At 40.5% G+C, this 123,982-nt stretch overlaps 1 protein-coding gene across 3 annotated transcripts; it reads left to right on the top strand.

Annotated features, from left to right (window-relative positions):
- The first annotated feature begins 29,862 nt into the window (after window positions 1–29,862).
- PSPC1 (paraspeckle component 1) lies at window positions 29,863–123,692 on the top strand. 3 transcript variants are annotated; one of them, XR_007355934.2, is made up of 10 exons: window positions 29,863–30,346; window positions 32,876–33,177; window positions 35,566–35,661; window positions 36,681–36,877; window positions 42,648–42,732; window positions 44,120–44,228; window positions 73,287–73,344; window positions 76,684–76,853; window positions 113,291–113,407; window positions 122,274–123,692. XR_007355934.2 is itself a non-coding variant. In XM_048845297.2 (10 exons), the coding sequence occupies exons 1-9, from the start codon at window positions 29,984–29,986 to the stop codon at window positions 78,596–78,598; spliced, it is 1,434 nt and encodes a 477-aa protein (XP_048701254.1). In that variant the 5' UTR covers window positions 29,863–29,983; the 3' UTR covers window positions 78,599–78,631; window positions 80,830–80,894. The 3 variants fall into 3 exon arrangements, 2 of the variants coding, with proteins under 2 accessions (XP_048701254.1, XP_048701244.1); XM_048845297.2 differs by lacking the exons at window positions 113,291–113,407; window positions 122,274–123,692 and adding exons at window positions 78,545–78,631; window positions 80,830–80,894; XM_048845287.2 differs by lacking the exons at window positions 113,291–113,407; window positions 122,274–123,692 and adding an exon at window positions 80,830–81,313 and having other exon boundaries at window positions 29,864–30,346.
- Window positions 123,693–123,982: the final 290 nt, after the last annotated feature.

Below are 123,982 nucleotides of genomic sequence, written 5' to 3'. Positions count from 1 at the left end.
TACACAGTCAGCTTCCCCCAGCTGTTCTTAATCCCTCTCCCTGAAGCAACCCTCTCCACGGCTGCTTTTAACCCTTCAGGGCTGGAGCGGGGTGACTACCCCGCTACAGTGAGAGAAACATAATCATAGAGTTTAAGGCCTGAATGGACCACCAGAGCATCTAGTATGACTTCCTGAATATTACAGGCCACTAAACACCATCCAGCCACTCTGCACCAAATCCAATAACCAGAATTGACCAAAGTATTACAGCCCTCAGGAGGCTAAGCTGTTGTGTGACATAGGCTGTGAACAGGAGGGACCCAGGTGTATCAAGGCCTGAGGTGCCTGCAGTGTCAGGGAACTGATTTAGTGAGCATGCAGCATAGAACAGCAGCTCCTCTCTTTTGCCTGCCTCTGGCCAAACATCCCCCAGTACTCATGGAGCCCAACCTCATAGACTTCACATAGAAAGGCTTCTGTGGGTTCATAGCAGTTGGAGAACACATTCCATAGACTTGCCCCCTGGCTCCAACCATCCTGGGTTATAACTCCATTTTACCACAAAGTCTACTCCTTATGCTGCCCTCTTTAGCACAAACTGTGGAGAGTATGTGAACCAGAGTTTCCTGTAGTGAGCTATTCTCCCACCTGCTTATTACACTACTTACTGATACTAACTGACTGGACTATGAGCTTTGCTGCTGCAGTTGAATTTTACAGGCATTAGAGCTGGCTGGGATTATTTTTTTTATAAAACATTTTTCTGCTGGAAAATGCCAATTTGTCAAAAATTAAACTTTTCACAGGAAAGGGTTGGTTTTGACAGCTGTCCTGTTTCCAAAACATTTTGGAAAAAAAAGTTTCAAAGTTATTGAAATATCCTGTTTCAACATTTTCTAAACAAAGTTCTGTTTTTCATTTCAAAATAACTTCTTGTATTGAAATTGAAATTAATTTATAATTTAAAACATCCAAAAAATTAAAATGTCAAAACTGAAACATTAAGAATGTATCAAAATGAAATGTTTTGATTGACCCAAATCTGAAAGTTTTTGCTTTTCAACAAAAATTTGGCTCTTCATCCCAATTTGGGACTGGAAAAATGGTCAACATGTCAAATTCTCACAGGATGACGGGAAAACCATTTCCCAGCAAGCTTTATCAGGCACCTCCCATTGACAGACATCAGTAAACCCAAAGATGTTTAAAACAAAGTATTAGTTAAACTTCTAAAAAAGGAGAGTTCAGCCTTTACTGACTCAAATACAAATGCCCTCCCTCACCAAGCAGAAAAACTCATTGAGCCTGGACTTGAAGAAGAGAAAGGAACAAATCATGTGAAGATGCATCATATGTTCCAGGACAGTAGTCCACTGTCTGTCTGTAAGCCTATTTGTCTTTTTTAATCAAACTCTTTAGACTTATTGGACATTTACAGCCTCAATAAAGTTTTGGAGTGTGAATCCATTCACAAAAAAAAATTGTCCTGGTGCCTCATTTGTTTGGAAAATTATAGGAATAAGTTATTGTGCAAAGCCTGATCATGTAGGAAAAAGTAGGCAAGAAATGTTGTAGGCAGCTTGAAGTGAGATACAAAAGCATACTTTGTAATGCAAAGATCAAGATGCAAGAAGCGAACTCTCCTGTACATTGCAGAGGGGGCGGGGGGGATGTTGACCGAAACAGGAGAAAGAATTGACAATGGCCAGGAGTCCCGATCTCAGGTTTGCCTCCCTTTCTGTATCTATCACTGGGGGTTTGTGTTCCCAGATATGACTCAGACCGGATAAAGGTACAACAAGTTTTATTAATGGGGTGGCAAGGACTCCCCAAATAACAAAGTGAGACAAATAAAATAAGGCAGGCTGTATCAATAGGGATTTGTATACAGAAACCAAAATGACAATGACTCTACCATCTCCAGCAGCTTGTTCTGGTGATGTTTTCTCTTCTTCAAGATGGATGCAGCAGGGCAGGGCAGCCGGATCCCTCAGGTGGGAATAGGACCTCAGGGCAGGAACAGATGAGCGTCTTCTCAGATAAAATGAGAGTATTCAGGAAATTGAATCCCTTCCCCTCCCTTCACCTGCGTCGTTGTGCATGGAGCAAGCAATCACTATAGGAGATGAAATATGTGCATGTAGGTGAGTATATCCCCTGCTAAGATGACCCTGGTGGGGTGAATGGCCTACCCTCAGTCACTTACTTTGTCTCAAACAGACAGCAACAAGACTCTGCCACTCAGGCGGGCAGCCCCGATCTAATCTGAGCACCACCTTATATAGACATTGAGTTGCTAGGCAGATTAGCTGATTGACAGTAACTAACTTTTTCCGTCTAAACATAAAAAGGCGCCAAACTCGGAGTGAGGAGGGGACAAGAAGCGTTTACAACATGGATGCCCAGTTGTCCTTTAGAGGATCCAAGATGGCCTTAGGATTTTTACCTCTACAGTCCCCTCCTTGGCGATGATGGAATGTAACTATTTACATAATCAGAAGTCGCCATACTTACTAGGGCATATTGGAGTATCTGAACCTATGCTCAACCTTATTAAACCTGGCCTTGGTCCAGGCAAACAACAATATATACAAAATGAACAGAATTAACTGTGTGACCAATATTACAGAAAATGGATGTGCCAATAAACACCATCCCTCAGACATACCAGTTGGGTCAGAGAAAAAGGAGCTCCGCTAGTGGGATACTCCTGCTGTTTTGAGTACCCTGTTTAAAACTGCGCCAATTTGATTGGTGGAGTGATGGACAGCTAACATGGTGATCCTACCTTGTTCCAGCATGTTACTGATTTGTTGAGCCAAATCAGGGTGGTTAGCGAGATCTTTTAGCAGAGAAGCATTGATACCTAACCTTACAGGTTCTAAATGCTTATATAAATGGTACGCTGTCCTTATGGTACGAGATGTTAACTTTTCTGACTTAAACATAATATCACCCCTCAACTGTTAACACAAAACATAAACACAAATTAGGATGTACAGGATTTCACACAGTATAATAAGAGTTAACCACAAAACACTTACATGTACTTCTTATACACACACAGTGGTCATTGATAACTGCTACTTGTGAATGAGCCCTTGGTTGTGGATGTAACTCATAGTGGCACCTCCCTTCCTCAGGACTTAAACAGATGTGTGCATCTGGCATTACTTCAGCAGGGCAGTTGTACCCTATCGAGTGTCTCCATAGACAAGAACTCACATCTATAGCATGGTACTCCATATTTACAGGGGTTATCCATTTAGGAACATCAGTAGGTAACATAACTGAATCCTGAGCTATTATTTCTAAAGTAAACAAAGGGTACACCCACAGGACAGTGGCATTATTTATGGTTAGTACTCTGGCAGTTATTTGCTGGGTGCTGGGAAGGAAGTAAAAATTGATAAGTTCCCACCAAGCTGAATATTGCTTTTCAAAAGGGGAAACATCCTTAATCATTTTATTTTTAATTTCTACTGGGAGAATTCCTTGAAATCCGGACCTTAATATGTTGCTTGTGATTGGCTGCAGCCATAACTGAGCTTGGACACACGAGAGTGACCAAGCATTAGAGTTTTCTAATACTTCAAATGCCTCTGCCACCTTATGCCAGCCCTCCAATTGTGTGGTATACCATGTTTTAATGATATCAGTGATGTTACATGATAGATCTCCCACCTTGTCAAGGGCAGATGTTAATGGCTGACTGAGAGATGCTACCTCGTGACCCAGAGCCCCAATTTTCGCTGATAGAGACCCTACGCCAAGGGCACTCACAACCCCTAAACCTGCACCGGCACCTCCCAGAATTTTAGCAGCGAGGTCTTTTCTTACCCTACTGTACCTGGGTTCAACACTTAAGAGCCAAGATTTCCAGCCCGAAATAGATGGTGCCACAAATGGGGTGCAGTTAGACATGATCCCGGAGATTAGGGCTTGCACATCCACAACCACTGTTTTAATAGAATATACAGGGTTGGATACAACCATTCTTTTGAGATTCTGGTTGATAACCAAAGGTCCAGCATGATTGAGATGTGGAGATGGTATTATAGTTACCTCAATGGTTTGAAGTAACCCAAAAGGACCCGCTGGGGACGAGCTTCCAGAATCTTGAAATGTCATATTTGCACTAAGGACACCAGTGCACTCAACCATAAATATTACTCCTGGCTCTTCACTTAGACAAAAATCATTTTTAACACTGGGAGATTTACAAACTTGAGAAGGACTGCTGGCGCAATCAGCAATCATTCCATAAGATTGCATAGCAGTGTGTAACCTAATGTACATTGAAGACTGATGGAACTGAATGGAGAATTTGAATGAGGAAGGCCCCTCTCTCATGAAAGATTCCATATTGGAGGACAAGCACATGCACCATTGGTAATAGCTGGTCCCCCAAAGCATTGTTGTCCTGGTAATGTGATATTCCATGTACAGCTTTCTCTAGGTAACAAAACTTGTCCCAGTGGACCAGTTTCACTACTCTCTATGTTACGAGAAGTATATTTGGTACCTATGACTTTGTCCACAATATTTTCAGTTTCCATGATCCAAATCAGGTCACATTGACACTCATCCTGAACAGTATAGACCGTCACAGGAGCTGTATTATTCACTCGCTTAATGTTGCGGGTAGCTTCCAAGGATGTTAAAAAATTTGGAGTAGCCCACCCAGTTGTTGCATCACGCGCCAGTTCAATGTTACAAAAATAATGTTCATTAGGTTTCACATAAACTGTCGTATTGACATAACTACAAAGGCAACCATCCAGAGTATTTGATGAATGAGGTTTTCCTGCAGGTAAACAGAAAAAACATTTGTTAAGTATTCGAGACATCTGGCTCAGCTCCCTTCCATGGCTTTAATTGGCTAGAGTGAAACCATTTTACATGTCTTTTCTTTTTGTCAGGGATCTCTATTTGATATACATTGGAGCTGGCCTTCTTAACAATTGCAGGTAGACCTACCCACCTAGGACTCAAAGCATGACCCTTGTCGGAGTAATATTTGTAGAGGACCTTATCACCTACGTCCCACTCAACAACCTTTACATGCTCGAGTTTTCTATCCATTACTTTAATGTTTGATTTCAGTTGGGCAGCCACTCGTTGTTGTATATCACTGATACTATGCAGTATTTGAGTCACATAGGTGTCTATCTTAAGCCTAGGTTGGTAGTTATCTGGGGCCTGTCCCCCTGCCCACCAATGTTCTGGGGTTCTCATAGGTCGTCCCATCATTGTTTCAAATGGGGTAAAGCTGTGAGACACTATCATTGACCTGATGGCCATGAGTACGAGGGGAAGCCTTACATCCCAGTCTTTTCCCTGGAGAGAGATGACCTTCCTTAATGTGGATTTGATAGTTCTGTTTGTTCTTTCGGCTGAACCAGAGCTTTGAAAATGGCCTGGAATATGGAGGTGCTGTTTTATTCCTAAAGCCTGACATAGCACTTGAGTGATTTCGTTGGTGAAATGTGGACATTGGTCCGAGTCCATTTTGAGAGGCAATCTGAACCTGGAGAAAGTCTCTTCCAGGAGAACCTTAGTGGTTGTTTTTGCTGTGCAATTTTTAGTTGGGTAAGCTTCCACCCATTTAGTGAAAATATCAATGATCACTAGACAATATCTGTGGCCTCTGCCAGTGCAGGGGAGAGGGCCAATATAGTCAATTTGGATTCTATACCAAAGACCTTCTGTGAGATGGTGCTGCAGGGGTCCTTTTGCAATTCTTGGTGTTGCGTTGTTTTCCGCGCACTTTAAAAAGGATTGAATGTGCAAGGTAATGTCCTTCCACATTCCTGGCCACCAAGCCACAGATGTTATGCGTGCCGTAGTCTTTTTGGGACAAAAATGGCCTTGCTGGTGGGCCAAATTGACTAACTCTTTTCTTAAACAACTGAGCATTACCAGCACTGGAAGCGCGTTATCATTTTTTCTGAGAGCTAGGATAAGCACATGCTTATCTAGTGTGACAAAGTTCCTCCTCTACCTTGGTGGGTCTTGTGCTTATTGGCGGATTTGCTCACCTTGGAGCTTCACAGCAGCCCTCAGCGTGGCCATTTTTCTGAACCCACAGTCCAGGTCAACTCCTCCTGTGTCTGACCAGGAGTTGGGAGGTTTGGGGGGAACCTGGGCCCGCCCTCTACTCCGGGTTCCAGCCCAGGGCCCGCCCTTTACTCCGGGTTCCAGCCCAGGGCCTTGTGGAATGCAGCTGTCTAGAGTGCCTCCTGGAAGGAGCTGTGCAACAGCTACAACTCCCTGGGCTACTTCCCCATTGCCTTCTTTATTCTCACCATAGGACTTTCCTCCTGGTGTCTGATAATGCTTGTACTCCTCAGTCCTCCAACAGTCCGCATTCTCACTCTCAGCTCTTAATGCCTCTTGCTCCCAGCTCCTCACACGTGCACCACAAACTGAAGTGAGCTCCTTTTTAAACCCAGGTGCCCTGATTAGCCTGCCTTAATTGATTCTAACAGCTTCTGGATTGGCTGCAGGTGTTCTAATCAGCCTGTCTTAATTGTCTCCAGAAGGTTCCTGATTGTTCTGGAACCTTCCCTGTTACCTTACTCAGGGGAAAGGGACCTATTTAACCTGGGGCTAATATATCTGCCTTCTATTACTCTCCTGTAGCCTCTGGCCTGGAGGGAGAAGGAGGGAGAGGGCTGCTGCTCCCGCTGCTGATACTGCTGCTGCTAGGCCCTGGGCTCTCCCTGCTGCTGCTCCTGCTGCTCCAGCCGCTCCCCTGGCTGGGCCAGACACCACCCCCCTTCTTTGCTACCTGGTTGCTGGCCGGCTGCTGGACCCCCCCACCCTCAGGTGCTGATACTGCTCCAACTGCAGCCCCTTGCCACTGCTGCTGTGGACACCACCACCACCACCACCTAAGAAGGGTCCTTTCTGCCTACCCGGACCACCACTTGGAGTTCCTAGAGCTGCTGCTGCAGAGTTTGCTGCCTGGAGCTGCTGAAGCCCCAAGGAGAAGAAGAGGACCATCTACCAGTGGAGGAGCACCTAGGGACTTTGCAGACCACCGTGGAGGGGGCCTTTCGAACTGAGTAACTTTCAAACTGTGCTCTTGTGGTGAAAGGGGGTTTTGACTGTCTTTGTAGGGACACGGGGTGTGGCGTGGAGCTGCCCCCCGATCCATCTGTGTGTCCCCCAACCCCCCACCACCACCACCGCTGCCCCCTCCACCACCTCCACTGGCTGTTTACCATCTGCCTCTGGACTCAGCTGCTTGCTTGGTTTGCCACGCCCTGATTCCACATTTGGGCCAGAAGGAGCAGCCAGCCTAAACAGACTCTTTGTGCAAGCGCACGTGGGCGCACATGCCCCCCCCCCGGACTGCCCACCTCACCGCTTTGCCCCTTGCTACCTGCCCCATTTGCCCTTTGCAGCCTTTTGCCCCCCTTTTACCCCAGCCTCCTTACTAGCTTCAGTTTGTTTGCGTGCCCTGCCCATTTCCCTCTGCAGCCTTTGTTTGCCCCACCCCAGCCTCTGAAGCTAGCCCCTTGGTTTCCCTGTCCTACCTCCAGCCCGCTTAGCCCCTTGCTCCGTGCACCCATGCCCCCTCCCATGCGCTTGTGCCATTCCCCTTTTTAGTTTAAACCCTCTTCACTGCACTCCCAATGCTGTTGTATCCCACACTCTCCTAGTGCAGCTAGAGGAGCCGGAATTCCACCCCGTGTCGGCGACTGGCCCCTAACCCCTGATTGCCCCCCCGTCCAACCCACCCCCTTTGGCGCCCTCCTCCTCTGCCTGGGGCCTAGCGGGGAGGAGTGGTCGACCTGCTTCCCCTTTCCCCTCCTCCTTCTGGTGTCTCCCCTTCCCTCCCTGCTCATGATGGCAGGGGCCAAGACGGGTGGGGCTGCTCCAGAAAACCCCACTGCACCCCCTCACCTGCCACTCCGATGCCCCTCTAAGCCTCTACCTCCGCTGCCGCAGCCAAACCACCTGCTACTGCCCCCACTGGGGCACCGGCAGCAGTGGACACCAGGGTGACCTCCGCTGCTGCCACGTTCCTCACCCCCTCCGACCCTGGGGAAGCCCCCCCAGCCGGTGGGAAGGGCCAGGGAAAAAAGAAGGGTAAGGGCCCTGCAAAAAAGACCATGCCCTCCATGGCAGTCGCTGCCCTCACTACCGCAGCCCCGACATCGGTCGCGGCGTCCCTCCGTGATCTTCCCTCCACCAGCTCTGCGGGTGTCCCTCCCCCGGCCCCCAGGACATATGCCCAGGTGGCGGCAGCCCCCCCGCCTGCCACTATGTTATCTCTCCTGCCCACCGCCCCTGCTACCATCTATAGCGGCTGGGGCCCCTTCCCGACCTTGACCAGGAAGCATAGCGTCCGTTGCCTCCTGGTGCCCGCTTCGCCCCATGTGGAGACCTATGTGCGGGTGTTGGCGAGGGTGGTGGGGCCCATGGCCATTGCGGCGGCCTCCAAAATGTACGGAAAGATTGTCGTCTTTTTAGCATCAGAGGTCGCCACCCAGGAGGCGGTGGAGAAGGGCCTGGCGGTGGGTGGCGTGTTTGTCCCCCTAGAGCCGTTGGAGGACCTGGGCGTTCATCTGGTCCTGACCTTTGTCCCTCCCTTTCTTCCCAATGCTGCCCTGTTACCTGCCCTCTCAACCCTGTGGAAACCCATCTCCATTGTGAGCCCTCTCTCACTGGGCTGCAAAGACCCCATCCTCCGTCATGTCCTCTCCTTCCACCGGCAGGTGCAGCTTCAACTGCCGCCAGCGGCGCGTGGTGGAGAGGCGCTCGAGGGGTCATTTCCGGTCCCCTACCAGGGGGCCCATTACCAGGTGTACTACTCCACAGGGGAGACCCGGTGCTACCTCTGCTGGGCGATGGGGCATGTTCAGAGGGACTGCCCGTTGGCCCGGCAAGAAGGGGCATCCGGGACCCCCGAGCCCCAGCAGGGTGCCGGCCCCGTCATTGCCGGCGCCCCTGGATGCCTGGCCCCCGAAGCCACCCCTCCTCCTTCCCAGTCCACCACTGCTCCCACTGTGCCCAGACGAGCAGGAGAGCCCCTCCTCCACCACACACAATCTGGCGGGGCCTGTGGAAGAGGATGCAGCAGGGATGTTGCCAGGAATGGGAGAGGGTCCACCCCAGGAGGAATCTTCCCTCGTGCTGCCCCACCATTACCCCCCCCCCCCCCGAGTCCCTGAGCCATCGCCCCTGCCCCCTGACTCAACCCCTGTTAGCCAGCCCCCAGATGATGCCATGGAGGGCTGAGCCCTAGTACAGGGGAAGCGGGGCAAGCGGAAGGCTTGAGCTCCGCTCCTCCCATCTGATGTAGAGGCCACCCGGAAAACCAGAAAGGTGGGCACTGATGCCAAGCCTTCCGCTTTGCCCACGGGTGCATTCCATCCATTGGTGCTGGCTGGGAAAGACGTGGCAGCAGGGGAAGGTAGTATCTCCTCTCCACGGGAGTCCCTCCCCTCCAAGGCCCCCGAGGGAGCCCCTCCTCCCCTGGTACCATCTGAAGCCCCTGTGAGCCCCGAGGCGACCGTCGCTTCGGGTGCCAGTGGGAAGAACCCCAGGGTGGCAGAAAGCAATATCCCCTCCATATATGAGGAGATCGAGGCCCTGGGTCTGACCCCGGTCACCCAGGGGGAGGACAACCCTTTGCCAGAGGGCCTCAATCTGGGGGACCTCACTCCAGAGTGACCTCACTCACTTTTCCCATGCTCCCTCCCCCTAACCGTTCTTTCCGCTCCCACCTCCGAGGAGCCCCTGGACTCCTCCATCAATCCAGCCACAGAAGGCACCCTGCTGACAGCTGCCAAGCCTGTTGAGGCAGAAAGGTAAACACCAAGATAGAGCAGCGGACCCGCGCTCCACAGGATGGCCTAAAGTGCAGGTGGGAGGGAGCTCGCCTGCCAGCCGTCCCCGACCACCAGGACAGAGCTCTTGACCCAGCTGACCAGGGTGGAGGAGGCTGCCGAATAGATGGCCTGGCAAGCCTGCACCCGTGCCAAGTCGCCCGGGTCCTGGACCACAAGGAGCACGTCATTGGCGTACGCCGACAGGACCAGCCCCAGCTCCAGCTCCTGCAGCACCAACCCTGTCAACCTCCTGCGGAGGAGATAGAGGAAGGGCTTGATCGCCAGAGCGTACAGCTGGCCCGAGAGGGGGCACCCCTGCTGTACTCCTCATCCGAAGCTGACCGGTTTGGTCAGGGTCCAGTTGAGCCTGACCAGACACTCTGCGGAAGCGTACAGCACCCGGAGAAAACCCACAAACTAGGGTCTGAAGCCAAACGCTTGCAGAGTGTTAAGGAGATACCCGTGGTCCACCCTGTCGAACGCCTTCTCCTGATACTAGGACAGGAGGGCGAACAACAGACCATCCCTACACCCGAGTTCCAAAAGGTCCCGGACCAGATATAGGTTGTCAAAGATGCTGTGGCCCAGGATGGTGTAGGGCTTGCATAGAAGGCTCTCGCCCTCCTGCACATCTCCACCAGATCTGTGAGGGGGGTGCCGTCTTCTGCCAGACGCCTCTCCAGCTCTAAGACCTCCCATTCCAACTGCTCTATCGCTGCATCCCTCCATTGGCTGGCGCCCCGGGTGTAGTTACGGCAGAAGAGCTGGGCGTGTACCTTCCCCAGGTCCCACCACCGCCGTGCCGAGGGAAAGGCACGCTAATGCCCTCGCCAGGCCAGCCAGAACTCCCAGAAGGATGCCACAAAGCCCACATCCTCCAACAAGCTGTTGTTGAAATGCCAATAGGCCGGCCCCGGCCTCTCTGCGCAGAGGGAGGCCATCACAGTGGCTAAATGATGGTCAGAGAATGGGGCTGGTGGGATGCTGGAGGAGTGGACTCGTGAAAGGTGGAAGTGTGATAAATAAATATGGTCCAACCAGGAGTGGCGCGACCGATGGGCCTCCACGCGGACAAAGGTGAACGTGGAAATGTCATCCGGGTGGTGGTCACGCCAGACGTCCACCAGGGAGTGATGTTCTACTATCTCCCGGAGGACATCCGCAGCGGCCGGGCACTGCTTGGTCCCCGAGCGGTCCCGCTCCTCAAGGGTGGTGTTGAAGTCCCCGCCCAGGACCAGGCACTCGTGAGGATCCAAGGTGCTGAAGAAGGCGGACGCCTGCTGATAGAATCACAGCCGCTCCGGTCCCCGCCCCTTCACTGTGAGCCGGCTGCACAAGCTGCAGCCAGTCTGCTTCCAGACCATGCCAAGGAAACATCTATACACACTTGTGCTCCACATGCTTCACGCCCTCACCCTTGCGTCCTGCCCCAATACAAAATGGCAGGACCTCCTGCCACCTTTGGAGGGTGAGGAGCCCTGGTGGGCCAGCCTATATTCCACCTTGGTCCCGAGGCCTGCTGGGGATATCAGTTGGCAGCTCCTTCACGGAGCCGTGAACATGGGCGTGTACTTGGCGTGGTTCACCCCTATCCCAGACACCTGCCCCTTTTGCGGCTTGAGGAAAACCCCGGATGACATATATTTGGAGTGTGCCAGGCTGCAGCCCCTATTCCGGCTCCTCACGAATATTTTATTATGCTTTTGGTTGCACTTTTCCTCTCACCGTCTTATTTATACACTCCCTATCCACGGCCCTACAAAGTCACGGGATCTCCTGGTCAACCTACTCCTGGCCCTAGCTAAAATGGCCATCTATAAAACCAGAGTGAGGAGGTAGGTTGATGGAGTCTCCTGTGACTGTGCAGCCTATTTCCGATCCTCCGTCCATTCACATATCTGGGCAGAGTTCCTCTGGGCGGCATCCACTGACTCCCTTGATGCCTTTGAGGAGCAGTGGGCACTATCCGCGGTTCTCTGCTCGGTGTCCCTTCGTTTGACCCTTTGACCACACTCCTGTCCCTGTTATTTCATTAGTTGTCCCCCGCATTTATTTGGTGTCCAGATCCTGTGGATCCCTCTCTTAGGCTAGGGGGGGATCTTTTAGCAGTGGATTTACTTTTGATTTGCTGGTCTTGCTGCTGAAGTTGCTTGATGTCAAACTGACTGTTTGCATTAGGATTTGATGGCTGGACCTTGGAGACAGGTGGTGACGTGTGTATCCAGAGATGATCTTCGTTGAGAAGTGCAGCTTCCTTTGCTAGAAGGTCCACTTGATGATTCAGCTTTGACACTTCTGTGTGGTCCTTGCTGTGGGCTTTTACTTTACACAGGTAAGTTTGTCCAAACCTGTTGGATGCCAGATCCCAGGCATGCTGAAGGTAATTAGCATACCATATGGGTTTTCTGTCCACCGAGTGCATCTGACGCTGAATCCACACAGGCATCCAGTCACTTAGGGCTCAGATCACCCAATCTGAATCAGAGCAGATGCAAATATCTTCTTCCTGTTTTTCTTCGCATAGGACAGCCATAACTGCCTCTATCTCAGCTGCCTGAGCTGAATATGGCCTGACCGTAGTATCCTTTTCGAGGTTGGCTGTACAGCAGCATAGCCGGCGTGGGTTTGGCCATCCCGGTGGTAACAACTACGATCTACAACCCACACAGTTAGCTCCATCTCTTTTCCCTTTATGAAGCTATTCTCAGCTTGAAGGGAGACTCAATCACTGGAATCGATGGTGGCAAGGGCACTCGTGATCTTGACCCTCCAAGAGTAATGCATACAGAATAATACTGAACTGGGGTAACTTGTGAACCTTGATATCCCAGTTTACTAAACTTAGAGTCCAGGTAGCTAGTAAGGGGGATGACACTTGCCCTTCCTTGATTTTTCCCGACACCACGTACTTAATTGGAGTGTGTGTTGTTCTCAGGACGACTGGAGCCAACCCCATTAATTACTCCCAGTAACTAATCGCCCATACCAGCGCCAGGACCTCCTTCTCACAGGGACTGAATGTACGTTCCACCTGAGTAAGAACCCTTGACCCATAGGCAACTGGGCGTAGTCCATTGGCTTGGTCCTGTAGTAACAGCGCACTGATCCCTTCTCCATCAGTAGCCAGTTGCAGGTGAAAGGGATTCTCAGGCTTAGGAAAAGCTAAAGCCGGAGCCTTTGCCAATGCTTGCTTTAAGGTGTGGAATGCGGTTGTAGTGGGCTGGTCACCCGCTCCTGCCCTGAAGGGCTTGAAATCAGCCCTGGAAGAGGGCTGAGACTGCGAGATGAATGCTGCTAGGAAAGCAGCAAGCCTCAGCTGATTGGGGAAACAGCCACAGCCAAAGCCACGCCCCAGTCAGACCCCAGCTGGCTTGTAGAAAAAGGCTGTGAGCCAGAGGCCCAAAGAGTCTCTCTCCAGGCTGGGAGAGAGCAGGGCCTGGGTGCCTACCTGACAGGGTACTGAGAGTGGTGCAGTGCTGGGGAAGGAGCAGGCTGAGCAGGGGTGCTCCAGGCTGGCAACTCCCCAGGCTGTAGGGCCTGGTCCAAGGCCCACAGAGGTACTGGGAGGCAGAGGAAGGCAAGAGGTCTGAACCCCCTTGCCTATGATGAGTGGCCTTTACACTGCAGTCTGCCCCAGGGAGCGGGGGCTTGGTGATGACTGGCAGTAGCCCAGACTGAGGCAAGGTGGGGATAGTGGGTTGGGGGTTCCCCAGGAAGGGGAGACCCCGAGGCAGAGTGTGGGGGTACTGCCAGGAGGCAGAACCCCAGAGAAAGGGGTACTGGGGTCTGTGAGGGTCTGACGGGGCCAGAGCTGTGCGAATCACCGGCCTGCAGAGGGTGCTCCAGGCTGTAAAAGAGCTAATTCCCAAGGACGACCAGCAGGAGGCCCCGCAGGGGTGAGTCTGCTCCTTTGTGGCGGTTGATGAGTATCTTCCACCTCCATTCTCCGCCTTTCTGGAACAATCTATAGAGGGGTCTGGCGATGGTGGCATAGTACTCTATAAATTCTCGGGAGAATCCCTTGAGGCCCAAGAATGATTGCAATGCTGAGATGTCTCTGTGTATTGGTAGCTTACAGATTAGCTCAACTCTTTGCCTATCCGGCTGCTTCCCATTTGGGGACAAATGGATGCCCAGATATGTTACTTCAGTTTGTACCAGCTGAGCTTTTGCTGAGTTGACCAGGAAGCCAGTGGAGTGGATTTTCTCCAAAACTGTTTCTAGAATTCGCTGATTCTTGTAGGATTCATACGGGGTTCATGCACTTGGCAACATTCAGGGCACACATGGCTCCTCTCAAGGGCATGAACCTTGGAATCTCGCCCAGATTACATGAACCGTGGGAAGCCTCCCAGGACTGGGCTCAAGGCCCGAGAGCAAGGAATGCGGTAGATAGATATTGGTAAATAAGAATATTATACAAAGCCAGTGTATTCCTTTTATCTGTTGGAGTATGTAATGCGCGGGGGGAGAGAGAGAAATAAAAGAGAGGGTGAAAAGCTGACAGGCAGACCAGCCCGTTGGCAGACCAGCCTGCTTGCTTGCTTAAAGCCTTGTTCTGTCTTGTATTTGAACCGCAACAGATTCTCTTCATGGTCCACTGTGGAAATCAGGATGTTGTCCACATAACTCAAATCTGGTCTTGGTCTGACATTCTTCTCCAAATCCCGGAGACACAGCGGTGGCATATACTTGGGGTGTTCTGCAGGCCCGGGGAACACGAGTAAAAGTCAGTTGACGTCCCCCGAAAATGAAAGTGAGATTATGTTGGGATTCTTGGTGCATTGGTATACTGAAGAAGGCATTGACAAGTCAATTACTGAGAAATACTTGGCTCCTGCGGTGATGGCAGCCATGATGTCAATAAACTTTGCCACTACTGGGGCCAACTGAGGAATCACCCAGTTCAACTCCCTATAATCTACGGTGAGACGCCATGTTTTTTTGTCGGCTTTCATCACCGGCCAAATAGGTGAGTTGCAGGGACTTTCTACTTCGATCAACACATTCTGTTGCACCAATGCTTCAGTTGTCACCTTCAAACTCTCTGCATCTTCTTCTGGGTATCTGTATTGTTTTAGAGGGCATGGGTCAGGTCCTTCTATCCGCACTTCCGCATGTATGCATCCACATTGCAGTTTGTTATTCTCAAATGCTCCAAGGTGTCTTTGAACTACACAATTGACATCGTGCTCTAATTGAGGTATAAGAAGCTCTTCAGGGGCCTTTAAAGCAGACACTCTATGGGAAGCCGGGATGACACCATGCTGTTTACCCTTGCCTTCCATGAGCAGTTGTCTATTGGGGAGATTTACAACAATACCTAATCTCTTTAGGAGATCAGTCCCTAAAATCCCCTGTCCGTCGGGCAATCTTTGTATACCAAAGGTAGCCTTGATGGTAACTGCTGTCAGAGTGCATAATATGGGCACCGTAAATGGGACAGAGCAACTCCCGCCACTATAACCCTCCAGCGTCTTGCTTGATAATATGGGAATGTGATTGATTCCCGGGTTTCCACAAGAACTCAAAATGGAGACCAAAGTGCCAGTGTCAACCAACATTTGCTGACTGAAACAACCAAACCCACCCTTAAACAGAGCCATTGTAGTAGGCCGTCGCCACTGATCCAGGTTAACTGGTGCTTTAACGGGGGAACAAAGGGGGTCTTGGCTCCATCACAAAAGGTTCGGAGATGCCAGTGTTTGTTGGTTTCTGAAGTTCTTTCTATGCCTAACCAGCTTTGCCAGCAGCTCGTCTGTTGAAAGCCCATCAATATCCTCCTTGTGCTCAAACTGAAGCAACTGCCTCCAAATCATGGTCCGGAAAGACTTTGGCATCATCTCTAGACAGTGTTTCCCCTGAATGTTTCACTGAGCTAGGTTTTTGTGCAGCAGGGCTCCTGGGGTAGCAAGAATTTCTTGGGCTATACTGGGGGTTCTCTGCCTTATGCTAGGAGCTTCTCAGGTTAGCTCAAGAACTTTTGGTGTACTCCTTCCCTTTGTCGGTGATCACAGACACCCATTTCTTAAGGGCAGTAGGGAAGGCCTCCTTCTGGAGCTCATACGCCACCCTTACTTTCTCCTCCAGCTCTCATAGGGGAATGTTAGCTGGGTCTATGGATCCCAGGGCAATTCGCATGGTTGATGTTAGACCTTGAAATGCCACCTCCACAAACTCGGAGGTGAAGCATGTCTCTGAACTCGCCAGCCAGTATAGCTGCTTTTTGTGACTTAGATACTTTTCGGGGTGTTCTCCGGCTCATTGACAGTTTCAGAGTAATAACATCCTATTACATTTTGGCTGGGGTAGTAGAACTTTAACACACCCTCGTACAGTTTCAGGCAAGAGGGGACATCAGCTACCTGAAAGTGCAACCCGAAGTCTTCCCCAGTCATACACTCCCTTAACAGAGATGTGGCATCTTCCTTGATAACATTAGGGAGGGCACAGACTTTAGCTAACCAGTCTAGTGCCATCTCTATGGTTAAAGGGCCCAGGGCTTTACCCATAGCATGGGCCTGATCAGGGGTGTACACCTTCAGTTCCTGTCTGGTTTCTACTGGTCGGGCGCAACCAGGACCAAAGCTGACCACAGTAATGGTCACTGGGGCCATAGGAAGACTCTTCCCCTTCTCGCATGCTTCTTTTGGGGGAGCAGTTGGCAGTGCCGTTGGTTTGGCTGTCTTGAGGGGAGCACTAATGTACTCCTTCTCTGATGCTGGAGAGCTGCTGTTGTGATTACCGCAAGACGATTCCCCTCTGCAGATAAGGGCCTTGCTGACAGTTCTCAGGAGGCCTCGAGTTTTTTCGAACTTCTTTGTCAGCCTCCTTGTCTCATGCTGACACTCTAGGTGGTCAGTGGGTTTACTTTCCCTGGAGCTCAGTTCTTTAAGAAGCTCCCTAATAGCTGTCTGGGATTCTACCTGTTGGGTCTGATGGGAGAGAGCTTCCTTCTCCCTTTTTGCTAATGAGATGGTTAGATCTTAGATCTGGAGCTCCAGATGCCCCAGCTGGGACATGTAGGTGGTGTTCTGTGCCTCCAGCCCTTCTAATTTGTACCCCAGTTTTTCTATTTCCTGATCCCATGCTTGCAGTGGGGATTGGAGGTCACTGATCTTGGGAGCCTGTGTCTTTCTGCTCTTATGGAGCTCAATGGCTAAGTACAATCTGTAGATCCAGGCTCTTTTCTTTACTTTTCAGGAAGCAAAGCAAAGCAATTTGGTTTATCATTGGCCATAGCCTGCCATGTACGGGATAGCACACTGAATGCTTCCCGCTCATTAATTAACCCTTCGGACCATGGGTTTTTGCCCTTTCCAAAATAATGGACTCTGGAAAACAAAGAATTTTTATTCTGTTCCTCTTCCTATCCGGTTGCCCCTAAGGTTCGCATACCACTCATGGGTAACCTGAGTTGTTCATTTTACCAGTGTTATACCAATAAAATAAAAACCAGCAGGATCTTATTAAAGGGGAAAAGGCAAAATGCCACATTTATTGTGAATACAGAAAGAATCATAGTAAGCAGTTAGTTATAGCTATAACATTCCATTCAATTTCATATTTATTCACACATTCATTCATACAAACACACACACACACACACACACACACACACAGAGGTTCTGCAAGGTTGTTTTCATAGTTACCAGCCTTAGAGTTGCTCATGCCAAGCCACTGGCCAGGTGGCCTGGACATGAGGAGGGAGCAGGGCCTTGTCAGATGCTCATCTGATGCTCCTGGAAGTTGGTTTGCAGAATCAGACCCCAAAGTTCTCACTTTCTAGCGTCCATTTTTATAGAAATTTCTTCCTATGCCAGTCTATGGGAATTGCTTCATCCTACTGTTGCTGAATCAGTCAGGAGATGGCACATTCCTGACGGCTCCGTGCTGCCAGATGTTATCTTGTTCTTTGGTTCTCCCATTCTTGAGGCTGTTGGGTGGATTCCAGTCTGCCCTCCGGGGGTCCTCTGGTTATTTCCACTTGACGCCTTCTTCAGCCGATGGACACTGGATTCTTAGGCTGGCACCTCCCTGATCATTCAGTTATTATCCACACCAAGCATCCATCCACATACATCCTCTATCACTATTTTAATCACAATTGTTAACAAAGCGAGATGAATACAAGAAAAGGGTGGGAAGTCTCTGGGTGCTGTTTCTGTTGTTACAGAGTATTGCTTTAAGTCTCTCTCTCTGTGTGAGTAGTTGTTGTTACAAATAATTGCTTTGAGAACAGACTCTGTCTTAGAGTGTACTAACACAATTAGCAGCTTGCAAGTTTCACACATAGAGGGAGAGAAACAGTACCAAAAACCAAGAGACCTCTTAATTAGTAATACCCTGCAATTTAAACTATGGGGAATCACATTCATTTGTGATTTTAATACAGAACTTCTTTAATATGATCCAACACCAGAACCTTAAAGCTTATTACAGCTTACTGCCATTATCGCTGCTCAGTACGGCAGTTCCGCACTCCACAGCTCCTCCTTAGGTGCGTCGGGGTACGTGGACCTCTGGGACAGTGTCCAATGCTGTCCCTCTCCCAGCGTGGGGGAGTCAGATCTCTCTTCTCAACGGGGGATATCTCGCCCTCTGTAGGCCTACTGCCTTTCCCAGCCCTGGCATGTTTCTGGGGCCTTGCTGGATGGTGATCCAGCTGCTCAATTCAAAATGACCGTAGCCAAGTGGGACACAACCACACTCCTTGTGGCCGGTACACAGACCGCCCACTGTGGGAATCAACGGCCCGTGCCACTGGCGTTTCCGCCCACCCGTTGGTCTCTGCTCTGAGTATGCCTGAGTATGTGGGGCCAATGGGGTCTGCGGGAAGGGCGGCCAGTAAGTCCCTTGGCCCGCGCCGCTTCCCGCAGCCCCCATTGGCCTGGAGCGGTGAACCACAGCCAGTGGGAGCCGTGATCAGCCGAACCTGCGGATGTGGCAGGTAAACAAACCTGTCCGGCCCACCAGGGGCTTTCCCTGAACAAGCAGTGGACTGGCTTTGCAAACCACTGCTTTAGAGGATCCAAGATGGCCTTAGGATTTTTACCTCTACAGAGCATGCAGGGTAGCAGGCAAGGAGGGGTTCAAGGCAGGGGCAGGACAAAGGCAAGACTGGGTGCAAGACAGGAGCAGCAGGAACAAGGTAACACAGGAGCAGGCACAGTGATGGGCATGAGTGTTGAGAAGCCATGAGCTGCTGCTACCGCTGGCTTCTGCAGCTGATCAGGTGGTGTGGCTAATCGGGCAGCCTGCTGCAGGCCAGCTGTACTGATGAAGCTGCTTGGAAACTAGCTCTGCTGCAGGCCCTGATTACTGATAGTACCTCCCCAGGGGCCTTGAGACCTGATTTCTCAGGCAAGTGTGGTGAAAGGTGTGTAGGAGTTTCAGGGCATGGATGTGTTCTGCAGGTTCCCATGAATGTTCATCGGGGCCATATCCATCCCAGTCAATTAGATACTGTAGTTTTCCTCAAATCTGACAAGAGTCTAGAATCTGCCAAACCACATATTCTTCTTGGCCCTGAACAGTTATAGTCAGAGGAGGGGGGTGTTGAGAGCCATTTAACCAAATTATAAACCCTGTATATATTGGAAACCACTTCAAGCCAGGGGGTGTGGCAGCACCCGCAGCAAGCCTAGTTCCAGCACTTATGGGGACAACCAATCATCCTGATGACAGTTTCGGAAGCAATGTAGGTACTGTTCAAGAACCTGACTGACCCACTCCTCCTGCCCATTGGTGCTGGGATCATAGGTTGTTGAGGTTAAGATCTGAAAACTCAGACATCATAGAAATTCTCACTAGAAGTAGGAAATAAACTGGGATCCTCACTCAGACACCACACCTGTAGGCAAGCCATACAGATAAAAGATGTTGCTCACAAACAGGCAGCGTGTCTGCTCAGCAGAGGGAAGTGCTCGACATGGAACAAAATGCACTATCTTCGTTAAATGGTCAACCTCCATTAGAATGGTAGTGTGACCTTGGGAGTGGTGGTAATTCCACGATAAAATCTATTGATATGATGATGACCCAAAGCCAGGGTGGAGTGGGTAAGGGCTGGAGAAGATCAGCAGTCTTGAATGGGGGGTATTGGTCCAGGCGGAAAGGTCAAAAGACTCTGTGTAGGAGGACCCAACAGAGATGTGTATAGCACCCACCGAAAGTTCCTGGAAAACAATTCTTGGGTCTTGAAATGGCCGAAGTGGCCTGCTAGGAGAGCTGTGTGGCAAATTGTAGGACTCAAAACCAAGTGGCCCCTTCGGGCACATAGATGCATCCCTTGTGGTATAGGATCATGTCCTGGAATGTGAAGCCCGTGGAGGTTTGGTCCTGGTCATGGTCTAAGACTTGACGGGTTTGGATTGCAAAAGGATCACTAGGTAACTGAGAACAGATGTAGGTCAGAGGCCACATAACTTCAGAAATGAAGTTTGAGGGCTTGAGAATCATGGACATAGTCTCCTCACCAGGTTTTTAGTACTCATTTTTTTGTGACAAATGCATCCGCCTTCTTGTTCCTTGTCCCTGGCTAGTAGGTGACTACAAACTCAAATAGCATGAAGAAGAGAGACCAGCATGCCTGCCACAGTTTCAGGTGCCTGGCCATTTTTAGGTATTGCAAATTTTTATGGTCTGTCAGGACTTGGACTGGGAACTAGCACCCTCCAGAAGATGACACCATTCTTCAAAGGCTGCTTTGATGGCCCCAAACTGGATATGACACAGAGGCGACATGTGGGGGGTGCGCCAAGGTTTCTCCCATGTAGTTGGTTCTGCTATCTCCTCACGGAGGAACGTTGACGGGATGAGGGGTGGTTGTTGGATCATATTAAAGAAGTTCTGTATTAAAATCACAAATGAGTTTGATTCCCCATAGTTTAAATTGCAGGGTATTACTAATTAAGAGGTCTCTTGGTTTTTGGTACTGTTTCTCTCCCTCTACGTGTGAAACTTGCAAGCTGCTAATTGTGTTAGTACATTCTAAGACAGAGTCTGTTCTCAAAGCAATTCTTTGTAACAACAACTACTCACACAGAGAGAGAGACTCAAAGCAATACTCTGTAACAACAGAAACAGCACCCAGAGACTCCCCGCCCTTTTGTTATATTCATCTCGCTTTGTTAACAATTGTGATTTAAAATAGTGATAGAGGATATATGTGGATGGATGCTTGTTGTGGATAATAACTGAATGATCAGGGAGGTGCCAGCCTAAGAATCCAGTGTCCATCGGCTGAAGAAGGCGTCAAGTGGAAATAACCAGAGGACCCCCGGAGGGCAGACTGGAATCCACCCAACAGCCTCAAGAATGGGAGAACCAAAGAACAAGATAACATCTGGCAGCACGGAGCCGTCAGGAATGTGCCATCTGCTGACTGATTCAGCAACAGTAGGATGAAGCAATTCCCCTAGGCTGACATAGGAAGAAATTCCTATAAAAATGGACGCTAGAAAGTGAGAACTTTGGGGTCTGATTCTGCAAACCAACTTCCAACCAACTTCCAGGAGCATCAGATGTGCATCTGACAAGGCCCTGCTCCCTCCTCATGTCCAGGCCACCTGGCCAGTGGCTTGGCATGAGCAACTCTAAGGCTAGTAACTATGATAACAACCTTGCAGAACCTGTGTGTGTGTGTGTGTGTGTGTATGTGTGTATGAATGAATGTGTGAATTTAATGGAACGTTATAGCTATAACTAACTGCTTACTATGATTCTTTCTGTATTCACAATAAATGTGGTATTTTGCCTTTTCCCCTTTAATAAGGTCCTGCTGGTTTTTATTTTATTGGTATAACATGGTGCCAGGAGCTCTGTGCCTGCTGGGCAGTTTCCTCACGTGGCCTGTGTAAGGGGAGGGCAAGAGAGCACTGACCTCACAGCAGAGCTCCTGCTTTGGGCCGTTTCCAATAAGAGCCAGGCAGCTGAGCTGCTTCCCAACCCAGGTGAGTGCTGAGCTGCTCATCCCAGTGCATGTGGGAGGCGGGGGCGGGGAAAGAGGACGATGGGACTTCCCCTCCAGAGAGCCACTGGAGCCAGGTCAGACCCACTCTCAGCAAACTCCCCTGGGTCTAGGAAGCTTTGCATCCCCTGCCCCCATCACTCCTCAGCTGTGGGGAGAGGGGTCACTCTATGGGGAGCTACCCTCCCATCTGCCCAGCCCCAGTGCATCTGGACCCCCAGCATCCTCCCACCGAGCTCCCCACACCTGAATCCCCACACCGTCGAGCCTCACCCCCTGCATCCAGAGCCTCCCCCCACTGAGCTCCTCCCAAATATAGAAGTCCTTGGATGTGGTGGGAACAGCATGGATCTTGGCAAAGTTTAAGTCCATAAAATTACATGAGGCCTCCGAGTTGTCTAGGGTCTGTAGAGGGATCTCGGGGCTTACTGGTAGTCAGATTAATAGAGATATTCAGAGAAATTGACTCAGGGATCCTGTTGTGCCAACTGTGGCCCATGGATGCTGGGAACCTCCGAAGTGGGGAGAAGACCAGCTCGGCTTGGACCCACTCCTAAGGGCTGGGGACATGGTCTTTCCCGGCCCCGGTTCTGCCTTAGTCTTCACGGACATGTCAAGGCAAGATGGCCAGGTTCTCCACAATATAAGCACAAACCTAATGCCGAGCATTGGTGCTTCTCCAAGTTGGGGAGGTGCGGATTAACCTGTTTGGTTTGCAGGAGCTCTGATGCCAGGGAAGACCTGCATATTTGCGATGTCAGGGGCAGGGTGAATGGCGGCTTCCAGAAAATAGAGGTATGCTAATGACAATGCTCCATGAGGTGAAAGTTGATTCTGATGCACAAATCAATCAGATTGTTCAAACTGGACAGAGGCTCCATCCATGCAAACTTGTCCTTTATATCCTAATTTAAACCCAAGCGGAAATGGTGATGCTGTGCTACCTCATTCCACTTGGTGTCAGAAGAAAAAATGATGAAATTCAGCAGCATAGTTGGTATGGGCTGGCCTCCTTGCCATAAGGTGTAAAGGGCTACCTTGGTGGTCTGTACGTAGTTGGGATCACTGAAGATGATGGACATAGCTTGAATAAATTCCTCTAATTGTCACAAGAGAGGGCCGGACTGTTTCAGGAAGCCAAGGCCAAGGCCTGAATCAACAAATTTAAGATGAGCCTGCAGGGGCCTTATCCATGGGAAATGATTGGTGGTGGAGGAGAAACAGTGGCTGACATTGGTTCAGGAACCTCTGAAACGTGTCCCAATCTCTGTCAAATTTGGCAGGAGGAAGTCCCCCAGAACTTACACCAGCAGTTGAGGTATATCTGTTAGGATTGATGGGCTAGGCCTGCTGCATTCTTCTCTGGCCATATGCAAAGTCCTCTGGTGGGGTGGTATTGGTGGAGCCTCCTCGAGCAGTGCATCTTGAGTTAGCATCTCATTAATGTGAACAGGGCAGTTTCTCCTCTTGGATCTACTGTTTTAGGTTGTCTGCAGACATTGCTGCATCAGTTTTGTCATCCTGTGTTCATGTTTAGGAAACAAAACTTGAAAAAAGGAGAGCTAAACCCTTTTTTTTAAAATGTAATCTGAGATTCTGATGTAATCACATGTCTCCTGGAGCTGGGTCCTAGGCACAGTCCTGTAGTCCTGCCACAACCTGACAGAATGATTGATACTTTGGGGCTTCTGTCTACTTTTATCTAGCAGAAGGAAAAGATAATTTCTGACATCTTGCAGTTCAGGATGGGCCTGCTGGCCTGCTAGGGGACCATGGGCAAGTCAACTCACTTCTGTTCCCCATCCATAAAATGGGGATAATGTAGTTACTTCCTTCAGTCGGTATCAAGCGGAGTGCCCCAAGGGTTGGTCCTGGGGTCGGTTTTGTTCAGTATCTTCATTAATGATCTGGAGGATGGCGTGGATTGCACCCTCAGCAAGTTTGCAGATGACACTAAACTGGGAGGAGAGGTAGATACGCTGGAGGGTAGGGATAGGATACAGAGGGACCTAGACAAATTAGAGGATTGGGCTAAAAGAAATCTGATGAGGTTCAACAAGGACAAGTGCAGAGTCCTGCACTTAGGCCGGAAGAATCCCATGCACCGCTACAGACTAGGGACCGAATGGCTAGGCAGCAGTTCTGCAGAAAAGGACCTAGGGGTTACAGTGGACAAGAAGCTGGATATGAGTCAACAGTGTGCCCTTGTTGCCAAGAAGGCGAACAGCATTTTGGGATGTATAAATAGGGGCATTGCCAGCAGATCAAGGGACGTGATCATTCCCCTCTATTTGACATTGGTGAGGCCTCATCTGGAGTACTGTGTCCAGTTTTGGGCCCCACACTACAAGAAGGATGTGGAAAAATTGGAAAGAGTCCAGCAGAGGGCAACAAAAATGATTAGGGGGCTGGAGCACATGACTTATGAGGAAAGGCTGAGGGAACTGGGATTGTTTCGTCTGCAGAAGACAAGAATGAGGGGGGATTTGATAGATGCTTTCAACTACCTGAAACGGGGTTCCAAACAGGATGGATCTAGACTGTTCTCAGTGGTAGCAGATGACAGAACAAGGAGTAATGGTCTCAAGTTGCAGTGGGGGAGGTTTAGGTTGGATGTTAGGGAAAACTTTTTCACGAGGAGGGTGGTGAAGCACTGGAATGGGTTACCTAGAGAGGTGGTGGAATCTCCTTCCTTAGAGGTTTTCAAGGTCAGGCTTGACAAAGCCCAGGCTGGGATGATTTAGTTGGGATTGGTCCTGCTTCGAGCAGGGGGTTGGACTAGACGACCTCCTGAGGTCCCTTCCAACCCTGATATTCTATTATTCTATGATTCTAAGAGAAGAGGAAGGCGATGCTTCCTATCCCTGATGGATTATTAAGCTTGCCAAATTCATCTGGCTTTCACCTGTTACCATGACTGCAACACACGAACAAGGCTGATTGCCTATACTAAGGGCCCTAACGAATTCACGGTCCACTTCAGTCAATTTCACGGACATAGGATTTTAAAAATCGTTAATTTCATGCTTTCAGCTATTTAAATCTGAAATTTCATGGTGGTGTAATTGTAGGGATCCTGACCCAAAAAGAAGTTGTGGGGGGAATCACAAAGGCTATTGTAAGGGGGGGTTGCGGTATTTCTACCCTTACTTCTGTGCTGCTGTTGGCAGTGACACTGCCTTCAGAGCTGGGCAGCTGGAGAATAGCAGAGCCGCCACTAGCAGCAGTGCAGAAGTAAGGGTGGCATGGTATGGTATTGCCAGCTTTACTTCTGTGCTGCTGCTCGGGGGGCGCCGCCTTCAGAGCTGGGCGCCCAGCCACCAGCCACTGCTCTCCGGCCATCCAGCTCTGAAGGCAGCGCAGAAGTAAGTGTGGCAGTACTGCAGCCCTCCTAAAATAACCAGGCCACCCCCCTGCAACGCCCTTTTGGGTCAGAACCCCCAATTTGAGAAACGCTGGTCTCCCCTGGGAAATCTGTATAGTGTAGGCTAAAAGCACACAAAAGACCAGATTTCACGGTCCATTTTTCATGACCAGGAATTTGGTGGGGCCATACCTATACTGAGTGCCCCAGAAAGAGACTTCTTTTTTCTACATTAGCCATCCTTTTTTTCTCAGCGACTGCTGTGGCCACTGGCTGAGAAATCACCATCTCAGAGATTTTCTCCTCTTCTGCTCCAGAAGACTGGATATCAGAGGCAAACAGATACAGGAAAATAACTGCTTTTGGTTGCATTTAATGTGGAAGGGAAGAATACATTGCAGTGAGTATTCTGACATACCTATTTTGCTTCAGTCTTCACTAAAAAAGTTAATTATGGTCAGGTGCTTAACAGAATTAACATTAACAACAAGATAGAAAGAACAGGTTAATGAATGTTTATATAAGTTAGAGGTATTCAAGTTGTCAGGGCTTGACAAAATTCACCCTAAGGTATTGAAGGAACTAGGCGAAGCAATCTCTGAACCATTAACAAATTATTCAACAGTAATCTATGCTGCTGTACAGCCAGCCTCGAAAAGGATACTACAAGGCATGGTCAAGCCATATTCAGCTCAGGCTTCCGAGATAATGGCAGTTATGGCTGTCCTATGCGAAGAAAAACAGGAAGAAGACATTTGCATCTGCTCTGATTCAGACTGGGTGATCTGAGCTCTAAGTGACTGGATGCCTGTGTGGAGTCAGCGTCAGATGCACTCAGTAGACGGAAAACCCATATAGTATGCTAATTACCTTCAGCATGCCTGGGATCTGGCATCCAACAGGTTGGGACAAACTTACCTGTGTAAAGTAAAAGGACCACACTGAAGTGTCAAAGCTGAATAATCAAGTGGACCTTCTAGCAACCTTCTAGTGGGCTAAAGGATCCCCCCCCAGGTCCTGTGGATCCCCCTCCTAGGCTCTTATTCAACAATCAGTTTGCAAGCTCATAGGAAATTAGATTGGTTTGGCATGACTTCTTGACAAGTCCATGTTGGCTATTACTTATCACGCTGTTATCCTCTAAGTCAGTGGTGGGCAACCTGCGGCCCATTAGGGTAAGCTGATTGCGGGCTGCGAGATGTTTTGTGGACATTGACCATCCGCAGTCGTCCTTGCAGGTCCAGACGTCCTTGCAGCCCGGGTCGCTTCCCGCAGCTCCCATTGGCTGGGAATGGCAAACCGCGGCCATTGGGAGCTGCAGGGGGCCATGCTTGCGGATGGTCAACGTCCGCAAAATGTCTCAAGGCCTGCAGTCAGCTTACCCTGATGGGCCGCAGGTTGCCCACCACTGACTTAGAGGATAATAGGGTGATAAGTAATAGCCAACATGGACTTGTCAAGAAGTCATGCCAAACCAACCTAATTTCCTTCTTTTACAGGGTCATGGGCCTATAGCTATAGACATGACACATCTTGATTTTAGTAAGAGTTTTGACACAATCCTACATGACATCCTTATAAGCAGACTAGGGAAATGTGGTCTAGTGAAATTACTATATAGTTGGTGCACAGCTGGTTGAGAAAAACATACTCAAAGAGTAATTATAAATGGTTCACTGTCAAACTGGGAGGATGTATCTAGTGAGGTCCTGCAGGGGTCTCTTCTGGGTCTGGTAACATTCAACCTTTTCATTCATGACTTGGATAATGGAATAGAGAGTATGCTTTTAAGATGTGTGGATGATTCCAGGCTGGGTGGGGTTGCAAGCACTTTGGAGGACAGGATTAGAATTCAAAATGACCTTGGCAAATTGGAGAATTGATCTAGAATCAACAAGATGCAATTCAGAAAAGACAAGTGCAAAGTACTTTGTTTAGGAAAGAAAAATCAAATGCACAAATACAAAATGGGGAATAACGGGCTAGGCAGTAGTACTGCTGAAAAGGATCTGGAGGTGATAGTGGAACACAAATTGAATATGAGCCAACAATATGATGAGTTGTGAAACAGACTTACATAATGTGGGGTATATTAACAGGATTGTTGTATGTAAGACATGGTTAGTAATTGTCCCACTCTGCTCAGCAGTGGTGAAGCCTTAGCTAGAGTATGGTGTCCAGTTTTGACACCACACTTTAGGAAAGATGTGGAGAAATAGGAGAGAGCCAAGAGGAGAGCAACAAAAATGATAACAGGTTTAGAAAACATGACCTGAGGAAGGGTTAAAAAAACTGGGTATGTTTAGTCTTGAGAAAAGAAGATTAAGGGGGGATCTGACAACAGTCTTCAAATATATTAAGGGCTGTTATAAAAAGGACGGTGAGCAATTGTTCTCTATGTCCACTGAAGGCAGGACAAGAAGTAATGGGCTTAATGTGCAGCAAGGGTGATTTAGGTTACATATTAGGAAAAAAATTCTTACTATAAGGATAGTTAAGTACTGAAATAGGCTTCCAAGGGTGATTGTGGAATCCCAGTCACTGGAGGTTTTTAAAAACAGGCTAGACAAAGATGGTCTAGGTATATTTGATCCTGCCTCAGCAGGGGGATGGACTAGATGACCTCTCAATGTCCTTCCAGCCCTACATTTCTATGATTGTACCACACATTTCCCTGCTTGACTGGGATACAGCTGCACAAAAAGTTCCAGATGACTTATTTGTTTGTTTGGGTAAACTGCCTGCCCAAGTCCATCTCCTATTTTTGAACACAGTTTAAGTGACTGGTAAGAAATAGCTGAGTGCATATTATATTTCAGATGTTGCTGCATTACGCAGTGGAAGGATTAGTACACTGCTTTCTATTTTAGTTGGGAGTCTGATTATATCTTTCTTGTAAGCTGGAGTACAGGCAAAGTACTTTAGTTGGAAAATATTGCCAAACACATATTCTGTGACCTAGCAATGTTTGTGAGGGATACAGCTTTCAAAGTTATTTCTTTAGAAAAGCTAGGATGCTTTCCTCAAACTCAAACTGGTGAGTCCGACAATCAAATTTCTGGCAGCCTTTGTTTCCTTTACCAAGATCAGCATTACTTATAGGAGTAAAAGGGAAGGCATATTCAGAGACACTGGCTTTCCCCCTCACTTTTCCCAGATTCTAATGACGGCCTGCAAAGAAATGTTGTAATAACTACATTCGGTTGGGTTTGATGGAGCATCTTGTAAAGGTGGTATGTTTAGAAGATTACTCTCTCCATTTAGACCCAGCAGCCATCCATTGTATAATTACGTTTAGTAGTGAATTGACCAGAGAAAGGAAGCCCACTAATACATTTTAAATTAGAAATCCTCATCATCTTATTTCTCTAAGACTACAAAGGATAGACCAATTTATTCTAGGTTTCCTATTTTTTCTTTCCAGGTAATTTGATTAAAATTATTGAGACAATCCTGGATTTAGTCACCAGATGGCACTATAATGGTATTTTCTTGTAATCATAGAATATCAGGGTTGGAAGGGACCTCAGAAGATCATCTAGTCCAACCCCCTGCTCAAAGCAGGACCAATCCCCAATTTTTGCCCCAGATCCCTAAATGGCCCCCTCAAGGATTGAGCTTACAACCCTGGTTTTAGCAGGCTAATGCTCAAACCACTGAGCTATCCCTCCCCTGCTTTCTGAATAACTAAAAATGACCCATAACATTGTCTACAATGAAAAATTATTGCAATTAAAAAAAAAAAAAGAGTTCTAACACCTCCAATGTTTGCAGTTTTACTTTGAACTTTGGCATGGAGATAGTTCTTTACTGGCCTCATGAAAATCCCTTCAGATTTTTCCAAGTTAAAGGTTTTGACAATTGCCCCTGCCTGTCTTTGTCTCACATGCAGCACAGGTATTTTTGGAAATACACCAAAATCCCATAACATGTCATTGGCATGGCACATGGAGCTTCCTGTCACTTCAGCATTTTCCATTCAGAGCTGAACCTTCAGAGGGGACAGACAAAAATGCATGATGATGGTCTTCATCCTCTTCAGCCTGCTGCAGCTTTTCCCTATCCCTATGCATTTTGGCCTAGGTCCAGGAGAATATATAATGTACTAAAACCCAGCCCTCGGTAACCACAGATTCTAATCTAGACTCACCTGTTTTACTAACTGGTGTTAGAGTAGCAGCCGTGTTAGTCTGTATTCGCAAAAAGAAAAGGAGGACTAGTGGCACCTTAGAGACTAACCAATTTATCTGAGCATAAGCTTTCATGAGCTACAGCTCACTTCATCTGCATATGCATCCGATGAAGTGAGCTGTAGCTCACGGAAGCTCATGCTCAGATAAATTGGTTAGTCTCTAAGGTGCCACTAGTCCTCCTTTTCTTTTTGCGAATACAGACTAACACGGCTGCTACTCTGAAACCTGTAGCCAGAGAGCCACTCAACCACAGCCGCTTCGATAGAGGCTGGCTGCCAAGGAGAGTGCGGCGGGGATTTAAAGGGGCAACCCCCTGCTCCTCTGAAAAGCGCCATAGGACGAATATCCCAGCGCAGCGAGCGGGGCGTCCCGTGACACAAGCAAACCTGCCCCACCCCTAGTCCCAGCTTCCACACGCTCGCCTCGGACGGTCTCCCCGCCCCCTTTCTCCCGCCAGTGGGAGTCACTGCGCAGGCGCAACGGTTGAGCAGTTGGTGGGAGGGGCTTTCCTCAGAGACGTTAACTCGTTCGGGCTGGCGCCGCCGCCATTTTGAATTCGCTAGCTGGTGGTGCGGTCAGTGGTTGCGGCGGCTCCGGGACCCCCTCAGAGCGCGAGAGAGACCGAAACATGGCAGCGAACAGCCGGAACTTGAAACAAGTGCGGATCGAAAACAGCTCCCCGGCGGCCCCGCTCGGCATGGTGGGGGGCGGCGGCCTGAAGGGGATGCGGGGCCTGGAGGCGGACAGCGAGGTAGGGGCCATGGCGCCGGGCAAAGAGGCTTGCGACGAGGAGCAGGAGGTCGGGTTCACCATCGACATCAAGAGCTTCCTCAAGCCCGGCGAAAAGAGCTACACGCAGCGCTGCCGCCTCTTCGTGGGGAACCTGCCCACGGACATCACCGAGGAGGACTTCAAGCGCCTCTTCGAGCGCTACGGGGAGCCCAGCGAGGTCTTTATCAACCGCGACCGCGGCTTCGGCTTCATCCGCCTGGTAAGGACCTCTTCCCCCGTCCGTGTCTGCGAGGGAGTGGGACAGGCCTCGCCCCTCCGGCCGCCTACAGTATTCCGGTACTGACACCGTCCGGGGGGCAGTGGGAGAGGCCTGTCTCGGTGTTTGCATGCCGTACAGGCATTGTGTGTGGGGGATTGGGACGGACCTCGCCCCTAAGTCGCCTAACCTACATCTCCCTGATACTGGGGGGGGGGGGGAGTGGGACAGTGCTTGTGTCGTCGCCCCCCCATGGCCTCTGTGCGAGTTGGGGGCGGAGTGGGACAGATGTTTCCCTACAGCCTCGTCTCCTTTCCCTTGTCAGTACAGTCAGTGCTAGTTTCACAGCTTGATTGCTTCCCTTCTGCTCCTCCGCCTGGTACAGTTCTTTCTTTCATGCCTTGCCATGGTTACTCTTCCATACACTAAAAAGAAAAGGAGTACTTGTGGCACCTTAGAGACTAACCAATTTATTTGGACATACCACTGAATGCATCTGATGAAGTGAGCTGTAACTCACGAAAGCTTATGCTCAAATAAATTTGTTAGTCTCTAAGGTGCCGCAAGTACTCCTTTTCTTTTTGCAAATACAGACTAATACGGCTGCTTCTCTGAAATCTTCCATACACTGACTGCCACTTGCCTCACCGCCTACATTTCTATCCCCAAGTAGTGCACACTATTGCCTGTCCACTTACATGTCCAACTGCCTTCACTTCCCACCCACCAGCCCCACTTGTTCTGCACAGATATCCTGATACTCTTACTGCCTTTTAATTTTCAGTAGTAGAAAATGGAAAATGCTTCTTTGAATAAGAAAGCATGTTTAGTTGGGTTGAGATGGTTGGTCCACCCTCGTACTAAATTATTTCCAGAAGTTTCTTTGTGTGATTAATTGGATTTTTCCTGTTTATGATGTAGCATGAATTAAGTTTTATTATACTTCAAGGAGGAGCTCTGGATACTTCTCCCACTCCTTTTGTTCTTTATTTCTTTGAAAGCCAAATATGTGGCGTCTGAGCCAGGTAGGATTATTTGCTGTAGGCTTCCATTCATGAAAGAATGAGGCTCAATTTCAGAGGTTAAGTTATGCCATTTGCATTTTAGTGAAATATATTGTGAAATACACTTACTGTTTCCTTGAGATCCTTTTGAAAAGAAGAGTCTACATTTTCAAAAGCTACTAGGCTAGTACCAGTGTTTTTGCATGCCCCACTTAATGGTCTCCACTTTAAGAAACCTTAAAGGGGGCTGCCTGGTTTTTGGATTATATGTGCTCATCAGTTTTGAAAATCTGGTTTCTGGTGTATCATGAAAAAATTGAGGCAGTCAAAGCTAGCTTATTGCCCACAGGTTTTAACATATCATCAGTCTGTCTGCTATGCTGGGATGCTTTTCATAGTCAAAGCTGCTGTCAATAGAGAATGCACAGGGTGGTGGGCATAGAAAAGCAGAGTTAAGATTTTTTTGGGTACTTAAATTGTCAGTTTCCAATATTTTAGATTTTTTTTTAAATTGTAACTTTGACATTGATTTTTCTAATGTGTAAATACTTGTATTTTTTTAAAATGTTGCTATACAGAGGCTTTTTTTTCTTGAATATATAACTGGGATAGAATACTGTCCCTTTGCTAGTAGTAGCTGAGAGGATTAAGGAATGGAGCATCTCACGTTACTCTTTTGTAGTCTTTTTGGCCAACTGAATAATTTTGCAGAGGTTGTGAAGAAAGCTGTCTCCCACTTTCTTTGGCTTGATTCCTTTAGTACAATAACTTGGGATATAGGTGAAAGAAGTTAAAGGAAAAATTCCAGGATAAGAATGGGAGGGCAACGTCAGGGAAAATTGACACTTGGGTTAGATAGATGCAAAAGGCACAAAAACAAGTGAAGGGTAATAAATACAACAGGCATAATAAAAATCCCTAGAGAAAACAAAATAGTGCTGCTAGAATGTAGATTGTATTTGACTTTAGTTCAGCAATCAGTTCAATCAAAAGTGATAGTGGATAAAAAGAATGGTAACAAAAAAAATAAAAAATTCCCTATACATTTTAAAATTTCTGTCAAAGAGTGAATGAGAGGAAACTTCCCCCCTCCCTCTCACAGAGGCAGAAACGAAATTAATATATATGTCCCTATGAAAAAAAGTTGTGTGAAAGTTCTGAACTCACTTTGACTGTCCATATAAAGAATTGCGTACTTTTCTGCTGTAGGAGTGTTTGGGGAATCATCCTCTAGCACATGCGAGCAAAACTAATGGATTTAAAGTACGACGTATTAGAACAAATTGTATGGAAAAACAAATGCAGATTGCTGAAATCATTGAACAAACGGAATCTGAAAAGCTCTTGCTTTGGGAAGAGGATACTTTGAATGTTGACCAATCCCCCCCTTAATTTTAATATGCTCATAACTTTAAAAGAATGTTTTAAGTAATGGTAAAATAGCTGAAAACTAATAAATTGACTCAGTATCCTTGAGGCAAGTATAGAATGGATTCATATAAAATGTTTTTTTTCCCCTCTTGGAAAGGAATCTAGAACACTGGCTGAAATAGCAAAGACAGAACTTGATGGTACTATTTTGAAGAGTAGACCACTTCGAATTCGATTTGCTACACATGGAGCTGCCTTAACAGTCAAGAATCTTTCACCTGTGGTTTCCAATGAGCTTCTGGAACAAGCTTTTTCTCAATTTGGTCCAGTGGAGAGGGCTGTTGTTGTAGTAGATGACCGTGGCAGAGCTACAGGAAAAGGTTTTGTAGAGTTTGCAGCAAAACCTCCGGCAAGGAAGGCTCTAGAGAGATGCAGTGATGGGGCATTCTTACTAACAACGTAAGTTACAGGTTTTTTTTTTCTGGTCAGATTTGTGGGTGAGAGTTTTATAATGTATAGAAAACTGCAACCAAGAGCATGGTCAGACCTTTTATTGTGTTCTCAGAACTTGGACACCAGATTTGCTGTGAAATAGATGTCAGCTGGAAGGTTGTTTTGAGTATTCACACCAAGCATCTTACTTTGCTCAAGAATTTTTTTCTGAATCCCAGCTAGTTATGAACTATATCTATAGCCATGAGATTTATTTGGTTATATGTAAATACAGTATGTTCATTGGTAGGTGTTATTTTCTTTGTAGGTTCTTTAATTATTTTCCAGTAACTTTTACTTTCTCCATACCTATTCAGAATTCTCCAAAGGTAATTAGATTGTTTTTGGTTTCTTTCTTGACCATGAAGTTTCCAATAACAGTAGTGAAAACTGACAAGACTCTAGTTGGTGTTTACTTTGCAGTATCTTGGCAAAACTATAAGAAGAAGCGCTGAAGTTTTCTATTTGCAGACTTAGGAGGAACATGACCCTGCATCTGTTCATATTTTGACGGTTATGTTAACAACTGTATGGTTTCCTACTAACTGGGCATGTAAATTTTTCAGGTCTTGCTATTATTGATAGCACCTCATCACCTTTTTTTAATCTCTTCCTTCATACTTCTGTAATTCTGCCTCTCCACACTTTGCCATAATGGCAGAGGACTATCGGTGGTGTGACTGCTTGCCTACATGCATTTGCCATTAGCAGTTTTATGCTGCTTTGCTGAATATGGTTGAAATTGCAACTGCTTAGGAAAAAATGTATTGTGCAGTTATCTATAACTTTTCTCATTTAGGTGAGTGACATAATGTTTGAGTGAATAAAAACACATGATTTTGGCCTGAATTAAAAATCCAAAATATTCCCTAATGGACTAAATTACAGGCATATTTAGTAGGTCCCTGTTGTGGCTGCTACATTGTGTTGCAGGCACATTACATATGGCACTCGTTACAAGATGTAACTGATAATGGAATCATTATGCAACTGTTTTGTAAATATACTTTTGTGGAAACTGCTGTGCTACAAAGATATAGGACAGGGAAAGAAGAGCCATGGAAAGAACAGTGTGGCTACCAGAACTTTACATTACAAGTTTTAGTATTCCAGAAAACTATCATACAATGAAACAATTTGTTACACTCTAATTTATGTAGCTTTTTGGGTTCTTTGTGAAGATCTATATAATGGGATGAGATTTTTCACATATTTTACTCACCCAGATTGGTTTATGCAATTGTATTGAAAAACTCTTCTATTATGTGTTGAATGCCCTTAATAATCAGGGATTGAGGGGGCTTTTCAGACCATTGAGGGCCAGATTTTGCCACCCTTGTGTTTCTATCTTGCTCTGCCACTATTTCCATTGAAATCAATAGTCCTGCTCATGAAGCAAGGTTACTTAATTTCAGTAAGGGTGGCAGAATCAGGTACTCATGGTTTAATTTATTCTTTTTTCATGAAATCTGTTCTTTCTTCCATTAGCATTTGATTCTCTGCATAAGTTGAACATGAGTATGCCCTATGTTGTAATGGCTATGCCATCCTATTACTTTGAATAGTATTGTGCAGTCCTGTAAGGTTTTCATTATTTGAAGCCGCTTTACTGTTCGTAAAATAACAATATTAAAAAGTCTAGAACTGACGATGTTGGGAAAGTAATGAATTGGCTTTCCCACAAAAGCAAATCTCTGTAATTTGTAGCTTGTTTGTGTTTGATACTCTGATGTGTATAGCTCATGAAGGGAAGATGTTGATTTCTAAGAATATGGCACTTTACAGAACAGGACATTTAAAAAGTCAGTTATGCTGAAATTATTTTTTAATTGTAGTGGGAACTCTGATGTCCACTTATCAATTCTATTTTTAATTGTGCAGGTAACTTTCAAAAGCATCTCTGTATTTCTTGTATATCTGAACAAAGCTGCTGTTTGTTTGTATTGTGATAGCTTCTAGGAGCCCCTCTCATGGACCCAGACCCATTTTTCTACATTTGTACAAATGCATAATAAAAACATGATTCCTGCACTAAAGAGTTTAGTTGCCTGTAAACAGTTATTTTTAATTTTTTTTTTTCATTTTTTAAATTGCTCAGTTTATTTTTCCATCAGAAGGGCAGTAGTGTTTTCTAGATAAAGTTGGCTTATGTGTAAGACAAATTTATTCACTAAGACAGTGCTTTTTTAAAATTTCATTAAATGTGAAGGAGTTGTACCTAACAGACCCTAAGAAGTCATTTTTTAGAATGTTTCCCAACAATATTACAAAATATAACTTGTTTCAATGTGGATTTCCTTGGTTTGTTTAATGAATTAAAATATTAACACAGAAAACCTTTAATATTTCTTTCAGAACACCTCGACCTGTTGTTGTAGAACCTATGGAACAATTTGATGATGAAGATGGGCTACCAGAGAAATTAATGCAAAAAACACAACAGTATCATAAGTAAGTTGGATTTAGATTCAGATTTCCTTAAACATTATTAGGTTAGCTTGATGAACAAAAGTTTATTAAATTTTACCTTCATGTGTAGAGTGAGGATGGGAAAGAGAGTGCTGTTTGTCTAATAAGCAGATTTTTTTTGTTTTTAAATATATATACAATTGTTAGGCTTTCCTGATTATGAAGTGCAAACTCAGATAATAGGCACTCAGTCCCTGATCCTGAAAAGATTTGTGCACATGTTTATTTTTACTCTGAGCAGTCTCATTGACTCTGTACATCAGTGTTCCTGCAGGATCAGGGCTTCAAATACCGCAGTGATGGTTGCAATAAAGTAAACTGTGTAAGTCTTGAGTGTCAGGAGAAACCAAAGTTCTTTTAATTTTAGTGTTGAAATTTGAGACTCTCCCCAAGAAATCCTGATTGCTGGAGCCAAAATGCTTACTCAGATGACAAGCAAAAATAGAATGATTTTTTAAAATAATGTATGAGATAAATATTTTGGTTCATTGCTCTTTAATGAATTATTACAATAGAACAAGTATTTGAAAAGGGTATCGTGAACTAAAATTTTGATGGGCTTTAGTTTTTGAAGGCTTTGAGTAATATGTTAATACAGCAAGCCATGACACTTTTTCAAACATTGGTGTTAAAAAAAATCATGTTTATAAGCCACTTTCTTAGTAGCCTGATAATTATTAGTTTAGTTGCATAGTCTTCTGCTAAAGCATCAGAAATTTTCAATATAATGCAAAACAAGTCTTCCTTAAAAACGAATAAATTTACATGGGGTTTGATTTGGACTATTTCTCTGGTCATGCAGAGTAATCTTACTGCAGAGTCCTGCCATAAAGTTTTGGGACTGAGTTCTGAAAATGAGCTGCTAATTTAAATTACAGAAATTGGCAACTTGATTTAAAGTTAGAAATTAAATCAGAATGTTTGATTAGGAATATATTTTGCTACTGCAGCTACTTTATAAATAAATTTCCGTACATTTTAACTGTGTGCATTTTTATTAGGGAAAGAGAGCAGCCTCCACGTTTTGCTCAACCTGGAACATTTGAATTTGAGTATGCTTCCCGATGGAAGGCTCTTGATGAGATGGAAAAGCAGCAGCGAGAACAGGTTGACAGGAACATTAGAGAAGCCAAAGAGAAACTAGAAGCGGAAATGGAAGCAGCTAGACATGAACATCAGTTAATGCTGATGAGGCAAGGTAAAAATCAGATACTCCGCCAACTATAAAAAAAACCTGTTTCTCAAAAAAGGTTCCTTTGCATAACATATTGAGGGATGAATCTCAGTTGTGTGTGACACATGTAAATGAGATTTTGTTAGACTAAATATTTCTTGGCTTTTTCAGAAAATACTTAGAGGTGGGAAACAGTTTTTCATTTGAACCAAAATCAAGTCTACTCATCTTTTATTTTCAGAGTACAATATAATCATATGTAAAATTAACTCCACTTACATCTAAATACTGTGTGTGGAGAGGCTGGGTAGCTTCACAAATTCAGTAGGAAGGATTTTTTAGTTTAATGTTGATTGTGATCCTGGGCTGAAATAAATTAGATTTTGCACACTGTGTATAGAGAAATTGTGTGACTGGTGCTGCTCTATTATTTTCCATTTCTTATACATATGAGTGTTGAGGGAGATAATTTTATAGTTTTAATAGCTGAAAGCCTTTTGCTTTGATGCCCAACTTAGGAACCTGGTGATTCAAGGAGTATTCCATCCTCACCTTCTTGATTTTTAGTTTTTTTTTCTGCACAGTTGGAAGGACTGTCAGACTTCTGAGTAAATAACACAATAGCATGTTTCATTACAAAGGATCCAAACGCTTTTAACAAACCAGACACGTACAGCACTGAAACCTGTTGGATAGTGGCAGACCACTGGCACAATGCACAACAGTGGAAGTAGGGGAAACTGGCCAAGTGTATCTGGGTAAGCCCTACAAAAAGTTTTGTGGGATCTTCTGATCCACATTGGGGAGATAATAGCTGGATTTTCAAGTTCTTATCCAAAAGACCACTACACTAAGCATCATGTGGTTTTATTCTGTTTACCTGTTACTGTTTAGGCTGAAAGTCTGTATCAACACTTAAGGGATTTGAACCTCCAAGAGAAGGGAAATTATATGGTCATGGAATGATCACTTGTTAAAAGTAAACATGAAGAAAAGACACACAATTGTGACAGAGGGGACATATTAGTTGCCTAGGCTTAAGGTTTGAAACACCTACATGCTCTGAAACCTTCATTGTCCCCTGGCTTACAAAGCTTGACCCAGTCAGGCAAATCCACATTCCTTTGTCTAAGGCAGGCTGGTTTATCAACTCTCTCAACAACATATCTCATTGACTTTAAGGCCAGAAAGGACCACCATGATCATCTATTCTGATCTCGTGTACGTTGCATGCCACAGAATCTCTCCCTCCCACTCCTGTAATAAGACTCATAACCTCTGTCTGAGTTACTGAAGTCCACAAATCATGATTTACGTTACTGAGAATGCACCCTTTGCACTAGTTTAAACTTGCAAGTGACCTGTGCCCCATGTGACAGAGTAGGGGGGAAAAAAAGCAACAAACCGGGGTCTCTGCCAGTCTGACCTGGGGGAAAATCCCTTCCTAACCTCAAATATGGCAAGTCAGTTGGATCCTGAGCATTTTGGCAAGATCCAACAGTCAGACTCCCAGAAAGAATTCTGTAATAACTCAGAGCCCTCTCCGTTTAGCGTCCCATGACTGGTCATTAGGGATATTTGCTACTAGAAGTCGCAGATCGGCTGTATATCATTGTAGGCAGTCTCATCATACCATCCCCTCCATAAACTTATAAAGCTCTGTCTTTAAGCCAGTTAGGTTTTTTGCCCCCCACTGCTTGTCTTGGAAGGCTGTTTCAGAACTTCACTCTGATGGTTAGAAACCTTCATCTAATTTCAAGCCTGAATGTGTTGATGGCCAGTTTATATCCATTTGTTCTTTTGTCAGCTTTGGCGCTTAACTTAAAAGCTCCTCCCACTCCCTGGTATTTATACTTTTGATGTATTTATAGAGAGCAGTCATATTTCCCATAGCCTTCATTTGGTTAGGTTAAAGAAGCCAACCTCTTTGGAAAGCCTACATTATGAGATGAAAATCATTCCTCTGATTCTAGTAGTCCTTTTCTGTACCTGTTCCAATTTTGAATTCATCATCTGGAGACCAGAACTGCACACAGTATTCCAGATGAGGTGTCACCAGTGCCTTGTATAATGGTAGTAACACTTCCCTATCTCTACTGCAAATATCCTGCCTAATGCATCCTAGGATTACATTATTCTTTTTCATAGCCACGTTGGCAGCTCATAGTTATCCTGTGATCAACCAATACACTCGGGTCTTTCTCCTCGTCGCTTCCAGTTGATACGTTCCCAGTTAATAGCAAAAAAATTTCTTGTTGTTAGTCTCTAAGTGCATGACCTTGCACGATTAAATCCCATTTCATCCCATTTCTGTTACTCCAGTTTTCAAGATCATCCAGTTCTTGTATGATGTGTTAAGATAAAATATCTTAGGAAATATGTTCCTAACGCACACCTGTAACTCGTTGTACAAGCACCTGTACATAAATTACACACTATTCATGACCAGCATGTCGCTAGCTTTCATAAAAGACCTTACTTGATGCTCTTAATTCGATTGCTTATTCTTTGGGGTTCAGATCCACCGTTCTTCCAGTGGGGTGGATGGACCCTGATTGTCACACCTTACTACTAAGGCTAACATCCGTTATCTCTTGTTCTGCTTCTGGGTCAAACAAGCCCCAGTGTTTTTTTTGTGGAGTCCTTTCTTGAACTGGAATTGGGAATTCTTCTACACATTCTGTCTGATTCTGCTGGTTTGGAAGATCAGCTGAGACTGAGCCAAGCCCAAAATGGGTTTTGGCAGCTTTGTCTTCAGATGTCGTAGGTCTGATGTGAGCACCACTTTCCAGTTTACTGGACCTTCATTTTCAGACTGGAGTAAGAATATCCACTTGAACCTCAGTCTTACAAGTTCTAGCTCAATTTTGGATTACTGATATGCTTGATGAGGATGTTTTTTAAAAAGTTGATCAAGTACATTTGAGAGTTCTAACAAGCTACCTGAGTTGTGGTTTCAGCTTCCACCTTCCATGCTTAGGCAACAGTTCTCAAATGGTAAAAGTCCAAGAGTTTGAAGGAGCTGTGTTAAGTCTGATATTAAATATATTAACAGTCTGGGAAGTGTGTGAGCAGTGAGGTAACATTGTGCAGATTGCAAGTTATTTAGGTTATTCATGTCCAGAGAGGACTTCAAGGAACATCATAGGGATTTAACCAAGTTAGGTAAATAGGCAATGAGATGGCAGAAGAAATTCAAAGTTGGTAAGTGCAAAGTAATGCACGTTGGAAGGAAAATTTTAACTACTCATACACTTTACAGTGTTCTAAATTAACTGTATTGTGTCGGGAAAAGGATCTGGGCATCACGTTGGCAGCTCAGTGAAGACCTCTGCTTAGTGTACAGCTGTAGTCAAAAAGCAAACAGATACATAAGAAAAGGAATAGGAAATATGAGAAAAATATCTTATTATATAAATTCATGGTGAGGCCTCATCTGAAATATTGCATGAAGTACTGGTCACCTCATCTCAAATTAATGTTGCAGAATTAAAATGAGTTCTGAGAAGTGAATTGAGAATGATTAGGGGCATGGAAAAACTCACATGAAGAGGGATTGAAAAGGCGGATTGTTTAGAGGAAATATGTTGAAAGTATATAAATTAATGAATGGTGTAGATAAGGTAGATCAAGAGCTTACATTCTCTCATAGCACAAGAAGAAGGCAAGGGGACGTTCAGTGAAATTGAAAGTTGCAAATTCAAAACCGATAAAAGGGAATGATTTTTCACACTGTGTGTAATCAGACCATGGAACTCATTGCCACAGGATGTTGTTGAGTCCAAGGACTTCTTTGTATTAGATAAGGTCTGGATGCTTATATGAACAAGAGAATCCAGAGTTTTGTAGTTAATGGGAAACATGATGATGATGAACTAAAAGAGTACTGTAAGGGAGATCAAACCAGGTTTTAAATTATTCTCTGTTTGGGATTAAGATGAGCTCTTCATTGAGGGGCAATTACTTTACCTGTTTCTTCCTGTTTTGGAGGTTCTTGTACATTCCTTTGAAACATCTAATGCTGGCTACTGCTGGAGACAGGAATTGCTGTATTAGATAAGACCCATGGTCCATTTAAAAAGAAAAGGAGTACGTGTGGCACCGTAGAGACTAACGTAGAGACCGTAATATATATAGACATAATAAATAGTCTCTAAGGTGCCACAAGTACTCCTTTTCTTTTTATGGATACAGACTAACACGGCTGCTACTCTGAAAAATGGTCCATTTAGTCCAGTATCCTATGTGGCCCTAAGGGTAAATTACATTAGTTAAATGCATTGACCATTTTGATATGAGTTAGTAGCTCGTTCCTTAATCACATTCAGACTAAGTAATAGAATGGTAATTTTCTAATTTAAAAATAAAATCACTTTGTAATGGTGGTGACAGGGTGGATTTGATTTAAATCAAATTGATTTAAATCAGTAGTCAGGAAGACTCAATTTAATCAAAACAAGCATATGAATTTTTGAATTTAGTTAAATATTCAAGTTTTTAAAAATCAAGTTTGTTTTTGTTAAAATTGTTTTAACTAAAACAGTTAAATGAAATATTAAATCGACAATCAGCTGGGTCAACATGAGAGACTTAAAATATTGGCTTCTGCAGCTAACTCAGTCGTCTTCACCTTTATTTTCCTGTTTGTTCATAATCTGGAAAAGAAAAACAAGTTTTCCTACTTTTTCAGGTCCCAAACAGTTTCCCAATTTGGAATGAATTAGTCCAAAGGAAGAAAATATTCTTTCTATACTGGCAGAAGAAGCTACTGCTGTTAAAAGTGAGATTATCACTTCAACGGTCTCTGAATCCAAGTGTTTATGTGACTTCTACCAATTCACTGGTGTGACTTTCTTTAAAACATCATCAGCAAACATATATTTCTTGAATGGTTTTTATTCTCGTATTCTTTTACAGCCTGTTGCCATTATAGGTTTTCCCTTCTAGTGAGAGAATGGTATGATAGATCTCAAATCAATGAAGGCTACACTCAGAAAGACCTCAAGGCTTCTGAAATTTGCTGCTCAAACAGTTTCACTTTCATTTCTGCTGCCTGTCCCTCACTTCTCACATTTATCTTCAGACTTCTTCTCCTTGTCCAGATCTATTCCACCCCAACAATTTTCTAGTATTGAACTTTATGAAACTTTGCAGTTTTAGAGAGAGGGGAGGGATTGACTCTGTGTACACAAATTTGCAGAGGGACAATAGGGTTGAGGTCTGTTATTTCTCACCTGTGTGTGTATGTATGTATAAACAAACATTTTTGCTCTAACAAGCATGTTAGCTCTGGAGATACAAATCCACAGTTTGAGAACTGCAAAACTAAGCATCTCTGTTGGTATCTTCTAACTGAGCACTGAGTCCCATTGGATAGATAGAAAGATTAACCTAACTAATCTATACAGAAGCCCTTGGAACACCATAAGATTGGGTTCCTAATCCATGAACTACTGGAACTCATTTACAAAACTTCTTAAACATTACGTGAATATGTTGTCTCCTACTATAAAATTAGAATTTATAATCCCTATTCCATGATGAGAATATCTTTGAGCTATAACGTATCTTAATTAAAACTATCTTTAGATAAAATGCTTTTTGAGGAAAAAAATCTATCTAATTTAAATTAAAAAAAATCTGATTTTTATTCTTTTTTAAAATCATTGATTTTTATCCACCCTGGGTAGTGAACATTTTGCAATGTGCATTCCACTACTGACACTGGAACACTTGCAACCACTGAAGTCAAAAGAATAATTGAGGGCCTTGTATAATATTTAACTTTTTGCAGATCTCATGAGGCGCCAGGAAGAACTGAGACGTTTGGAAGAACTTAGAAATCAAGAGTTACAGAAACGCAAGCAAATACAATTGAGGTATTTTGTTTTATTTGGTATTGATCCAGCCATGTGCTAGACATTCTAAATATATAACTGATATTTTAGGTCTAAGTGAATGAAGGTAGGTATTTTAGTTTATAGGGACTGATTATGAAATCTAGTTCAAGCAGTGTTTTAAAAAGAATGCTAGAATAATGCTTCTCTGCAGGTGCAGAAGAATATAAATATGACATTTCAATCCAGATATACTTAAAAATAAACAGAATATGAAACAGAGGGCTTACACCAATTAGAAAGTAGTATGTTGAATAATTCTGTGGGTTTTATTATTTCTTATGGTCAGCTGCGCTCAGATTAAATAGCGTAGGATTATATTAATTTGTTTTCTACATTCCTTGTGCCAATTTCTTTTAAGATTATATAAGAGGTGCATTTGTAGTCAGATATGAAGTTGAATTTGACTCATTTTGGGGCACTGTTCTTCAGTTAGATTAAAATGATAATACAAAATGATGCAGTCTTTAATTTGATAGATTTTTCTGCAATAATTACCCAGTTATAACTTTCTCATATGCACCTCTGTGCTCTGACATCTGTCTCTGAATACTAAAGTAAACATTCTTTTTTAAGATCTGTTTTTACAAACGTGGATGATATTTTATTAATGTGCTAAGATTAAATAAAATTGGAGAAGTAGTTACTTGAATTGAGTTTACCAATGCCTTTTGGAAGAACTGTTTTCTGATGCTCCTATTGCTTATGTTTGCATTTCAAAGTAATTTACTGTAGTGAAATATGTACCAGAATGCAAAAAACAAATTGCAGGAGTTATTGATAAATTGTAGTTTTTAATGTTGTTAAAAAAAATCCTTTAGGATTCTAAATCGCTATTGGAAATAATTGAAATTCTTTCAGCAGAGACTGTTCTGTATTTATAAATCTGAACTTGGTAAAAACTGAGCTCCCCATCTTCCCCCCCCAAACCCATTTTTTTTCTCAGTTTTCACTGTTGACAGTACCATCATGTTTTCAGTTACCCAGGCTTAAACTATCATAACCATGGCAAGCAGAGCACACACCTATAATGCTAAAAAGAAAAGGAGTACTTGTGGCACCTTAGAGACTAACCCAAGTACTCCTTTTCTTTTTGCGAATACAGACTAACACGGCTGTTCCTCTGAAACCTATAATGCTGTTAGGTATATATCAGGTGTGTGCCAAAATACTTCAGTGAAATGTCAAAGCCCAAAAGGTGGAGTGGAGGACTAGTAGTAAAATGTTATGATGCTATATAATGATTTAAGCTATAAGAAGTTGTTTTTAATTAACTTGAAATTCATTCACTTTAGCCCTGAAAGTCTATTGAAACTCATGTATGAAGAGGTCATGAACATAATTTACACAAGTTTATGAATAATTTTAGACATGAAGAAGAACATCGACGTCGTGAAGAAGAGATGCTACGCCAGAGAGAACAGGAAGAACTGAGACGACAGCAGGAAGGAGGATTTAAACCAAATTTCTTGGACAATGTAAGTAGAATTCTATTTGATTAAAACCTGAAGTGCAGAAGAACCTTTAGTTTTTTTTCTGTATTTTCAAGAATGATCATATTGAAATGACTTCCTCTCCTGGCTACTTGTACTACTTTCATGTGTATGCTCTTATTTCTGTAGCAAAGAGACCACAGTGATCAATAGTATGGTCTCATTTTATCCCCCATGATTTTGCCTAGGGTTCGTATTGACAGTGCTCTTATTCCTCCAGGTCAGTTATTCAAAATTTTAACTAAGCGAAGGTTTTTAGATATTCATATATTTTGTACATTCAGGAAGTATTATCTCCTGTATAATCCCGCAATCTAAACACACTACCACTTTTTTTCCAAGGTCAGACAACAGTGTTTCGCTTCTGAATGGAAATGCAGATAATAGCTAAGGCCATGTCTACATGGAGAGTTGCACTGGTTTTATTAAAGGCATTAATTTTATATCACTTGAGTTAAAGTGGTGCAAACCCCTGTGTAAACACTTATTTTAGTTTGAGTGGTATATTTTGGTTTAGATTAAGTCTGTTAGGGAAAATAAGCCACTTTTAAACAGAAATAAGAGTATTTACACAGTGGCTTGCATAGTTTTAACTAAATTGGTACAAGGTTGTCTGTAGACAAATCCTAACATACAGCCCATCTTGATTCTATCAATGTGGGTGAAAAAAGGAGAATCTTTTTAAAATTAAGCCTAAATATCACCTGCAAAGAAAAAATGGGCATATATTCCTCTTCATGAACGGGGTTAGGTGGCCTAGTTGTTAGAGCGCTAGTGTCACCACCCAGTGGGTAGGTCTTACAGTTCAGGCCCTCTTTTAATTAGAGGTGCTGTGAGGTGGGCAGATGGCTTGGATTTCTCCTGTAGTAGAGGCAATGGTGTGGGGCCTGGGCCTGCCCACTCAATCAGGCTCCAACCTAGGGGCCCTAGGAGGGTCAACACCATGTGACCCACAAAAGCGCCCTCCAAGTTACTGTCTGCTTCCCCCCACCGCCCCAAGTCCAATATAAAGTGAAAAGAAAAGGCAACCAAACTATCAGCCCTCAGCAGGGCTCTGCACACAGTCTTATTTCCTCTGGGAGTCTTCTCCAGCTCCTTTGTCAGGAGCCTTCAGGGTAGGTCTGTCTACCTCCCTCCTGAGCTGGGTTGTTCCCTTTTCAATCCTTTCTCTAGTTGGAGCATGCTCTGGAGGGGCGTGGAAACCTGGGCCCAGTCCTGTCTTTTAACCCCTTTTGGCCCAGTGTGGAGTTTTTATGCTCCATCACATTTGGAAGATACTGATGTCTGGAGCTCTAGTGAAATGATGACATCATGAGAGAGGGAGAATTTTAGACTCTTAGGCCTGGTCTATGGACAATTATTATACTGATCTTTCAGTTGCGGGAGGGGTGACTTTTCTACAGAAATACTTAAATCAGTACAACACCTCTTGTGGACACAGTTGTAATGTTAAGTTATAGCTATCGTCTTTGGGAAGGGGTATAAGATATGCATGTATAAGCCATCTTTATGCCGATATATCTGCGTCTGCATTATGGGACTTGTGCCACTTTAAATATCCAATATATTTAAAGCAGTACAATTTATGTATAGACAAGGCCTTAGCTTTTGGGTTGTTTTTACCATGTTCCTCAATGATTTCATATTTTGGAGAAAGAATATCATTGTTAAATATTCAGCACCATCACACTAACTATTAAGCTTGAAGAGAACCCAACATGCATGTTCTGAGACATCCCAGGAAGTTCTTTAGCAAAACTATACAAAACCATGTTTGCTATTCCAAGCAGAACCCCCTTTTTTCACCCCCCCCTTTTTTTTTTTTTTAGGGGGTGGTGGTGTTAGGAATGGAGCTAAAAAAGGCATAGGTTATAGTTTTCTGCCAAGTGCTATTAGAGGTTTTGGTCAGATCTATATTTGATTACACATCTCTAAAAAGCTTGTTGCAAAAAATATTTCAGATTTTTTCCTTCATTTCTATACATGCTTGCATTGTGAAAAAGAAAATGTGTATGCATTGTGCATGTTTTTTCTTTTGGGTGAGGGAAGTGATAGAAGAAAAGGAGATTTCAGAAGTCTGAAGGTTAAAATATTGCTATTGCCCCTTCGTGTGTAGTTTTTAACGTAGGGTTATATAGGATTTATGTATTATAAAACTTACAAAATTATATTTAAATAAAGGGATTAAATATTTTAATCGGATATTTATTTAAACGGATAATATTTAAACGGATCTTGAGACTGTACTTGTAATGCCAAATTTGACTCTAGTTCACATTAGTGTCTAAAGGACCCATAGCATATAATCTGTTACATACAGCATGTGTTTTACCTATCATTATCTTTAAGGCTGTATGAATATGAACCTCAGATCCTGTCATTTCACTGAAATTTGACCCTCTGTTAAAACTGATGTCCTGAACATATACCAGAATGTAGCATGAGAAGAGAAAGGGATGGCTTAAGTGGAAAGTATTTTAATTTATGCTGTTTCACACATTGAAGTGGTCAGGATGCCTTTTTGGGGGAGCAAAGCGGTGGTGTACTTACTGTAAGTTCTTTTTGAAGAAACTTGGGTAACTGTTCCATTGAGTGCCACTCTGAGTAATTTGTGATCACCTGAAACAGTGCTGCTGCAGGAAATTGTATGTATATTTTGTAATAGTCATACAGTATGACGCTACTACAACTGGTATGAGTTACACAAAAATGGTTGCACGTAAATTTATTTTAAATTGGGATATGTCATGTGAACTTGAAGTGGCAGATTCCAAATACTACTATTTAACTATCTCATGGTTTTCAGGTCACGTTTAGTGATTCTAGTATTGTAGTGATAAGGTGGCTTTCATTCCAAAAGCATTTTTAAAGCTGTGCAAAAATTAAAATACAGTAATTTACATGATTATGGAACTTTTTCTCTAACAGTGGTTTCTAATGGAAGGAATCCATATTATACTTACACAACTTTTACTTTTGAATATAGCAGATGAAACCAATTTCATATATGTACATTACAGCACATCTGTAGATAACTATAAATAACAGTAATTTTAAAATGTGAACAAGAGCTTCTTTATTAAAAACATCTGGTTTTGGAATAAACCGGAAAGATGAACAGCTAATTTCAGGATATCGTGAAGGGGTGAATCTGAATTTCTGCCATCAGATTAATGAATAGGTTTTTTTTCTATGATCATATTCCCTTTAAGTGATCAGTTTCTAACTCAGACTTGTTGATTGTAAGAAGATTTGATCTGCTAATTTGTCTTTGCATTATACTGCCATTTTATCAATATTGAGAATGTTTACTTCTGTATTCAAAGCCTCAAACTTTGATTGTGGATGAAACAATAATTTCTATAATATGAATATATTCATGGATGGTTTTCACTGTATCCAATCTTTGCCAGCAAACTGTAATTATGGCATGTTGCTTTAATCTTTAGAAGATCATACACTCTAATATCATTTTTGTATATGGAAAGAAATTAGTAATTGTTTCTAATACTTGTTTTTGTTTCTTAAAAGCTTTGAAAATATAAGCTTCCTTCACTTATATCCTATCCTTTTCACTGTTCAGTTTTAAAGAAGGACCTAAATGGTAAGTGTAATAATTACCAGAATTGGAACCCTTCATGCAAGGATCTTATATTAGGCTATCTTCATTCACTAGGTTACTTTCCATATCTCTAATTATTTTTTCACTCTTAAACTTTGATTTTCAATATGTTTGATTAATTTTGGAAAGAGCACTTCTTTTGAAAAGAGTTTGATTGCTATTTTTTAATATGCTCTGCTAATTGCATTTGATTCAGTTATTAGTCAGTGTTTCTCAGTTTTATTTTTAACTGACAAAAATATAAGCCAAACAACATTTTCTGATTTAAGCTGTTTTAAGTCTTTGAAAGGCTGATTTGGTCTGCTTCCTCAAAGAGGTAATATTGAATTTACAAAATTAGGAATCTGCTTGCTCCCCGGCTTAATGGACGACCTTTTGCAAGGGTTGTCTAAGGATTTACTTCAGTAATTAGTGTTACCTGTAATGCAGCGAGAGTTACCCTTAAATCCCATTTTTTATACTGTTTAGGGTTCTGGTTTCTTAATGTCTAAAGGTTGGTGCTCACAGAAGTCTGCCTTTATATCACTATATAAATATATCACTATATAAATTCTATACAATTTTCAGTCGTTGAGTTTTGTTCTAATTTAGTTTGGAAATTGTTACCTTTTTCCTGCTTAATCTCTTCAGATAACTTGCACTTTGCATGAATACTGTTCCTTGCTAGAAGGGGAACTTGTCTACAGTGGATAACATTTTATTTATTAGCCACATAAATATTTGCTTTTTAGTGTGATATTTCTTACCCTTGAGCACAAATAACTTCAAAAATTATACTTTTTATCATAGAATCATAGGCTTTAAGGTCAGAAGGGACCATTATGATCATCTAGTCTGACCTCCTGCACAATGCTTAGTAAAGCTATTCAAATTGCATAGTGTTTAAAAACCTCTCAATTGGATGCTAAAGTGAACGTTGTGTACATATGTATCAAAACCATTTCCCCAAATGTTCGTTTCAGTGCTTAGAATCTGTTCTTTTAATTCACATTCCTCTTTGGGTGGGAGACGTGGAGATGATCATTCTGAACCAGTACTAACAAAAATATTGAGCCTTCTGGGCAGGTCTACCAAAAATAGGCAGAATATGCAGGAATTGTGTTCTTAGAGATGGTTCTGCAGCAGCGACATAAGAAAAAGTATATATAATAAGATCAAATGGAGTATTGTAACCTGATAAAACACTAGTTACAAGGATTGAACAGTGCCATCGCACTTAAGATCTATGTACTGATCTTTAAAAGAGGAAATCATGGTATAGACTTTGGTGTTTTTGAAAATTTTACTCCAAGTTCTGTTTTCAAAAGTGACACAGGCGTTTAACTGAATGTCATAGAAAGTTAATGGGATTTAGGCTCCTAAGTCACTTACTCTTCTAAGAATTTTGCCCCTTGGTCTTTTAAAAAATTGTTAATTATAGATGTTTAGTTGACTTCCCATTTGTTTTCTTACCTGAACAGTGGGGCTTCTACCTATGTTCCATAGGCTTCAGATTAAGGAGCCCGCCACAGCAGAGGTTGCATGAATAGAAGTGTCTCTAGTAGGTTCAAAACGCAGAAGCCCTAAAAGAGCTGGGAGCAGAACAGAGAAAAAGAACTTATAGTGCCATCCTCTTCTCTTCTCTTCTCCCCCTCCCCCACAAACAAATGGTGGCAAGTGTTTTTATAAGGATTTTTTCCTTCCAACTCCATTCCAAAACTGAGTGTAGGGAAAAAACTTGTTTCCTCGTTTTTCTCTCTTGAAGGTGCTGCTGTTGTGGCTGGCCCTGTCTCATGCTGATGTACAAATAAACACCAGTAATAAGCATGAATTCTACTTGTGATGAGATAGAAAAGGAGAGGGTCAGTTGAGGGCCCCTAAACAGGAAAAACAGGATTGGTCAGTTACACACGCTGGCCCTTATGTAAAAAAAAAAGAAAAGAAAAGACATTAGTGAATAGAACTGTACTTCAATCATTCTGATTTTCTTGTATATCTAAAGGCCGTGCTAACTTTGTAAATTTTGAATGCAGGGTTGGGCACTTGTGGTAAAACTAATATTCTTTTCTTCTTTTAACCCTTTTTTGCCCTTCGAAGAAATTGTCTCTTGTGCCACATAAATACTTTAAGTAAACAAGGTCAACTGAATGTCTGTTCAAACCAGTGTGTGACAGCAAGCCGTCTGCTATCAATAAATGCCAATTAGCTTCTATAATAATTTGGTCAACTTAGAGTGTGCTTTTCAGATCCTGACTCATCCAAGTAGTCCATGAATAGTACTCTCTGTTCCTCAGCATAAACTGCTGTAAATTAAACAAACTGCTTTATAAAAATGTTATTGAAGTGTTTCACTTAGAAATGTTCTCCTCATTGTAATCCAGTATACATACAGATGCATGTAATGATAAATTGTTTGTTTGACACCTTAATAGCTTTTATAGGTCTTTTTAATGTAAAACTGCGTTCTGAAAAGACATATTTGACTAAATGAAACTGACAAAACTAAATGAACAAAAGTCATGACTGTGACACTTCCCTGCTCTGGCTTTTTATTTAGTGGTGGATCAAGTTTATTTCCTGGAATATAGTCCTGTAGGTTGGGGGTAGGGCAAATGTTTTTAAATGTGTGGCATGTTTCAGCATTTCTTTGTAACTGTGTTAAATTGGTTTGGCAATACGATTAAAAAGTTTCCTTTCAAAAAGATGGTGGTGATGCATGCTATAGGGAAAGCATTTCCTTTTTTTTGCCCTTACGCTTCCTCCATGCACAAAACTCCCACTGAAATATATACTGCAGCCTGTAGATGGTAATGGACACAATTCTGCAACAGCCATTAAACAAACATTAAGAATACATCAGTTTTATTTTCAGAAACAAAACTTCTCCGTTTTCAGATTGCAAAATAATTAAAAGCTATAAATGGTGCAGTTATCGTATTTTCTTACAGTAGGGAAGAACACTGCATGCATAGTGTAGATCCCACTTTTTACAGCAAAATGTCTATTTGTGTTTATGTATTTTTCATATATATATTTTGTTTAGCAAAGCTATATGAAAGTGGTCTTCCAGTTTTGCAGGTAGCTGCTGTATTAATGAAAGTAAACATTTTTTGAGTATTAGTATGGGAGGGTACTGTCTAAAATTCTTAACCTGTTTCTCTCCTTTTCTCATTGTTTCTGCAGTGGGAGGGGTGTAAAGCAGGTAGTCACCACCCAGCTACACGGGAAAGCTGCATGTTCATAGAGAGAGCGTGCTTTTATTAACAAAAATGTAATTCCAAAATAACACTATGAACTCTAGTCTGAGCCTTCTCCTTAGAACTGGGTGCTCCTGAAGTTCCTACCACCAGGACCTGTCTGTTGTAGACTGTAGTCCCCTCTGCCAAAGGTTTATTCCCACATTCCATATATTCAGGATGGAGTCAATAATTAGCCTGAAATTCCTTACAGGTTTCCAACACCTGCTAAGATCAATGGTTCCAAAACTTTACTGGTTGACATATCTCCTTATTTTTATTTTTTTTTAAAGATATTTGAAGTACCACATTCAATTTTATTTCTTTTGTGCACGTTTATTTTTGGCCTTAATAGGTTTACTTGAATATTCACAAACTTGTACTAAAATACATTTTTGAATTTGTCTGGTGGAGATCTGCCTGGGAAAAAATTAGAAGAGAAGGGGGATTAGCTGGGGGGGAGTTTGGGTGGGAGAGTTAGACGACAGTTGGTCAGGAATTATTTGACAAAACATTTTTTGTCGGGAAATGCCAGTTCATTGAAATTGAAATTTTGCAGGCACCCACCTGCTTTGACAAAACTTCAGTTGGAAAAAGATTTCTCAAGTTCAAGATGGAAGTACTGGTGCAAACCAGACTCTCACCCATCCCTGAATAGCTTGGTGGTCAGGGCACTCTCCTTGGATGTGGGAGACACTGGTTCAGTTCCCTGCTCTGCATAGTTTAGGTGCGTGCCTTTAACACCAGGCTATTTTGGGATTTCTCTCTCTTCTGAAGTTTGTTTTTGTGAAACAACTTCAGAAGCTTTAATTTTTGTCCTGATGCACAGTGGGAGAATTTTTTGAAGTCAGAGGTTAGACTGAGTGTAGTTATTTTGTTTGGAGTGCAGGGAAGGCTCTGATGGTGGGTATGTGGGGAGTGCAAGGAAGGCTAAGAAGCAAGGAGCGCAGAGGTGGTAGTGGGGAATGCTTTACCTGGGAATCAGGCAGCTTCAGCTCCTATCATCCTTGTTCCTGGTTCCCATCCAGTTCTTTGAATCAGAGATTTCTGCCAATTCCACTGCAGCCCTAGGCTTCCGTGGAAACTTTCCCACAGATTTCCTCTTGTCCTGGTCCCTGGACTCACAGTTCCTTCCTCTTGGTTAAGGGATTCCATAGCCCATCTTCACTGGATTATGCTAGGATTCAAGCAGGCTTCCCCAGCTCACCAGTATCTAGGTTATAGCCGTTTCCACGGAACCTCCCTTGGTCCTTGAATTGACGCACTTTGTCCTCTTCGTCTCAGGCCCCCACAGTTGTCCTCTCTGGCAGGAGTGGCCAAACTTATTAACCCTCTGAGTCACATACAGTAATATTCAGAAGTTGGAGAGCTGCAAGATGTGCACAGCCTGTCCCACTGGGCGGTGCCTGCCAGGGTGCAGAGCTTTTTCCCCATTGTCCGTTCCTCCCCGCTGGGCTAAAGCCCTTAGACACCACTTGCAGGGCTGAAGCCCTTAGTCCCACCACCCCACTGCAGAGCAAAAGACCCTAGTTCCACCACTCAGCTGCAGGGCAGAAGCCCCTAGCTCCACCCTGCCCAATCTTGTCGTTGGAGAATGGGGAGGAGGTATGTGGGGGGCTCTGGGAGCCGCACTTTAACTGTAAGAGAGCCACATGCTGCTCACAGGTCATAGTTTGGCCATGCCATGGGTTTGGGTGGTGATTCAGGCAGGCTTCCCCAGCCTACCAGCTTCCCTTCTGATTCTGGTTCCCCTGTCAAGGAGTGTATCTCCTGACTCAGTGCTCCCCTGCAATTCTGCTTTCCAAGATGTCCACCCTCTCCTTAATCTTCTTGGAAGTCACCTCATAGCTGGATTTTATGGTATTAAAGAGGTAGCTATCTAACACCTGGCTCCCATGCCTCAGTTAGTTTGCTGCTCTCCTGAATATCTTTTTCCTTAGAGGGGCTATGTAATGGAACAGGGTTTGGCTGGCCATGGGCCTCATTTCCCCTTAAAGGGGGACAGACCACCCTGTTCCAGTGTACCACTTCACACAAGGTTATATACACAGTTTGGGAATGTCAGGAATAGGTCAGTAAGAGAATTCCAGCATCCTGCTTTGTGGTAGGAAAACTTTCAAAAACAAATCAAGCAGAATTTTTTCCCTTGCTCAGATAGTATTTTATGCAGGTGGGGAACTGATTTCTAGTCTTATATTGGGCTTCTAAACACGTGTCATTTTTCAATAATCTAGTAACCACCGACTTTGGTTCAGATGTACTCATTTAAAGAAAAACTTGAATTTTAGTTGTAACTCGCACTTCATACAGGGTGAGTAGGAATGTTTTGATTCTTTAGAACATAGTATTGAGTAAAAAGGTTTTGATTTTCCTTTGATATGTGCAAAAATAGTCTTACCCAGGTTATTTGGAGGTATTCAGTATATGGTTTTAATCTTGGTTAGTTCTTTTTAGTTTAATGTTGCAGTCATATTTTCAGTGTTTGTACAGAATATTTTTGAACAAAATGTACATTAAATTTCAGTTTTTTCATAAGAACATACAAACAGGTGACTTTATAAAATAGAATTTAGAAGACTTGTCAGTTCATACATACTAAGCTTTTGTCTGCATCATGCAGTGGGCAGGATCACAGTAAAATAAGCAGAAATTACTAGTGTTAATCCATGCAACTGTTTCTTCAGACTCACAGTTTTGTTGAGTGTTGCAGAAGGCACAGAGGCTAGTCTCTCACCAGTTCCTTTTTCTATACTTTTATATCTAGTTTTCTTGGTTTAGTTCTTTCAATATGGTTGACAAATCAAGAAACTGAAGAAAAGTTCTTGTAAATATATTTCTTGTGTATGCAAATGCACTCAAGGTGAGTTGATAAACATCTTGTTTAGAGCCCTAGACAGCACTAGCATGCCAACAGAGACCTTAAATACAGCTGACACAAATATTTTGAGTTAATTGTGGTTTGCATGCTTATTTTATACTATCACATGATTTTATTTACTTATGATGTCCTGCTTCATCCATTTTGTGTCTGATAACGGTGAAGCCCCCTCCTTTTCTGTGAGGCAGATGAAATCAAATGATGCAGTTTCATTCCAGCACTTACTGTTAATGCTCAAGTCCTGGACACTAAATTTACATTGCCAGTTATGAAGCTCTCCATAAGTGACCACCAGAAAAGTCTGATTCCCAACATTGGACTCCTGCAAGAGCATACTGCTCCAGCAAATCTTTTCTCTCTGATAACACTGCTTCCAGAACTCCATCAGCAAATTAGGGCAGCTTTTTGAAGAGGATCAGGTGCTTTTTTTATATATATAGAGAGAGAGGATCAGGAGCTTTTAAAGAGGATCAGGTGGTCTGTCACTAGAAAGTGTAAATCTGTTTTTTTTAAATGGGACCAAAATTAGTTATTTGCCCAGCCCTTTTCTCCCCCCTCCCCCAATTAGTGAGGATCAGTTTGCTTTGATCAGTTTCCCCCCATATATATATATAGATATATACACACACACACAAGCTGAGAAGAGAGAAACTTTTAAGTTTTAGCCTGATTTGTCCATCTGTCTGAGCCATAGAAATCATATCTGTGCAGATTCTCTTGAGATTGAGAATACTTGGCTTGATTAACAATCCAGTCTCCTGTTTCTGTGGTTACGAAAGTTTGTAATTGTTCTAAGAACCTGTTATCTAGAATGAGGGATAATCTACCATCTAGCAGGTAGGATAAGTATATCCAGGGGAATGGTATCTTTTCTTGTCAATATTCGCATCTCTGGAATTCAGTTTTGGCACCCATCGATGGAACTATTAACATTCTCAGTGAATACAAGGAAACCTGGTTTGCAGATCTGGGTTACCTGTTTAGATACAGGTGCAGACTCTCCCACAGCTTCCCATCTTTTTTTTCTGGGACATAGACCTTCTCTTGGACTTACAGATGTTAAGGCTTGATGTGTGAAAGTAACTATTCAGTAACAGTGGGGTTAAATTACTTAATTTTAGGAGAACCAGGATTTGCATTATATGATGATTTTGTGAGTGTCTTTTGATGTCAAGTTGTGTGTTGTCCTTTTAAGTAAAAATCCTCTATCTTTTTTGTAACTGTTTTGATTAACATTGAGAATTACTCAAGCTTCAGTTCTGTGCTTTACAAACCTAAGCTTTATGCTGTCACTGGTTATTCAGTAGAGGCTAATGCTCTTATTGTCTGATAATTTTAATCTCAGACCTCCCATAAGAAATACTGAAATTAGTTCTTGCAGCTCTGTGTATGTCTCCCTTTGAGCCTGTTGGCACACTTTAAATTTAGTTCTAGTTGCCATTGTTTTCTCTAGAATAGTGAGTTGCTCTTTTCTTTTAGCAGCCTTTTACATGATTATTAAGAAAACAGTAAGTTTGTGTACTAGTTCTTTTTCATAAGTGTTCAGATGAATGTCTGACTGGCTCGATGAATCCAGAAATAGTTTTAAAGCTTCCAAAGGCTGTCAACCAAATGGGTTGAAGTCTGCAATTTAAAGAAGCTTGTTTTTAGAAGGTGCCCACTGCAATGTTAAGGGTCACTCAGTGAGATCAACAGCTGTCTTGTAAGATAAAAGGGCATACATTATAGAATTTTATGCTGGAACACAGTTGGGAGCACTCGGACTAGATAACATGTTGCTGAATACATCTTGGTAATCAAAATAGATCAGGATATGTTCTGGTCAAAATTGTAATCTGACTTGAGTGCTCCAAGTTAAAACAAATAAAATTTTCTAACAAAGACCAGTCCAGAAAGAGGAGCCCTTCATGGATGAGACCTACAGAGCTGCATTTTGGTCCTCAATTCAGCCTATGACAGGGATTAGAATCCTACCCTCACTTTATTGACACCACTACGTGCGTCCTGACATCTTGCCCTTGCTTATGTATTACACTTATGTCTTTAATTAGGTTAATTGTAAATTCTTTATGATAGGGATCATGTTTTTCTGTACATTTGCGTAATGCCAGGTGTAATCCACTAAAGTTTGATTTTACAAGTACCCCTATAATTCCATTTTACTGCAGGAATAGTCAGTGGGTTCAGTCTATTTTGACAGTGGCACGCCCACCTGTAAATCGTAACAGAGAAGATAAATGTGCAGATTTGGACAGTAGTGGATGTCCATATCCTGAGTTGCTCCGGTTTGAAATAAGAGCACAACAATGTCGTAAAACTGCTCAGACTAAAAATTATGGGAAGACTGTGTGCGGGTTAATTAAGAGTCCTTATACATTTAAACATGATGTTGTTATAGCAATACAGTAAATACCGTGCAAACAAAAACAGTATCAAACATACTGTACTGTGTGTGTTTGTGTTGTATATGTAATTGGGAGGAGGGTGACGGGGAGAGGGAAGATTTCTTCAGTACCAAATGGTACACGGGACACAAATCCTATGCATTTAAAACTGTGATCTGCTGTTTGGGCATTTATGTCACTGCACCATCCTGCTCTGAACAAGTGACAGGTGCCCAGTTCTTTGAATAGGCCGGAATCCTTCTCCTTGTAGTTATTTTCTTACTGCAGCTAGTAAAAGTAGGTCTATCACCATTAGCCCTCAGGGCAAAGAACTTCACCTCTCCTCCATAATGGCTGTCTTCCTCTGGGTTTGGCTGAACTCACTCAAGAATTTTGAGCAGCTGCTCCCTTCCTCCTCCTCCTCTCCCCCCCCCCCCATATATACATCACAAACACACACAGTACAGTATTCTTAAACATCTAACAGTAATTCCTAACAGGGAATCCCTAACTAAGTTTGGCTCCAGTACATACCTGCAATTTGTAAAAACAGGCCTGCAAGCATCAGCAGTCAGGGCAGAGATCTCAGTACCTCTCCTTTGTAAAGCTACCTCAGATGTTGGGATGAAAAGTGCTGTTTTTACGCTTAAGCAAGATTGTATAGACTGGTCTGAATCAGTGAGGATGTCATTTTTAAATTTTAAACAGTATTTCACTTCATTTGGATTAGTCCAAATTATCAACTTACTTTTTTTTTTTTTAGTACTCACCTCTATTTTAGTATAGGTTTTGCTTACCATATAGTCGGCTCAGTTTGATGTATTGCATTTTTGTCTCGTGAATAAATTAAAACACTTTTCTGTATTAGTTTCATTCATATAATTTGCTTCCTCGTTTGCTGAGACTTGTGTTATACACCCTTCTCTCTCAGTTTGAATAGTTAATAACAATCTTCTAATCTGTATGGCAATGGTTGTTGGAAATTTAGGGAGAGATGGGATGGTGCCTGGCTTCGTGCCAATAAAACTTGTCATGTCATTGGTGCTTCTTTCCGCTTTACAGTGTGTGATGTAGTTAAAGGCGATGTATGTATGGACTGACCTCTCTAAAACCTGTCAGAGAAATATAATTTGCAAGTAAAATATTTTTACTTCCCCAACCAGGGACACATCCTTTCAGTCTGCAACATTATTTTATATGTAGGTCCCTACCAAATTCACGGTCCATTTTGGTCAAGTTCATGGTCATAGGATTTTTAAAATAGTAAATGTAATTATTTCAGCTATTTAAATCTGAAATTTCATAGTGTTCTAATTGTTGGGGTCCTGACCCAAAAAGGAGTTGTGGAGGGGTTGCATGGTTATTGTAGGGGTGGGGTTGCGGTACTGCTACCCTTACTTCTGTACTGTTGGTCACAGCGGTGCTGCCTTCAGAGCTGGGCAACTGGAGAGCGGCGGCTGCTGGCCGGGTGCCCAGCTGTGAAGGCAGAGCTGCTGCCAGCAGCAGCATAGAAGTAAGGATGGCATGGTATGGTATTGCCACCCTTACTTCTCTGCTGCTACCTGCAGAGCTGGGCCCTCAGTCTGCGGCTGCCACTCTCCGGTCACCCAACTTTGAAGGCAGCATCGCAGAAGTAAGAGTGGCACAATATGGTATTGCCACCCTTACTTCTGCACTGCTGCTGGCGGGGCGCTTCTTTCAGAGCTGGGCGGCTGGACAACAGTTGCCACTCTCCAGCCACTGAGCTCTGAAGGCAGTGCACAAATAATGGTGGCAGTACTGCAACCCCCCTAAAATAGCCTTGCGAGACACCCCTCCTGCCTCCCCCAACTCCCTTTTGGGCAGGACCCCCAATTTGAGATATGCTGGTCTCCCCCTGGGAAATCTGTATAGTATAGGATAAAAGCACACACAAGACCAGATTTCAAGGTCCGTGATGCACTTTACATGGCTGTGAATTTGGTAGGGCCTTATTTATATGCAAGTTATCAGTTCAGTATATAAAGATTTATGCTGAAAGTATCCTTATAAGAACTTCAGTGTGATTATGAGAGTTGCGATGTTTCCACCTCTGTTTGAAAATTTGGCTTTTGCCTATATTGTGGTATACAATAAATAATTTGGTTGTGGTGATGCATGTCCAAAATGTTTGGCACTACCCAAGTTGATTGTATGATAAAACATATTAGAAATATATAACTAATTGCCAGTATATACTGTGAAACAGTACATGTTCCATTGTAAGAAAAACATTTAAACTGGAAAAATAGTTAAGCTTTCTGCTGAAAAGAAATATTGTGTTTGCCAGGCTTTGAAATTGGCTCTGCTCCTCTTCCTCTCTTTCAAAATTTTGTAAAGATAAGGCAGTGGGGTTATATTTCGCGTTTCATCAAAAAATAGTATCAGAATTTCATTTTGTGTGTCTGTTGCACTTCAACTATGAGAAGTGATTTTTTTTTTAAATTTTTTGGGGGTTTTCCCTGGAACCAATTGGGTATACTTTTAATTCGATTTTTCTGTCTTGTCATGGCATCTCATATCTTAAATTTAATCTTCAGAATATAGACAGTTCTTTTCAAGTATCTAAAGCCCCCTCTATCTGGGTCCAAAGATTTAATTAGCTCCTCTGTCATATGCATTGTTAATGTATATAATGTATTAAACATTGCATTGTTTTAAAATTTCGTAACTTTAAAGTTAAGATTTTTTTGCTGTATTTCTACATGTACAGGTGGTACAGTTAATCCAGCTTTCTCTCTTACTGGGTAAGACAGCTCTTCATCTCTGCAGCCTCCACAGGTGGGGATTTGTGGAGTATGGAATTAATTGAAAAGTTTGTAACTGAGGTTCTCTGAAGGTAATCTATTCTCCATATTGCAACACATCCTCCAGTTTTCCTTGAGATTCAACTACTATGATGTCAGACTACTACTGTTAGTTAAATCAAATATAAAATAAATGACTGGAGGATAAGTTATTGCATAAAATCCTTTAATATCCATTCCTGGACATTTGAACATCAGGACACACCATGAGCTTGGATAAAGTGGATATTGCTTTTAAATAACTATTTTTACAGGTAAGCACTATTTTATTTCTCAAAATAGTTGATTTTTGTCACTAGTACATTGTAAGCAATAAGTGTGTATGAAACTCTGGTCACAAGTTGGTATGATGTTTATCCTGTGTTTAAATAGCAACAAATATGGTAAGATGGATTATTATTGAATTAGGTTTTTTTTTTTTTTGTAAGTTTACATTTTTGGAGTAATTGAAATGGTAGTGAGGAACATGAAGCTAGATTTTTTTCATGCCTGCTGCTTCCTCAGTTCTTAAGCTGTGCTTTACAGCTCCTGGGAACTAAGAATAAAAATGTAGGAACTGTTTGATTCTCATTTGCTTTTAAAAAAATGTGTTTTTTAAAGTGACTTGCAAACACTTTTTTTAAAAGAAGAATTGAGCTTATGCCCTCTTAGTTTTGATATATAAAGAAGGCCTGAAAGACTTAGTTATTTAAGACGAAAAACATAAAAAGATTTACATCAGGAATGTAAAATCTAAACTTCTCTTGTTTTGATGGATAGATCCAATAGATCAGCAAGAGCTCTAAGAGATGTTTAGTGTGAGCTCTTTATATTTTAATTGAAGTTCTGAGGGTATTGAATCAAGACTTTCGTTATTGAAAGGTTAGCTGTTAAAGTTGGATTGATAACAAACACAGTACTAAAATTCTCTGGGCTCTTGTGGTGGTGTAATTTCATTAGCATTCCAGTCAACATAGTCTTCGAGATAGATCCTGAATTTCTAATTAAAAAGCAGGTTTTTTAAATAAACCCTTTCAGTCCTAGTTTATACACAATTAAGAAGCAAAAAAGGGCACAAGTCCAGTTTTTTCCTTTGCGAGGTTATCTTGAAGTAGTTCCCAGAAGCAAAGGAGAGCTAGGCAGCACAAGCTGCTTTGTGAGCTTGGGATGCGGTATCCTCTGTGGGAGAAGGAGCCTATTTCGAATGGTGCTTTGAATAATGGGGAAAAAAGGCAGGGGGAGAGAATAGAAATGCCTGTGTGATATTAACTTCTGTTTTTTAAGAGAGAGTATCCATCTGCGTACCCTCTAATTTTTTCCATCCATGTGCGGAATGAATTTTGTTATGTGCACCATATCAAGGTAATGTGTGTCACCAGTAGAAACCAGAAAACTAGATATAATATATATTTTTAAAAAGTTAACATGGGGTAATTATTCCAGCAAGGCCAGGTTAGGCATTTTAGAACTCACTACTCAAATAATTCAATTTAAGCATAAGAGAGAAATAAAAATTATGAAATGCATAGACCAGTCAAAAAACTAAAATCACACACTTTGAAAGAAGTACAGTATCAAGAAGTAAAAACAACAGTACAAGTATGTGTTGGGAGGTGAGCGTGAAAGACAGAGTGCGTGTGTTTGACAGACACACAGCGTGTGTGTGTGTGACAGACAGATGCTCATTGCTCCTTTAAGTTTTCTGACTCTACTTTAAGTACGCTGCCCTTTTAAGTAGATCAGCAAGTTAAGACACAGCAGCAGCTGCCAGCAAGCTCCTTCTCTCCCCTCCCCTGCACTCTGTGGAGATAGGGTACAGGGGCAGGGAGAGAGGAGGAGACCCTGACATCAGCACCTTTGTTTGAAAAAGGAGTGTAAATAACCAGTTATCTGTACAAAGAACACAAGTTGTCTTCTCTATAAGTTGGTATATATACACCCACAGTTATACATTGTGTGTGTGTGCGCGCGTGTGTGTGAATCAATATGTATACTTAAATATTTCCCTAGATAATGGGAAAACATAGGGTCTGCTTAAAAAAAAAAAAACCCCAAACCAAAAACCCTTCAGCTCCATAAAATCATTTTGTTCCATTTAGTGAGCACCAGATCTATGAAGTCCTGCACAATGGACATTAAAAAATCTTTGGGGCTGGGGGATTTTCTTAACAGATTAGGTTCTAGTGGCTGAGTCTAGAAGAGGGGGACAGTAGGGCTAGAGCAGGGAGCTGAAAATTGGGGAAACTGGGATTCTACTCCTCTCTAAGGTGCCACAAGTACTCCTTTTCTTTTTACTCCTGAGTAGACTGTGATGGTGAGCAGTTCATATAGCGGAAGATTCTTCCACCCATATTTATGGACAGTATAACCTTGTTTTGTGAGAACTCAGTCAATTGAAAACAACTTGAGTAAAAATGGCAGAATCTGGCTTTTAATGTGTCTGTTCCTAATCTTCTCCATCTGTAAATACCCACCTTTTGTATAGCACTTTGATATCCTGTGAAGGAACAGCAAATGTTTATTATTATAATGTAAAAAGACCAGGTATAAAAATTTACTCCAGAAAACTTCTAAATCTTAAGGCTAATCCTGAATATACTTTTCACAAATGCAGGAAAGTATAAACAATTACAGAAAAAAGGCTGAAATGTCAATCGACAAAGAATATATAAAAATTTCCAAATTTGGAATGAAGTTTTGTAATAGATCAACAGATTTTAAACCTTTCCTAGTTTTAGGCTACAAGTTTTGGGTTTGAATCAACAAAGTTCTAAGCATCATCAGAATAAGAATATAAGGAAATTCTTGCCATCCATTATCACTTGCATTTTTGGTTTGGGATATGGCATTGTCCAAATGAAAGATTTTTGTTTGACTATATGAAATTTTGTCTCAAATTTTCTGTAAAGCGTCACAGGAATCAAATTTAGTTTCTAGAGCCAGGATGGTATTGCACAGTCTGTCAAAGGAGACTCCAGGTTAAGAATTCAAAAAGACCTTGGGCAAGAATGTAGAGTTAAGTTTGCCTGGTCTTCTGCGGTGGGGCTGGATGAGAGTTGTCTCTGAACAGGCAAGAGGCATTTAAGCAATAGTCTGACTGAATTTCTCCAGTGCTCCTACAGTAGACTTTTTCTTGGGTGCCTCTTCTGCACAATCATACAAAACAGTATGTTGTTTAAGAGTCAAGTTTATTTCAAAGTGATCAGAGGAAAAAGTCTCCTTGTGAAGACAGTAACTTAGTTCTGCTTAATTGTACACTAAATTGCCATTGTACACTAAAATACACTAAGTGGGGTATAAACTGTAGTAAGACTGAGCTTTTGTTCAGAAGAGTTGCATTTTGTTGTCAAAAGTTTTTATATTTGACTGTTTTAAATTTGAGGGGAATTTTTGCCGGATCAATGAGAAACCTCCTTGCATAATCAGGGGAGAGACTTATACCCCAGTATGTTGTCCTGGAAAATATTTCTGGCTCAGACTGCCAGTGCTGTCATTGGGCTCCTCCACCCTTCACTTGCCCAAGCAGGCACGATGATGGCCAGTCATTGTCCACAATTTTCCTGCTCTGAGTTCAGTCTTACACTTCTCCAGTCAGATTCCTGCCTTACTTAGAACAACATACAGGAAAGTGACCTCTCTGGCTGCTTCTGACTCGAACTCAGCAAGAAGTATTTTTCCCATCCTGTGATATGAGTTTTTGAACATTTTTCCCATCCCTTATCACATCAAAAAATCAAAATCTCAATTTTTTGTGAATCAAAAGTCAGTTTTTTACGCTTTCATTTTTTACTGTAAATTAACTTAAATATTGAAAGTTATATGCTCTGAAAAAGTTTCATTTAGAAGATATCAAAATGGGACATTTTGACAATTTTGAAACTTTACAAAAGTTTTTAAACTGGAAATTTGTCAAAACCAACCTTTTTGGTTTTGGCAAATCAGCATTTTCTGAGGAATAACATTTTGTTGAAGTATTCCGGACCAGCTCGACTTCCCATGTGACCAGCATTTGTCTTTTGACCACAGAAGGCTAGTAGAGAAAAAGAAGAACCTTCTCCTGAATGCTACTTACTTTCCTGCAAGAGTCTAAAGTGTTTTCTGTGGTCTCCTGCTCAGTGACTGAAGCAATTTCTGGAGCTATGACTAGGGGGAAAAAAAAAACCCCAAAACAAGCACTTGGTTTGCCTAAAGGGTAGAAAAGCTCTGCTTAATGCAGCAGTGGAGAGAGGCAGGTTCTGGAATAGTAAAAGAGAGAACTCCTCTGCTGTCCCCCTACAAAAAGAAATTCACAACAAACTGTGAAATACTTTGTATCCTTCCTGGCTACTGATCTTTAGTAGGAGGCATTAACTTCTTCCAGGTATTGCTTAAAGTCTGAGAGGGGCTTGTTGGGCTACTCTGTCATATTAGCCCTGTTTAGGTCATATGTAAACCCTTTACTTAGTGAAAGGTTTCAGAGTAGCAGCCGTGTTAGTCTGTATCTGCAAAAAAACAGGAGTACTTGTGGTACTTTAGAGACTAACAAATTTATTAGAGCATACAACCCACTTCATCGGATGCACAAAATGGAACATATAGTAAGAAATTATATATATATATATATACAAACACATACAGAGAAGGTGGAAGTTGCCATATAAACTGCAAGAGGCTAATTAATTAAGATGAGCTATTATCAGCAGGTGAAAAACACTTTTGTAGTAATAATCAAGATGGCCCATTTAGACAGTTTACAAAAAGGTGTGAGGATGTACATTGGCCAAACCGGACAGTCTCTGCGTAAAAGAATAAATGGACACAAATCTGACATCAGGAATCATAACATTCAAAAACCGGTAGAACACTTCAGCCTCTCTGGCCACTCAGTAAAAGATTTAAGGGTGGCAATTTTGCAACAGAAAAGCTTCAAAAACAGACTCCAATGAGAAACTGCTGAGCTTGAATTAATATGCAAACTAGATACCATTAACTTGGGTTTGAATAGAGACTGGAAGTGGCGGGGTCATTACACATATTAAATCTATTTCCCCATGTTAAGTATCCTCATACGTTCTTGTGAACTGTCTAAATAGGCCATCTTGATTATCACTACAAAAGTGTTTTTCTTCTGCTGATAATAGCTCATCTTAATTAATTAGCCTCTTACAGTTTGTATGGCAACTTCCACCTTCTCTGTATGGGTATATATATATATCTTCTTACTATATGTTCCATTCTGTGCATCCGATGAAGTGGGCTGTAGCCCACGAAAGCTTATGCTCTAATAAATTTGTTAGTCTCTGTGGTAGGATGGTGCCCGACTCCCATGCCAGATTGGGCTATGACAGGCCAGAGTGGCTGTGCAAGGCAGCAGCCAATCAGGGAGGGCCTGTTAGAGAGCCAATCAGGGCCAGTATTACATCCAGCCAATCAGGGCTAGGCTAGGCCCTATATAAAGGCTGACCAGGAAGAGAGCAGGTAGTCTCTCTCAGGCCTTCAGAAGGTGAAGGTCTGTCTTCTGCGTGAGGAGACTAGCACCAGGGACAGCACAGTGCTGGGCAGGTGGAGGGAGCAGAAGGGAACTCCTGCCGGGCTGTGGGCCCTGAGAAAAAGGGCCTAGCCGGTGCAAAGGGGCCAAAGGGGAAATGGCCCAGGGAGAGAGATGGACAAAGGGAGAGGAGGAGGGCAGGCAGGAAGGCTGCTGCCAAAGGGTCCCTGGGTCGGGACCCAGAGTAGAGGGCAGGCCTGGGTCCCCCATCTTCCCCCTTGCACGTCCACCTGGCCGTTTGGAGTGGCCATCACGGAGTGCATCAGATCTCTGCCAAAAGGGGGTTAGACTTTGGGGTGTAGTTGGCCATTGTGACTGGGATGAAGAGAAGGACTGCTGATAACACCAAACCCCCGGAAGGGGGTGAGACCGGAGCAGTGGGCACTGCCGGAGGGCATTGTCCTGAAGAGGACGCCGCAAGCTGGGAGCAACGTGGGTCGATCAGCCAATCTAGGCCGAGAGACGGACAGGACACTACCGGCAGAGGGCGCTTCGCATTAACTGAGCTAATTCCCAGAGTGAACAGCAGGAGGTGCTGCGGTGGTGAGTCCCAGTCCCATCAGTCTCTAAGGTGCCAGAGGTACTCCTGTTCTTTTTTCTTAGTGAAAGGATCTCCCAAATTTCTGGTAGTGAGCTTCTCAAGTTTTGCTAAATCTGCTCAGGCACTGTGTATCCTTCTAAAGAATTATGGAAATAATCGGATCTGCTTCCTTAAAGTAGATTCTGCATTTCTTGCTCATGAAGAAGAGCTCTGTGTAAGCCCAAAAGCTTGTGTCTGACCAAAAGAAGTTTGTCCAAAAGAAGATATTACCTCACCCACCTTGTCTATAAACTCAGACATCCGTGTGTACTCTAACATCAGCTGAAAGGCTATTCAGGGTAGGAATAAGGAGTCTCCTAGAAAGCTGCACACAAACCTTGTACCTAGGCTAAAAAATTAAAACTATCCAGGGGGCCCTTTCACAGTTAGGAGCCTGACACATATTATCCAGAACTCCCTCAGGATTTTCACTAACATCCTCAGCTCACTGAGCATGATAGATTTGGATAGATACTGTGCTCTGAATGCGCAGGCGACTCCAGATAGAGTAATTGACCACGGAGTGATTACAGCTGGGCTTCTGTGAGAAGCTTTTTTTTTTTGTAGAATAGGCAAAGAGGCTACAGATTCCTCTTTCTATTCATTCCCCTCCCTTTTCCTCAGGATTTTTCTAGTTCAACCTTGTCTCTTGTTCTCCTTTGATGTTTTCTAGTGCTGTCAATCGCAGTTAATGCATATTGTGATTTTTTTTTTTAATTCTCACGATTAATTGCGACTTTTAAAAAAAAATAATTTGACAGCCCTAATGTTTTCTTATAACATCTTTCTGATCAGAAACCAATTCCTGTGCTGTTGTGGACCAAGTCATAAAAAGACAAATTATATTTCCCACTTTTATTGCTCGTTGTGATTCTAGACGCTCCCGTTCTTCCTTGCTTCAGTAAGAGAATTGCCCTCTCTCTTACCAAGGTGTAGCAGGCCAGCAGACTTTTTTTCCAGATGGATGGCATCAAAGTGTAGAAGCAGGAGAGGGGGAACCCTGTGAGCAGGAAAATCTTGGATGGTGATTGCTTGTTACCCTGCTTGGCAAAACAAATGAGAGGAAAGAGCCCAGCATCTGTGTTGTCTTGAATGATCCACAGAAAGCATATTACCTGGAAAATGGGAATATTTTCTTTCCTTGCCAAGGCACAAAAACAGGTATGTTCTAATAAAGAACTTGAACTGCCTTTATACTTGCTGGATCAGGTTTTATAGAAAACCTGTGAAATCTCACAAGGCATATAATGAGATTCAGCCTTTTAAGAAATTGATAGCAATGAAAAACACTGCTCACATCAGCAATTATATCTCTTATACTAGTCAATAAACTTACATTATTTGCTTATTCAAAATTTGCAACCATCCAATCAAATCTGCTCTCAAATAAGTGAAAGGTTACACTGACAGGCTGTCCAGTGACCCAAATAATCACATTAGCTGAGTTTTTTTTATCATAGAATCATAGGCTTTAAGGTCAGAAGGGACCATTATGATAGTCTAGTCTGACCTCCTGCACAACACAGGCCATAGAATCTCACCCACCCACTCCTGTAGTGTTGGCATGTAAAGCCTGGTATACATTAAGGACAGTTTGCTAAAATTTCTCATTGGGGCTAGAATTGTTCAGTAGCAGTGGTGTTAGCAAGGATGGGAGCCTTTCTGTTGAGCTACTGCTGCTCTCCTGTAGATGAGTTGTTGGCTACTGTTCATTAGATCTGCTCTCTCCATGGTTAGATTACAGCATGTTTGGCTCATTTGCACTAGGGCTGTTAATGTGCTAACATTAGTGGAACTGAACCAGACTTGGCAATAGTGATAATTTTTTGCAAAAATTTCCTAGTGTAGTCAAGACTTAAGGGATCAAAATTAGAGGAAGTTAACACTTTTCAATGTTGGGTATGAAAGGGCACCCAAGTAAGATAAAACATTGCATCTGTTTTTCATGGTCAGGGCAGGCATTCCACACAGGAGTTTAAAGGAAAACGTATATTTCTGTGGATGCACAAAGTCAGCAAGAAGACCCTAAACCAGTGGTTTTCATCCTTTTTTCATTTGCAGACCCCTAAAAATATTTCAAATGGAAGTGTGGATCCCTTTGGAAATCCTAGCCCTTGTCTGCTGCCCCCAGTGGTCTGCGAAACAGGTTAAAACCACTGCCCTAAACCTAGTGTTAATGGAATTAGTATGCTAGCTGATTTCTTGTTTCACCTGATGCTCCGTTAATTCTTTTAGATATAATTATTAAGCTTGCACTTTATCAAATGGTACTGTTGTTTCCTGGGAGCTGAGCCAATGCAATAATATTTTAAATGCTTTCTAGAATTTATTCCCATATTTTAGGAAAGGGTAGTGAGCCATGCTGTAGAGCAGTAAATCAATGTGTTTTGAAAAAGCGGGTAACATCTTCAACTAAAGTAGCCCAAATCATTTTTTTATTATAGAATAAAAAGTGGAAATTTGTGAGCAAAGCCTTCAGAGTTTTGGAAAACAATTTGCACTTTCTGTTGGTTTCAGTATATTCAAAATATTTAAATGTTTTTACAAGATGAAGTTAGTTTTACTTTAATATCCCCCCCCCACACACACACATCTAAAGGCATTTAACAACCTATAGTTTTTAAAATGAGAATTGGTGGATTTTTTAAAAAAAGCTGTGGATTTTTAAAGATGGATTTCTTTCCATCTGAAAGTAGATATTCGTCTTACCAAACCCATAAGATAATATATTGAATTTCATTAATTTGTATATTCCCGTTCAGTCTTTAATGGCCTGCCAATGGGTGAGACACTAGGATACATTTATGAAGGGGTTTATTAATAAAATAGTACATTACTAATGAAACCCTATCTAGCTTTTGGGTTGGTCGTGTGCATAGTATTTTTAGCATTAGTTAACATTTAAATTATTACGCATATTTTTACTGTGTATTTTTATACAACTTGACTTGCATGGTGTTAGACTTAAATATCAATGTGTATTTTCAATCACATTGTAACTTTTTTTAGAAAATTTTCTCTTGAAGTGTTAAAATATGGTGTACTCTTTCTGTTCAAGGAAATATCCTTATGTGATTTTAACTTCTGTTTGTAAGACTGGCTGAAGACTGAACACTAAATACTGTAGGCAGCATTAACTGGTCTTACATGCTCTTCGATTCTATCTCAGCTAGGATCTAGACTGGGGAGTAAGGGAAGGTTCCACAAAAGTGGGTGACATCCCCCACGTACGTACCTCCCAAAATAAAACGTACAGGACAAGGGAGTTTAGCATGGAGGTTTCCTTGAAAGTGATAACTTGTGGGGAATGATGAGTTCCTCTGTAAAAGTGCAGGCCTAAATAACATGTACTGTTTTTTCTGCTATTCCTGCCCACCTGATTTTAAGGAAGTTGTTAAATTTCAATTTTCTCGCTCCCTGTGTGTGTGTGTATATATATATGTGTGTGTGTATTACACTTAGGACAGATTATTAATGTATCTTTTTTCCCTAAAAGATCAGATTTTTTGGCCAGCTATCTTTACCCTTATTACTAACATTAGTAATATTTTTCCCAACATGAAGATTTCATGGGATGTCTGTTTGTGAATATTTTATATAAAGTATATGTTGTTTGTTATAGGTTTCATTGATTTGATTCTTACAGTATCCGCATTTGCAGTAGTTTGTAAGTTGGTTGAATTTAATACTTAAAGGCAGGCTTGGCAGAATTAATTTTTTATAATTTCAACAGATATCAGTGTTTATTTGTGGGGGGGAAATTAGACTTTGATTTAAATTTTCATAATTGTGGGAAATTCTGGAGGGATGTCAGACAGTAGTTCTTAATGACAGCAGATATTAAGATTCAAAAAGTTAAAACACAAATTGTATATTTTGACATGTGATGTTGACAAAGTATAAAGATCCTTATTCGAACTCTGGTAAGTTCTTAAACAAAATTTTTCTTTCTTTATTAATCTGTAAATTTTAATTAACATTGGTGGAAATATTTTTCATCTGTTTTCGTGTGTAGTGAAATTGATGTTTACCAATATTTGCTGATAAAAATCTAATCCTTTCAAGTCTACTTCATCTGTTTGGTCTTAAAAGCTGACCTAATCGAAAATTTGGTGTAATATAACAGTTCATATTTGCTGTTCTATTTCCAAAAATCTGGGTTGGGAGGGAAGGGAATGGCTCCTTTTTAGGAGCAGTAACCCCAAAATAGAATTTCATGTGCTGCCCAAGGTGGTCTCTGGAATGGAGTTAATATTGCCACTCTACGTTGAAGTTTTGAATGAAATGGACTGCAAGCTTCTGAGCTGGTCATTTTCCTACTAAACTATACATGCTCGTGCACAAAGGATTATGTTCAGTCTTATAATGGAATATTGACTATTTTTTCCAGAGTGTTTCTTTTAAACTTCATGGGAGATACTGAAGTGCTGAAGATTTGTACTTATCTGACATTGTAGTCAAAGTCCCCTCTGTTGTGGAACAAATCCTCTTTTCTATTTAACACATTGAATATCCTTACAGTGAGAAAAACATGATGTCACCGGAGTTTTGTTTTGCTTGAAAAATTAAAATGGTCTGATAACTGCATCCATATTTTAAAAAAATAACTTGATTTTAATGGATAACATTTAAAGTGACTTCACAGGAAGTGTTCTGGGACCAAAATTGCAGTGTTTCTTTTTGAATTCCCTTCTTTTCATTTTGCTACTCTTGTGATCATTAATCTCAGCTGGGAAGGTGAGTGGTCTTAGATTGGTCAAGATTTGCATTCACTGCCACTGGGTGCTGTTGAGAATTACCATGGTTTGCCTTCTGATATAAACCCAATATAAATATTACATTGCTGGTATTCTTGCTTTCTGCCATTGTTGTTCCACAGAATAGTCCATTTCAAATATATTTCTATTTACAGCTTTATTATGATGAATAATGTAGCATATGTAGACTTGAATTTTTTTGGTTCCTTAGGCTACTGAAATTGGAAGGCAAACTTCCTAGGAAAAAATGTGGTGATTACCTTGCTTTGGCTGTACTTTAACTCTTGCATTCTGATGCTTTTTTAATACTAAAGGGGAGATGACATTTAATGATGATGGAGATGCTTTCATCCCTCATCTCAACAAACTTTTCCCCATACCTCTTAATTTCATGAAGTTTTATAACAATTGACTTCAAAAATTCTTTTAATATTTTTATATTTTAAAAAAGCTGTGTATATTTTTAAAGATTCTTAGTGTATTTATGTAGCTCAGTGGTACTGATATTCCTGTTTTTAAAGGTCTTTTGTGTGTGTGTGTGTGTGTGTGTGTGTGTGTGTGTGTGTGTGTGTGTAAAAATTAATACAGAGGAATGGCAAGCTGCAAGTAGATTTTAAATTGTATATTAGGGTACATGTTTGGTACATGCTCCAGGAATTTCTTTTGTATAAAATCCTAAAAAAGGGGGAGAATGCATAAAATTAAAATTCTATGAAGATACAAAAATGCAGGGAATACAATGTAACTTCTACAGTGTTGAAATAAGAAAGTCTAAAACCTACAAGAAAAACTCTGTTTTGGGTTCATGTGACTCTTACAGCTGCCCAGGACTATAACCATAATTGCCAACATACCAAGAAGTTTTCTAGGGACAAATTTTTCAGATAAATCGGGGCCACTGGAGGTTTTTAGTTGCATTCCAGCACGTTTTAAATTTATTTTCTTAGAAGTGTGTGAGAGGCAGGAAAGAATAACCTAACATTTGCAGTTAAATCACTCTAGACCCTTGGTTTATTTGAAGAGTTGTCCTTTGAAAATTGTGTTGCTCCCTTCTGTCCCCATTATTCATTCTCTGCACTCCATATGACTCCTACTATGCTCTTCATGGTCCAGCCTTCTCTTCCCATGGCTTCTTAATTGTCTTCCATGGCTCCCAGAGTCCCATAGGATTGCAAACTCTGTCCCCTCCCAATCTCTTGGTTGCTACCTCAGTTTCTCAGCCCTCTTTTCCGATCTTCTCCCCAACAACTCCTATCCCATGCAGGCTCCTGTGTTGGCAGTTTAGATGTTCCTGCCCACCTTTCCTTCTCAGTATCAGCTGGCTCCACTTTAAACCCCTGCTGTGCACAGCTGACAGGTGTCTGCAGGGGCTAGAACTGGTTCTGCTGGCAAAAGGACAAGCATCCAGAGAGAGAGAAAAGGGCCCAGTGATCTGGAAAGGAGCAATTTAGTCCTGCTTTTGTACTGTTCTAAGGTATTCTGGGACACCATTTATGTGGGATAGATTTTTTGACACTCATGGCCAAATCCAGACTACTGTGCTGTAATTCAGTAAGTGGTCTTATTCTGAATAAATGATTTTTAAGGATAATATGGCTGTTAATAATTATATCAGTCAAGCCACAGAGTAACCCTTAATATTTAGTGATTTTTTGTGAAGCTAAATGCCTCCTTTTGTCACATTGATGTGTTTTTTGTGTCCTTGTGTTTTATTTGTACCTCACAAAACAAGTGAAGAAGAGAATGTCCCAGCTCTGAAGAGTATAAAAACTAAAATTTAACAAGACACTAAAAGTTGGTTACAACCAGACACAACTGGGGAAGATGAGAGAATAGATTTGTTAGAATGATGACAAACAAATGGACATCAAACAATCTGCAGGCAAATTTTGTGGTCCTTTGGTCTGCAACCTGAAACATTACCTCTCTCCTTTAAAAGTCAGCAGCAAAACTACAATGAAAGTAAAGTTGAATAAAACCCAGTAGATACTGTTGAGTACTCTCACTAACCAGTTTTTTGGGGGGGAAAGGGGAGTTAGTTTAAAAAACAAACAAAAACCCCACCCTAAACCATCACCTTAAGTGAAATCCTTTAGCATTAACTGCATGTCTTCAGTAAAGCAGTTATTACGTAGCAAGCCACGTAGTGCTGGTGTGATTGACTGAGGACGAAAAGATTTTTTAAAAGCCTAAATTAAAACATAATGTACATGCTAAATGCTTCCTGTCTCCAACCCCCCCCCCCAAAAACAAACAAACAAAAAACAAACAAACAAAAAAAACAAACCCTACCCCTCAAAACCAAACACCAAAAACTGGTTGCTTTTGGATATTCACTGGTTTTGATGTAGTTTGGTGTTCAGTACCATTGCAGCTTGCTTTAACTAAACATTTGGGTCTACATTTGGCTCTGGCACAGCACCTTTCATCAGACTTGCTATGTGCAATGGAGTCTGAGATGCTGTAAATTCTAGTCTTGCGTGCTGTGGGAATTGGTAGTGCCTCATACTAGATTGTGTAGTAATTCACCTAGATGTTGCTGACTTCCAAGTCTGTCTTTAAGGGCAAAATAAAATGGGTTGGGACTGGTAATGAAATGTGGCCCATTTCATCTCTAGGTCACCTGCTTCAGTCTAAGCCAGCACTTGAGTCAGCTGTAACTGAAAGTCATTTTCTGCTTGGTGTTTTGTGGCCCTTATGTATTGGTGGTCTATGCCTAGTTCCTAACTGGTTACAAAACCAAAAAATATCAATACGATTGGCACAAATTGACATCTCTGCTCCTTGTGGTGATCTTTTCAGTTCAGTAGTGAGGCAAATTAACAGAGCAGTGTGGTACTGCTTCTGTGGATAAGTGGTTGACAAGTGTTTCAGGATATGAATTGGCACCTTGTAGGAACATTAATTTTGCCTCCCTCCCCACCCCCTGCAATAGTGCAAACTATTTTGAGAGAATACTCTAAAGCCGTGGTCTAAAAACAGAATTACTGTAGCATCGTTAGACCTTTGCTTCTGTTTAATGAAACTTCTCTGTAAGATTTGTATTAGGTTTAAGGGAACTTTTAATAAGACTTATGTACTTTTGTCTTGTTTGTTTATTACCAAATAATCCCAATTCATATCAATTGAAGAATATATTTAATTGTATTTCATGTATTTTTTGTAAATATGATGAAAGAAATTAAAACATAAAAGAAAATTGTGCTTTTTTTGTAGTAGATGGGAATGTTAAAATAATCATGATAGGTTGACCATGAAAACTATGTTTACTTTCAGAGAGAACAGGAAATGAGAATGGGTGATATGGGTCCTCGTGGAGCAATAAACATGGGAGGTAGGGATCTGAAGCAAATAGGCTTCTATAATATAAGACTACAATTCTTTGGGACTGTACATGTTACTCATTGGTATTATACATTAGTGACAAGAGCTAGTGGTAAGGAAAAAACATTTTAATGATGGGTAATGTAAAATCTCATCCATTTTGTCTCTGAATAACTGATTCTTGCAGTAAGTATCTATTTACTGAACTTGCATTTTATTTTAGTCTGTGTGTGGGGGAAAAATTTGGATATTTACAAAGTAGGAAAACAGGCGAAGGTAGTGAAGATGATATCCTGAAAAATGTTGTTTGATGGAAAACATGAAACAGTTTCTGCTGTTTATAAGAAGTCTTGGGGGGGGAGGGAGGAGGACATTTTGCATCTGAATACAAAAGTTAAATATAATGTATATTTAAACAGATTTAGCATAGTTCTGTTCATGGCTTTATTAAATCACTTCTTACTGCTATGTTACTTAACAAGAAATTAAATACTTTGTGGGGGCTAAACTTTAATAATTTTATCCCAAGTAATAGCTGGAAATTGTCTTGCAATTTTATTGTTGCCCTCAGTGATGTTGTTGCTGTTACAAACCTGCTTTTATTAACTGAATGTTCAGGCTAAAAATATAAAACTATTTTGTATATATAGCTTGGGTAATCATCACTTCTATTTCATACTGAATCAGTCAATGTGAAAAAAGTGTTCAGTTAGACTAAGCAGAATATCTGCTTTTAAACTACACTAAAATTCAAGTAGTCTGTCTCGTGAAGAATCAATTCTATTAAAATAGATTACTCATGAATATGTATTTTCACTGAGCGTCATAATCTTTGATTAAAAAATCTTGAAATAAACTTGAATAGTATTTGTTAAGAAATAAAATTGGCATACCTTTTAAACTTTAAATTATGTATGAACCATACATCATTCATCTTATGGCTTTTAATACTTTTTGACACTTGGTAAAGAAATATTATTTTCGTTTTCAAAATAAGCTGTATTTTACATCTTCTCTGTTGTGCCTTTTAAAATATAACAGGCTTCGAAAATTAAATTTGACAAGTATACTCTAAACTTGAATCACAGGTTTACATTAATATCCAATGATACTTGATATGATCTAATCCAAGTTCTAAATATATTGGTGCCTATTGTCACATACACCAATAGAAAAAAAGATTTACAACTTTAACATAACCTCATTTGCCTTTAAAAATGTATCATCCAAGAAATAAATAAGGAATTCAAGAAAGACAGTTCAGAAAAAAAATGAGCTAGAAATGTAACATATCTAAAAGACCGTTTGCCTTGGATCTAATGCTCAAATCATTGAATATATTACATTTAAAAAGGGATTCTGCTTATGTTCGTTAAACTGAATATTCTTCGGTTTCTTAAATAAGAGCCAGAACTTCCCAGGGTGTAGCTCATACACTCTCACAGGTGTGTGCCCATGTAGAAAAAGCATAGTCTGTTTTCTTAGTAGCATTGCAATAGTGATGCTCTGTGCTAGTTGTATATGCACCTATTGAGTCACCTGTGATACCAGCACTGAGCACTGCCATCATTATAGGCAGTGTGCTGCTACTGTCCGAAGATGCATGTGTGCGCCTGTTATGACTCTAGCAGTAGTATTAGCTCCTCTCCCTTTTCTTTTTCTATCTGCTCCTCTGGAATGACAAGAGTTAGCATATGGTATGTCACAAGGATGGATACTCAGAGCAGACTGTTCTTGTGGACTGAGATTTCTGCTTCTCTACATCCCATGAACTAATCTTGCTCATGGTTGAGTGAGAAGCTCCTTACCCTCCTGTTATTCTCCACCCTCTAGAGCAGCATCTATCTGTAGTGGGTCAGGGAGACATCTGCTGAAGTTCACGTGGAGGAACAACCCTTCAGAACTGTGATGAGTTCAAACTTTTCTTTAATTAAAGACTAGTACCTCTCCTCCAAATCTTCTAACAGAAAGTCCTGTAGCACTTATCACTAGTACCACAGATCCTTTGCAAAACCTTTTCCTCCAGCGGAACTAATATAAGAGGGTCAGGGTGAGTCTGATTTTAACACTCCTCTAGTATCAGAATCGTGCACATACATCTTTGGGGGCAATGATTTGCTAGTTGATCACTGTGATAACGAGCAGTCAGTGCTAATAACACAGAGGAAGTGTCATGTACGTATGTATAGTAGTAGCAATATGATAATAGTCCTGAATAACCTATTTACAGTTAATGCATTTATTATAATTTCTTCCTAACATGAAAGGTAGTAATCTAATGGAGAATGGGAAGGACTTTACTAGGTATTTCAGTCCATCCAACATGTTTGATCCTTGGATGGAATTCACATACTACAGTGACTGACATGGTGTAAAACCTTGGAATTTGGCACATTTTTTTCTGTTTTGTTTATTGTCAAAGAAAATGGATGCATATAGTTGGCTGAACAGGATGGATTGTCCATCTGAACAAATACTGTTCCATTCCCGTTCTATTTGGATTTTTTTTACATTACATCTCATATGTCTAATTTACATACCAAGTTTTTTCTTCCTTATAATGCAACCTTGCAAATGTATACAATTAGTCTTACTGTATCTGCTGATTAGTTTAGTTGTTACTGACGAATCATATATGGTAGCTGAATTTTTATTATAGATAAACTTTCTGTCCACCTCAGATTGCTGTTTCTTTTGTTTTTGCTTCTACTGTCTTACCTCTTTCTGTTCCAACAATGGATCAAAAGTTTTAATGGGTTAGTGTTAAATGTTCCATTTGTTTTGTTGTATCTTCTTAATTTCAGAATCTATTGATGTTTGTAATATTAGCCATAAATCTCTTTACAATCCTGTTGGAAAACCTAGGTTTCAGTATTGCAATTGATTTGTAATATGGAATGAAGTAGAGTGTTGTCTTTTCTGATATAAGGTGCTTGAAACCTAAATGGCCAAGTTGTGTAAAAGTTGGCCAGTTGCAAATTGACTAATTTTTCTCATCTATTGTAATTGTGTATATTACTCACAAACTATAAATACGTTTAGTAAACTTTTGTTCAAAACCAATAGAAGTACATTTATTTGCATACCTTGAGCTTCTCAGATTAAAGGAAGAAAATGTTTTTGTTCGGAAAGCAAGTTGTAGAATAAAAATCGTTTGAGCAATAACTTAAAAATGAAGATCAATATAAAAGTAGATTGAGATAAATGTACAGTCTCAAAGAATAAAAGCAACTTTTATATTTCAAGTAATGGAAGTCTTGTATAGTTCGTTTCTTAAATATTATAAATTGTTTGTTGCTTCTTGTAAAATTCAGATAGGACAGCTCTAAGTATAGATTGTTTTGCATAGATGCGTTTAGCCCAGCACCTGCTGGTAACCAAGGTCCTCCTCCAATGATGGGTATGAATATGAACAACAGAGGAACTTTACCTGGCCCTGCACTGGGTCCTGGTCCTTCCATGGGACCAGAAGGAGCTGCAAATATGGGAACACCAATGATGCCAGATAATGGAGCAGTGGTAATGTATCATTATAAAACTTAATTACTTTGAACAGTTGTCATGTCTCATGGCACATCTTTTGCACCAAAGTTAACTTCACACTAAAGTGAGTTTATAGTATCTCACATTTTTAATCTAGTGACAATACTTACCTGAAAACATTTTTAGGAAGTTTAAACAAAAACGTTCTGAGTCTGTTAAAGGCAACTGATAGGTAAATCTTTTATATGCTTAAATTAAATATTTTTGCACAAGAAGAACCTTTTTCACTTGAAAATCTGTTGAGGATATAAACTAGGAACATTGAAAATCCAGAATTAATCTCCCCCCCCCCTCCCCCCCCCCCCCCCCCCCCGACACAGAGATGATTATCTTCAAATGGAAATGTAGCTATTAGTGGACCAGTCTTCTAAGAAGTTGTCTGGTCCTTACTTTGAATGAACCTTAGACTAAAATTGTCACTTGTAGTAGAACTGTGAATGTAAAATCTATCATGTAAAAATACATTTAATCTAGCAAAATATTAATTTTTGTGAAGTGTATTCTTCATGTGTTAAATATACTTAAATCATTATTTTATGTTACGTTTTCTCTATTCTGTTAGGTATGAAACTAAAATTATTTATTAATTTTACTCTGTTATGAGGTTGAATTTTTTAAATAACACCAAATACAATTGTGATTAAAGGTGTACATAGTGTGAAGATATCTTTGGGTAAAAATCTTTTAAAAATTATTTTAGTATATAAGCACATTATTACAAGGGCACTGGCTCAAGCACGTGAAAGAGTTAAGAGTTATGGCAGTGATTTCATATCATTATAGAATAGTTACACCAGCAAAAATTATGTGGGATAATTGATGTACCAGGCTAGGAAAAGTCCTATTGTCCAGAATATCAGGGTGACCAAAAACCTGGTCTGGACAGTTGGAATTTACTTACTGAACAACAGAAAAACTCCTGGCCTGCACTTAAAGGGAATGGTTATCTTGGCTCTGCCCATTAACTCATGCACCCTCTTTTCCTATCTAATATCTTTTGGAGAGAAACAGCCATCTGTTTTTAATAACTTTTTAATATTACATATTTTCTGTGTTTCTGGATGTGTTCATGTCTGAGGGGATGTTCTGATGGCAGTATATGAAGAGTAGAACAGGCAGCTTATAGTATTCCATGATCGCTTTGCTGGAGCACTGAAACATGTAGCTGATTTTTTTTTTCCCCCTCTATCAGTTTCCTCAAAGGAAAATTAACTTGAGGAAACAATATACACTGTCTCAACAGCTGATTTGGAGAGGTAGATGCTGACAGGAATGCATGCTCCTTCAATACCAGACTCACATTTTTGATTTTTCTAGTGAGAATGGAGAACCTCTTTCACCTTCTGGACTTTTACTATCAGTGCTCACGGGAGCCAGCTTGTTCCCTCAGTAGTGAATATGAGAGCGGCCATACTGGGTCAGACCAAAGGTCCGTCTAGCCCAGTATCCTGTCTTCCAACAGTAGCCAATGCCTGGTGCTCCAAAGGGAATAAACAGAAGAAGTGATCCATACCCTGTTGCTCATTCCCCGTTTCTGGCAAACAGAGGTTAGGGACGCCATCCCTGCCCATCTGGGCTAATAGCCATTGATTGACCTATCCTTTATGAACGTATCTTTTTCTTTTTTTTTGAACCCTGTTATACCTTCACAACATCCTCTGGCAAAGATACTGTCTCCTGGAAATGGCTCACTTCCTTCTCTATGGGACAGATCAGCCTAAAAGCTAGTGAAGAGAGTAGATGCTCTCATCAAGGTAACAGCCTGTTGCTGGTAACTACTGCACTGATTAAATGGGCCTTTCATGCATTTGCCAAAGTTTTGGCTTCATTGTGCTCACTGAAGTCAGCTTCTCCAAACTGGTTTCTTAAAGAGGGAGTGCAAAGGAGAAAAAAAGTATATTAACTATTGCAGTGATCCAGCAAAACTGTTGAACACTGAAAAAGTCCTTATTCTGCTTGCTCAGCTTACCTCTGGAACACACCCTTAGGGTTGCATAAGATCAGAAACTGAAGGCAGGTGTGGAAAAAGACAAGATTTTATTTTAAGTGTATTTAAAAATAACCCCCTGACTCTCCTCCCATGGTAATTTCAAATATTGACACTTCAAAACTGCTGGATATGATGACACGTCAGTTTGATTAGCCTAAAGTTGAAAATTAAAACTGCTGACATTTAGAAGGAAATGGAAGGTTAAAGAGCAGAATAAGTGGATGATATGCTCATCTGGCCCTCTAATTTTAATAATTCCTTTTTTGGCTTTGCTCAGACATTTATTTTTGTGTTATGTGGTGAAAGGAATGTAGCTGGCTAATCCTTGTGTTCTTCTCAAAGGACTGTAATATAGAGTATTTGTCATTTGGTGGGTACAAGAAAACAGAGAATGGGGGATGGAGGGAGGGGAATCCAGTTTTCATTTTCAACTTCAGATGGACATGCACCTAGAATTTTTTTTTAAGTGCAGGTGATATCAGCATCTTGTTATTGATGTAGACATACAACCATAATTTCATTTAAAATAAAACACCTCACTTTGGCTTCCATAAATGTTGGACAGCCATATTTTCTTCATGCACAACCAAATTTGAGATCCAGATTGTCATTGAAGAAATCACTTTAAAATGTCCTAGCTTGGCTCAGACCTTTACCATAGATACTTAATAGTCATAGTTCATTTTTCAGTCTAGAAGTAGAAACTCTAATTAAAATACCCATCATTAGCTTATGACTATCTGAAAATTAGACCAGCAGTAAGAGTTATATTATTAGGAGTATGGGAACCTTGCATTTAGACAAGCCATTCTTTCATCTCTGGGTATATTCAGTGTTGGCAGATTTGAGTTGATTAGAAACAAGATTTTATTGAAAGTACTTCCTTATATTTTAAAATTAAATACCTGTGTAAATAATTATCTCCCAAAAATTACCTAGAAGGGGGAAAAAAGGAGCACTGCAGCATTAAGAATTAGGGGCTAGATTTTCAGAAGTGGTTAGCACCCACAATCTGGCCACTTCATTTAGGTGTCTAAAGGGGCTGAGCTCTTTTGGAAAGTCTGACCCAATATGTAACAGTACATATTATATCCATATTGTATTTAGATAAAACTTTTTAAATGTTAGTGACTAGAGCCCTTATCTTGCAAATGCTTGTTTGTTTAAATTAGAGTACTTAGATGTGTAAGTATTTGCATAATTGGGGCCTAAGAGAAGACTTTTAAAGGAGGATTATGGTACCCACATCTGTATTAGTTTATATTTAACTTTTAATATGGTTCAGGGAGCGAAATAAAATATGTGGCCTAGAACACGAATCTGATTTATATCTTACATCTGTATTTCAAGTTGGGCTACATTTAAATCTGTCTGAAGAAACGTAGATGTATAATATTCTCTGATGGGAGAAACTTTATTCCTTGAGTCAATAAACTTTGGAAACATTGAAGCTACAACTCACAATCTCATTTTTTTTCTACTTTGACAATGCTTCAGTTTCTGAACAAGCTAGTGAATACAGGAGCATTGAAATACGGGAAGAGTCGCATAAAATGTTTGCTCCCTGTCTTCTAATAGGGTAAAAAAAATTTTTACGTTTACATGGAGAATAAGTACGGCTTTGTGGAGAGGCAAGCTTTAGAGTGTAAATTTTAAATTATATGCTCTATAAAAGTGGTTGCTGATACAGTCTGAGTGGGACGCAGCTCTTTAGTATTTATTTCATGTACCTTTGTTTTAATTTTACAAAGTTGGAGCATAGCATTTAATAAGCTTTTATTTTCAGCTCCTTTTTGAATAATAACTAATTTAATTGCTCCTTTCTTCCTTCTATGTATGATCCTGATTCTGCTGGACTATCTGCCGAACTTCATGACAACACCACTTGGGGTTTTGCCATTTTTGTTATAATTTATATTTGGCGCATTCCAAATGGACTTAATATTCATTGTATGTTGTTAGCATAATGAGAGATTCCCACAAGGAGGCCCATCACAGATGGGTTCACCTCTGGTTAGTAGAACAGGCTCCGAAACCCCTCAGCCGCCAATGAGTGGTGTAGGTGCCGTGAGTGGTGGACCTGGTGGCTTTGGTAGAGGAAATCCAGGGGGCAACTTTGAAGGACCTAACAAACGTCGCAGATATTAAAACTTTCTTTCATTCCTTACTGTTTAGAAAATTCAGTACAAATATCCGGTGGTATGCCTTTATAATTTTTAGCTGTTATCTGGAAAGCAGTTTTATTGTTAATGTAGTCTTTAAAACAATTTATTTTGTAATTCCTAAACTTTTTTGTATTCCATCTTAGGCTATGTAGTGTAGAGCAGAAATGATGTGCATCATTATGTAAGTCAGCTGTGTTTGTGACTTCTGCAAAGTATCAATGTGTGACCATGCTGTAAAACTTGTGCAGTTATTTGATCACAATAAAATATAAAACAAATTACTTTAAAGGATTTTGGAAATGTTATTACAAATACTAATTAATTTTAAGTTTAATTGTAAACAGCTTCATTTTCATTCATCTTATTACTTAGGAATTTGCACCTTAAGTGTGAAGAAAATTCCATACTTAACTGCAATTGTGTGGAAATAGAACTGTGAGTTTCAGTACGTGTCAGGAATACTTGTTATAACAAGTGATTGAAGCTAATGCAACTTTTGAATGGTATCCCATTATATATAAACCCTTAATGATCTGTACAAAATACTGTTAACCTGTTTCTCACCTTCCTGTACAAACTTAATCACAATAGGATTGTCAACAAAATATGTTCTGTGTTGAATTTTTCAAATAAATATTTTGAACCTTGGAAAATAACTTCTTACAGAAAGTAAATCTTCACCTGTGCTTATTCATTCATAAAACGCAACAAATGGTATTAAGGATATTTTACACAAAATAAGGTTTTATAAAAATTAAGTTGTCATTTCTGTGCATTTGTGAAATATGGTGAGCATTAGTGAATAGTGTTAAAGTATCCTGTTATAACAGATAATGGTGCATTATTTACACCTAGTTTATTTAAGGCCTTTTATCAAGTTACACACTGGGCAGATTTGTCTCTCCTTCTAGCAGCTGGTCCATATAGCAAATATTCATTTACTAATGGCTTGTAAAAAGACACTAACTATATCAGTGACTTTCCCATGTTTATTTCAGAGAGGGAAATCATCTTTGTTTTTCCAATTTATTATTGCAATTACTGGCATTTGCCTCCGGTGTAGAATCAAGTATTTTTTATTTAGAAATAACTAAATATTAATACCAGTTATTCTAGATTTTGAAATGAACAATTACAATTTGATCATTTAATTAAATGTATTCTGGATAAAAATGATTTATTGAAGTGTAAGACTTAAAACCCCACTTCCAGCACAAGTACCCAAGAGCAAGTAATGAGACAGAATTATTGGGAAAGTCTGTTATGATCAACAACTTGTTTTTGTGGAAATCCACTTCTGTAAATGATGGAAGAGATGGAATGACCTATTAGATTATCTAATCCTCTGTAAAGGCAAGTGGGTCTAAATCTTGGCTGCCTTGCACTTTTTTGTCACTTTCGTCTGTGCAAAAATGGTATAAAATGCTACCATTTTGATTTGGGATGATTTGCACCCATTTTGCACAGGTAGAACTGACTACATGGGGATTTATGTACACAAGTTGCACTGGTTTAAAGGTATGATGTTACACAGATTAAGTTAAACACTTCTAATTGAACATATCTTTTAGATAAATAAGTGCAAATTCTGTGTGTAGACCAGGCCAAGGACACAAGGCAGCTGATAATTGGGCCCAAAGGCTGTATGTCATGTTAAACTTTCAATATAGAGGTGTGGTGATCTTGTTGAATTTCTTTCTAAATAAATGGATAGCCATTTAAAATTAGAAGTAGTGCCAGGAATTGAAATATACTTTTCTGCACACCATGTTATTGAATTGCTTAAGGGACATATTAGCTGATTGCCACAAACATAACACAAAAATCAAGAATACTGCTCAGCAAATTTACAGCTGTGTAATTTGTGACCACTATAGCTAAATCCATTAGCAACATCCTTTCTCTTAGGCTATTGCTGTATTTTGTATAACAGCACAAACTTGATTGTTTCTTACAGTTTGCTATGCAAAACAATTAGTTTGGTTAAAAGTTTGGTATATTTTTGTTGCATGCTACAAATTGCAAAAAAGAATACCCATTCTTAAAAGTAAGCTGCACCCAATTTACTGAGCATATTATCCTTAAACTTAATACAGTGAGAAACATTGCTACTTGTCCTTGTATTAAGTGTAAAAGCTTTCCTACTTGGCACTCAGTCTTGTCAGAAAATGACATTTGTAACAATGCTATTGTGGGGGACCAATGTTGGAGATTAACTTTATCCCATCCTTTCAGGCTGCATTAGTTGAAGATGGCAAATTTTGCCTAAAGATTAAGAAATATATTATTTTTACATTTAAGCTGGCCAATGATAAATATTTTTCCAGTGTGTGTTTACATTTATAATTTGAATGAGAGGCATAATGAGATCTTCATCAATTGATAAAGATCCAAGAGTTTTTTTTTTTTCTTTTTTTCCAGGAGGGGGTTTCATTCTGAGTGTCCTGGCCAAATCCTTATGTATTAGTCAGGCTTATGTATGGCCATCATAACTGTAGTATCTGAACATCTTCCAGAAGCACATTAAGCAGTGTAACAAGAATCTGTCATGTGGTTCTTTCTTTTTTTCTTCTTCCACATGGAGAAATTGTCTTTTTTCAATATGTGGTGTTACACTGATTAGCAAAAGTTTGTTCAAAGAAGTACACCTTGGATTTAGAAATGAGGTTTATGGTACATTTTAATTCCTGTGGGAGTTAGTTCCAGTGTCTTGAACTGGTCTCCCCCCAAAAAAAGTCTCCTGCACACCCTTGTGGTGGGTAGTTCCATGGTGCCTGAGGAGTAGAGCTGTTGTCTGCTGTATGTGTGCCCAAACAATAGTGATCTTACGTGAACTTTTAGGTATTCTGGGCCAAAACCATTGGCTGCCTTAAAAATAACATAGATCTTGAATTTGACACATTATTCTATGAGAAGCCATCTTAGAGAATAGAACACAGGTTTGAAGTGTGTGCAGTTCCTGGGTTGTTGAGACAGGCTGGCACATTCTGTGCCAGCTGGAACTTCCTAAATGCTGCCTGCTTCATGCCCAGGAAGGTATCATTCTGCAGTCCTTTGGGAAGGTGGTAAAAGCAGGTATAACTAAGGCCAGCTGTAAAGTGGGGGTCCTAAAGTATTTCAGATGGTAAGTAGAGATGGCTAAGGCTGCTGGTGTGTTGACTACTGCCTGTCATGCCTATCAGTATTGTCTCATTGTTTCCTTTTACTCCCATGTCTATCCGTCTATCGTCCCTTGTGTTATACTTAGATTGTAAGCTTTGGGAGCAGGGACTGTCATTTTGTTCTGTGTTTTTGCAACACAATGGGGTCCTGCTTCATGACTATGGCTCCTAGGCTCTACGGTAATATAAACAATAGATAGTAGTAATATATATTTTTATTCTGTAAAGGAAATAAGAATTTATGTAATTCACATAATAGTTGTCTACTGTAATGCCTTCGAGTTATACATGAGGAATCAGAAAGATGTTCCTGAAATTTCTTCCCAAAGTGACTTAGTTTTTGTGAGACAGTTTATCTTCCTGTAGTGTTGTCCAGAGGTTTGAACAGCATTAACATTCTATTTCTACCAAGTTTTGTGACTTGTTTAAACTACCACACTTTTCATTTTGATAGAATACAACAAACTTGAGAGATTTTGCATTTTGGAGTCATTGAAAGCTGTTCTCTGTACTATTGTGCTGAAAACTGTTATAGTAATATTTAATTTTCTGCTTTGGAAAGAAAAGGAAAGATAGCATCCATGCAGAAGAGGACACAGTACATGTACAGGATTTAGAAGAAATATGTCAGTTCTTATTGTAACACAATTTTTTCCCAACTATCACAGGCCTTGATGCATGATGATGTGTGGCATGCAGATGCCTCATTTGAGTCTCAGTTACTTTGGTTTAAGGAGGACTATCTGGCTTACATATTACGACTTTGATTTTCACTTTTGAGTTCATTACTATTTAGTACCTACCTGCCCAGATTTCTGGTTCTTAGAAAAAATAATTTTTTTATTTGGAAACTAATTTTTGTGATTCAGATCCACTCTGCTGGATTTCTCACAAAACAAAATATTTAGAAGAACATCCTGAAGACCTGTCCAGATGAGTGAAAGTTCCTGAACATGCAGTGCTTTTTTTATTGGCTACATGTCTTTCAGACAGAAGAGATCCAGTCGGACATAGAGATGCAATAAAAGTTGAAACCAAATTTTTAAACGACAGACCTTTTCTCCTTCTCTTATTTACCATTTTGAATATTGTACTAATTATGTACTAAGAATGTGTCCTCCTGAATATAATACAAGCCTTGTAATAAGATCAAGTAATCTGAATAGCACTTAAAAATATTTAGTATTTACATAGTTCACTGACATAATTACTTAACTCATTATAACATATACTGTTTTGTTTCAGCCCTACTCTTAAAGATATTTTTCTATATAGTTCACTCTTCTCCCTTACCCAATCTTCACTTTTATTTCTTAATCTTCTTCCTGGCTTGAAAAACTAGAACCATTTTAATTGGCCTTTCAGTTGGTTTCAAATAGTTTTTGTGAAGCACTGCTTTCTTAAATAATTCTTGTATTCTAACTGGAAATAACCTCAGGAGTTATAAGAGGCACAACAGTAACTTTGTGTGATAGAAAGTCCATTGTTAGGACGTGCTCCATACTTGCAAAAATAATGCACTTTTTAGAAGGTGTGTGCTCATCTGACTCCTGCTACATAATGCAAGAGCTAGGTAAGATGTGATATTACTGTGATTTGCCTGTGATGGGGAATGGGAAAATTTTGCGTAATGAGCAGTTGTAGGAAAGCAACTTTTTTATACAACTGTTCTACTATGTATGTTATGTTTATACAACAAGGTGAATGAAAATTCCTTTGAAATCCTGTTTTCACATTTTAAACAAATCGTGAAGTAGGCTTCTGAGTCACAAAGCGAAATAAGCGTCTTGTATCTTCTTTCTAGGCTACCAGCTATCATATGTTACCTTTATAGCAAATGTCTCAGAGACTTTTCATTATTTGGATTCAATCATTTTTACTAAAATCCATTTGAAATGATATATACAAATGTAACAGTAAGAGAATTGCATAAAGAAACTTGCAGTATTATTTAAACTTGTCTATAACTTGTATTGAATGTTTAATTTTGATTCCTGTGCCTCTCAACATAAATGATACTTATCTTTTATGGATTTTTTTAATAGCAGGTAATGTCTTCTCACCAATGCATTGTGCTGATATGAAGAATTAAAGCATAAGTTTATCAATAGATTTTTTTTCTATAAAACAATAATCTTAAAAGCCTCACTTCAGCTATATAAATTTCAGAGCTTCATTTTACTTCTGTGACAGTCCATGAGATGTGATACTTTTACCATGATTAATCAATCCATGATGAACTTTTAACTAGTAAAACTTCTGTTGTAACTTTCTTAAATATAATAAACTGAATTTTTAATTTTGTCATAAACAATACTTATGAATACATTCTGAACATATGGAAAGAAACCTTTACTATAGATACATCTTTTATCTGCATTTTCAAGAGGATAGATTTAATAGGTCTTTTCCATCTTAAATGTACTTTTATCTACAGTAAAAGTTAAAATCAGATTTAAAGTTTATATTTTAAAGCATTTTTTATGTTCCTGTTTTATAGAATGGTTCTACATTTGAGTCATGCAGCATTAAACAGCTGGTTGACATGAGGAAAGATCCTTTTCTGTCTTTTGTGCTGTCCCATTAATTAGAACAAAATGCTGCTGTAATCTCTAGCAGTAATCAGAACAAACATAACCTTGGTATTTCATGCACACACATCTGAGCGTTAATATATTTTTGTCTTTCTTTGCTAGTGCATAGTGAATGTATTGATCTAAAAACTTCTAACTGTGCCTAATTGTTTTAGTGCTTTCATGTCTAACTCTTGTAGATCTGACCACTGTCAGAAGACAGGATACTGGGTTAGATGGACCATTGGTCTGACTCCGTATGGATGTTCTTGTGTATAATTTGATTCCTTCGTTGACTGAGAGTACTTATTTCTGCTATCCTGCTGGATGTGGGGCATAAGTGTTGCATTTTTTAAAAAAATGCACTGAATATGGGGTGGTGTTATTGCCCCAGTGAAAAAGGTTGAATATCTGAGAAGAACATAAGCACAAACAGTTGTGTGTAAACTGCAAAAAGTGGAAAATAAACAAACATGCAATGAAAATAAAGCAAGACTGTGGTTTAATTTTGTGTTTATATCAAATGTACCACCATATACTTTTTGAAGTTTGTCATACATGGAAGTTTATAGGGGAAAAAATTGCTGTCGGGGATACCGGAAAGAATGTATGTTTGAGTTACTTTTCCTGTTAGTGTCTAAAATACTTGGTTACATTTAAAAAAAAAGTTCATCTTTGTGTACATTGTCAGGAAATATCAAGAAAAGTACTAGATACAGAGTAATTGAAACCAATTAAATATCTTAAAATAATTTTGCTGTGAAACAAATGGTGAAATTTCTTGCACATCACTCTTAAGGGGCTGGTGGGTCAGACTCAGTTTCATGGCTGAATATTTTTTGCCCACAAGAGTAGCAAAAGATTCAAAAAATGTAATTTGAACCCTTTCATTGTTATGTCCAAATGGTATAGAATATGACTCTCCCTACTGACTTTATTATAGTTGAAAAAATGTAAACAGGATGGGGTACAAGAATATAACTTGGCAGCTAACAAATTTTAAATCTAGGTACTGAATAGAGCTGGGATGTTTCGGGGCCAGGGTCTGCAAAAGCCCAAGCCCTCTCTTCAGCCTATAAATTCTAATCATATGGTTAAAAGGGAAACTAGAATATTATTTCAAGTGAGGATGTTTAAAAGAGGCAAACTAAAGTTAAGTAAAAGTTCAGCTTTCTGTGTACCCAAAAATGTTTACCAGTTAACTTAGGTAGCAATGAAAATGTGTTATCAATAGTCTGAGCCATAGAAGATTTAAAAAAGAAACATGAATGTTCATTATAAAATAAAAAGAACAGGAGTACTTGTGGCACCTTAGAGACTAACAAATTTATTTGAGCATAAGCTTTCGTGAGCTATAGCTCACTTCATCAGATGCATTCGGTGGAAAATACAGTGGGGAGATTTATGTACACAGAGAACATGAAATAATGGGTGTTACCATACACACTGTAAAGAGAGTGATCACTTAAGGTGAGCTGCTATTAGCAAGTTTCAGAGTAGCAGCCGTGTTAGTCTGTATTCGCAAAAAGAAGAGTACTAGTGGCACCTTAGAGACTAACCAATTTATTTGAGCATAAGCTTTTGTGAGCTACAGCTCACTTCATCGGATGCATTCCAGCAGGAGAGTGGTGATCACTTAAGGTGAGCTATTATCAGCAGGAGACCCCCCACACACACTCTCCTGTTGATAGTGATCACTTAAGGTGAGCTATTCTCTTTACAGTGTGTATTGTAACACCCATTGTTTCATGTTCTCTGTGTATATAAATCTCCCCACTGTATTTTCCACTGAATACATCCAATGAAGTGAGGTGTAGCTCACGAAAGCTTATGCTCAAATAAATTTGTTAGTCTCTAAGGTGCCACAAGTACTCCTTTTCTTTTTGCGAATACAGACTAACACGGCTGCTACTCTGAAACCGGTCATTAGAGACTTACAAAATTATTAGAGCATAAGCTTCCGTGGGCTACAGCTCACTTCATTGGATGCATAGAATGGAACATATAGTAAGATATATTTTTATGTATACATACAGATAAGTTGGAAGTTACCATACAAACTATGAGAGGCTAATTAGTTAAGATGAGCTATTATCAGCTGGAGAAAAAAAACTTTTGTAGTGATAATCAAGATGGACCATTTAGACAGTTGACAAGAAGGTGTGAGGATACTTAACTTAAGGAAATAGAGTCAATATGTGTAATGACCCAGCCACTCCCAGTCTCTATTTAAACCCAAGTTAATGGTATCTAGTTTGCACATTAATTCAAGCTCAGCAGTTTCTCCTTGGAGTCTGTTTTTGAAGCTTTTAATATGCAAACTAGATACCATTAACTTGGATATGAATAGAGACTAGGAGTGGCTGGGTCATTACACATATTGACTCTATTTCCTTAAGTTAAGTATCCTCACACCTTCTTGTCAACTGTCTAAATGGGCCATCTTGATTATCACTACAAAGTTTTTTTCTCCAGCTGATAATAGCTCATCTTAACTAATTAGCCTCTCACAGTTTGTATGGTAACTTCTAACTTACTGTATATATATGTGTGTGTATATATATACACACATATCTTACTATATGTTCCATTCTATGCATCCGATGAAGTGGGCTGTAGCCCACAAAAGCTTATGCTCTAATAAATTTGTTTAGTCTCTAAGGTGCCACAGGTACTCCTGTTCTTTTTGCGGATACAGACTAACACGGCTGCTACTCTGAAACCTATAAAGTAAGTTATTTCTGTGGCTAATTATCCTTACTCATTTTGTGCTCCCCACTATGCCTGCTCCCTTGATTTTCTTAGTATCCATATTGGCTATATTAATTCTTTGATTAGTGAATATTAATATTTCCTCTGGAGTTAAAAAGATACATGTTTGACTGGCATATTTTAATCAGACTGTTGGATCATGGTGGTCCAATAGTCCATATGATTATTGTTTTAGAAGTTTTTCTATTTTGTTATTTCCCAGGGAGTTAAATCAGGCATTTTACTTATAAACATCTCAAATGTCTGTAACCACCCTCCCCAGCACTATCTGCATCCACCATCCACATTGTTACTTCCCTCCTCTTTTTCTTTAGTACGTCGCATTTTTAAAAAAGATATTCTCTGGCTGGAATTGTGCTGCTGACGAGCCTAGATATTTGTCTAGCATAAAATTGAAAGAGTTCTATGTAAACCAGCTACTTCACTGTCAAAATGTAGTTCCAATATAGTTCCAAACATAAGTGGCCTCTTAAACTGTTAGTACATGTGCTTCATGAAAAGATTTTTCTGTTAATTAGAAATGATTAAGCAACATTGATGTCTAAAATCTAAATATTCATGGATCCAGCCTAGCTAGCATGAGTGAGCTGCTTGTCAGATATTACTAATTTTTATTTATTGGTAGATCGTCCATCTGGTTGTGACTGAAACTGTAAGGAAGCTGTTTTCAGTCATAGGTAAGAAGCTTTGCCTGTAAGTGTCCTCTGTCCGCAGTAAATAAATGTTTCATGAGTAACTGCCACCTTTGTCTGTGAAACTTTTTCTGGTTCAGCACCTATTGTGCAATAGGAACTATGAAAATAAATAAATATTCATTGCTATCATGTCCTGTTTAAATGTCTTTTCTGTACTATCAGGCAAATACTTGGCTTAGAAATGAGTGGATGAGAAATGAGTTGGGAGCTTCAGTCACATTCTTCATCTTCAAATGTCCACATTACAGAAAAATCATAAGTGGTACTGTTAATGTCAGTCTCAGCAGAGGTCAAGAATTAAAGGCGTAGAGATTTAATTAACCTATAAATGGTCCCTCCAGATTTTGCTTGTGTGCTAGCTGTGGGAGGAAGCTTGCCTGTTTACTGCCTACATTTTTATTCTATGTGTGGAAAAAATGAGAGCTTTGATATTCAAAGTTCGCAATGTATTATTTGTCAGTAATGCTAAAATTCATGTGAAATATTTTTTTGTGTAAGAAATATAGTAATGGTAACAAATGAATGATTCATAGACTCCAGGCCAGAAGGGACCATTATGATCATGTAGTCTGACATGATATGTATGTAATCACTTAGGGGGATAAAGTATATAACAGATAAGATACAGTTTTAATCAATTTGAAGCAGAAACATTGAAAGGAAGAAGAGAACTGAGTATAATATGAAGCAATAGTTTTATGTCCTCTATTTTTGATGCAATTTAGACTTCAGACCACTAGAAATTACTGCATTATCTGTAACTGTTCTGCATCTGAACTTGTTTGGAATAACCAGTGCTGTTCCAAGTAATACAAATATTTTTGATTTAGTGTTGGGGAATGTGATTTTTCACTTTTCAAAGTACAATATTTAGAGATCAGAAATCTAATTTATAAGAGAATTACAATGGTATATCAACATGTAAATTATTACAATAATCACATTAACAGATGTTCATATTTTAAGTATTTTGATTTACAGTAATGAAAGGGATACACAATTTAACTTCATGTTGGCATGAGCTGTGAATATTGTAGAACCTTTATAATGTCAGTTTACTGTTGCCTTATGTCCATCTGATGTCTGATTTTCTGTTCGCATTTTTGCGTTAATACAATTTCAGCACAATTAACTGATATACACTGTGTGCAGTGTGCATACATCCTACCCACCCTTAGCTTTGAATGCTAATGCACCAGTGTGGGATCAGTTTGTTAGAGCATTTATTTCAACCTTCCTACTAGGACTTACTGTACTGGTAACTATGAGGTTTTTATTGCTAAACTTGCTTTCCTTTTTCCTTTGAACAATGTAAATGTTTTGTGGATGTTGAACCTATTGCACATGAGGATGGATAAAACATTGATTATTTAAAAAATCAGATTTGTATTTAAATTGGATTTTTTTAAATTAAATTTATACAGATTTTAAAAAGCCACCTATTTAAAATTAAATTTAAAGTTGACAACTTACGTTAAGGCTTAAACTTCTTATAATTTGGTATTTAAATTGAATACCAAAAATAATATTAAGCAGTATATGTTTGCTTCCATGTTTTAAAGAAAGACCACTGAACTCATTGCCTAAGCATCTGGAACCAGAGTTTTTCCAGTGCTAAACCAGTGTTTGACAGCTGTAGCTTCTTCTGCAGAATATTTTCTTCATTTATTCAATTAGTTCAGTTCAATGACTAGTTCATTCAAAGCTAAGAAATGAGTTGGGAGTTGAAAAAAGAAGGAAAGCTTGTTTTCAACTTCCAATCTCTGAATAGATATTAGGTGTGAAAGGATGAGATCTAGTGCTAAAATTTTGGACAGGGTGACCAGAAACAATCAGTTCACTAACTAGGAACAAGATTTCCTTTTTAAATAAATCATTTAGTTTTAAAAGCACATCATGCTGTGATATACTTTCTGAAACTTTTTTCTTATGTAAGCAGCACATTTAAGGTAGCTTTATATATATAACTAGTTAATCACAATTAAAATGCTGTTTTTGTGCATTTTTAATTGAATTTGAATTTCTATCCAAATAGACCTTGACACAAAACAAGGTTAAAAATTAATCTAGTAAATAAGAAATGCATCATTCACCATTTTTCATCACAGTAAAAATTAAAAATCAGAATAAATGTATGTTAAGATGTATAATTGCTTAGACAATATATATACATATAGTGTGCTCTCTTGATTAGCAAACAGAAGCACTAACTGTAGTGTAAAGGCTATATTTAATAGCAAATAAACATGTTTTAATGGTCCCTAACCAGGGAGAAGGAACCTTTCTTTAGGAAAATAACTAAACATACCAGTGCAAAAGCTTATTTAAATCAATGATTTTATATTGTAATTTGGGGAATTCAGATATATAATCACAAACTACAGTTTGAGTGTAGTTACTTTCACCTTTAGAACTGAGAAAATAATTGAAGATGCTGTGTGGACTAGGATGATCCACTGTATAAAACTAGTCTATATAAAATATATTTGTGGGGGAATAGTAAACTTTCATAGTTTGTGGGGGTTTATGAGATGCCACTGGCCATGTGCTGTAGTACTTGGCTCTTTCATTTTGTTTTATTGGGAAATACCACTTTACATTGCAATGGGATTTTTCATTATAAAAAGAGTTAACCAACTGGTGTACGAAGAGAGTTGAAATCAAGAGGTCCAGTGACCGTTCTTAAGTCCGAAAATGAACCAGCTGGGTAAAATTGCAACTAATTATGTCAACATCTCAGGCAGTACAATGTCATCTATAGTAATAAAAGCATGCTTTGAGATGAGGAAAAAATCACAGTAATGTCAGAAGTCAGAAAACAATTGAATTTAAGTGATGTTTGCACTTACTGAATATTGTGATTCAGTTATATTCAGTGTTTCTAGTCTAAGACTAGATGAGGATTTTTCATATTTTTTCCCTCATGGCATCATTATGGAGCAGAGCTAAGGTTGTTTGGGTGTCTTAACTGTGCAATTGTGTGCTTTAATATGTTGGATTTCTTTAAAGTTTAATCTTAACTCTGACTTTCCAGGGTTTGTAACACTTGCTTTGGGATGATTACAGCACTCTTGTACCCTTTTACCCTTAAATTACTGATATGTGATCATAATCTTAGACCCAAATCCTGTAAACACTTAGACTATGCTTAACTTTACTATAGTAGGAAAGTTTTGCATATGTGTGTTTGCAGAATCAGGGTCTTAATGTAGATCTTACATCTGGGAGTAATTATATATTCATATATATAATTGCGTCTAGACCTTGGAAGGAAGGAAGGATTATAACTAATACATTTTAGAAACCTGAATATTACTTAAAAAGCTTTTTCATAACATCTCTCTCAAAAATTGGATATTTTGGGGACTTTCAAAGGCAACAGAATCAAGTGGTGTATCCCATTTGAAAGTTATCTTTCTTTTCCCAATGATACTAAGTTTTTGTGACATATCAGAGCCTTAAATCAGTATAACAGGATGGTGGGGAAGGAGACTTACACGTTTTGGGGGAAGGACAGAATTTTTTGGAAAGCTGGCTTCAAAAATAAAAGTGGTATCTGTTATGCAGGAAGGCAACGTGTCCTAGTGGCTAGAGCATGGGACTCAGGAGACCTGGGTTTTGTTACCAGCTCAACGACTGGCTTGCTAGTCACCTTGGGCAAGTCATTTCCTGTCTTCATGCCTCAGTTTTCCCATCTGTAAAATGGGGTACTGATACTGTGACCTCATCTGTAAAGTGCTCTGAGATCTACTGATGAAAAGCCCTATATAATTGCTGAGTTGTTTATTATATAATTCAGAGGATTGGAATAGTAAACCAGGCAGAATTTGATTAGTGGGCAGCTGAAGAAGAGGAGTTCAAAGTGCATGGTAAATACAGTTTTATCATATGGTCTTGCAGGATATCACCCCCACCTATGTATTCTCTGTGTGTATCTGTGTTATACCTTGTGAGTATATGTATATTTTATTTTAACCTTTTAATTGAGGTTAAAAAGGGGTTGTGAGAGGCTTTGGTGTGCTGTAATCCCTAAAAGTCAATACTTCAACTTCATTATAAGGGTTCTGAACTATAGTTATGCTAATGAACTCCCAAACGTTGTACGTTTGCACAAGAATTGAGCTACAGAATATATTATGGCAATTGTAATTAAAAGTAGTAGGTGATATCTCTTCACTGCCTCATGGAATGCTTAGGGTTATTCATGTGAAAAAAACACCATTGCGAAATCTGATTTGACTTACCATTTTTTCAGTTTCTTTATCTCCCCCTCATTCCGTTAAAAAATTTGGAAGTCAAAAATTAAAAAAGCAAGCAAACAAACGCCACTCCAAACTAAGCTGATCCATCTCTTCATAAACTTCATCTGTGTAAAATTTTTCAAAATTTTAGAATGTTTATTTACATAAGTACAAATGCATTTAATGTACACAGAATAAATAAATATATGTACCATATGCTATGGTGATCGGCTCTTTTAGGCTTTAATTAAGCCGTTCTTCAGATATGAAGAGGGAAACTAGTTAGTTAAAGGGTATTACTCATTACAGGGCAAAATGAGGCAACTCTAGAGATTTCTCAAATCATCTTTTCACTGAAATTTGTTTTGGCAGCAAACAGACCCACCTAGGTGGAAATTTCATGAACACTTGAAAAGACAGTCAACTTATTTTTCATAATTCTAATGAATTTGTACTTTATTTTAATATTACATGGTGCTGAAACATTACATAAACCACAAGTTGTATACTTAATAAAAATTATGTTGGTTTCCTGGTTTGGCAAATGATGAGGATTATAATTAGTAAACCAAATACCTAGCAAATAAGAGTCAAATTGGTAACAAAGCTAGTAGGGTATGACTATTGTCAGTGCTTCTGATGCTTTTGTATCTTGTGAAGTTAATGCTACTACTTTCTTCATGGATGTTAGTGAAATGGGTAAAGAATCGTGACATATAAGGGAGAGATGAAGACACAGCCTGGGACCATGCTATAAGTCAAAGGGCTGAGTTCAGAACATGTGAAACTGGACACGTATGTTCTATAGAAAAGTGGAATGTTAATGCCATTTTAGAAAACTCTTCACTTCTTTATAGAAACAGACACTGCACAGCAGAAGTGCTCCTTGGAATTCTACCCACCTCTGCGATAGCACTGATATCATGGTGGAAGCTGTGATTGGTGACTTCCAGAACAAGAAGAAGAAATACATTTATAAAATTGCTTTGGCAGAAAAATTCCTCCTTCAGAGTTATAGGTTTGGAAAAACTAAGGTATACTCTTTTACTTCTCCCATTCCTATAATACTCGAGTTTCTGCCAGTAACAAGTAATGTGACATCATTCTCAGTAAGGGATAGACTCAGTTAAATAGGAAATATAAATTGAACTGATTACCACATCCCAATTATACAAAAATGTAGATAAATGGAATGTGGCAACAGGCAACTCTCATGGGTTTAAAATTCCTTATAAATTATTGTAAGGCAAAAGCCATTAAGCTAGTATTACCAGTTTTATCAACTCTTTAAGTTTTAAAAACACATCATTCAAGTAAAGAAATGGAGCCAGATTGGATGAATGTTCCTCACTAGATACATTTCTCAAGTCTTCCAATAAAAAAGTGAGGTCAGAATTAGGAGTAAAAGACTCCTTGCCTTTCATTCTCCAAAACACAATCCTAGATTGTGTTTTGACATCTATATTTGTTACAGTTTTAGTTTATATAAAATCTTGGTGGTGATAGGGCTTTTTCTGGTCATTTGCTGTTACAAGATTTCATACTGCCTTCACAAGAGAGAGAGCAGAAATAGGACTTAAGTAGTAATTAAGAGTAAACCTGTTAAAGGTGAGCAGGAATATGAATGTAGAGTGAAGGAAGCATAAAGCTCATTGAAAGATTTTCTGTTTTAGCACCACTCAAGGAGAAACTGATGTCACAAGAACAAACCATGCTGTAATCTTGATAACAGCTTTATGTTCTATTCACTTTCCAAACAAACCAACTTATCAAGTTAAACAAGGCTGTATATTTCATTTGCTCTAACAGTTCTCTTATGACTCAGCCTGAGATAAACTTCTGAATTGAAAACTCCGTGTGCCCTCACAGTAGAGAAGTTTTCAAGGTGGATGGCAATGCATGCTAAATTGTACTAGAATCAAACATAAGATTGGAGAGCATTCCTCGTTTTGCATGATGGCAGTATACAGTGAAGGTTAGAAAAAGGTAGCTATTAAGCATTAGCTCTCACTTAACTGTCTATTCCACATGCTGCTTCATATATATGTTTATTTTAAACGTATAGTTGATGCTTTTTTGAGTAGTGTCCCTGTATGTGCTCCACTTCAGGTGCACCTGAGCCCTATGCCTTTGATTGAAAATTTTTGGTAGTAGTGACTGTGCTGCCTGCTCATTTATACCCCACACATTCTCATGCCTGGTGCTGAGGCTATTTGGGGCTGTGTAGGCAAACTGCCCTCAGTTCCTTCAGAGCTCCCTTTGGCGTCTACTGTGTGCCTGTTCTCTAATATTTAGCTTTTTCTCACTTAGTTACCTTATAGTGATAGTTGTTGGAACAATTGTTCCCTCGGGGATTTTTTTCCTTAAAAAGGCCAAACGTTTTATTCACAGAGACAGTTATATAGTTTGGAGATTTCCCCTTCCAGGGGTTACATTTTCATTAGTTTTTCTTGGGACAGCTGGTCTCCCATTCAAGAGATGCCTCTACTATTGTGTGGCTATTCCAATAAGTGATGGACATTCTCAGTGCCTCTGCTGACTGGATGATACTCATATCCCCAATAAGTGCAGGATCTGCACTTTCTTCAAAGATAGATTTTAAAAAATAGAGAAAGTAAGTATCAGCTCCTAATGATGGAGAAAGCTTTAGGTCCTGTGCAGGATGTAGGAGCGGAGGATCCACTCCTCCACCCCCCAATACATTGAACTCCCAGTATAGCTAGTGCCCCGTTCACATCAATGTCTGAGTCACTGGAGACTGGTAGAGAGGTAGGCAGCACTGTGGCACAGAGTACATCTATGGTCCTTATTTACATCTGGCTCTAAGCAGGAGGAGGAAAGGAATAAATCTCATGCACAAATATGGCTATTTAAATTATAACAAATTATATTCTTTAATGAGCATCTGCCAGAAGAACATCAAGAGCAATTTAAGTCCATTATACAAGGGGGTCAGCTCCTGGCATCACTCCAGGCCCCCTTGGATGGGGCACATAAGACAGCACAGTCTAACTCCACTGCAGTGGTTATGAGAAGAGCATCTTGGCTATAGCTGTCGGGCTTTCCGAGAGAGGTTCATAGTACTGTCATAGACCTCCCCTTTGACAGTCGCAGTCTCTTTGCAGACTTGATGGATGCCTCTCTCCACATTTTAAAAGACTCAAGAGCTACACTGTGATCACAAGGGATTTAAAGACCTGTAAATAAAAGATTTAGTAGGTTTGGTACTGCACAAGGAGCATACCAAGCCCTGTATTCAACATACCGTAGACCAGGAATATTCAGTTATTTTTGTCAAGGTTCAAATTTCTTGGTGAAGTTATAGTCAAAGTCCAGTCTGCAGAGAAAATAATAAAAATGTTGGGGTCTATACAAACGCATCTGGCGGTCTGTATTTGGTCCGTGGTCTGCCTGCTTGACTACCTCTGCCCTAGACCCTTTGAACCCCCAGCCAAGGGATGAAGATCAGATGTTTTGTCCACCAAATGACAGTTTTGGTGGCTTGGTTCAGAGTCTCAACCATCCAATCAACAAAACAGAGGGTGGAAGCCAATTTTAGACTTCAGGTCTCTTGACCAATATGTAAAGCAACAAAAATTCAGGACGGTGACTCTGGCAGCAATAATTCCTTCATTAGAAGTAGGAGACTGGTTTGCAACTTTCAACCTACAAGAAACATATTGTCATGTCTCTATTCACCCTTTTCATTTTCTAATAACAAACACTGCCAATACAGGGTGCTCCCTTTAGGTTTATCTTCAGCACCAAGGATATTTTCAAAGATTCTGGCAGTAGTTGCTGCTCACCTACGGCATACTCATTCTCCCATCTTAGACAATTGGTTGATCAGGGGTGGATCATATCAAGAAGTGTTGATGTCAGTAAAGATCATGTGTTCCCTGTTTCACAGCCAGGACATTTGGGGGGGGAGGGGATAGCTTAGTGGTTTGAGCATTGGCCTGCTAAACCCAGGGTTGTGAGTTCAATCCTTGAGGGGGCCATTTAGGGAACTGGGGCAAAAATTGGGGATTGGTCTTGCTTTCAGCAGGGCGTTGGACTAGATGACCTCCTGAGGTCCCTTCCAACCCTGATATTCTATGATTCTATGAAATCAACCTTGAAAAGTCCATTTTGACTCCACTACCATGTCTAGATTTCATAGGAACTTTCTTGGATGCAGTGACAGGCAGAGCATATCTACCATTGAGCAGATTTCTCACACTAATGAATCTCATCTCAAAGATTCAGCATATTCCTCAAGTAGCAGTAAGAGATTGTCTTCAACTGCTGGGACACATCAGCTTGTGTCACTGTAGTGCAGCATGCCTGATTACACCTCCTAAGTTGACAGGGATAGTTTCAGTTTGCAAACCAAGCAAACACAGTCTAGTCAGGTTACTGTCTGTTCTCCAGTGGGTTCTTCAATCACTCAGTTGGTATAAAGACCAGACCAAAACCTGTGTAGGTGTTCCGCTCTTGCAGATTCCCCCTACTGGAGTGATAATATCAGATGCGTCACTTTTGGGTTGGGTGGGCACATCCGGGACCTCATAAGGTATAAGGAAAGGGACATTATAAGAACAGCTTCTCCACATCAGTCTTTTGGAATTGAGAGCCATCAAAAATGCTTCATTATGCTTTCTACCGCTAATCAATTTGAAGTCAGTAAAGATAATGACAGACAGGCATTCATGTATTATGTCAGTTGTCAAGGAGGTGCACTTTTCCCAGCAGTCTGGGCGGTAGCAGTAGAACTCTGCAACTGGTGCATAGCCAGCAACACCGTCATCTCAGCTTCTTACTTCCCAGGTATTCAGAACACCATGGCAGATGACCTCAGCATACATTTCTTTCTATATTACGAATGGGAATTGAAGAGTCCTCCGCAAGATAGTCTTACCCTGGGGGTTCCCGCAGATCAGTCTGTTTGCCATAGCAGCCAATAGAAAATGCATCAGGTATTGCTCCATGAGAGGGCTCGATCCTCAATGCATTGGAGGCATGTTCCTCATCTCATGGACAAAAGGACTTCTCGGTCCATAACTACTGATACCATTATTATTAAAGGTTCTCAACAAGATCTAGCCAGAGTCATACTGATCGCACCAATGTGACCAAGACAGATCTGGTATCCCTATTTGATCAGATTCACTTCTTGCCCTTTGTGGAGGCTATTGGTCAGTCCTTATCTACTGACCCACAATGCCAGTCCATCACTTCACCCCAACCTGCAGATTTTGAGGCTACAAGCATGGTTCCCCAGTGGTTCTCAGTAATAGCGATACCCTGTTTGTCAGAGGTACAACATGTTTTATTAAATAGTAGAAAAGAATCTACAAGAAATAACTTTAGAAAATGGAAACAATATTATCTTTGGTGTAACATTCACCAGATGTTGCCAACTCGCTGTCCTCTTCCCAGGGTATTGAATTCCCTATTGGAACTGAAAACATTGGGTCTTTCTCTAAATTCCATAACAACTTTTCACATATCCATTGGGGTTTTTTCACTCTTCACTTACCCAGCTATGGCAAGATCTCTAAGGGGTTTATTGAATATCTCCCCTACTCCAAGCTGGGACTTGAACCCGGTACTTACTTGCCTTATGAAACACCCTTTTGAGCCACTGACTACATCTTCTTTGGTAAATTGATCAACAAAGACAATCTTCCTGATAGTAATAACTTCTGCCTGAAGGGTGAGAAAACTGGGGACCTTAATGGCAGACACAACATTTTACAGTATTCACCAGAGAGAAAGTGTCAGTACCAGGCACTTCCAAGTTTTTTTTACCTATAGTGTCCTCCGAATTTTATATTAATCAAACCATTCCTCTCCCAGATTTTCCCCCCAAAACCACACTGGACTACTCAGGAAACCATATTTGATAGCCTAGATGTCATGAGGGCGTTAGCCTTCTACATAGTTAGGACTAAACCATTTAGAAGATCCCTTAGACTATTTATATCCATTTCAGACAAAAACAAGGATTCAGTAACTTCAAAACAGGTTATCAAAATTGATCTCCGGTTGTATTAAGATTTGTTATGACAGAACTCATGTTCAATGCCCTTCGAGAGTGGTAGCACGTTCCACAAAAGCACTATCTACATCTATAGCCTTACTTAAGGATGTACCAATTGCAGACATCTGTAGGGTGGCAACTTGGTCATCTGATCATATTTTGCTTAATCATTATGCTTTGGTACCTGCAGCAAGATCAGATGCTGCTGTAGGCAATATAGTTCTCTCTTCGTGTGGACTCTGCTCCAAACCTGCCACCTCCTTTAATGGGGGTACTGCTCACAAGTCACCTGAAGTGGAGAACCCCCAGAGACACTACTTGATGAAGGAGAAATTCTGAGGACACCTTAGGTAAAAATCTTGGACGCTTTCTCACCTTGCACAATAGCTGGAGTTTGAGGTGTTTGGTGCTATACTATCCGCCCTCCTTCCCCTCTGTTTTGGAGTCTCTGTTATGGGTCTTGGTGGTGGAGAAGGAACTGAAGGTGGCTTACCTGTGCAGCCCCATAGAATCTTGGCACAGGGCACAAGGATTTGTGGGGTACCCATGCAGGCTGAACGGGCATTGCTACCAGAAATCTCTGATCAAAGGTGCAAGGCACAAGTGAACCTGAAGTGGAGCACCAACAAGGGGACATATCTCAAAGAACTCCAGTTACTGCTCAAGATGAGTAACCTCTCCCTCCTTCCTCTGCTATGTGGCTGGTACAGGTGTGAGCTATATAATTGATTTGACACACTAATACTTGAGCGTTATATTAAGAACTTCTTATATTTTGAAAGTGAAATTTTGTTGAATGCTATATACAGTACCAAATAATGCTTACAACAGTTCTGTACTTTTTGCTTGAAATATTTCAGTCTGGGTAACGGTTTTACAAATAATAGTTTAATCTTTAAACTGGTATCAGCTGATCTGCACTTGGGTGGGAAGAGGGGAAACCGTGTATTTTTGCCTCTTTCAGACCATAAATCAAGGGCTAGTGCTGGGGAACGTTGTTTTGCCATGAAAGCACTTGACTTGGTCTGCCAAGGCAAATTTAGGCATGGTAAGTTGCTGTTGGTTGAAGGATGATTTTGTGGTGAATGGCATTAGACTGGGAGTCAAGAGACTTCTGTTCCCAGTTCTACCACTGACTTGCTGGTTAATCTTGGGAAAATCAGTCCTTTTGCTTCAGCTTTTGCCAGCTGTAAAATGGGGATAAAACTTACCACTTCTCTGTGTTGAGCCTTTTTTCATAGACTGATAGCTTTTAAGGTGAGAATGGGCCATTATGGTTCTAGAATTTCATCAAGCCCAGTAATTTGTGCTTGAACTAGAGTGTATATTTAGAAAGTCATCAAACATGTCTTAATTCATGTCTGTAAAATGCATTGAGATGCATAATAATGTTACTAATATTACTGCTTTTCTATTATTATCAGAACTTAAACTCACTTTATTGCTATCGGTGTGCTTTTCAGTCCTCAGTTAGGACTTGATATTAGTGATTGTCTCAAACTCCAGAAACTAAAAACTAAGGGTCAGATTTTTAAAAATGGATTTCAAAAGTTATTCCTAATTTATAGTTAACAGTTTACACCTATTTTAAAAATATTTCTAAAATAGTGTGAACATTGATTTCTGGTTCTAAAGATAGTGGCAATTCTATCAGAATTGGTATAGGAAAAAAAGCAAGATGAGAAACTGTTGTGATGTTACTCTGATAGCTCACAACTTGCCAGGCTGTAAATGGATGTGGCATAATAGTAAATCTGAGAACCAGCCTCTTCTTTGTAATGTTACATGGGGCATTAAATTCTAGCCCTAATATTTCACAAGATATCCAGACTTAACTTTATCACTTGTTCCTTGCTTTTAGTAGTGCTGTTTAGATGAGGGTCCAAGGCTGAATATCAGTTGTCCCAGATTTTGTACTAGTGCAATTTTTGTCCCCGGGAAGTCTTAGTGCAAACACATATATGCCTCCATCCCAACAAAATATGTATGTTGACTATTTATTTGAAACATCTATATTTAATTTTTTCTGTTTGTTTTTTTTATAAGCTGTCGGGTAAGTCACATCTAGATAGACCTATAAGAGGTAAAGCATTTGTGGCGTATGCTACCATTTATTAAAGAAGCTTGTGTATTTTTTGTGGCTATCTTGAAATACTGGCTTAGTTCCTTGTTTCAGATCAAATTTAGAATTTTTTTTCTTTCAAGTATAGTAGAAGCTTTAAATAGTTACTGTGTGCTTATATCATGATAAAGAAATAAATTCTTATGAAATGGAAGAGACTGCATATGCTAGTGAAGCAGTGTAGGGAGTATAGGACTTCACTGCAATAAAAATAATTCATTTCAAAATATAGGTCAACTGAGATACGTAAAATAAAATTTGGTCTAATTTTTTGACCTGTGTGAATTGGTATAAATTATACACCTGCTGCTAAATTTGCTTCCTTTTGCCTGTTCTCCTTTTCATGCCTATATGTATGTATTCTCAGTATCTCTATAGATATTTTAATTTTAAATTAAGGATTTAAAAGATGGGGGTTCTTTGAATAAAACTTCTTGAAATTGTTGATCTTTACAAAGACATGCAACATAGCCCTTCCTTGCCCTTCCCCCAGAACATTCATGTCATGGTTTAAGAAGTTGTAGCCCTACAAAGACTTTTCAAATCTGCTGTCATTATTTGGAAGAGGATATTAGAACACTGGCCTTACTTGATACCTCCTGCAAAATGACAGGTAAGAAAAAATACACAGGAGGGAATGGGAAGCATTGAGTTTATTTGTATAAAGCAGCAATATTAAAATATTCTGAAAATTATTTTACTATTTTAACATAAGAAATGCATTTAAATAACTTAAATATTGCATACTTTGAAATGCTGACCTGATTTATGACGTACAGATAAACTCAGATTATTCAAAATTCAGAAATATCCCCTGAATTATAATTTTGTTTTCCAAAATGTTATAGTTTGCATATTTACATAGTGTTACTAAAGTGTAAATATAAGCACACCTTCTCCTAGATTTTGTCTACACACAAATCTTGCACTAGTTTAACTAAAATCAGTTTTAAAATTCCTGTAAACAGGTACAAAACTTTTCATGGAATGACTTAAATCTGTTTACCAACTAGCTTATATCAATATGGTTTAATTTGATAAGGGATTGTTTTAAATTATAATGTAGAAATCAGTTGTAGGTCAAGTTTGCTGTTTGTACAGTGCCTAACAGTGGAGTCCTGGCCATAACTAGGTCTCCTAGGAGATATGATAATACAAATAATTAATAATTTAAGTGGATCCAGGTTTGTGCTAGTTTAAATCTATTTCAAAACAGACTTTAGGTATATCAGTGCAAGTTCTGTTTGTAGATTACACTTTAATCTGTTACTGGAAAAACTGTCATTCAGAATACTGTAGAAACATAATTTTAAAAAAATCCTTAAGTTTATAAATACAATTTTAAGACCATGATTGATTGCACTGACTTGAGGTCCCTTTCATCCTAAAATTTACTGATATATTTTTCATTTGAATCTAATTATGTCACAGCTACACCTCAGAATATTTGCAAGTGAGAGATTACCATGTTGGGGAGAAGGCTGTATATTCTCAATCTCCCTCTTTGAGCAACTTTGTATTTCATAGCTATCGAATAATAATATAATAATATGCTTGTGTACAGTTAGCAGTTAAGCGTAAAATTGATTGGTATTAATCACTGCGTGTGACCTTCTTGAATGCAAAAAGCCTCCTTATTCCTTTCAAGATACCATTATCTCACATTTATAGTGTGGAAATCATATCAAATGCCTTTTTAAAATTCCCTTTAAAAGTCCCCTTGTACATATGTAAAGTGTATAAAGAACTATTGTAAATACACACAGCTGTTTTCTAATAATTCCAACAGATACTTGTAATGAATGCTTACAAAAATCACTTGGTGATACATCAAAGTATTTCACTGATACATATGTTAAATGAACAGTCTGACCACAAATGTTATTGACTCAGCAGAATAAACCAACAGTTCAGACTCATATCTGTCAATCTTGAGATCTAGTAGATCCAGATTCAAAATGTACTCATTTAAGACCCATTGTTTCATATACATTTATTTTAAAATATACCATTTCAGTTATATTTATAGACAACTTAAAATCCATAAAGCTTTTTGTAAATATTGTGTCTTGTATCATATCTTCATTATACATCACATGGCAAATGGAAATCTTTGTGATACAGACTGCATTGTCTTTGCTTTTTCACTGATCTATTAAAGTCAATTTTTTAACCGTTTATTTTTGCTGGTCAGATCCAAAGCCCACTGAATACATTGGGAGGCTTTCCATTGACTTCAGTGGGCTTTAGATCAGGCTCTAAATTTAGGCAAAGTAGTTTTTGCTAACAATTGTAAGATACAAGGTCTGACATCTAGAAACACCTGATTACAAGTAAACAAATTGTGGGATTTTCAGGAATTTTTTTTTTTTAATGTCCAAAAATCTACAGCGTGCTGTAAATGCCATTTTATCTTCAAATCTACATTTCAGTTAAATTATGTTGCGTAAAGCTCTGCAGCTGCTGGGTTTCAGGTTTCATAAATATTTTCAAATAAGTCCAAATATTCTTCAGAAAGTAATTGCTTTAAATCCTAGCATGAATAAAGTATGATCTAATAAAAGGCTAAATATAGTGAATGAAATCTTTCTCTTGAGCATGCTGTCTTTTATCCCCACTGATATTTGCTTTAACATTATTAAATCTCCCATTTTTTCTTATGATTAAAAGTTCCTCTGGAAAGAAAATAGTACTGTATTCACATTTTCTCATTCCTTTCAAGAATGGTAATTTTGCAGATATCTCCTAATCTGTAAACTGAAAGCTGTAAAATAGATGGAAAATGTCTTTTCAATTTGTAAGCCCTTCTCTGCCAATAAAAATGATTGTTTTTGTTTGGCATCAGTTAACGCAGTATTTACCCTTGATATATACAACAGTTTAATTTTGGTCTGTACTGTGTAATAAAGTTTTAATTATTCCTTCACATATCCCGCCTTCTCTCAGCTGTCTGCTGATATACATTTGTTGTTCTTAAGGAACAAATTATGCTTGTTTTATTGACAGTAATGGACCAGTTTGTTTCAGTAGGGTCTATACTCATGTTTAAGTTAAGCAGGATTCAGCCCTGAATGAATAAGAAATACTTAAGTAAAAGTGATAGCTAAGGGAAACAGAATCATTGGTTGACAATTTTTAAAATGTATATCGTATTTTTTTATTGCTACTTCAGCAACCAACGTTGTTCTCTGTCACCTTTTGCTAGGAAGTCAAATGGACAAATGCAAATACGAATATAGCTGTGCAGAATATCTGGCTGAAGGTTTCTTTTGGATAACATCTGTTTCCCCAGATACATAATCACATGTCCTGAGTGCATCTCAAAAATAGAGTTCTTCCTTTCTGTGTGGTGGATAGTGGGTATGCTGATCATAAAATGATTGCTTTTCCTGCTGGCTAAGTCAAAGTGCCATATGGCCCACTTCAGTGGAAGTAAATTTGCTCTGTAGTTATATATCTTTAGGTAAATTTTATCTAGACACACAGTAAAGAGGTGGGTCAGGGTGGAAGGGGAGACCAGATATAAAAATTACCATTAACATTGTCATTTATGTTAAGAAAAAAGTAGGAAGCAACCTCAGCCTGTGCACTCAACCAAGCCAATGAAGCTGTGTAAGGAATTATGTCCGGAGAGAATGAGGGCACAGTACAAATGTTAAAACAGAAATACAAGACTCAGAAGGTGCTTGGCTGTAAGTGATGAGTGTGGTATAAAATCATAGATAGACTTCTGCTATGTATTTGGGATTTTAACTAAGAGATTCATACCAAAATTGTGTATTAATTTTTAAGGAAATAATATATTTTAAAGAAGCTCTTAATTAAACTAAACATACCAATATTTGCAAGTTATGTGCAACTCATGCACTGAAGAGCTAATGCTTTCATTAGATTACTGAAGAGAATAACCTCCATGAGCCTTAGAAGGAAGTAATATTTTGCTGCAGTAGTATACTTGCAAAGAGTCAAGAGTGTTTAGCTCTCTTAACATAGAGCATATTTTTTGTGCTCTATAAGTGTTTAAATAATATTTAAGTATTACTACTTATTGAGTAAGTAACCACATTCTGGGCTTAAAAACCAAAACCAAACCTCTTTAGCTGAATTAACATGATGAAACTTCCAGTTATTATACGAAAAAGTGATCTTTCCTCATCAGTGCACTCCATCTAGCTATTATAAATCTCTGAGCTCAGCTGTTGCCATCAGAATACTCCATTCAGTCCTCACTAAGAGTAATTCCTTTTTAATTAAATTCTACCTCACAGTTTGGGTTAGAGTGACAGGGAGGGGTCAGAGTTGAGCGGGCATAGCTCATTGTGGGGATTTGGTTCTGATGAGAGTAGCCAGTCAGAGCACAAAGAGATATAATCATAGTTATCCCTGTGCTCTCACTAGCTGAGAAAATTCTATTTTAGCATTATACATGCTTTTTAATTAAAATAAGTGTACTTAAATACATTTTGTGTAATCAATTTAATGATGGAAAAATACACTCTATAAAATACCACTTCTTACAAATTTGTTTATTAGCATTCAGATTGCTGAAAGCCACTGACACTGGTTTTGGTTAAAAGGATACCTACCTATTTATTTTGCCCTTGTGGTTAATCCGGTTTTAGCTAGCCTCACTTTTGGCCAAAGAGAACAGTTCTAAAGCAGGACTGACCAATATTGGCCCTTATATAGTAGGTGAACTGCTTCAGATGGAGATTGGCTATGATGGGGGAAGGCAGATTGATGACTCTTATCTGTTAGTGTGGTACATGAGAATGTGGAAGTTGTAAAGATCGCATTGCTTGTAATGAGTGTACAGGATGGTTTTGGAAGCTGGGAGGGTAGTAAAATTTGGAGGTTTCCCTCCTTTCCTGTCACCTATGTCTGAACCCCTCATGCTTCAGCCAGCCTTCACCTGCATCACTGGCCTCCGTAACTTGACCTTGTGGACCAGTTGAACCTGTGCTGACATACACAGCATTTCTTTTTTAAATCACACCCAGAGCCTTTCATGTATCAGATATATGTGACAGCTGCTTCTAACAGCTCTTTATTTCTGATCCTGCTGCATTTAACGTATTTTGGAGGATTTTTAAAATAATACCTGAATGTAAACATCTACAATGGAAGATCAACTGTGCATTTGAAAGTGACACATAAATGGCTGATTATGAGAATCCAGAATAAGGGTCTATTACTAATTTGAATACGATACATATATCCTGGGTGTGCAGCCGATGAAGTGAGCTGTAGCTCACGAAAGCTTGTGCTCAAATAAATTGGTTAGTCTCTAAGGTGCCACAAGTACTCCTTTTCTTTTTGCGAATACAGACTAACACGGCTGTTACTCTGAAACCTTAAGATTAAGGAGGTTTATGGAAAAGGACTAAGATTTGGTTTAATGCGGGAGAGAGTTGTTTGGTTGTTTCCAGAAGGAGAGAGAGGTTTTAAAGATTAAATGAGATAGGGAGGTTGACGAAACAGGATTGGAGGTGTGTTGGACAAGTGTTGAAATGGTCTTTTGAAGCTTGACCAGGAAGTTATGTGGGAGCCTAGTTCCAGCAGCTTTGTTCCTTCAGTAGCTACTTCTAGGTGGCTAAGTAAGTGTATCAGTGATTCAGAGTAACAGCCGTGTTAGTCTGTATTCGCAAAAAGAAAAGGAGTACTTGTGGCACCTTAGAGACTAACAAATTTATTTGAGCATAAGCTTTCGTGAGCTACAGCTCACTTCATCGGATGCATCTATTACAAATTTGAATAGGATACATATATCCTGGGTGTGCATCCGATGAAGTGAACTGTAGCTCACGAAAGCTTATGCTCAAATAAATTGGTTAGTCTCTAAGGTGCCACAAGTACTCCTTTTCTTCTTGTATCAATGCTATCATTCACTGAGAATCTGATAGGAAGTTGAGGGGAACTCATTGCAGGCTTTGGGTTCCTCAGGCTTTGTGGTGATGGGTAGTGGGAGGATCAGGAAGGAAACAGCAAAAAGAAAATCATAGTTACAGGCTAAAATGCATAATGTCTGTTTTATTAGCTTTGCTAGGTATAGACATGGCTCACAAGGATCTTTGTCTTTACTTGGAGTTGTCGAATGGATTTCCCTACTGCACCGCATTATTCCTTAGCTGAATTTTAGATACCTCACTAAAATGGTGTTGGAAGTGATGGCAAATAGTGGTGATGCTCACAGATTTTAATATCTGTCCAAATGACAATTCATCTAGACTGATCCAGGAGTTTGAGACATTTATGGGAATTATCCCACATAGTTTTTGGCTCTATATGTATAGCAATATAACTAGCCACATTCTGGATCTAGTGTTTGGAGGTTGGAGATGTAATGTTTATGTCCTTATGGGACAGCCATTACCTCCTGTGGTTTGAGGTTGGGGTTTTCCTTTATTCCATTGCGGGAAAGGGACATGATTTGATAGTCCATTCAAGGAGATCGATGAAACTGGATAGGTTTCATGGGCTCTGTGAGCATGTGTTGTGCAGACAATGGCATATGTGATAGAAGGCTCCTAAATGCTTTCTCCTATAGTTTTGTCCTTGCATGTCATCCTGGTTTTCAAATATCTTGCGATGGATGAAATGAGGGAGTACAGACAGTGTGAGTACTGGAAGTCCTGAGTGGAGACCAGCCACATATGATATAAATCATTTAAAAACACTTAATCCATGGCTGTGCAGGCAAGAGTTCCTTTGCCTTAACTGTAGACCTGTTGTTATCTGAGGTTTTCAGAACCCACAGCAGTGGTAACTTCGCTGTTTCACTCGAGGTGATGTCAGGAATAAATCAGTGGAACACAGCCATTCCATCTGATGGTAATTGATACAAGTGTGCTCTTGTCTAAAACTGCAGTTTATTTGATTTAAGCATACACAGACATAAGCAGTAGGTTTAGAACAGCCCAAATATTTACTTAAATTCTGGCATGTTATTGAGTAATTAACAGCAGGTCCATGATGGCCATTCGCTTCCACCTCGAGGAGTAAAGATGGCAGAAAAAAAGTCTCTCCTTGGATAGCTCCATAGGACTGCTCTAAAATACATTACATTAGCTAATCTTTTATAACTAACTTTTACAAAACACATAGGTCATAGTGATCTCTACTGGGTCATCACTTTTCCACATTTCAGAAAACTATGTATCCAGTGGTGAGCTGGAGCCAGTTCGCATGAACCGGTTGTTAAATTTTGAAGCTGATTTACAATCGTTTGTTAAATGGGGTGGGCAAACTCCGGCCTGCGGGCCAAATCCGACCTGCAGGACCGTCTTGCCGGCCCACCTGAGCTCCTGACTCACCTGGCGACACTCCGAGTCTTCGGTGGCACTTCGGCAGCAGGCCCTTTATTCGCTCAGGGTCTTCAGCAGCAGTTACTTCAGTGCCACCGAAGACCCGGAGCCACTGAAGGACCCTCCCCCGAAGTGCCGCCAAAGACCCTGAGCGACTGAAGGAACCGGTTCTTCAGATTTTGGCAGCTCATCACTGTATGTATCAACAAACATTCCTAGCAACTTAGTCATAATAAACTTTCTATATCGAAGGCGTCCAGATTCAAGGCTTTTTGTTCACTTATTTTATTTCAGTCTCAGTTTTAATAACTTTTCTCTCCTTTCCCCCCTTCTGATTACAGAACCTGCCAGCATACAGCTAGCATTTGACCTTGCCTTCAAAAGCTTGCTTATTCCAATTAACCCTCAACTCGATGGGTTCTATTTTATTAATTCACCGTGGCTGAATGTGCATAATATGGTTGCAATTAGTTTAATCACATTCTGGAGTCCACAAACCCCTCAAATCCAGGGCAACACTGCAAAGTCTCTCTCAGCGAAATTCTACAGTGGAAGTGGATAGTTTGGTAAACGTGAGCTGTCTTCATCTGGGACCAGTTGAGTTTTTCTTAGCGAGGATTTTTCTGGTTACGTTGCAAATAAAAAAACCCTGGGATTTCACATGGAACTGGTCATATCTGAGGGTGCAGAGCAGTGTTTTAATATTCACAAACCAAATCTTCTCTGATTGAATTTTGACCAGTGTTACTTACTAAACACCTGGAAATGTTGGGGCACCTGCTTATTGCAGCCCTGTCCCCCTGTTTTATAAAACTCAGTAGTGAGAAATGGGTACTTTGTTAGTGGAAATTGTCAATTCTTCTTTATCTGAGAGTGGAGTTGGGACTGCTACATAGGAAGGAAATCAAGTTTTGACCTTGATAATCTCACCCAGGGTGCAATTGAATCTCCCATGTATGAAAAAATTTACAGAAGGTGGCGGTGAAGCAGAATAGCAATATTTCCAGTATCAGAAGGGTAGCTGTGTTAGTCTGTATCCACAAAAACAACGAGGAGTCTGGTGGCACCTTAAAGACTAACAGATTTATTTGGGCATAACCCTGGTCAGTCTGGGTTTAGATTTGGATGTGGGAATAGAAACTGCACTAGTGGTGGTAGTTGGTGTTCTTCTGGGTAGGGTATTAAAGGCATGCCCAGGCTGATTTTATTAGAGAGATGTATGTATATAGTCTACTTTTGATACACTTGATCATGAAATAGTGCTGCTAGAGTGGTAGTTCTTTGTAGTATGAGCCCTTTAGAAGTGTTAGTAAGAATATATGGGCTGTAGTGTCTGCAGTAGGCAGAGGATACCCAGTTGAATAATTACATTATGGCTAGTTCTCACTGGTGTAGTGGAATGGATGACCATTTGTCTATGGAGAATGATGTGAATGAAGACTAGCTAGCTGAGGATCAGTCTAGATCACGCAGAAATAATTTTAGTGTAGAATAGGGGAAGCAATTGGAAAAATTGGCTAGAATTATATTAGCATTTCTGATTGGATGCAGCTATTATTTATGAATCATTTTTCAACTTTGGAGTCTTATTAGACTCAAAGCAGCTTGTGGATGATTATGTAGCAACTATGTGTCAGCTGTACTTGGTATGGATATGTGACCTTTATTTTGTGTGTGGACCTGCTTTTGTAACTTCAGTTGAGTACTGTTGAAATGTATTGGGCCTCCACCTTGCAATTCAAGCAACTGAAGCTAGTCTAGAATGCTGCAGTCTGCTTATGTGGATATTTACTTTGGGAGTACATAACATAACAAGATATCCTAGGTGTCTGTCAGCTTCAGACTAGAACTCAAGGTGTTGGTAAATGATAGTTTTAAAAAGCCCTGGATGGTTTGAGTCTAGGTTACTTGGAGCACACCCATCTCCTTGTGTCATACTGCTGTAGTTGTAGTGAACACAGACCCTCAAATCAGTTCCTTCATGTAGAAAGGAGGGTTTCCTTAGGGCTTTTTAACTTCGGAACATGTGTTTCTCTCCCTCTGCCTCCCTGGTCTTCCAGTGCCACGATTTGTAAAAGACCTGAATACTCTGCAGTGTTTTGTTTTGTTTTTTTTAAACCCTCAAGTGTTTGTGGAGAGAAGATGAGGGTTAAATGGGTCTTTTTTTTGTTTTTGTTTTTTTTTTGTAATTAAGTTTTGGGGCCAGATTGATTTGTGGGGGCAGTGGATTTAAGCGGTCTGAATTTTTGATGATTCTGGATGTTAAGTGTTCTAAGGGGCATCCAGAGTTTGGGATGCATACCCCTGTTAGTTTTTAAAATAACTAATTACTTTGACTTTTTTGTGCTTTATAGTAACATTCGTTGTAAAATATGAATTAGTACTTTTAACAGAAATAAAATTATAACTTGTATTATGAATTGCTCTTTAAAGTTGTGACTAATTTATATTTAAAGTGAGCAAATCTTGTATTTAAGCTGAATATATATTTATAAAGAATTTTAAACCACAAAACAAATGTCTTAAACTTGAGTATTAAACTTTACAGTTTAATATTAAAGATCTGCATGGATTAAGTATATCATATTTAAATATATTAAAATATGATTCTGCTCCAAAATGTTCCTAAAAAATATGGTGGTTCCTTATGCCACATATTTGCTCCCTTTTTGCAATTCAGCAATATCTGCTGATTTTAAATAGTGTTTACTGCTTTGTATATCTGCTAGTTATATTCATTCTGTGGAGCTAGAGGGGAGGGAGCTGAATTCTATTCCTGCTTGCACACCATCGGCAGAATTATGTACAACATTGCAATACACTTGTGCAATTCCACTGAAGGCACTGGGATTGCACAGATGTTACTGAGGGCCTGCTTTGGCAGAATCTTTTACTAGTGGTAACATGAGAAGAAAAGAACCTAGTTTGATTCTCAGATCCTTCAGTGTGTTTGAGTGGGCAAAGGGAACTAATGTCATACACATTTTCTTAGTAGAACTGCACTTTGAGCTGAAATGTTCATAGCAATATAATGACAAAGGAACTCATAATGACTGAAACACCAACTGGCTGTTAGCTGACTGGTACAAGAACAGATTTTAAAGATCTTAGTAATTAAGAGTAGGGAAAACTGCTTATAGTGGAGGGAATGGTTCGAGATGAAAATGAATCTGTGAGGAGGTAATTTCAATTTTGGTCACATGTGTCCTACAATAATTCTACCTTTAAAAAATTCATATGTTAGGGAAGGGAAGAGTTATTGTACTTTGAACAGTATAGGGCCCACTATCATGTAGATAATTGTTTTATTTTGCTTAAAATGCCCCAGATATTTGACTATAACGACATATTATTTTTTTTCCTAGGTTAAAATTAAAATGCTAAAATGCAGATGAAGATTGGTTTAAAAACAAAGTTCTACTCTGTCTTAAGAGTACAGAGGGTCAAGATCCTGAAGCCTTTTTTTTTTTTTTTACGTTCAGGTATGTATTTGCACATTTGGCTTTTTATTTAGTAATTACTTACAGTTATGAGACAGATGGATTTTTTTGTTTTTGCATTTAATTTGATGAAGGAATTTGTTCATACACTTGAACCAATTTTTTGAATCTTACTTTCGGGTAATAATTACTATATCCTTTGACACTTATAATTTCTATCAACCATTATGTTAACAGACTTAGTCTTTTAAGATGTTGTTGAATTTGTGTTTCCCTTTGCTTCGTCTCTGAGGAGAGGGCTTGTGTAACAGTATGTTGCTCTAATACATATACAGGACATATGAAAGGCTAGTGTTGTGGGACGCACAGTGTGTAAATGCATGTTGTGGCACCAAATTCTCCCACTTGGTCTAAAATTGAGGCTTTGTGTATATTACAGATTGCACCAATTTAACTAAAGATGTGTTTTTAAAATTGATTTAAAGTGGTCCAAACTCCTATGTGGACACCTCAGTGGCATAAATCAATTCATTAAACTAAATCCTTATAAGCCAGGTTTAGAGCATGCAGGCTTGCACTGCTTTAACTGTATTGATTTTTAAAAATCGGACTTTCGGTTAAACAGCTGTGACTTGTGATATAAACAAGGCCTAAATAGATTCTATGAGAACTTCATCCAGTCTAAAATGTGTCTAATCTCTGAAGATACTCAACAAACAAATGTTTGATTCACATATATATTGAAAGATAATTGGAGTTTTATCTGTCACGGCATCTCCCATAAAAATAGAACAGAGTATTCCAGATTTTTACCCCAAAAAATATATTATGGAGATGAGATAATTGTGATTGCTTGGATACAGTGTTGTTTGGTGTTTCATTACTTAAGGAATCTTAAGCAAGATTTGCAAAGGTTGAAATGATCAGTCAGGAGGAGTTCAGATAGATAATTATTTCTCTGTGGTTTTTATACTCTGCCTGTCACTGTGGGGTTAGAGAGCCTTCCCAGTGGTTTTGCTATCATCAGTAAATAGATAGGTAGAGGAGAATTAAGAATAGCCCAGTGCACCATGAATATGGGGTGCGGTGGAATACATAAGGTTAAAGGGTGAGGCTGATCAAGAATTTTAAAGCCAGTATATTAAGGCTATGGACAAAAAGTGTGGATGAGAAACCGTAAAACTTGCGGAAAGTTGCATTGGCAGGGAATGGATCTAACAGATGCTTTCCATTTCTAACTGCTGAGTCTGTTGGGATGGGGTTTGTAAAGGGTAGGGAAGCTGAAGGGAGATGTCAAGAAGAAAAAAGGAACAAGAGAAAAATTCTAGGGCAATGGATAGGGTGAGAGCCAGGGTGGTGGTGTGACGGGTTGGATTGCAGAAACCCCCTTGTGGCTGCCAGGGGGTTGATGTGCCAAGACTACTACTTCCCCTGCTTTCCAGCCCTGGCAGCTTGCGACTTCAGGGCTCTGCCTGATTTGAGCCAGACCCGCTAGCCTGCTGCAAACCCAGACTCAGGTCTGAACCACGTCCCCTAACAGCTGTAGGCTTAATTGAAAGCAGCTTGAGAAGTGTTCCTGTCTTTAACACTCAGATGCTCAACTCCCAATGGGGTCCAAACCCCAAATGAATCCGTTTTACCCTGTATAAAGCTTATACAGGGTAAACTCATAAATTGTTCGCCCTCTGTAACATGCTTAGAGAGATGCACAGCTGTTCCTCCCCACTCCCCCCCCAGGTATTAATACATACTCAGGGTTAATTAAGTAAAAAGTGATTTTATTAAATACAGAAAGTAGGATTTAAGTGGTTCCAAGGAGTAACAGACAGAACAAAGTGAATTACCAAATAAAATAAAACCCACAAGTCTATGCCTAATACAGTAAGAAAACTGAATACAGATAAAACCTCACCCTCAGAGGAGTTTCAGTAAGTTTGCTTTTACAGACTAGTCTCCTCCTAGTCTGGGTCCAGCAATCACTCACACCCACTGTAGTTACTGCCCTTTGTTCCAGTTTCTTTCAGGTATCCTTGGGGTGGAGAGGCTATCTCTTGAGCCAGCTGAAGACAAAATGGAGGGGTCTCTCACGGGCTTAAATAGATTGCACTTCTGGGTGGACACCCGTCCCCCCCTGTGTAGAACCCCAGATATAAGATGGCATTTTGGAGTCACATGGGCAAGTCACATGTCCATGCATGACTCAGAACTTACAGGTAGCAGCCATGGTTCACATGCTATCTTGAATGTCTCCAGGAAGCCTTCTTACGTGGATTGGAGCCTTCTAAGAGCCATTGTTTAAGTGTTTCTTGGTTGGGCACTTAATTTGCACATTCCTTTCTCAAGAAGCTGACCAAATGCTTTACTAAGGCTATTTAAAAATCAAGCAAGTACACAGCCAATATCTATAATGTTGAATACAAAAATGGTACATGCATACGAACAGGATGAATAGATTCAGTAGATCATAACCTTTACAGAGAGATGTTACATGGCATATGTAGCATAAAACATGTTCCAGTTATGTCATATATACGTTCATAAGCATATTTCCATAAAGCCTTATGGGGTGCACCGTCACAGTTGTTTTTGAGGAACTCTGAGGCACCCCAGCACAACCTGTACAATAAAGCTAACATGCTAGAAAATTTGATTCATAAAGTATATGGATGAATATAAACATTGGAAAATCACATATGGAATCCTAGAATTATTCTGTCTTGGGAGTGAAAATTAGTACTTTTTGTTACAGGATCCTTAGAATCATAGAATTCTTAGAATCATAGAATATCAGGGTTGGAAGGGCCCTCAGGAGGTCATCTAGTCCAACCCCCTGCTCAAAGCAGGACCAATCCCCAATATTTGCCCCAGATCCCTAAATGGCCCTCTCAAGGATTGAACTCACAACCCTGGTTTTAGCAGGCCAATGCTCAAACCACTGAGCTATACCTTCCCCTTCTCCTGCTTAAACAACTATTTCTCCCTATAAGCTTGAGTCTCCTATTCCTACCACTCCTGTGGAGTTGCAACTTTCCCTTATGCCCCTACCACTCCTAGGGAGAGAACTTCAATTTTCAGGTCTGTATATCCATCATCTTTCATAAACCCCTAATTCACTGAGTAAAAAATAGGGCTGTCAATCACAGTTAACTCATGTGATTAATTCAAAAAAATTAATCGTGATTAAAAAAATCAATCATCATTAATCACACTTAATAGAATACCAATTGAAATGTATTAAATATTTTTGGATGGTTTTTCTGTGTTTTCAGTATTGATTTCAATTACAACCCAGAATACAAAGTGCACAAGTGCTCACTTTATATTATTATTTTTTATTACAAATATATGCACTGTAAAAATGATAAAAGAAATAGTATTTTTCAATTCACCTCATACACTCTTCCATGCTTCGGCCACCATTCCAGAGAACATGCTTCCATGCTGATGATGTTCATTAAAAAAATGTGTCAATTAAATTTGTGACTGTACTCCTTGGGGGGGGAATTGTATGTCTCCTGCTTTGTTTTACCTGCATTCTGCCATATATTTCATGTTACAGCAGTCTCGGATGATTACCCAGCACATGTTTGTTTTCAGCACACTTTCACAGCAGATTTGATAAAACACAAAGTTGGTACCTATGTGAGATTTCTAAAAATAGCTACAGCACTTGACCCAAGGTTTAAGAATCTGAAGTGCCGTCCAAAATCTGAGAGGGACGAGGTGTGGAGTATGCTTTCAGAAGTCTTAAAAGAGCAACACTCTGATGCAGAAACTACATAACCCAAACCACCAAAAAAGAAAATCAGCCTTCTGCTGGTGGCATCTGACTCAGATGATGAAAATGAACATGCGTCCTTCCGCACTGCTTTGGATTGTTATCAAGCAGAACCCATCACCAGCATGGAAGCATGTCCTCTGGAATGGTGCTTGAAGCATGAAAGGAATCTGGATCTTTAGCACATCTGGCATGTAAATACCTTGCAACACCAGGTACAACAGTGTCATGAGCACTCCTGTTCTCACTGTCAGGTGACACTGTAAACAAAAAGCAGGCAACATTATCTTCTGCAAATTGTAACCAACCTTGTTTATCTGAGTGATTGGCTGACCAAGAAGTGGGACTGAATGGGCTTGTAGGCTCTAAAGTTTTACATTGTTTTATTTTTTAATGCGTTTTTTTTTTGGTATATAATTCTACATTTGTAAGTTCAACTTTCATGATAGAGATTGCACTACAGTACTTGTATGAAGTGAATTGAAAAATAATTTATTTTTTACAGTGCAAATATTTGTAATAAAAAAATATAATTGAGCTCTGTACACTTTGTATTCTGTGTTGTAATTGAAATTAATCTATTTGAAAATGTAGTAAACATCCAAAAATATTTACAAGAAATGGTATTCTAGTGTTGTTTAACAGCACAATTAATCGCCCTGGTAAAAAACAAACGGGGGAAATTTAACAGGAAATGAGATTCAACCTGAGGATTTTCAAGTTAAAAAAGAATCTGAAGAGAGATACTCAATGAGAGGAAAAATGCCTGCAAAATAGTAATAGTTAAATGACTGTGGCTACTTTTTAGTCATTGGTATTTTTAGTGAAGTCATGGACAGGTCACAGTCAGTAAACAAAAATTCATGGCCCACAACCTGTCCATGACTTTTACTGTATACCCTTGACTAAAACTTGGACTTGGGCACCACCTGTGCTGGGGTGGGGGTTGGCGAGGCTGGCAAGCTCCCTACCCAGCTCTGACTGACATGCCCCTAGAGTGCATGGGGGGAGGGCCGTCGGGGGGCTCCGTGTGCTGCTCCCCCCAAAGTGCCAGCTCCGCAGCTGCCAATGGGAGCTACAGGGGTGGCGCCTGTGGGTATAGGCAGCAGATGGAGCCCCCTGGTCCCTCCGCCTAGAAGTTGCAGGGACATGCTGGTGGGAACCAGGGACCCCTCCTCTTTCCCCCCCCCCCCCCCAGGTAAGAGCCACCCCAACCCCGTGCCCCAGTCCTGAACCACCCCCACACACCCAAACTGCTTCTAGCCAAGCCCCGGAGGCAGCACCGGCAGCTGCAGAAGTCATGGAGGTCACGGAAAGCCATGGAATCCGTGACTTCCGTGACAGACACACAGCATTAGTCATGACAGATTGATTTGATGTTCACTGTGGTACATTGTGGAAGGGAAAATAAGCTTCTCTGACCTCTTACTGGGGCTGTTGAGAAAACTATACTTGTTCTAGGTGTAGAATGGACATGCCATGCTTGTGTACCTCAAACCTGAAGTAGAAGGACCATTGTGGGGGGGTGAGAAGGTAATCAGCTTCTATGTCTGTTCAGTCCTGGTCCCTCTGAGGGTATGTCTACACTACGAAATTAGGTCAATTTTATAGAAGTCGATTTTTAGAAATTGATTTTATACAGTTGATTGTGTATGTCCCCACTAAGAGCATTAAGTCGGCAGAGTGCATCCTGAATACTGGGGCTAGGATAGACTTATGGAGCGGTGCACTGTGGGTAGCTATCCCGCAGTCTCCACTGCCCATTGGAATTCTGGGTTAAGCTCCCAATGCCTGGTGGGGCAAAAACATTGTCGAGGGTGGTTTTGGGTACATGTTGTCAGTCGCCCCTCCCTCCGTGAAAGCAACGGCAGACAATCTTTTTTTCCCCGGGGTTACACGTGCAGACGCCATACCACAGCAAGCATGGAGCCCGCTCAGCTCACCATTGTTGTTGTGAGCATTGTAAACACCTTGCGCATTATCCTGGAGTATGTGCAGAACTGGGCTAAGAGAAGCCAGCATGAGGATGACTGTGATGAGGACATGGACACAGATGTTCCTGAAAGTACGGGCTGTGGCAGTTGAGACATCATGGCAGCAGTGGGGCTGGTTGATATAGTGGAATGCCGATTCTGGGCCCGGCAAATAAGCACAGACTGGTGGGACCACATAGTGTTGCGGGTATGGGATGCTTCATAGTGGCAGCGAAACTTTCGCATGCGTAAGGCCACTTTCCTTGAACTTTGTGAGTTGCTTTCCCCCACCCTGAAGCGCAGGAATACCAAGATGAGAGCTTCCCTGACGGTTGAGAAGCGAGTGGCAATAGCCCTGTGGAAGCTTGCAATGCTGGACTGCTACCAGTCAGTCGGGAATCAATTTGGAGTGGGCAAGTCTGCTGTGGGAACTGCAGTGATCCAAGTAGCCAATGCAGTCACTGATGTTCTGTTATCAAGGGTAGTGACTCTGGGAAATGTGCAGGTCATAGCTGCAGTGGAGTTCCCTAACTGGGGAGGCGGTAGACGGAACGCATATCCCTATCATGGCACCGGACCACCTTGCCAACCAGTACGTAAACTGCAAGGGGTACTTTTCAATAGTGCTGCAAGCACTGATGGATCACAAAGGCCGTTTCATCGACATCAACATGGGATGGCCAGGAAAGGTGTATGACGCTCGCATCTTTAGGAGCTCAGGGCTATTTGAGCAATTGCAAGAAGGGACTTGCTACCCAGACCAGAAAATTACAGTTGGGGATGTTGAAATGCCAATAGTTATCCTTGGATAACCCAGCCTATCCCTTGCTCCCATGGCTCATGAAGCCATACACAGGCAGCCTGGACAGTAGTAAGGAGCAGTTCAACTATAGGCTGAGCAAGTGCAGAATGGTGGTAGAATATGCCTTTGGACGTTTAAAAGCTCACTGGCGCTGTTTGCTGACTAGGTTAGACCTCAGCGCAACCAACATTCCTATTTTTATTGCTGCTTGCTGTGTGCTTCATAATATTTGAGAGAGTAAGGGGGAGATGTTTATGGCGGGGTGGGAGGTTGAGGCAAATCGCCTGGCAGCCGATTTTGAGCAGCCAAACACCAGGGCGATTAGAAGAGCACAGTTAGGCGTGCTGTGCATCAGAGAGGCTTTGAAAACCAGTTTCATGACTGGCCAGGCTATGGTGAGACAGTTGTATGTGTTGCTCCTTGCTGCAAACTCACCCCCTTTGTTGATTTTAATTCTCTGTAAGCCAATCACCCTCCCCCCTTTGATCACAGCTGGCAAAGGAAATAAAGTCACTATTGTTTTGAAACCATGCATTCTTTCTTTATTAATTAAAAAAAAAAGTGAGATAACTGACAAGGTAGCCTGGGTGGGGTGCGGTGCGGTGCAGCAGGAGGGAAGGACAAGGCCACATTTCTTATTGTAGCCACACTACAAATCAAAACTGTTTGAATGACAGCCTTCTGTTGCTTGGTCCATCCTCTAGAGTGGAGTGGCTGGGTGCCTGGAGCCTCCTCTTCCCCCCCTTCCCGCCCCCCCTGCGTTCTTGGGCATCTGGGTGAGGAGGATATGGAACTTGAGGAGGAGTGCAGGCGGTTATACAGTGGATGCAGCGGTGGTCTGTGCTCTTGTTGGCTTTCCTGCAGCTCCAACAGACACTTCATCATGTCCGTTTGCTCCCCCATCAGCCTCAGCATCGCCTCCTGCCTCTGCTCTTCATACTGCTTTCCTGGCCTCTGCCACTGAATGCCTTCATGCATTAAGCTGTGCCCTATCAGTGCGGGAGGATTGCATGAGCTCAGAAAACATGTCATCACAAGTGTGGTTTTTTTGTCTTCTAATCTGCGATAACTTCAGGGACGGAGATGATAGGGGGAGCATAGAAACATTTGCACCTGGGGGGAGATAAAAAGGGAGAGTAAAATTTAAGATGATACATTTTTGAGAACAAGAGGGAGACTTTCAGAGTGAATCAAGCAATTCACAGCAGGCAGCACATGTGCTCTAGGTACAAGGTCACATTTTGCCTTTTATTTTGAGTGCCTGCCAGTATGGTGACACATCACAAATGGCTAGGCAACAGAATTCGGTTTCCAGGCAGCCATGGTAAGCCAAAGGGTACGCGAGGTTGGCTTCTTACATCTTCATAACATGTGGGAAGAGTTTCAAACTGCAGCGCCCTCCTTTCCCATAGCAAGCAATGCCAGTTGGGTTTCACATTTAAAAGGAGGGGCTGTGGTTTTCGGGTGGATGTGCAGCACACACCTTCCCCCACCCCACCACATGGCTATTCTCTGGGATGATCCCTTCACTCCTCTCCCCGTCACATGGCTATTCTCCGGGATGATCCCTTTTAGCCAAGCGCAAACAACCCAGCATGAACGGGGTCCTTTTACTGTTCCCTTACAAAAATTCCCCTATATGAACCAGGTGACCATGAATGATATCACCCTCCTGAGGCTAACACAGAAAGATAAAGACCGAATGTTGCTTGGGTGCGACCAAAACCCAGGACTATTTGCTGCCATGCTTTGTGCTGCAATGATTCCAGAGTACTTGCTTTGTGTAATAAAGTGTCCTACCCTGCACTTATGTAGCACTTCTAGCAGTCCTCTTCTTGCCAACTTCTGTGAGTGGGGCTTGCCTCTTGCTCACAGCCCAGTCTCTGCTTAGCAATGCCTGGAGGTACTTTGGTTCAGGCTTCAGGCCTCAGACTGGGCCTCTGATACAAGAGTTTGTTTCAGGGCCTCATCTTACTACAGCCCTCTTGGCCTGAAAACTGCTCTGGAACAATACTCAGATCTAAGCCAGTTCTAATTAATTTTTCAAGGTGGAATGAAATGTTTTGATACTTCCTTCCTCTACTGTAAGTGAATTAAAGGAAGACTTTGTAGCGAAAATAGTATCTTCAGAATAATGATTGGCATTCTCTGTAGCTCAATTCACAGAGCAGAAATTATCATTGTGCTTAAGGCCTATTCTGTTTTGCTTCTGAACAGCTGCTACATATTAAAATAGCACTGCACTGATGGTGGAGAGTGAGGAAATTATAAGTTGTTTGTAAAATGGTGGAGAGCAGCCAGGTAGTAACCATTCACCTGGAGAGGTTTATACTTAAAATATGTGTTGTTTTGCAGGTTGGAAAAAGGCAGTAATGAAGTCATTCATCTTCACCCTGAGGAATACTGTGAAGAGCATTGAGCAACAAACATACTATTCTCTTAGTGTGAAGGAGATAGAGCTGAAGCATGTCTCTCACTATCAGCATCCTCAAAAAAAAAAATCCAGCTTTTTTCAAATAAAACAGTGCTGAATCAACAGTGATTTATAACTTTTGATTTATGATGTGGGGGCTATAAGCACGGAAAATACTGTTAGTACCTCTGTTCATAGTATTGATAGCAGGGTTTTTAAGTTTGTAGACAGTATAATCCAAAAAGCTCTTTATTCTGAGATAAAACTTGTTATATGACTGAACTGCATTTATGGTGTTTCTCCAAGATAGAGAAATAACTGAGTTAAATGACACCATCAGTTCTTATAATCAGGAAAAGGATGGGAGTTGTGTGGTAAAATTAATGGACATTGCAGTAAAATCAGCAAACTTGACACCCACTGATATACAAAGTCTGGAATAAGTTGTTATATGCTATACCTCAAAGTAACACCCTGTAACCCCCATATTCATCTTTTGTATATCATTGTGATATTTCATAAAAAGCATGCCGTGTAAGATACCAAAGCTGCTGAAACTCATTGTTCTGTCAAACTGTGTGTATTGCTATTGTGTATGAAGTTTGAGATTTTGCTGTGTGGCTGAAATATGTTGAGAGTTTGGGAGTCGCCCACTGCTAGCTCTCCAGTGACTGAGGGTGGTGACCCACACCCAAGCTGCTGTTAAAACTACAATTGATCAGAATGGTAAATAAGAAATCTACAATTCAATAAGAGACAGTTACCCAAGAACCACACAGTTAAGATTGCTCAACTCTCTGACTCAGCAAGGCATGCCTGGCCAGTTTCTTTTCAGGGACATGGACTAAGAGTATAAAATAAGGGACAGTGACATCATGAGACAACCTCACTCCTCCCCTACTTTCGCCGAAGGCAACAAGAATTCTGGGAAGACAAAGACTGAGAAGGAAATTCAGACTGTATTAAGAACTGCAACCTACCTGCAACATCCAGTGGGGTGAGAAAAGCAGATTCAACTCTTGGTTATGCTTTGTCTACACTACCACTTTTGTCGGTCAGGGGTGTGAAAAAAACCACACCCCTAGCTGACACAGCTAATGCGGCTCAATGGGGGTGGTTTAATTATGCCAGCAGAAGAGCTTTCTCCTGCTGGCAAAGAGCGAGACTACATGGGAGACTTTACAGTGGTACAGATGTGCCACTGTAAAGTCTGTCATGTAGATGTAGTCTCAGTGTAAAAGTTTAGCATTTAAAATGTGTGTTTACTTTTTCTCTGACTTGTGTCTGCCATGTAAAAAATTTATTTTCTGTAGTCAGTAAACTTCTTCTTCGAGAGCTGTCCCTGTGGGTGCTCCACTCTAGGTGTTGGTGCGTCCCTTCGCTCAGAGATTTTTACAGCAGTACTCATACTGGTCGTGTGCGCGCAGAGCTTGCTCGCCCTCCCTGAGTGTATCTTAATAGTACACGTGCACGACCGGTCCCCTCAGTTTTCTCTCTACTGTCCCCAGCCTGAGACGGAGCTCAGCAGACTCGTTAGAAAACTCATTCTCCCTTGTTACTCTTACGCTTTTAGATAGTTAGTTTGTTACTAATAGTGTTAGTTATTAGTGTTACCAGTAGTGTTAGTTTCGCTTAAAAAAAAAAATTCTCT

Source organism: Caretta caretta, chromosome 1, assembly GCF_965140235.1.
Source record: "Caretta caretta isolate rCarCar2 chromosome 1, rCarCar1.hap1, whole genome shotgun sequence".
Lineage (NCBI taxonomy): Eukaryota > Metazoa > Chordata > Testudines > Cheloniidae > Caretta > Caretta caretta.
The sequence above is the reverse complement of the archived record's forward strand: the minus strand, read 5'-3'. Positions and strand labels throughout refer to the sequence as shown.

Bases quoted from the DNA above. Each gene is read 5' to 3' on its own strand.
- PSPC1 (XM_048845287.2), top strand. From the start codon at position 29,984: ATGGCAGCGAACAGCCGGAACTTGAAACAAGTGCGGATCGAAAACAGC. The intron at 30,347-32,875 runs GTAAGGACCTCT...CCTCTTGGAAAG, and splicing joins GCTTCGGCTTCATCCGCCTG to GAATCTAGAACACTGGCTGA. The intron at 76,854-80,829 runs GTAATGTATCAT...GTATGTTGTTAG, and splicing joins TGCCAGATAATGGAGCAGTG to CATAATGAGAGATTCCCACA.